We start from the raw sequence: 144,179 nt of genomic DNA on the forward strand, positions 1-144,179 counted from the left end.
CGAGCGCCGGAGACCGCCGTTAATCGGCAGTATGGCGACCACGGCGGCAGCGTCAGGCCTCTTTGTCTGGTGCGAGCCATGCGTCGGCGTCCCGGCGCGCGGGCACGCGTCCGGGCATGCCTCGACATGCTCACATGCTCACGCCACCAAGCTAGTTTACGTCACTGCGCAACGCCTGTCTTCATTGGCCGCCAGTGACAACCCCCTTCCCCCTTGAGCTCGCTTCTGTCTCGCGCGGGCAGCGCGGGCTTGCCCGCGGGCAGGGTTGCCGTTGGTGGCTACTTTGCGCCAAATTGGCTACTTTACGACCCAGTCTGGCGACAAAAATTTCAGGTTGGCGCCATGGCTACTTTCTGGCTACTTTGAACCTCTATTTTAGCGCATTCAGTAGCCATTTTTTCTCATTATCTGCAGATAAAATACCGAGCAAGCCTGACGACTACCCTTTGTTTCCAAGCTTTTCTGACGCGTCAGCCAGTGTATGCGCGTGTCCTAGCCCCGCCACGAGTCTGGTGCTCATCGAGGCACCTGAACGCAACGCGCGGTGCCCCTGCCGAGACGGAATGATAAAGTTGTTGTTCGCCTAGTCAGTGTCTCACACCCACAATGGAGGATCGGCGAAGAATGCGGTGTTTTTATGAATTTAAATAAAAATGAAGAAATTGGACATATAACTTACAAATTAAAGATGAAATTTAAGTACGCCTTTTGGCTAAGATCAAAACTGACGAAATTGCGCGCATGTTGGCATACGCGTGGCTAGCACGCTGTTCACGCTGCCCGCCATCGGTACCGACGGTATACGAGCCAGTTTTGTAGTGCTGACGCACAGCGTGCACATGTGTTCTCGTGTGACCTTGACAAAAACAGAGATCCGATACAAAATGAAGCTGGACCGGTCATCTTCGAGCAGATATCACTTCTTGAAGCTCGTCGTGCTTGAAGTCGCAGACTTCAAGCACGACCTGCTTTTACGATTAATATTCCTACTGAATGGTTGGCTGTTCCAATCTTACTCTGTCTCTGGCAATTACTCTATTCTATATAGACTGTATGCAGGTAATTGTTCATTTATTTGCAACTTGCTTATGGCTTGAAGACCAAGCATGAGGAGAAAATAACTGTGTTCGTGTGCTATTTTATTGCTGGCACAAAATGGTATTTATTGTTCAATAATAAAAGCTCTCTTCATAATACCGCTTTTCTGCCATTTGGCTACAAGTTTGGCGATAAGGGTAAAAGATGTGGCTACTTTGGCTACTTTTAGCTTGAATTCTGGCTCCTTTTCGAATCTACCCAACGGCAACCCTGCCCGCGGGAGATGCTCTCAGGCTGGCACGAGAGGTTGACGCGCTGCTCTAGCAGGCGGCTTCTCGTTCGTGTGCTCGACTGCTGCCCTTTGTGTGATAGTCGTAGCGCCGCTGGCAAGCGTACTCGATCAGTCTTGCGGAGTTCCCTTTACGGCCTGCAAGCCCGTGACTGTCGTACTGTGCTGCATCTTGGGTTAATAAACCCGTGCTGTTTGTTGACATCCTGCCTCGAGTGCCTTTTCTGCGCCGTGCCGGAGTCGACGAACCCGGCCGTAGCGTCTTTGTTCGCTGCGGCAGTGGAGAACGCCGCGTCCCTTCACGGTCGCCTCGTAGGGTAAGCGTTTCGCAAACCTATCTCCACAACTGCTACATGCATATTGCCAGCCCCTCGAACCATGCGCGCGTGCGCCGGACGAAGAGAAGGAAGATCTCTCTCCGCTCGGGCTAATCTTGTCAATTACTCACTCGAGAATGGCTGGGTTCCTCCAGATTGGAGAAATGCAAAAATAATTCCATTGCTCAAAAAACAAGGAGAAGGTGTACATATTGATAATATAAGACCTATCGCACTAACTTCGCATGTTATTAAATTAATTGAAAGAGTATTGTACAATAGGATAAACAAATTTATAGCAGCTAACTCAATTCTGAGCCCATGTCAGATAGGCTTTAGACCAGGATATTCTATATGGTTTGCACATGTAGATTTAGAGGGACGGATTAAGCTTGCTCGGCACAGGCGGCAATATTCAGCATTGGTAACATTAGATTTGGCTAAGGCATACGACAGTGTAGAGCATGCTACCTTGCTCAACTGTCTAAAAAACTTGAACTTCCCGCAATATATTAATAATTGGCTGTATGAGTTTTTAAAGGATAGAAAATTTTACTGTTCCCAGCGTGGCTTATCTTCCCCAAAATATAGTCAGTCCAGAGGAGTCCCTCAAGGTTCCGTTCTTTCTCCTGTTTTATTTAATGTTCTATTAAGTTCAGTTCCTATGAAGACTAACGTTCATCTGTATGTATATGCAGATGACATCGCGTTTTTCTCTTCTGTGTGTGATATTCAGTCATTGCATGCTACACTACAATCATATTTAGGAACTTTAGAGTTATGGTTTGAACAGATACGAATGACACTAAACGTCATAAATGTTCCGTTATTGTTTTTCCTTTGAATGCTCCAATTAGCATTTCACTTCAGTACCATCAAGAAATAATTCCCCAAAAAGACTGCGTTAAGTATTTGGAGGTGTTTTATAACGAAAAACTAACTCGGCTACATCACATTGAGCATATTAAATCGAAGGCAACTCGCAATATTGGAATGCTTCGTAAACTTGGTCGTCACCCCACTGGGTTACGCAGGGACAATCTCCTTATGAGTTACCGTATGTATGTTCGCTCGATTCTAGAATTTGGTTGCGTGTTATTCTCTGGGGGGGCCAGCATACAAAATTAATCCCCTGGTTCTTTTAGAGCGCGAGGCTCTTCGTAGTTGTCTAGGGGTTCCGAAATTTACAGCGAACAGTGTTCTATATCAAGAAGCCCGAGTACCTACTCTGACTTGCAGATTCCGCATTCTTACAGTCAAAACGTATTTAAAAATTTACGCATCTTCTCTAAGACGTTTACAGTTTGTATTCATTTCTGAATCGAGATCATTTTTTAATGAGCCATGGTTTCGGATACATAAGCCGCAAGTTTTGTTTGTGCAAGATCAGCTAGATCCTTTAAAGGTGAATATACGCAACATTGTTTCAAATGATTACTCATTGGCTAAGACAAAAATTGAATTCGATGATATATTCCCATCCAATTCTAAATTTTTTCCTTCTAGATATCTGAGAGGCTTGCTAGAAGACCATTTAGGTCAGTTGGGAATTTTTAACGTAATTGCTACTGATGCATCCATGCGTGAAGAGAAAGCGGGAATAGGTATTTTCTCAGAGGCTTTATCTTGGTCATTCTCACTGCGACTCCCGGATTATACTCCAATATTTGAAGCAGAGCTCTTAGCAATTCTTTTAGCCCTTCGCAAGCTTTCAGCAAATGAGTCGTCAGCTGTAATAGTCACTGATTCGAAATCTGTATGTAGTGCTCTCACTTCAGCTTCTCCTTCCGAGTCCTCCTCCTTAAATGTGTTCATGTCATTAATTCCTAAAAACTTAAGCATAGTGCGGTTGGTATGGGTGCCAGGTCACCATGGCATAATTTTAAACGAGATGGCGGATGTTCTCGCGCGGTGGTCCCTAGATGGTCCTGCAATGTACATTGTACCAGATACAGACTTTATTACTGCATCTAGATTCCAAAAATACGCATTACATCAGGATTCCATGAAAGTAAGATTACCACAGCAAGAATATGGTCACCTTTCTTTTCCTTGGAACAATAAATGGTGTCCCTCTCGTAAATTGGAGGTGTCCCTTACTAAACTTCGATGCCGTATTCCTCCTCTAAATTTTTATTTACACAGGGCTGGTCTGGTTCCGTCCCCTCTTTGCTTTTTATGTCAAGAGCCTGAAAACATTGATCACTTTTTAATACATTGCCGTCATTTCTCCAGTCACAGGAAAAAACATTTCGAATATTTATGCAGAAATTTGAACATTCCTCTAGATTCTGCAAATATTCTTTCCCTTGGGGCGTCTTCTCTGGGCCACAGCAACAGGAACGTTTGCATAGCTGTCTGCGAATTTCTTCGAGACACAAGAAGAGTTCCTTATTAAGTTCTTTCCTATTGCAATTTGGTATTTTATAATTCTTTTCTCTAATTGATTATTTTCGATATTAAGGTTCTTTTCTCATTCTATTGGCACATAACCCAAAGATTCTTATTTTATTTTCAATGCTCTCTTGTAGTCCGATTAATTCAATTACTTTTGTCTAAATTCTAAATTTCCATGTAATGTTTACTGCCGGTTTCATGGCCAATCCCCCTTTGTGGGTAAGAGCCAGTAGAAGAGGATCAAGCAAGCAAGCAAGCAAGCTCTGAGCTGAGCCGGTCAACGCTGCAACCGTTACTGTAAATATATCGTGTAAATAGTCTATGGACTACAGTCTACCGAGTCGTCATTCACGTAATATAATAGAACAATCAAGCGAACAAGTCAATATTATATTTCGATTAGTAAGGGGTATACATGAAAATATTTTATTGTACGTGGTACCTCAATGATGTTTCTGGGTTCTAAACCTAGTAGTGGATTCTCGATTATGCGTCTCCCGGATTTGCGACGACCCGCATTTCACGACGAATCGGTTTGGTCCCGGCAAAATCCCCATAGAAATAACGTATTAAAAACTTTCGTTATACGACGCAATTTTACACCGACCCCGCATTTTACCACGACTTTCTGATTCCGTCCGAGAAAACAAATCACCTTCTTAACTCGTATCTGAACGCTGACGAGTGCACAATAAGAACTCTCGTTCCCCTACGTTGACAATTACAAAAATAGAGAGTGAGACAGTAAATTTATTCTCCTGGCAGTTCATGCGCTTCTGCAATCCCGTTTTCCTGGCTTTTAAGCTTCTGGATACGCCTCGGTTGCGTGCATATCCAGGGTCGTTACCTAGACAAGCTCTCTCCACACTGAGTAGCTTCAGCCACGGCCGCTTCATGGAACGCACTCTTTCATAGAGCGGCCGTGCTTCAGCTGACCCGTCATTGAGATCCAGATATTTTCACGTTTTCGGTCCGTGGAAACTTTTCCTGGTCGACATACAGCTGGTCTCCTGCCCTTGTTTGCGGCACTCGCAGTCACAGGTCTTGAGCACGCAAAACGACGCGACGCAGCTATTTTCACCGTGCAAAATAACTTTCGCTTGACATGAACGTTCATAATAACAGCAGGACATCACTAGTTGCACTTCACAGGGGCACAAATACGATGCACACGGCTCGGTCGAGCACGAAAGCATTCTACGCAAACTCGTGCTCTGTCGCCATTATGTGATGGCGATGACACTGTGTCTGACTCCTCTGACGGGAGGCTGTTGCGAACGCGGTTTCGGTTTCGTTTTCACGCACAGGCAACTTTCCAACTCGATTTATAGGGAGAAAGATGCGCACTGGATTCAATTTTTTGAAGTTGAGGATGACGATTCGCTCATACCTCTTTCAACTAAGTAATGCTGCCGTTCGCTGCCATTTTCAAAAATAATTTAATCTACCTTCCTTGAAAAAGCACAGGGTCGTGTCGTGGGCTTATTCAGGTGATCTGTTCCCCTTTTCTGGCCAAGGCTGATTGCCACTGCCTATATTCTTAGTTTTTCCATTATACGACGCCCGGATTATACAACGGTTTTGCGTGGACCCCTCAAAGTCGTATAATCGGGGTTAATAATTTTCTGGTTATAACCTGTGACGATGCGCATTGCCATGTGTAAGAAAGCTGCTGTTTCAGCTTATGTAGTGAATACACGTTCATTTCTGGACTACTTCACAAAGTCATACATGAACATCCTTTGAAGATCCATAATCGATTATAACTTGTCTGTACGTCACAACTCCAAAAATGGATATCCACTATGGTATCTCTAATGTACATCCACTGAATGTCCCACACTGGCACTGGACGTTGGGCTCTTGCGTGGATACTGAGCGGATATCCGTGGTTGCTCGGGCTCCTCCCCTCCGGTTCCTCCAAGTAAATAACCTACGCAAACTGTGTAAACTCAAGTTGGTCGATTCCACGAAAGATCGAAAAAGGGTGTATATTTGATGTTTCCGATTTTCCTTATAATTTTGTATGTTGTGTACATATGACTGCACAGCACGAAATCGCAGTTCGTTTTCAAATAAAAATTTTTTTCAACACAGGAAAATTCGACAAGTGTCGCCGGTTGACGACGACCATTTTACGAAGAGTGCGTTTTCGTAAATTCACAATCATGCTGGCAGCCACTGAAGCTATATATTACAAATATCTTTCTTTTTGGCGGAAGTAGAAGTAAAGAGGAAATAGATCTTATCATTTCATGGAATTCTGAGTAAATTATGTATTTTTAAAAATTCACGAAATACGCTGCGTTTTTGAAAATCAGTCAAATTTGGGACGCTATGGCTACTTCTGTGAACATCTTAGCTTGTTCATATTTGCAGTATGAATAGGCCTTTATGTGAATAATGAACCTCTGCATTTGTATTTCTCTAATAATTTTCAAGGTAGAAAATTTTCATGCTCGAAACACCAAAAAGAGAAAAGTGCTCCTCCATTCAAAAATCTATAATAAAAAAAACCCAATCTCAATTTTGTTCAAAGTCCCCCAAAATGTTCTCAAAGGACTGCAGAATGATATTATGAAAAAACATGTTGCATCATTTTTATTACAACAAAAGCAGAAAATGTCAAACATTGTGTTTCCAGAGCATGGTGGCTACTGCGCAAAGGACATCTCTAGTAACAAGAAAATACAGTAACACGTCTTTTTTCTTTTCTGAGCTTCGCTAAACAACAGTAATGATCTATGGTCGGAAATTGGGAACTGTTTTGTAGAGAAAAAGACCGTTCCAATTAAATGCATTCGCGTGGTTTGCGACTTCACGCCAGTGTTAGACATCCTCAGTCCACAGTATGCACTTTCAGTTGTAGCCTCCTTTTCTTTCATCTATTTCAGTTGAGTATAATTCATATCTTGAGTGCTAAAGAACGCATTCCCTCCATGCGTCTCTTATGATGATGTACTGTGCCAGAATTGAGAAATTGGTATAAAAGCCAAGGTCTCTTCATGAATGGAGATGAATTTCTGGAGAGTGGTCGCCAAGAGGTGTGGTTTTTGTTGGCCCAAATGTGTACGTTGTCAAGCCTTATGTGATCAATGCAGAGTTTAAAAAGAATCGATTACGTGAAGATTGGTGGCAGCAGTTCTGGCCACGGACAAAACACGTTTTGTTTGCATTGCATCTGCTTTGTTTTGCGTATCCTTCTTTCTCTTGAAGGAGTGCTGGCAGATCTGGTTTTCCTCTTGAATTGAGCGCGCATCCTGCTTTATGACCCTCCGCAAAAGAGTCTCGATCCGATATCTTCTACGTAACGAAAATTCTGCTGCAGCGGAATTTTCTTTTTGTGCACCATGAGGCAGTCCGTACAAAATCTCGGCCATGGCTATAACGCCTACCCATAGCCACCTTCAGAGCGTAGGATATTGATCGCATCAAAGTGAAGCACAATTTGGATGCTTAACTTCTATCTCAGGTGGTGTTTGGCTGACTGGCACAGCCGTACTCGTTGCTGTCGTCTGCTCAGGCGGGCGTCCATCGCGCCGCCCTTTGCACCTGTCCGCCTAACGCATGCTACTCCGTTTACACGAGTGCTTGTAGCGCGGGCCACTCGATCCGCCACACGATCCGCACGGTGCGGATCCAGAGACCGGGCGGGAGAGCGACGAGCGGTGAAAAATGTATCGTGTAACCAACGCAATCGACACCCCAGCTTTTTCTCGTGCATAGCGACAAAGCCTGGCAAACAATGTGTGGCTGCTGTGCTTAGGTTACACTGCGGTACTCGCCGTTCACCACTGCCGCCATTTGCGATTCCTCACATTCTTACAATGCATGATCGACTCAGCTACACATATTTCGCGTTTAGCTTCGTTACTTTTATATAAGCGCATTTACTAAAAAAAATTATCCAGAGGAATGAAAATGTCCGTGCTGCCCGTCGACGAGGAATGTAAGTGGTGTCGCAAATGCATTTAATTGGAACGATCTTTTTTTTCTTTACAAAACAGTTCCCACTTTCCAACAATAGATCATTACTGCTGTTTAGCGTAGCTCAGATAAGAAAAAAGACGTGTTACTATATTTTCTTGTTACTAGAGATGTCCTTTACGCAGTGGCCACCACGCTCTGGAAACACAATGTTTGACATTTTCTGCTTTTGTTCTAATAAAAATGATGCAACATGTTTTTTCATAATATCATTCTGCAGTCCTTTGAGAACATTTTGGGGGACTTTGAACAAAATTGAGATTGGGTTTTTTTTATTATAGATTTTTGAATGGAGGAGCACTTTTCTCTTTTTGGTGTTTCGAGCATGAAAATTTACTACTTTGAAAATTATTAGAGAAATACAAATGCAGAGGTTCATTATTCACATAAAGGCCTATTCATATTGCAAATATGAACAAGCTAAGATGTTAACAGAAGTAGTCATAGCGTCCCAAATTTGACTGATTTTCAAAAACGTAGCGTTTTCCGTGAATTTTTAAAAATACATAATTTACTCAGAATTCCATGAAATGATAAGATCTATTTCCTCTTTACTTCTACTTCCGCCAAAAAGAAAGATATTTGTAATATATAGCTTCAGTGGCTGCCAGCATGATTGCGAAGTTACGAAAACGCATTCTTCGTAAAATGGTCGTCGTCAACCGGCGACACTTGTCGAATTTTGCTGCGTTGAAAAAAATTTCTATTTGAAAACGAACTGCGATTTCGTGCTGTGCAATCATATGTGCACAACATACAAAATTATCAGGAAAATCGGAAACATCAAATATACACCCTTTTTCGATCTTTCGTGGAATCGACCAGTTTTCCTTGAAAAAATGTGTGCGATTATAACGATAAACTACCCCGCATTGCTTCCTTCCGTATAGGTGTCGTTAGCTGGTTTGATTGGTCGAAATTTCCTGAGTCATGCTCACAGCCATAGGCGTGCGCATAGGGGGGGGGGGGCGCCCCCCCCCCCTAATCACCTAAGAGGGGGGCGCAAAATCTGCACCGTACATTGACTTAGTAGGGAGGGGGGGGCGCTGCGATGAAGCTTGAAATTGCAATAACGTGTGTTTCAAAAGGATTTCTTGGTCGCTTGGTACAAAGTTGCACGCGAGTGGTCGGTGTGTGGTCTGAAAGAAGAATTGATGTGCGCGATGAAATCTTCCGACATTGGGAAATGCAGAGTGCAATCGAAAACCGTGGACTACGACGTACGAGTGGAGGTGAGCTTTTGATTTTTCAGTGCTCTACGTGTGCTGAGCCATACCGAACTGTTTTCGTTCCCAACGAGGACGCGGCAAATTTGTGTCTGATTCCGCACCGGCTACCCCTGCTCGCCGCTCTGGCTGGCAAGAAATCACGCGTGAGAGCAGAAGACGCAGACAGGCACATTGCCCCTCTAGGCGGCCGTTGTCAGCCTGCTATCTTCCTATTTCTTTGTGACCTTGTAAGCTTGTGTATACATTTAAAATAAATAATAAAAGGCGAAAAAAAAAACGCACGAGAGTGGGGACGCTTACGGACGGAATTCGAGGCGTTGCTTACGCAGCCCCGCACAGCTGCGGCAGAGCTGTATTTCATTTTCGTCCGACTTGTGAGGTAACCCGCAGAATTTTAAAGCTAGTTGCTTCCGAACGGTGTTCCTACAGCTTTTGTGACAGTCATGCACGCAGAAGTACGGAAAATTACCGGAGTTCTGCGACGTTTTTACGTCCTTTCGGCGAGGAGCCATGCGTTTCTACCGTGACTGCGGGCACGGGAGCAACAAACGACAATCCCATGTTTTCCGCCGCGGCCGTCCGGTGGCCACTCGAGGGTTCTGCTAGAGGACGGACGTGTTTTTCGTGGGCTCCGGAATGACAGCGTCAGATAAGTTTTTTTTTTTTTTTGCATGATTCGAGCTTGTTTTTTTAGTTATATGAGTACATAAGCCACTAGATTGAAGCTTTGAAGCATAATAGGGCTTACAATTTTGTACTGTTTCCTGTGTGACAGTCGCCTGGGTTTTTTTTTTTTTTTTTTTTTTTTCCGTTCGGTCACCACGTGTGTGAAAGGCACACATGTGCTTTGAAGTGTAGCATACTTGCGGAGCTTTGTGATACCAAAATTGACTTTAAGTGTATCTAATCCGCCGTGTGAACGATCTAGCCATGGTCAAAAAGACCGTAAAGTGTTCAGGGTGCGGAATGGGATGGAAAATAGAGGTTTGTACGGATGAGAAGACAGAGGGAGCTGACGCCAAGTGTAAGCAATGCGAGTTAGAGGCGAAAATGGAAATAATGATGGCTGCCCAGAATAAGCTCATGGTAAGAATCGCCGAGCTGGAGATTGCGTTGGCGACAGAGCGGGAAAAAACGATGGCTATGGGGGAAAGGCTTAAAAAAGCAAAGGTAGTCAGGGTGAACAAAGAAGAAAGCGACAGCGGGAACAGCGGGGCATCGACCCCCACAGTGGTAGACTCGAAGGGGGAAACAGGTTTGGAAAAGACAGGTGCAAGGGTCACAGGACCCAGCTTCCGCGAAGTAGTTTTGGGAAGGGGAGGGGACAAAGCAGCAGTGGCACGCGCTAGTAACCGAGGCAGTGGCCAGGTGCGGGACGGTCCAGCAGAAGAGTCGGAGCACGTGATAATCGCCGGGGACTCGAATTTAGTTAGATGCGAAGAAGCAGTCAAGGAAAGGGTGAGAGGCGACAAACGAGTTTTAATAGGGAAGTTCCCGGGACATAGGCTGGGATCAGTGATGAGACAAGCTAGCGCAAAACTCGCAACTAAGGCTAATGGACGTAACCTCGTGATAATCGCGGGAGGTCTAAACGACGTCTTGAATGAAGAATCAGCCGAACTAGCGACCACATTGGCGAAAGGGGTCGAGGACATGCGCGCCATTTCCCTTCAGGTGCAGATAGTGGTATGCACAATACCGGAGGTACCGGTGCGTGACTGCAACCTGCAAAGAGCGGTTGTCGACGCAAACAAAGAGATATGGCAGATGAGTCGAGAGAAAGGCATCGAGGTAGTGGAAATAAACAGAGAGGTGCACAGGTGGGGTGGTTTTTCAAGAAACGGAATACACTTCGATAGGAGGCTTGGTCATGAGGTGGGTTGGCGACTGGCAGGACGCGCAGTAGCTTTTTTAGGGGGCACGCGGGCCCTTCGGTGCCCACGGTAGCTTGTAATGAGGAAAACAACCAGGGGGACTCTTTGACAGGCAGTATAGCGAAAAACCAGAGAAAAGGTAAAAGAAGGGAGAAGGCGCGTGTTGCAATTAGTTACATAAACATGCAGGGTGGCAGAAAAAAGGCAAAATGGTTAGAGATTGAGGAACAGTTAAACAAGGAACAGATAGGTGTTTATGCGGTTACAGAAACACACCTTAGAGACTTGGAAGAGCCACCACATATTGACAATTATATTTGGGAAGGATGTAACAGGATCACCTCAGAAAGGAGAGGTGGGGGTGTTGGAATGCTAATTCATAGCAGAACAAAATTGGATAGAGTGAAACAAACGTGTTCAGAGCACATGTGGGTTTCGGGCACAGTAGGTGGAAAGAAAACGTGGCTAGGTGTAGCTTACTTGTGGACAGGCAATAACTGCAGAGAAAAGAATCTGGAGATAGTGAAATGCATAAGCACCGATATTAAAGAATTTGGTCATGGTGCGGAAATAATCCTTCTAGGGGACATGAACGCTCACATTCATGACCTTGACGGATATTCAGACACCAATGGCAAGTTATTGCTAGATCTCTGCGAGCAACGTAGTCTTGAGATAGTTAACGTGGGGCCTAAGTGTGAGGGGCAGATCACGTGGGAAGTCGGAAACCGGCAATCGAGCATTGATTATTGTCTCATGACAGAAGGAATATATGACAAACTTAGAGAGATGAGAATAGACGAGGAAGGCATTAACAGCTTGGGTACTGATCATAAACGCATAACATTACAAATGGGATATAAAACAGAAAATAAGAACATAGAATCAAAGTTTGGCAGCTTGTATCTAAATGACAAACAAATAACAAATATAGCCGCAAGAGTCGAGGAAAAAGTAGACGAACTACCAGGCAAAGACTGGAAGTATAGTGAGCTGCTACATGTAATCACGAAAGAAATGGAAAAAGAGAAGAAAACTATTTGTTGGAAAGGAAAGAGAAAGCCAAAAAGTTGGTGGAACAAAGAAATCCGGGAGGCGATCGAGAAGCGACGTGAGGCATCACGGGAGCACAGACAAGCAAAAAAGGAGAAGCGGCCACAGGACGAAGTCAACCAAATATGGGAAATATATTTAGAGCAAAAATCCATTGTGCAGAAATTAGTCGAGGCAAAAATTAAAGGTGAAAGTGAACGCTGGATGACAGAGATTCGCGAAAAGAAGAAGGCCGCGCCTAGGATATTTTGGAGCCACCTAAAAGCGCTGGGTAGGAAGTCTGTCACAATGCAACAATATATGCAACAACAATGCAACAACGCGAAATTTGACCGTCGGCGTCCCGCGTCTACGGCGTCAGCGTACCGCGACGTTGGGGACGAGGGATGCAAAAAAATCATCGTCACGTGATGACGCCACCATATGATGTCATCATAGCTAGAGTCATAGAGTTTCCTACAATACTTACTAGAGGGAACTCTGGCGCTAGTGTCTATGGGAGCTACAACGCATGGCGCTTCAGCCAGCATGGGAATGATGGGTAGTACACGGATTTGTCTAAACTTCGTACTTTCGGCTCCGTTTGGCTGGGCGTCGCCTGCATCCGCTTTGTCACAAGATGAAGTTCAGCAAACGTTCAACAGTTCCACTATAGTGTTCTAGAATATTGGGTAGTGAGCCCACTCTCCGGGGAGAGGGTACGTTGCCGCGGCGCAAAAAATGTAAACGAGTTTTCGTTTTCCTGAGTGCCCGCGTGGCGGCGCTACCATCGTCAGCAATGGGAGCCTTCGCGCCTTCGCCCCGCTGCTGTAGGGCTGCTGCTGTGTTTCGTCGTCGCTGCAGGTTTTCGGCCGAGCATTGCTTCGTCAATACGTTTCATTTTTCAGTTCCTGTAGTTGTGAATAATGTAGATTGGTAGCAAGGCTTGTTCACGGGCTGCTTTTCATGTGAAGAATTCCATGCAGACAGCATTTTAGATGTGCTGACCATTGTGAAAGCAAGGCTTTGGCAAGAGGTTGGGTTGGTTGGGTGCCGAAGCCGTGCCTCAATGCTCTCTAAAAAAATAATCCAATTCTATGTTGTTACGCGACTTCATTTTTACATTAAGGGGCTAAACACAGACAGAGCAGGCAAACGCCAAAAAGCAAAGCACTTCAAGATAAGCCGCTGCACTTAATTTTTTTTTCCTTGCTATAGAAGATTTTTTAAATTTTATTATTGTTCCTGCGTTTAGATTTTACAAGTGTAGGTTAAACTTGAAGTATAAATCTTCTCTGAATATTCTTTTTCTGTTTCACTGACCCAAATACAAGAAAATGCCAGATTTGAAACACAAGCAAGATAGTATGTTAATTGCCACTCGCCATGCATACTATAGCAATAAACCCTTAATTCAATTGTGAATGGTGGCTTTGGTCCTTGGCGGACCATCAACAGTGCGATTAATATGATCTACCAGAACGTCAGTAGATCTGTATAAAAATGCATGTGTTTGAATGGAAATGTGTCTATTATTTGTCATTTTTTTAGTATTTCTTCTGATTCAGTGTCTTCACTTATTGTGTGAACAATATGTGTTGAGTATTCATGTGCTTTTGTGAACTTTTTAAATTTATGCTATGCTAAGTATGCTATTGAAAATATTTAGCGTCTCTTTGTGAGTATTTTTCTAGCACCTATTCCCTAGCAAAAATGCCAATAGGATTTCCTATTGGTCCAATAGGAAATCGCTATTGGTTCTATAGGACATCTATTGGAGCTGTATTGGTTGTATAAGACTTCTATGGGTACCAATAGACACCAATAGCCACCACCTATTGGTGTCTTATTGGACCAATAGAGGTTGCATTGGTCAAATAGGGGCTGCCTTTTGGTGTCTTATTGGACCAATAGGAGTTGTATTGGTCAAATCGGTGCTGCCTATCGGTGACTTATTGGGCCAATAGGAGTTGTATTGGTCAAATAAGTACTCCTATTGGTTTCTTAATGTACTAACAGAAGATGTATAAAACCAACAGGAGTTTTATTGTTCAAACAGCTACCGCCTATTGGTAGCTGTTTATAACATCTTATGACTGATTGAGCGCGTCGGACCCGATCCCGATCAAATTTCTTGATCATGATTGGCTATATTATACGCAAGCTGCAGACGGGATCAATTCACTTTTGATAAGTCTGATCCCGATTGAGCTTAATCGTACACCGTGAGACACCGTGTGCAGTTAGCAACTCACGCGACTAAAAGAGTTATATAAAAAGGCTGCGTGTCGACCACGGCGGTACGGTGTCTCCGTACATGCCGTGCGGTAAACGGGCACTATAGTAAAACACGCTAAAGAAGAACTTGCGAAGGAATCGACAACACAGACACCACAGAATAATAATAAAGAAACTGCCATGAGATCACAACCGGCATAGAACCAGCCAGGTGACAAACAGAAAAAAAAAGTGAGACGGTGCGCGGCGTAGCGACGCTGCATGTGTGAACATTTTTTTTTTGCAGGCTAAGCCATGTGCTAAGCTTTAAGATAAGCTTTGGATAATATGTAAAGTTTATAACTATTTATGCTAAGCAATATAAGTAGTGCTGTGAAGATACAAGAGAAAGAATTGTGGATCTGCAAACGCGACCGACCGTGCGTTTGGCGCGCCATCCGCGCTCGGCCGATACGAAGACAAGCCCAGCCTGCGGCCAAGCTAAGCCAAAACGTTGTGTCTGTCGCGGCCCTAGCGCGCGCTTTGTGTGATCTCGATGCTTCACGTAAGCCTGCTTACACGATGTTTGCTTTAGTGTGCTTCCGCGACGATAACGTGAAGACTGTGTTCAGCGTGCACCAGATGGAGACGTTCTGAGCCATAAATGTCTTGGATTTCGACCGATTTCGACCGATTCCGACTCTACAAAGTGGCACCAAGAATAATGGCAAGACGAGCAACAAGGCCCATGTGCTCCGATTGTTTGGTGAGTTGAGTGGGCATGGCATTTACTCCTATTTAGTATTTATTTGATATCACCTTTCTTTTTGTATCCAAACTTGGGACGAAGCTGAAAGGTCGGGAAAACAAGTCCCTCGTCCTTTGTCTCCGGTATTTGATGACAGCGAGACCAGCGACGCCTCGATTGCAAGTCCACACGCTCTCAGAAGTTGAATGATTGAGCGCATATATTATTGCAGTTTGTTTTTGTGTTTGTCAGTATGCACAAAAAAAACGTAGCATAGATTAGAGGTAAAGGACAGGCGCCCTGCTCGTGAGTGTAGTTGGAGTCTCGCAAGCCCTTTGTAAGTATTTACAACGTGCGTGTTAAGCCGAAAATGCGTTTATCGCCTCATAGTAAAACGCTCTAGTCGATGCGGTTTGTGTGTTGTAGTGCGCGCCAATCGGCTTATCATACTTGTTCGACATAATGTCACAAGAACCACAGAAGGCCACATGATAATTCATTATACAAAATGTGCATAGCATATGTACTGCACTGGTGCGATTTTTATTTCATATTTTTTTTTATTTTTACATAGTGCAGCCCAATTAGGGCTATCGCAGGAGTGGGTTTATTAATGTTGTTGGCTTAATTGCATAAGCACGTAACATGCAGCACGTGTGTTATATCCAACTCATTGCAGCCTGACTGCTGTGTTGGGCTTGCAACGATATGGAATCTAGGCTGCCTTTACTACTGTCTTACATATTACCGTTGCCTCATCGTGAATCTACCCTAGCTTAATTTATTTCATGCCATCTTTAAGTTGAGATTTAGTGGCATGCTCTAGGTATGATAGTCGCACCATCGTGAAAAAGAGCACGTCACAGATAGTAAGTGATTATTGAGTTTGCTGTAATTTAAGGACGAGTTTGCAGTTCATTCTTGGGTACAGCTCAAAAAACACAGGACGCAAGCGTGTAAACGGGATAAGGTGCTGCTTAATTTAAAAAAAAATTTGCCCCTTTCTTTTCCTTTCTTTCTTGGCGCAAAATTTTGCCGATATACTGTTTTCTTCCACGCAATAAGCCACAGTTGGGTATGTAATATTTCACTCAGTTTTTTGCTATAGTTCAGCTCCTGCAACATTGTGAACATGTGCAGTGAATTAAGGTCTAGATAATTTCTCACTGTGCCGCCTACTTTCTATACGTTGCTTCGAAGGTAAACTTTAATTAAACATGTGTTACTGTTTTCTGATTTCATGGCTCTATTTACAGAATCTTCAGGCACTTCCTCGAGTGCGGATGAGGCAGTCCAGAAGAAATTGACACAAGACATAGTTGCCTTGGCAAAATAGTCGCCCGCAAGATCGCCAACATCATCAAGGGCCAGAAGAAGCACTTGTAGTTTTGATTTTGAGAATATATTTGGACATATGCCTCATTCATCCACTGTGATTATCATTGCAGGGGCGCTGCCACAGTGTGGGCCTTCTGCGCGACGACAAGACATCCATAAAACACTTGCGCAAGACTAATTCTAATGGGACTGAGAAGTGGGCAAATACAAAACTAATACAATGGAAGCAGGCAAATACAGAACCAATAGGCCAATATAATTCCAATTGGCTAATAGAGAACCAATACACCAATATAGGTCCAGTAGGCTGATATAGAACCAATAGCCAAATACAGTTCCAATAGACCTATAGAACCAATAGACCAATAGGTGTCAATAACCCAATAGGCTATTGGTTTTTTATTGGGAATTTTTGCTAGGGTTGGGCTGTTTTAGGAGACATGCTTTTTGCCGCACACGCTGATAAGTACAAAATGGGGCAAGGCCCTCTTCAAGCTATTTCAGCTTTTTTCCATCTGTTTTCACTTTGAAAAAAAAAATGAAAGTGATTGATACACATGGCTTTTGTGGAGAATATAAGGTCATTGTGCTGCCCCACCAAATAAACTTTTCACTTATTTCCGCGAACGATTGTTGTCTACATTTTTCCACACCTTCATTACAAATTCATTTTTCTAAATACAGGAGTGCGGACAAATAGTTCTGTAGAAAAGAGTGCATATGATCCTTTGAGGCATATTATAGTGTCAGCAGAATTGCTAACTGAATTTTGCACTCAACTGATAGCGGTGTTTGCATGCAATTTCTTACACAAATATAATTTCCAGCATGTGAGGGGTCTTCAAGAAGCAGAATCTGATTGCATGGTCTACCCTTACTTTCGGTCTTTTATTTCTTGGGCATGATTAGGATAGGTTTTTCCTGCTGTGCACTCCCACACATTTTCTTGCACTTTTCAGGAGAATATATCAACTGAGAGCGCGTAAGGTGCTTAAGTTTGTAGTAATATTGTTTTATTTAGTGAGATTATGACCTCACTAAAGAGACTACCGAGTACAAACGCTAGCATGAAAATATTAGTCTCTTTTATCTAAAGGCAATCGATGTCAGTGCACGTTAAAGAACCCCAGGTGGTCGAAATTTCCGCAGTCCTCCACTACGGCGTGCTTCATAATCAGAAAGTGGTTCTGGCACGTAAAACCCCATAAATTAATTAATTATCTAAACGCAATAAAACTGCGAGATTTTTTTTTAAGCGAGAGCTCGCTACTGCAATACAAAACTGGCGGTTTACAGCATATATTGCATCCGGCGCCCGCTGATGACGCGCTCATGTTTAGCGATACTTCATGCGCCAGAACGACGGCCAAAGCAAGAATATGCTCACGCAAAAGAAAAAAAAAAGCAACGAAAATGGCTATGTACAGGGGTTGCACACGAGTAGTTTGTGCTTGAAGCGCTGGCAAACTAACCTTCGCGCTGAGGGCAGCAACGCGTCGCTTACATTGCAGGTGGTGGTGGCGCCATCTACCAGGTGAGACATAAAGTGCGTCAGTGCACGGCCTCCAGTCAGCCCACTACCCCTTTCTAGAACACTTTAGTTCCACTTCACCACTCAACTTTTTTAGGCTCAGCGATCCAAATCCGGTTACGAAGTTCACAACGATCCATTCTTTTATCTGAAAGAAAACCAAAACACAGCAATAAACAAAGCCACAAGTGCGTTCGAAGCCCGCAAGTACAAAGACTAGGCAAATCCGTGTACTACCCATCATTCCCATGGTGGCTGAACGATCGCAGCGCCAGAGTTCCCTCTAGTTAATTTTAGGAAACTCTATGGCTAATCATAGCTTCACAAATTTGGCGTGACGTCATATGATGCCGTTATCGCATGACATCGTAGCTTGGTCAAAAGTGGGCAGATCACGAAGGCAGTGCAAAACCAGGTGAGGTGCTTCCGATCTTGGAGGCAATGTTAAACCGCGCTTTGTGCGCAAAAAAACGGAGAAAAAGAAGATGGCTTTCGCTTTCGAGCCGTCTTAAGCGAACGGCAGCCTGTGAGTTTTTATTTCATTAACTGGTTTTCCATGACGTACTAATTGTACAACTTGACTTTGTTTCTTGTATTTTTTACTGACATAACGTGTCTACTGTAAACAATGCTTCCCCGTCTTCTTGTTTTCATGCGTCTTCTTTGCATAGACGCTTCGCGAGAACTGTTTGTATGCGCATTCCTCTGTGAGCCTTCAGGGCTTACATTATTAATAAATAAATTATGCTTGCTCAAAGAAATAAGATATTCAGTGTGTGTGTGTGCGCGCGCGCGCGCGTGTTTGTGTGTGTGTGTGTGCGCGCGTTATTATCCAGTGCACAGGCCGTTTATTTGTGCGCCATTTATTTGTGACAGAAGCAATTACACAAATAAAGCGCAGATTACATAATAAAACACAACTGCCACTAGTCGATTCACAGTGATCGTAAATGATTAAAAAAACAGGAACTGCGTAATTATTTAAGACAGGACGAAAATGTAACCTTGAAACACAGAAACAGGGAAGGATAAAAAACATTTAACTGCACACATACATACATGGGCATCAGACCAGCACAGAAGGCGTACTTGAAACACGGAAAGGAATATAAAAAACAAGAACCCGCCGTGCTTTTAGTTATGGTGCTTGACTGGTGACCCGAAGGTTGCGGGATGGAATTCCTGCCGCAGCGGCACCATTTCGATGGAGGTGAAATGACAGAGGCCCGCGTACTTAGATTTATGTGTACGTTAAAGAACAACAGATGGTCAAATTTTCGGGAGCCTTCCACCATATACGGTGCCTCTCATAATCATATCGGGGTTCTTGGGACGTAAATTCTCACAAATAATTATTATTAAGAAAAAAGAAGGATCTGATCTGCAGACAAACATGCATAATATATTCCATGATACATTTCAAATCACAAAAATAGCGAAAGCAAAAATCAAAGGCAGATGCAGGACCAACCAAGTGCATTAAAGAATGTTTGCGAAGTAAAATGCAGGATTCATGCACACGTGAACCAAAGCGACTTATACCCTTGTTACACAGGCAAGTTAACCGCAGTTACGACCAACCACGGTTAACCGCGTTGAACCACGGTTCGCGCCAACCACGGTTCGCCGATGTTACACGGCGCACAATCGTCCTCGGTTAAAGCGGACTTGCTTTGGCGTGAATGGCTCTGCGTGTGGCGGCAGTCCTTTCAACTTGGCTGTTATTGCCGCGTCCACTTTCGCATTCCTTGAGGTGCTCCGTAGATGACGCAAATTGTTTTCCCAAAGCCATCAGGCTTTCCGTGGTTCGTGCAGTGCAATTCGTTCGTTTTTCACGAACGCTCGCCGGCGGGCACACGTCCTCCATGGAAGCTGCCATTTTCTCGGTTAACTGCCAAAACCGAGGTCGCCAAGCTCGGTTTGGCACAACCGCGGTTAGCGACATAACCGCGGTTTCGCATACCGTGTAATACCCATGTTACACAGGCAAAGCAAGCGCGGTTACGACCAACCACGGTTGACCGCGTTGAACCGCGGTTAGCGCCAACCAGGGTTCGCCGATGTTACACAGCGCGAAAGCATCCATCCGGACTTGCTTTGGCGTGAATTGGTCTGCGTCAGGCGGAACTTCGGCGTTTAACTCGGCTGTAATTGCCGCGTACACCTTTGCATCGCGTGACGTGCTCCGCAGATCACGCAAATGATTTTCCCACAACCTTATCAGACTTTCCGTGGTCCGTGTCGTCCAGTTCGTTCGTTTTTCACGCGCGCTCGCCGGCATGCACTCATCGGTGGTGGGCGCCGCCATTTTCTCGGTTATCTGCCTCACGACCTACTGTACTCCTGACCTGCCCAGATATCGGGGGGTCCTATGGGAGCGCGCGTCCCCGCTCTCGTTCAACCGCTTGCCGTAGGTGGCGCTTCCTATAACCTAGATTTAATCAATGTAGATAAGGTATTAGGCCAACATAAAACAAGGAAGCTTTTTTTTTTTTTTTTTTTTTTCTTCGAGCCTGGTGGCAGACATGTCACCGCCCCGTTTTAAAGGGGACGCTCATAGCATCCATCCATCCATCCATCGTCTGCTACTCTGCGACCGTTTGGACGGTGCTGGAATAAGAACGCCTGTATTATGTGACGAACTGCCGGCATTATGTGACTGTTTCTGCAAACTTAGACCGAGGGTAAAGTAAGCTATTCTGTGCGGTTAAGTATTTACTGCGCACTGGTTGACTAACGTGAGAAGCCGTAGACTTGCATAGTGTAGGACGGCTGTGTCCTTTTAAATGCAAAAAAAGTTCTAATTCACTTTCCGTATTTTTATTTCCAAAGTATTTTGCATTTATGAATAATAATTACATGATATGAGCGCTCTGCGCTGGCGAAACATCATCACGAGCGTTAAAGCTGACGTCAGCGAACAGGTGCTGACTAGCGCCACAACGCTCGTAGGTTACATCCCTAGCGGCAGGAGGTATGAACTAGAACGTGGGCGCTGGAGAGGGAACATCTGGGCAGGTCAGGAGTATAGTAGGTCGTGATCTGCCTAACGGAGGTTGCCAAGCTCGGTTTCTTAAAACGGCGGTTAGCGGCATAACCGCGGTTTCGTGTGCCGTGTAATATCAGCGAACCGCGGTTAACGTAACCGCGGTTAGCGTAACCGCGGTTTAGGCTGCCTGTGTAATACCCATGTAACATAAGCGAAACGCGGTTACGCGTAACCGCGGTTACACTAACCGAGGTTTAGGCTGTCTGTGTAACACGGGTATCAGTATCGAAGCTTGGGCGTGTTGGTTAGACATCGGAGGGGATACAGCGCAAAAGAAAACGAGGACAAGAAAGGCGACGCACACAGAGCGCTGACTTACAACACTTTATTGGTAGAAAGGGAAGGATGAACATTTATACACTTCGCTGACATGCGCCACAACCGGAGCAACTGACGATTTTTTTTTTGAACATTATACATAGAGCAACCATCACTGCGCACACGGGCGTATCACTCATGGTCTGTTTAGATATGATATTTCATGAGATGAAAGTGCTATCGAAGGAGAGCTGATGCAACTGCTATCGAACTTTCTGATGAAGTCTGCCTCGATGATTTCGCGTGTCAACTGCAAAGAATGCCTGGCCAGGACCTCGCTCTTTTCAGAGCGAGGTCCTGCGAGGCGGAAAAGCTGGCGGAAAAGCTGTTAAAACAAATCAGACGTGGTGAAAATGACCGTGTACCAGTTGCGCACGTTGAAAAGAAAAAACTTGCTGTACTTCCGTACATACATGATCTGTCCCACAAACTTAAGAGGGTAGGGCAACGTGCTGGCGTTAAGGTAGTGTTTTCCGCACCGGAGAAGTTGTCCAAGCTTTGCAAGTTTGCTTCGAGTGGCAGCCGTAATGGCTGTTCTGTGAAGCATAAAAAGCAGTTTGTGCCCTGTACCACTGGCGTGGTATACGTGGTTCCTCTGTCCTGTGGGAAGAAATACGTGGGACAGACTGGTAGGTGCTTAAACGACCGTCTAAGAGAGCACCACAACAATGTGTACAACACGGTTCAGGGCCACTTGGGCATTCATTGTCGTGACTGTGGCTGCGCGCGCCCTTCTTTGAAAAGAGCGAGGTCCTGGCCAGGCATTCTTTGCAGTTGACACGCGAAATCATCGAGGCAGACTTCATCAGAAAGTTCGATAGCAGTTGCATCAGCTCTCCTTCGATAGCACTTTCATCTCATGAAATATCATATAAACAGACCATGAGTGATACGCCCGTGTGCGCAGTGATGGTTGCTCTATGTATAATGTTCAAAAAAAAAAATCGTCAGTTGCTCCGGTTGTGGTGCATATCAGCGAAGTGTATAAATGTTCATCCTTCCCTTTCTACCAATAAAGTGTTGTAAGTCAGCGCTCTGTGTGCGTCGCCTTTCTTGTCCTCGTTTTCTCTTGCGCTGTATCCCCTCCGAACCAAAGCATTTTGAGCATGTAGCTGATATCAGTAGTGTCCATTTATTACGCAAGGTTAACACCGGCAGAATTATTCCTGGATGTGCATTCGAAATACCGGCCGGAAACGTACGCTGCAAGTGCATAATGTGTTCTTCGGATGCCGCTTGTCACGTTTGATTTTTACTGTCCAAAGAAACCTCGTATCTTCTAAAACGATAAGCTCCCAGCGTTTCTGGAATGATTGGTGCACTGCGGCACGCAACACCCGGCCATGGTGACAGTAGCGAGTGCATAAAACTGGAGGGAAACGAGCATCGACCCAAAAACAGCACGCGCGCCACGCACAAGTGACCGGGCGGGGGATTCAAAATGGCGGTCACGCTGCCGCCAAGGCCGAGGAGGCGGCATCTGCCCTTTCAAAAGCTGACACCACTCTAAGCGGGGGCGCGCGCATCGAGGCACTCGGAAAGCTGCACGCGTCCGCGATAGAAATAAGTAAGAGACGGTTAGAGTATTGGTGGCAGAAAAGTAGAGATAAAGAACAAAAATAAATAATGGGGGGAAAATAAGGTCATTCTGCCTTAAGAGGCAGAGAGATGGACCGTGAATTTGTATTTTTTTTTATAATAACATAGATTTAATCAATGTAGATAAGGTATTAGGCCAACATGAAACAAGGAAGCTTTTTTTTTTTTTTTCTTCGAGCCTGGTGGCAGGCATGTCACCGCCCCGTTATAAAGGGGACGCTCATAGCATCCATCCATCTATCCAGATAGAGTTACTGTATATATGCTACCTACCTAAAGGTAGCATATACAGTAACTCTAGGTTCAGAGCTGAATTCATATGTGTATGATATAGATACTTTTGAGTTGTAGTATAACGTTGCTGAGCTAGCTGTTTTTGCGCGTGTACAACTTTTTGTGAACTACAGTGTTCTCTGTAGTGTGAACTCATCGTTGCTGACAAATGTAGAGAGAAATAAACATTATTCTTATGACAGACACAATCCTTTGCAGGTAGGCAGCCTTCTTAGTCCAGAAAACCGTGGACGCTGATCGTCTCCTTGGTGAGGTAGATCAAGTAACGGGGCAAACTTGAAAGCTGGGCTTCTCAATGTGCTCGAGTCCACTCCCTTGTTACAAGCCGCCACGATCGCTGCAGACTACCGTATGATAAGCCAAGTGAAGCAGGCTAATCGGAGACCAAAGTGGGAATCTATTTTAGCGGTCCTGGCTAGGCACAACTAAAATACTGGACACTTCTGCACACTCATCCACTCACAGCAGCTTGAATATGGAGCAGTGGCGATGCTATTCGTTTTCAAGGAAACTGAATTTCCTGAAAAAGGAGAGCGTTTGATCGGGCTATAAAACCTTTACTGGTTCCCGCCCATATTTGCGTCGCGGATTACTTAAATTTCAGGCCAGGCAGGACAAAATAAAATCATGACAGATTGCTGTAATGTTCAAAGGCCCCTGCTGTCTGCAATGCTCGAGCGCAAGACGCACAAGAGTGGAATAGGCAGCCCGCACCGCAGGTAGCTTACAGTGCGTGGTCATGACATACGGAGGACAGTCTTAAAACTTTGCCTGACTTGTTAGTTTCCCAGTCTGTAGCCGACAATAACCACTGTCGAAACTCAGTGCGCCCCCCTTGCCCCCCCCGGTAGATACGCCCATGGTGCCCATGGGCGGTTACCTTTCGGATGTAAGCTAGCGTTTCGTCCTTCGTCTACAATATGTTGTTGCCTTGTTGGCCTTCCTACCCGATGGATGGATGGATGCTATGAGCGTCCCCTTTATAACGGGGTGGTGACAAGTGTGCCACCAGGCTCGAAAAAAAAAAAAAAAACCTTTACACTTTTTTTTTTTTTTAGCGTTGGCCTAGTGTCTTTACTTCAATTTAAACTATTTGCAACAGCGCCCCTGCAACAGCGCCCCTAGCGGGATCGGCGCGCTGAGCGGCTCTGTCGGTCAATGGAAACGTGCCGCGCTATTCACACCTCCTCATTCTGCTGGTGTGACTGTTCGGCGTTCAAAACGCGATGATGCTTCGACCGGTTGCATTTCCCAAGGCAACGGACGTGACGCGCAGGGCAGTTCCGCCGTGGCGCTCTACGTCCAGATCTTTTTTTTTTTTTTTCGTGCCTCTTTTTTTTTCCTCATGACGTCAGGGCAAGGGTGAACACGAAACATGGCGGAGTGCCCCTTAGCCCGCTGTGCGCAAGAGCGACGCGCCTTTCGAAAGGAATTTCAACGATGGAGTCGGGATATGCTGTTTGTCATCGGTGAGTTCTGTTGAGCATTAGAGCCGACACTAGGAGTGTTTTAAATGATCTTGTGCGGCCTATTGTTGACGCAAGTGTGGAATCGTTGCTTTAGTAGGTCACCGAAATTTCGGGTATTGCATTACGGGACCTTACATACGGTTGCAGTGCAGTGTTGCTAGGGTTAGTCTGTGCGCACGGGTCATCGCAGGCTGGTTGGAGGTTCTCTAAGTGATTGTCACCAACTGGCTTGCCGGCCAAAGGGGAGGCTGCAACAAGTTGATGATTGCCGGCGTGTGCAGGCTTGGAGCGCGTGGCCGAGGAAATGATGGGCTCCAAGCGATGGAACCGGATGACACAGCTCGAGAACGGTAGGCGGCGGCCGCGGAGGGCCGCGGTCGGGGCTAATGCTTGTTTTCTGCCCGCGACAGCCTTGGAGGAGCAGTTTCAGCTGGTCGACTGGGTGCCGGACCAAGTGTGCTACTTCTGCGACGCGCAGCGCTTGCCGGTGAGTTGAGCAGCAGCGCGTGGGCGCCAGCTGATGATGGCACTCTGTGCGCAGGAGCCTACCGGACCACCGAGCGACTATTCTAGCTTTAAGAGTTTCCAAATGGAGCTTGACGAACAGTCGACAGGTTCTGATCAGGCCTCAGGTAATTGTCTCGCAGCACCGGCCGTTGTAGGAAAGGGCAGCAGCCCCCGAGAGGTGAGTGCCTCCCCGCATAGAGCACCATGGAGGCATGCGGCCTAACCCGTCTGGACGGCACTAATCACGGCGCATGGGAGGACTGCTGCACCCTTACTACTAACTTACTGCCTGGCCCCCCCACCACCCTGTAGCCGCGCCAACTTACGGCCGCCCGATTGCGCAGGGTCGCCCGAGCCCCTGGACGCTGAGCAACCGTTGGACCTGAGCTTGCATCCCAGGGCCACCAACGACGAGGAGGAGGAGCGCGGGTCAGTCGCACGTGTTTCGTTCGTCTCGAGAAATGGACAAACTGCAACCGGGGTTGCAGTTTGTTCATATTTTATGTACTACCATGTTTTTTGCATGTTGTCATTGCACTTGTCGGATGAGCTCGCACTTCACTCATGTATGCAGCTTTTTCAGCTCCGTAGTGTCCAAGAATCGGGCAATAATTTGATTGCGCAGGGATCCAGAAACATTCTTCATATGAAAAATTACATATGTGCAGTATGACCCTGCTCTGGGTATTATTTATTGGATATTATATGAGGGCGAATCTTTTGATGAATGCATTGAAAATGTTATGATTGGGGCACTGTTTCAGCAGGAGGGTTTGCTGATTCAGCCATTGAATACAATTCACATCAGAAATTTATTTAAAGGGACACTAAAGAGCAAAACTGTTTTTCTCCCATTAGTAATGTAGTCTTCCACGATACCAAAAACACCACGCTTGCTGTGAGAAGACGCTTAATAAGCGAGAAAACGCGCAAAAAGAAAATACAGGTGGCGACGGCACCTTGGAATTCCCGCACCATTTGCCATGACGTCGCATATTTTTGACGGTGCTTGCTTGGGCCTACGTAGTTCCTAATCAGTTAAATCGAAGTACATTGTCCTCTGAGGGGGCCAGAGACTTGACATAACAAGTTTGTGGAAATTTCGTCGAGCCAGTGGCGCCAAAATACGCTAAATGCTTTTTGAAATATTTTACGTCATGAATTAAAAAGTTTGGCGCGAAATTTAAAAATGAAACTTTGAACTTGGTTTTCTCATCTAATAATAAACCGATGGTGGTGAAATAAACTACAAAAGAGTTCTCCGAGCAAACTTTATCAATCTAAACCAATTCATTGTTTCTATTTAGTGTCGCTTTAACAGTGCAGTCGGAGGTAGCATTGACATTGCAAGTAAGCATCATCATGAATAAAAGAAAAAAAAAAAGACGTGTGATAGTATTTGTGATCACAACAGAACAGTTTTAATTTGTGTACTTGTGCATGTCGGAAAACATTGATTGTAAGTGTACATAATATTGGATGGTGTTTTCAGGAAAGAAGCAAAATTTATGCCCTTCATAGGTTGAAGCTGTTCATATTGTCGGTGGATGAGTGTGCACTCATACTGCAATGCCCTCTTTACAAGCTCACAAATGTTCCATTTGTTGTGGTAAAAACTTATTTGCACTTCACCCCGACACAAGAATTGTACTTGTGGGTTTAAAAAAAAAAATAACTTGTATAGTGTGGAAGTAAATGTGGCAACCAGGTAATTTTTTCATTATTGTAAGTCTATTCAATAACACAAAAGGGAAGCTGATGTTCATTGTTAAAATAAAATTCCAGGAAGCACTCGTTTCATGCTGATTCAAGTGTGTTTCAAGGGTCCGCATAAGTCACCCTCGAGTGAGGCTTGAGATGCAAAAGTGCAGCACCCCATAGTTGTGTCTCTTATTGGCAGTTAGAGCATGATAATGAAACTGCTGGAATGGGTGTCAAGACATGACCTTGAATGTAGTTTCCCACCATTGAATCCTTGTGAGATTGGTCAGGAAATTGTCACTCAGTTCCTTGGCAAAAAGATTTTCTCCCAGAATAGAAAGGTTCCATATTGCAGTGCACTGAAAGGTTGAGCTTAGCGGTAAATCCCTATGGAGCCTACCGTATATGTGTCACAGAGACTGGCACCACTCACCTCTGGCTCAAGTGGTGTGCTGTCCGAAGCAAAGGGCAGGCAGAGGAAAGAACACTCGGTGTTCCATTCAGGATACTTGCAGTGTTTCCAAGGATTCCACTTGCACAATATGTGCAAACGGCGGCACAGTCATGGACAAGCAAGCCTCTTCGTGCTAGCCTCAGTGATAGTATAGAGCAGCTATATGTTACATGTGTTGCAAGAATTGTTCCATGACCTTGGTTAGGCTTTTGTACAGGCAAATGGTGGTTTTACTACTACTGTAGAAATTCCGAGCAAGCGCCCCTTCCAATTTCACGGCTGATTTGACGTTGTTCCGAGAAAGGCCTCCCCTTACCCCTCTGCACCCCACTCTCTCACCACGTCCAGGTGCAATTTGTTGTCAATTTTTTTTTTTTTGCGCATAATGATCACACCCAGAACTGGGCACACAACACCCATGACAATTATCAGGTTCCTACAAGCAGAAGCATGGCCTTCGAGATCTGTATTTGCAATAGACTTTTTTCAAGCAATCCCAAAATGCACCGCAGGCGCGGAGCACTGTGGGAGAAGTGTGTACGTTGAGTGAGCCAGCTGTTCGTTTGGAGCAGTAGGAGCATGAAACGAAAAGAACATGTTGCCGCTTCTTGACTATTCTTAAACGCACGTGCATGTATCTATGCGTCAAATGTGAAAGGAATAATGCAGTCATTGTAGATATTACTGGTCGGATGTATATTGGATGTAGCAGTTCAGCGGCACGCACATTATTGCGTGTCGATACTGTCAAGGCGTCCTATGGTGAAAAATATGAGCTAAAACGCTGAATTAATGTTCATTCAAGAATTACTTGTAATAAACTGATATGAATGTGACGTATGGAATTGCAAGAGATATCTTTCCACTTGAGCATTTAGTGTCGTGAGCACTTCTGCACTACCCGCCACGGTGGTCTAGTGATTATGGTACTCGACTGCTGACCTGAAGGTCGCGGAATCAAATCCGGCCGTGGCAGCTGCATTTTCTATGAAGGCGAAAATGCTTGAGGCCCGTGTGCTTAGATTTAGGTGCATGTCAAAGAACCCCCAGTGGTCGAAATGTTTGGAGCTCTCCACTACATCATCTCTCATAATCGTATCGTGGTTTTTGGACGTGAAAGCCCAACAGTTCTATACTTCTGCCACCGTTTTTAGATTATTTTCAGTTTGCAAACTAGCTTCGAGAGGCGGCAAGGTTTTGTTGCCGTCGCGAGAGGTGGCGTTGGCGTAGCGTTGAGATCGGTTGAGATGCAGTAAGAAGGGCGCCGCGTGCTTTTGCTGCGTAGTTGGTTTGTGCTCGCGTGTTAATCACTTATATATTCTGACGTTTCACGCGTTCCACCAAGGCATGAGCTCTTTGCAGTGATCGTGCATACGTATTTGAGTAGATACTGCGAACTGTCAGCTCAGCGCGCCGCGAGCTGTTCGGGATATGCTTCGGCTGTGGCAGTCACGTACCGCGACATTTCTTCATGGGAGCTTTTCTGTATGTTTAGAGGCATTGAAGCCAAGTTTTCAGTTGAGCTGCAAAGGAACCGGGTCTGTTTCGAAACTTTTTGAGCCCTTCTTGGCGCACTTCGGGACTGTGATGTGACAAGTGTCGGTTGTCCTGTTCACAAGAACACCACTGCTGCAATAATATCTTGGTTATCTACGTGCCAAAACCACAATCGATATGATTATGAAGCATGCTGTTGTATTGCCTCCAGAAATTTAGGCCATCAGGTATTTAACGTGCACTGATATCGCACAGTACACGGTCCTCTAGCACATCCATCGAAAGAAGACCACTGCGGCTAGGATCGAACCCGCGACCTTCGGGTCAGCGGTCGAACACCATAGCCACTGCACCACCGAGGCGGACCACCACTACTGCAGATGTTCTTCACTCATACATAGTGTTCAGGATGCATTTTGCTGCCAAAGACGCTTGCAAAAGCCTAAGGTCTAAAGGTCGCATCAGAAATAAATATTAATTAAAGCTAATGCGAAGGCTTCCCGTGCAGTTCCGTCATCACAAGCAGCTTTCCGATTGTATAGCCACGTGCGAATAGTGATTTCTGAGGCCGAATCGAATAGTGACAGAAGCGAATAGAATTGAATATGCTATACTTTTTGAATAAGTCATGATTCTAAAACAGCCGTTCTTAAAACGAATGTATACAAATTGATCTTCACGTTCTCGTATACATATGTTTAGTATTTATTTACTTATTTATTTATTTATTTATTTATTTATTTGTTATACTCAAAGGTTTCAAAACTGGACATTACATGAGAAGTAATCCCAGAATGAAAGGTCGGTTAGGACGACGTCAGGTAGAAGTGTATTCGATATTTTTTTTTTTTCCTTTTTTTAAGTATACTGCAGGCCCTTCACGGCCCATGCGAGTGGGTACATGAATACATGAAGATATATACATTGCCGAAAATTCATGTTGAAATTTAGGTTTTGCCTGTACTCATATACAGCTTTGCTGTAAAAAAAAAGGTCGATACGTAATATAATGGGCGCATGCTATAGGTACACAGCATTTGTAGGCACTGGAATGGTGACTTGTTTTTCTTTGGTCAGTGAATGAAGACAACTAAACAAAAAATTAAAAAATTGGAGCCCTTTCACGGCAGGAGCTTAGTGAGGGAAGCAACTGGAGGGAATAAGTAGACGTAGTCACATGATTGTTCAGAAAGCGCGAATGCTCCTTGTTAGTAAAGACGTGCTCCCCAAGCGACGCAGCGTGCCTTATACATGAGCTGTCGCCTTTTATGCCTCTAATATGCCTTACAGGACTGACAGTTATCGTGCTTTCGCGCCAATTTTTGCCTTACTTCGTTGCAGTTGACATTTTTAAATATTCGTAAAATATTCGGGCTTACATATGACAATAAGTGGGATGGAATACTGGCAGAGTTGGTGCAGATTCATCGTGGCTAACAGAGACGAAGACGAGAAGTGGACACGGCACAGCGCTGTGATGTGAATAAACGGAAATGACGGTTATTCAGTTTGATGATAGAATCGAAGAAGGCACGGTTCCATTTGAATATCGAAATTTTCAATACTCGCACACAACCCGTAAATACGTAACTGCAGATAATGTACCTGTTGCATTCTGTTTCACGAAATCGAATGAAAATGACAAGACGTGTTTTTCTGGCTTTCTTGTTGGTTTTTGATTTGGTAAGGCTTTCAGCAGCTGGTGTAATACGTGTTCACGTTAGGTTGGAATATGATTCCGCATTACGGGAGCCTAAAATGTTTTGCGCATATACAGGCAAAAAATTAAAGCCGGTTACAACGGGAAACAGAATGAAGGTAAGCGTACCGTGCAGTGTTTGCCTTAACTTTAACTTATTTTTTTTCATGCCCTGTCTTACGCGCCGTTTCTTGTGATAATGCTGATATACAGTATAACCTCATCACAACAGACCTTCATAGTGAAGAGCATTTTGGTCTGTTGTAAAGGGAGTATGTAAAATCCAAGTACTGTTACAACAGACTTTTATGTAAACACTGAATGGGTCTGTTATAATCGGAGAGAATTACGAGTCACAAACACGGTCTTATTTTTAATGGGGGAACAAAAAAAAAAATGTGATTTTTGGAAAATCGCATTTTCAGTTTCTGTAGCCCATTTTCTATCTGATTCCAAAATATCTTCACTGAAAACTACGTAGAAGTGCTATAAAAAATTTTTTTGTATCTGCCGACTTCGCTAAAATTGCGGAAATAGCAAAAACAAGAAGAAAAAACAGCGTTTTTCAAAATTATAGCTCGGCAACGGCGCAACTGGGCGCCATCATTTTGGGCTCGTCGTAAAGAGCATTTTTCCATGTTCAAGTTCTCCGTTCAGCTAGCTCCTCCATTCAGTAACAAGTGTGCAAAAAGCACATGTTTGAAGTTCAATTCGAGGCCTCCGATTGGCTGCTTCTGCCGCGATGCTCGCTTCGGGATCGTCATCTGCTGTTTGTGCATCGCGAGGATGTGGCTGTCGAAAATTGCGCAACTTAGTGACGCGTTCGCACTCGTTCTGTGTTCACGGGTCGACGATAATTTAGAACGCTTTAGTTAGGAAGCTGCAAGCGGAAGCTCAATCATCAGATTACGATAGCGCACCGCACTCATCGCGAACATCGCAGACGTGCGACTGTAATACAGTCGAACCCGGGTATATCGAACTCGCCAAAAAACGTTTATTAGTTCGATATATGGCATAATTCGATATAGGCCGCTATAGGATTTTGACACAAAGGCACGTAACAATAAGAAAAGTACTTTATTAATATGGTGGCTTACTTGCGTGCCCTACTTTGGAACAAAATAGTCCTGGACTTTCTTCTGTGTCAACGACTTCGCTGCCTGCGACAGCACGCACGCCTCCACGTTGTCCAACGAGTCGGAGCAGCTGAGGCCGCAACCTTCCACATTCACGCAATAGCGCCGGACCAACGCAAGTGCACTAATCACTTCGGAGGATGTAGGCAATGGGCCATCATCAATTTCCTTATTGCTGCCGCTTTGGCTCGTGGTCGGCACGACGTCTGCAACGTAGTCCTCATCTTGTAGCTCACCCATGATGGCGACATCATCGTCTGCACTGACGAACTCGTCAAATGTCGATCCGTCGATAGCTCCCGGGAACTCTGCCAGCTCGCTCCAAACTTCGGCGGAAACACCTGCGGTGTCTTCAGTGCTGTCATCGGAATTTGGGGTGTCATAACCAGGCATGCGGAAGCCGGCATGCCTAAAGCAGTTCTGGATCGTCTCCTTCGTGACATCTGCCCACGATCTACTCAACATAGAAAGAGCTCCGAGCAAGTCGATCTTAAGCTCCCTGCCGACACGAAGGTTCTGCAGCAGCCTCTCCACCAGGCGCTTCCGGTAGCCGGCTTTTAGTGCGCGCTGATGTAAACGGGGTTCTGCCCAGAGGACCGGAGCCAGCCAGAGTCCCGGGGAGATGTCGAGGAGAGGAGCCCGGAGCTGTTAACAGTAACGTTTATTTACAGGTAGCGTGTTGCTACATGATGGGGTTAGCATCATGGAAGCTCTCGGAGCTCGTGAGAGCTTGAGAGAACTTGTGAGAGCTTGTCGGGAGCGCATCGGCGCTCGCATTTTATGTGCTGGCCTTCCCAGGGTTCCCTGTAGGAAAAAACAATGGAGGCCAGGACAGTCCAATGAAAATTTCCATCTTCACCTCCGCCCCCAAAAGGGGAAGGTGAAACGCCGCCTCCTTCCCAACCCACGAAAGGAGAAAGAGGCACATCCAGTTCGTCCCATGGCGAGGGAAAAACACTGCCCACCGCGCACACACGGCACAGCACGAAGACGTTGAGTCTTACGTGGAAGTCAATTTCGTAGTCTGTTGCAATGATGGGTATGCGGCGCCAGGCAGGCCACGTGTTGTGGAAACAGCGGCAACAAGGCGCCACGGGGAACGTGGGAAATGCATCCGCAGACGGTTCCCAGACGCTGGGTCCTTTGTCCGGGGCACCTTGACGACAAAGCAAGCCGCCTCGACGGCCAACAACTCTTCCAAAACTGTCAGTTGGTCAGGCGTACCCAAAGGGTTTTACGAGGGGCGCAGACAACCTGAGAATATTAGACGAACGACCTTCGTGTTGTCGCCGCTCTTGGGGCATCTCTGGAACCGCTGACCCGGAAGAAATCAGGGTAGTCTTAGCCGCAACGTCTCATGCGTCAAAGCGGCGCCAAGCCAGGCAGGCCGATCATAACAGCCTGTCCACCGTCACAGGAGGTCTCGAAGGGGTTGCAGCACCAAAGCACTCCGCAGAGACCGTAGATCTGCTCCCTTGTAGACGTTGACGCAGGCTGCACCAATCTCTGGACCTGAGCCATGGCCAGCAAACGCCAGAAACGAACCACGCATGACCCGAGGAACAACAAACATAGAGCACTCAACTGACCTCGAGAAATGCCAGGTTACAGTTATGGTAAAACTCCCTAGAAATTTACAATTGGTGCGCTCACTCGTGAAAATCAAGAATCAGATAACGAAGCCATAACAAACTCAGACCTACTACGTGCGAAGCAAATCAACAGCCTAACGTTTTGTATCATTTCCCAGAGAGATTCACAGCGTTCAAGGCACGCAGGTGCTACGGGCGAAACAAAACGAACGGAGGTAGTTAATGAATTACGCCTCTCACAGTATAAGTAAAACTCAAAATCAAACTTGCGCGTATGAAAATAAAACAAACAGAGAAACAAAAACCTACACTACACTGATGCGCATACTAACAAGTGTGCTGCAATTTACACAAGGTTTATACAGAGGCTTTTACCCTCAGCCTACTTCTCTGTTAAAAATCAACATGCGCAAAACCCTCTACACGGGTGTTAGGTTTCGCTAAATGTAAGCAAACAAGCAGTTTAGCAAATATCTCAATGTCTGCAGTTAAGATGAGGAGGAAAATAAAACTTTCAAAAATCGACACAGTCCTTGCTCATCGGCAGACATGCAAACGTTAGACAGCTAAACAAAACAATAATAAAACTGGATACAAGACAAATTCTTAGTATCCTTCGTGACACTGCGTAATTTAATGCGGCACCCTTTCAGACGTGCTCTGGGGGGACGCGCATACCACAGTTGTCGATGGGCCAGATCGCGACGGAGGGACAAAAAGCCAACCCGTCCGAAGCACACAGTGGCGGTGACCTTTGTTCCGCGGGCTCCGAACTCAGACAAAGAGGCACCTGGACGCTTAAGCTTCCTCATTGTGGGCCTCCCAGAGCAGCGGTCACCCTCTCGCAAACTTGGGGGAGGACCTTTGCCGTTACAGTCGCGTACGCACCACCTCGCTTTGCTCCACCGTTTAGCCTTCACCAAAGATGAAGAAACCAGGCGACTACTTCGGCGTCTCTTTTTCTTGGCCCTCGCGACACGCTTTATGCCTAATCTCGATTTGTGCGAGACCCGCAACTTTTGACTTTTAGAGAACCTTTTCGGGGTTTCCAGCCTCCGCTCGAGGCAACTTGGACCTTTCCCCGTTCTCCGAAGTTTTCGCTGGCGCCTTTTTCTTTCGGGGCGGCACGGAACGCTCCCCGACTCGGCAATAATACTCGGAAGTACATTGCTCAAAACTCCAGGCGGCTCAACTGGCTTATCCTCGGCGTTATTTCTAGCTGTCTGCTCTTCAGAAACAACGCTACAATCGACACTTGCTAAACCAGCCGGCTCGCCATCAGATGTCTCTCCTTGATGAGAGTCATCACCTCGCGCTAATCTAAGCGCTTCATCACCTCGCGCTATGTTGAGCGCCTCTTCCTCTCGTGGTAAGCTAAGCGCCTCATCATCTGAACTTTTACAGTCTGCTTCGTTAGCGCTTTCTGCTTCCGGAACCTCATGAGCAGACTCACAGGCCATCGGATCCGTCATAGCTGCCGCCGATTCGTCACCAAAACAAAGGCCTTTCGAAAGCATATCCACGTCATTCTGAGAGGGATAATGCTCGGGCAGGTTTTGGGACGCCAAAGTTTCCGTGGCGAGCAGTCTGAACGGTCCCTCACTCTCAACGCGGGCTAATGGCAAACACACACTTTCATTTTGAACTACTTGCCATGCACATGGGCGTTCCCCTGTGGTCACCTCATTTGTCAAAGAGTATGGATGTACTCTATCAAACGTTGCGGCAGAGTCCCGCAGTACGTTTTCCTCAACTAATTCCTGAATGGGGGGTTTCAATTGTTCCAGATTATTGTCGCTGCTGTCCCGAAAACAGAGAACATTCCTAGGCTTGCGGCAGCCGATTGCGATGTGACCTAGCTCTTTGCAACGGTGGCATACAACCGGCTTCCTAGCCTTAAACGCCTTTTCTTTCTTTCGATCTTCTGAGTGGCTCACTGTAGACGTGGACTTAGCAGGACTGCCTTTCTTTTTCTTATCTGAGGCTGCTTTCTCGTTATTCGGGTTACTTGATGCCTGATAAAGTGCTAAAGCCAATCGCCTTTTCTCATTTATCCTGTCTTCTTCAGCCCATCTTTTGATTCTCTCGGCCTCTTTTTGCCTTTTTTCTACTTCTTCCCAGCACTCCTCAATTTCGTCATCCTCCGCACCGCATTCCTGAATTGCTCTAATCAGCTGTGACTCTCTCTCTTCTCTCCCAACCTTAATTCCCAGCTCTTCACACAGTAGTAAGAGGTCTGGTCTCTCTAGCTTCTTTACCAACTCCATGGTCTTCACGAGTGAGGACTTTCTAACCGCCGTGACGTTAGGTAGCGAACAAGCGAAGCCTAGACGCACGGTAAAACACTGCCAGTTTTAGAACATGAAAGCTAAAATGGTGAATAGCTGTGACGTATGGTAGCGGTACAACGAAGCCTATACGCACAGAAGATTACACACAGATTTAGAAAACTTTAAAAGCTAAAACCTGGCAAAACTCAAAGAAAGTCAAGCACTCACCATATCGTTGAGGCCCGAGTCAAGCATGGGTCATCACGTTGCTGCTAACCAGTTGATGAGTTCCAGTTGTCAGCAGCATCCCACCGCTGCCACCAGTTGATGTAAACGGGGTTCTGCCCAGAGGACCGGAGCCAGCCAGAGTCCCGGGGAGATGTCGAGGAGAGGAGCCCGGAGCTGTTAACAGTAACATTTATTTACAGGTAGCGTGTTGCTACATGATGGGGTTAGCATCATGGAAGCTCTCGGAGCTCGTGACAGCTTGAGAGAACTTGTGAGAGCTTGTCGGGAGCGCATCGGCGCTCGCATTTTATGTGCTGGCCTTCCCAGGGTTCCCTGTAGGAAAAAACAATGGAGGCCAGGACAGTCCAATGAAAATTTCCATCTTCACCTCCGCCCCCAAAAGGGGAAGGTGAAACGCCGCCTCCTTCCCAACCCACGAAAGGAGAAAGAGGCACATCCAGTTCGTCCCATGGCGAGGGAAAAACACTGCCCACCGCGCACACATGGCACAGCATGAAGACGTTGAGTCTTACGTGGAAGTCAATTTCGTAGTCTGTTGCAACGATGGGTATGCGGCGCCAGGCAGGCCACGTGTTGTGGAAACAGCGGCAACAAGGCGCCACGGGGAACGTGGGAAATGCATCCGCAGACGGTTCCCAGACGCTGGGTCCTTTGTCCGGGGCACCTTGACGACATAGCAAGCCGCCTCGACGGCCAACAACTCTTCCAAAACTGTCAGTTGGTCAGGCGCACCCAAAGGGTTTTACGAGGGGCGCAGACAACCTGAGAATATTAGACGAACGACCTTCGTGTTGTCGCCGCTCTTGGGGCATCTCTGGAACCGCTGACCCGGAAGAAATCAGGGTAGTCTTAGCCGCAACGTCTCATGCGTCAAAGCGGCGCCAAGCCAGGCAGGCCGATCATAACAGCGCATAACGCCTTGATCCAGTGGTTGCAGTACAGACGTAGTGTTTGGGGGCAAAAAACGCAGCTCCATGTTGCTGAAGGTCGTACTGCAGTGGTGCGATGAACAATTGTCCACGAGCAGGCACACCTTGCGATTTTTGCCTACCAAATCATCATTCCACGACGATAGCCACCTGCCGAAAAGCTCCCCGGTCATCCACGCTTTTGAGTTTGCTCGGTAGGTAACTGGAAGTGACAGCACATTTCGAAAACACCGCGGTGCCGTGCTTTTCCCGATAACCAGAGGTCGAAGCTTTTTCGATCCGTCTAAATTAGCTGCCAACAGCACGGACACACGAGCTTTGTTTGCCTTGCCGCCGCAAGTCTTGTCGCCACGACACGCAAGTGTCTTGTTTGGCAACATTTGCCAAAATAGAGCGGTTTCATCCGCATTGAAGAAATCTTGGGCTTGATATCTTGCTGCGATATCTCGCCAGTTTTCCTCGAGCTATTTGTCTACGCTGTCCAGGTCCGCCGCTCTGCTTTCACCTGTAACAGCTTTGCCAACGATGTCGTGCCGTTCTTTGAACCGTTGGAGCCAGCCTGAACCGCCTTGGAAATAGTTCCTGCCAAGCAGGAAAGCAAGGTCCTTGGCTTTCTGCTCAGTCATAGGGTCGGACACCGGGATGTTTCGCGACCGAACGTCCACAAACCGTTTGTACGCTTCAACATCTTCGTACACAGCAGTGCGCACACGTCGGGCGTCACGGGCACCTGGCCTTTTGTCCGACTTGGCCCTTATGTCTGCCTTGTTCTTCAGGATAGTACTCAAGGTGTTCCTTGGAATTTTGTACGCGGCGGCGACGTCGGACTTCTTTTCACCGCGCTCGACCCGATTTATGATTTCGAGTTTCGCGGCGAACGGCAAATTCTGCCTCTTTGCACAAGCCATGATGACAGCGAGCCAATAAAGTTCACAGAGCACCAACAGGCAACACCACCAGCACGGACCACGCTGAATGAGGACTCGAGGAAAACAGGCAGCAGCAGGCACACAAGCATAAAGAAAGAAAAAATGGCGCTCACTTCTACCGCCTCCGCGCCTCGGAGAAAGCACGACGGCCTCTGATTGGCTGTAAGCGCTGCGAGCGGGCCAGGATCATTTCTTGCAGGGGTGTGTTCGCCCGTGCACAACCGGGTCTAAACCACTTTTTCTAGGGTGGCGCCGGCAGTTTTCCCCGCCACCGCGAGGGAAAGCCAACTTGCTGGGGCACTTTTGAGGCACATGGAGTTTGAGATATCGGTTGTCGTTGCTATTTTCGTTCGATGTAACAGTAACTTTTGCTCTATATTCTCAATGTAAATTTACCGTGTTTAGAAATGGTTTGATATAAACGGGTTCGATATAGTCGGGCTCGACTGTAGCATTGACTCGTTGGACTTGCTATTAGAGGTTCTTCTTATCAGCACTTCGGAGCTTATGACGAAGACCACCGCGGAACAACTCTTTGTACTCGCAATCGAGCATGACGTACTTTGAAACATCAGGCACCGCGGCCACGCACATTGCAACAGAGCTTTCTACTCGATGTCGTGGCTAGGCCTAACTCCGCTCACGGTGCCGATGTACGAGACAAACCCGAACTTTGCGGCCAAGAACATCGCGCTAGCGGACATGCGAAAGCGAAGAAGCTGCAATCTCCTTCGTCGCAAGCAACGAATCATATCGCCCGCTGGCTCCTCGGAACCGCGGATGGGCATTCTGCCCATCGGCAGCAGACCCCCCGGCCAAGCTCGCCGCGCAGCGACCGCTCACAGAAGCGGTGGCAGTGGCTAGCAATTTCGCACGTCACCGTCCCAAAACGCAACACCATGCACGCTGCGCGCCAATTTTTTGTCGCTACAGCTAGGCGTAGCTGATCATTGACAGACCGGAGATCGGCGGCCTTGCATTCTTAAATCGGTGCGTCAATATCCGCGGCGTGCTGTTCCCATCCCGAAAGTATGCTAAGTGATGTTTGAAGTCGGAAGTTATTGAGTTTGGTATGTCCGTGGTAGAAAAGTCCGCTCTAAAGGAGTCCTGACCACCTTGCTGGCCTGACATTTTAGTAAATTATATCCGAATGTCCGTTGTACCAGAATCCGTTGTAAACGAAGCTCAATCAATGGAACAAATACGGAGGTGGCATAACGGCGCAAATTGGTATGTAATATCCGAATGTCTGTTGTAAACAGATCCGTTGTAACGATGTTATACTGTACAACCAAAACTGCGCGTTTCACTCAAGCAAAGTGAAATGAAAGCGACTACCACATTGAGTTAACCCTTGTGGTAGTCGCTTGTCGGCCCCTTTCAGTTAGTAGCGCAGTAGCAGACGACGCGCCGAGATCAATCCTAACGCGACCGCAGCGCCGCTGCCTGGTTGGCAATCGCGACGAGCCGCCCCACGCCACTGGAAGGCCGCACTCTTTGCCAACTGAAGTAATCTAAAAACGTTGACTTCTGCGCTTGCCAACTGTGTTTAGCCGCTATGGCCTTTACAGGGCAATATTAGTGCTTCAGCTCATATTGCTCACAGCAACGGATATCTACAGTATTCGTGCAAGATCTTTAGTGGCGCCCTCTTGCGTGTGACGTCAGAAAGAGGACTCTGGTGCCGCTCTTCGCGCGCGCTTGCTATGTGAAGGCTGCTCAACACTGCCGGCCAGTCTGTCCTACTGGAGTTATTGAAACATTAGTGGGCAAGTTCATGAAGCAATTTGTACTTAACGTTCAAGCAAAATGCCCAGCAAAATCGTGCGGAGTTGCCATCAGGAGCACATTCAATGTCGATTGCTTCTGGTGTCGTCTGCTAGCCATCATTGTGTACATCTCAGGCTCTTGCTTCTCTGGTCGTGAACCCAATCTCGAACTGCCTCCTCAACAGCAAGGTATCGTCCAGACTTCGGTCCGTGAGAGGAACGGCGTGTAGCAGCTAGAAGCGTAGCCAGAAATTTTTTCGGGGGGTTGGGGGGTTCAACCATTCTTTTTGTATGTTTGTACGTGTGCGTGTATATATGCACATGCAAAATCAAAAAATTTCGGGGGGGGGGGGGTCAGCCCCCCTCCTGGCTACGCCCCTGGTAGCAGCGCATGCGAAGATCTTGGTCTTTGTTTTCTCCATTCCCTCACGCACTTTTCCGATACATCAAACTTGCGCCCTGCTTCAACGTTGCTTTCCTACTCTGCATAGAGGATCGCTTGCCTCTTGAAAGCAGCGCTGTACTGTTGCCGGCGTAGCGGTGGCATCATGGTGTCCGTTTCGCAGCGTCGCAAATTGCGCACACCACTGCTCGCAAGCGAAGCGAAATGCAGAAATGGTGAACAGGCGTGAGTGCAAAAAGACGCGAAGACGCTTGTGGACGCATGTGACTGGTCATGTCGTTTAGTTCCCCGTGAAGTGTTGTCAGCCCACACGGCGCTGCCAGCTTTCCTGTGGAACGCCGATGGTTTGTCAACGAGTCGTTTCTATTGTATGAAAACAAAACTGCAGGGTGCATCGCAAGATAAATTCCTCTTTATTCATAGAGCATCGTTCGCCCTCTATTAAAGGTTTGAAATGCTGCTTTCGAGACACGTGTTTCCCAAGCTGTTCGCATTAATGTCGCGCGGCGGTGATTTTTAAACGCACTTCGTAGTTTCGCCTCGCGTGGTATCGCTTTAGTTTCGCGATCGTCGTGGCAGATCGCAAAAATGTCCGGCTCTGGAAGCGGCGCGCACGCGTTGGGAGATAGCGGTTGCCGTGACTCCGCTGCCTCTGCGGCTGATGTTATCGATGCGTTGAGTAGCAGGAAATCCGAGCACGACGACCTTTTGTCGGACCCCACAGATAAGTCGACTTTACGATTCCGCGTTGTCACTCATCCCGTTAATCGGGTTGGCAATTGCCGGGTGGATTCTAAGGGCTGGCGTCTCGGCCCTCCGAAAACGCACCACGAAACCGTGGACTTGGTCCTTTGGTGCGTCAGCGAACGCCAGTCGTGGTCCAAAGACCGAGTCAGAGCCGAGAGTCGATAACACAAACGAAAACGAAATATATTCTCAGTTAAGGCAATACAAATATCACAAACACATGCACACTCGGCTAGTACCAGTTACAACTTCACAATATAACTCATATGGTGTCAACGGGAACAAAATGAACAAGTCACACGCTACAAATGCAATCGCATGCATTACAACTATTCAAGGACAGTTAAAGTCCAGAATATACAATGGCGTATCCAGTCCACAATTCTTGGACGGTAATCGAATGCTTCTCTTCAAGGAAACACTCACGCCAACTCCAGCAGTGTCTGTCGCAGCTCAACCGTCGTCGTAGCTTGTCACGGCTCACACGGCGTCGTCCTCTAAATCTTCCAGGTCGACGATCGACTGACCGCACACCATCATAAACACGTCTTCTTTGGCTAACGGAGCCACACTTAGCGTAACTTCACCATCACCGGGCCGACTGACTCACTCCTGTCCGCACTACTGTCTCGACTGCCTGACTCGTTGTCGTTTGCACGCTTTTATCCCTTCTCCCCCGGTTTCTAGAAGCGTCGGGAGGGTTCTTCGGCATGCAGTACAGCCAAGGCTAAGGATAGTTCGAGATTTCTCTCGCCGGTTCTACTCGCGGCGGCGCCGCTCGGCGATGCGTCCCCCCTTCCTTCTAGAAACATCCAGGTTTTGCCGGTCGTTTGATCACGTTGTCTGCGTCTGGCTCGAGTGGGTGAGGAGGATGCGGCGCGCCGGCGTCTTTTGATGCTTGTTTTTTCGTTGTTCGCACTTCTTGGGCGCGCGTCTCGTGCCGTTCTGTCGCGCAGCCGTTTGAAAGCGGCCGCGCGCGCGCTTTATGTGCGCTCGTTCGTGACACTGCCCCCCACTTCAAAAATATTATCACATAATATTCAAACAACACAAATGAGCGCGCACATATACAACCAAAAATGTCCCACCTACAGAGTCCATAACTCAGTCCACACACAATGCGCGTCACATTCACAATAGAACTCTCAAGACAATTCGCAGGGCATTTCAATGTCACGACATACAAAAGATAAACTCAAGTACATAAGTACAACACACTATCATACATTTCATATCAACAATGCAAAAGCACAAAACAAAGCTCTTCATTTACAATGCTTATACAGTTATATCAATAGTTCTGTACACATGTTAAGCAAACGACACTTGGGCTCACTAGCCATACACACTTCCCGCAGGATATAACAACAAAACTCATTCAAACTCAAAACACGTCAAACACTTTCAACTCCAACACCCTGTACTGTTTAAATCGTGCCGCGCTTGCGCCCCTTCTTTCGGTGCTCGCTCGCTCTCAATTTGTTCCTCTTCTTCTTGCGAGCCGTTCCATTTGAGGGTGCCGAAGGGGGCGTCTCTACTACCGTCGACACGTCCGACACTAGCAAGGCGTGGTCGCATTCGTTAGAACGTTCGCGGTGTTTTGCCTGGACGACCACCTTCGTCATCATTCCACTCACGGGTGGTGGTGGCCGCTTGGTGGCAACATCACCTGCTCGGTGCTTTTGCACAGGCGGTACAGCGACCGTTGCTGCCTCATTGTTGCCATTCGTTGATACCTCGGCGTCAATTGGAGTTCGGGCAACATCCTTCATGGGATTCCCTTCAGCGGTTCCTTTTTGTCGCGGTTCCCGAACTGACGAGGGCTCCATCTTTGGGTCTTCTCCCAAGCGTTCAGGATCATATGGCCCTCGAGCTCCGTCGATGTTTCCCTCGATTAGGTCGAACAGGGGGTTATCCATGCACAGGGCAGTAACTCTACCGCTGAAGTATGGGGTCTCAACCTCAATCTTGACTTCAGGAAGCATTTGAATGGAACTATCAAGCAGGCGAACCGGGGTGGAATTGGCTGTGAACTCACTGTCTCGGACCAATTTCTTTTGTACGATAACAGTGGTGCACCCACTATCTCCTAATACCGTGACTTCCTTTCCACCAACTTTCCCCTTAAGTGCCGGCATTCCTTTCGTTGTGTCTGTTGTCATCGCAGCACCAATGAAATGCATCATCTTCCCGCCTTTCAGTTCGGCCAATTCATCATTGGTCCCTTCCGCTTCCTCTTTTGGCGGAGCATACGCACAAGCTGCTTGGTGGACTTTACTCGCATCGCTTCGACATGTGTCTGCTTTGTGCCCAGTTTGTCCACATTTAAAACACTTCATCACACTGGGGCGTGAGAAGTTGGTCCGACAACTGTTAGCGCGATGGCCCACCCGGTTACACAGAAAACATCGCGGAACACTCTCCGGTGCACGCTTGTTTCCTTCAGGTGCCGATTTCTTCGACTCCTCGTGAACCTCCTTTTTTACTTTGGCCAGATTCGTGCCACCTTGCGCTTCCAAGAATTGATCGGCCAATTCAAGCATGTCCTCAAGCGATTTAGCTCTCCTCTCTTTCAGATACAGCAACAGGCTCGGGTGGCAACTGGTGAGAAATTGCTCTCTGATTAAAAGCTCTCTAAGCTCACCGTACTCCTGTGCCGTCTCTGAAAGTTCGATCCACCTGTCAAAATAATGGCTGAGCCGCGCGGCATACTGCGTTGCTGTCTCGCCATCAGCTGGCTTTCCAGTACGGAACCGATCTCGGAAGCCTTCCACGGTGAATCTAAATCGCTTCAGCAAAGCAGCTTTTACTCTTCCGTAATTAGCTGCATCGGTAGGTGTCAGCCTACCATACACACTGAGCGCTTCGCCACTCAAACAAGTGCTCAAAGCAGTTGCCCATTGCTGCTCCGGCCAATTTTGGCTTCTAGCTATCGTCTCAAACCTGTGCAGGTATGCATCAAGGTCATCTTTCCTCTCATCAAACGCTACAAGCAGTTTGCTTGGGTTCAAACGGAAGCTATGATCTTCCCTTTCACTGCTCTCGACTCTAGCCTGGACGGGAGTTTCCATGCGCTGCTGCAAACGGAGCCGTTCGAGTTCTATCTCGTGCTGCCGTTGCCTTTCTCTCTCAGCCATCTGCGCCTCTCTTTCTTCTTTCTCCCTCTCAGCCGCTAGCCTCTCTCTCCAGCTCTGCTGCTCTCTCTTCCTTGACCCTCTCAACTGCCAACCTCTCTTTTTCAAGTTCTGCTTCTCTCTCTTTGTTGGCCCTCTCAACCGCCAACCTCTCTCTTTCAAGCTCTGCAGCTTTTTCTTCCTTAGCCCTCTCCCTTTCTTCTTTTTCCTTTTGGCTGACCCACTTTCGTAGTTCGGCCCCAGACAAACCCATCTTCTCACCAAGGGCAACTAACTTCTCAAGATCCATGATACCCGTCAAACAAAACCTAGCCGCGTGCACAAAAACTCTGCCTAACTTCGAATTCCAAAACACTCTCTGCACACAGGTTAACGAGAACGCGGTGCAACACTCAAAAATGGTTCGCAAGCACTATCAACGTCTCAAGGCTCTTTCTTCCTACTTTGGACACACTTTGCCAAAAAGGTCCTGTGTCGCGGACGCCAGAATAATTGTAACTTATCCCGTTAATCGAGTTGGCAATCGCCGGGTGGATTCTAAGGGCTGGCGTCTCGGCCCTCCGAAAACGCACCATGAAAGCGTGGACAATTTAGAGTTGGTCCTGTGGTGCGTCAGCGAACGCCGGTTGTGGTTCAAAGACAGAGTCAGAGCCGAGAGTCGATAACACAAACGAAAATGAAATATATTCTCAGTTAAGAAGGGACGCTGCTCTTAAAAATGTTTCTTTATTTCTTGATTGATTTTGATAAAACTTGGCGACTTTATGTATATTTGAGTGCTGATTTCAAATATGCAATTACTTTTCCAGTATACTGTGTAGTTTTTAAAATACAAAATATTTAATGTGCCTTTTGGGGAGCAAGATTATTTCTAAACTGACTGCATTACAAAGTAAATCAGCATATCACGATAATCTGCAATCGGAACTGTGTGCAGTGCAACAAAAATGGATGCTATAAACCCATTGGAACAAATGTTATGGCATGTTGAACATTTGCGAGTGAGTAAATTTCAAGCTAGAATTTCACTCGTGAATGTTCAGCACATCATAACTTTTATTCTAACGGGTTTAGAACATCCATTTTTGTTGCGCTGCACGCAGTTGCGATTGCAGATTATCATGATATGGCTGATTTACTTTGTAACTAACTCAGTTTATAAGAAATCTTGCTCCCCAAAAGGCACATGAAATATTTTGTATTTTAAAATCTACACATCATAATAGAAAAATAATTGCATATTTGAAATTAGCACACAAATATACATGAACTCAGGAAGTTTAATCAAAATCAGTCAAGAAATACAAAACTTTTTTTCAAGTGCTTTGTCTCCCCTTAAGGCAATACAAATATCACAAAAACATGCACACTCGGCTAGTACCAGTTACAACTTCACAATATAACTCAGATGGTGTTTACACAACGGGAACTAAACGAACAGGTCACATGCTACAAATGCAATCGCATGCATTACAACTATTCAAGGACAGTTAAAGGGGTGGTGTCATCAAATTTCGAGGCTATAACAAGCCTGTTGTGGGTTTCCTCTGTATGCAAGGACACTCCACACGAAGGGTCGGACACAGCAAACGTTTAGAATATATTTTAATTCACTTCCAAAGTGTACCCAAAATACTCATTCTCCCGATCGAAACCCATCGCTAGCGCGCCAACACTGACGTAGATCTGTAGGATGGGCAACGAAAGTTGTAGTGACGTCACACCAAATCTGCTGTAGTAACGTGAGTGACCTCCGGATCCTCGCCACTTCCGCAACGTACGTACCGGCTGTAGTGAACTAGAATATATTCTAGTTCACTATAGTACCGGCAAAGCATCGGTTGCTACATCACTCGCCGAGTTTCGATCGCTTCATGGCTATGTGCGTCACAGCCTTGTGTGGTCACGTGACCACGCCTCCTACACTTCTACGTCACTGCCCAACCTCGGCGCCCAGAAACCGAAACCGAAAGTTGTCCAAATCAAAAGGTGATATTAAATTATTTAGCGAGAATACATGAATCTTGGTGCGTGCATCATACTTCCCGGAGCTATAGGAAACGCTTACAGTAAAGAACGCGCAAGCCACAAATTTGGTGGCACCACCCCTTTAAGGTCCAGAATATACAATGGCGTATCCAGTCCACAATTCTTGGACGGTAATCGAATGCTTCTCTTCAAGGAAACACTCACGCCAACTCCAGCGGTGTCTGTCGCAGCTCAACCGTCGTCGTAACTTGTCACGGCTCACACGGCGTCGTCCTCTAAATCTTCCAGGTCGACGATCGACTGACCGCACACCATCATAAACACGTCTACTTTGGCTAACGGAGCCACACTTAGCGTAACTTCACCATCACCGGGCCGACTGACTCACTCCTGTCTGCACTACTGTCTCGACTGCCTGACTCGTCGTCGTTTGCACGCTTTTATCCCTTCTCCCCCGGTTTCTAAAAGCGTCGGGAGGGTTCTTCGGCGTGCAGTACAGCCAAGGCTAAGGATAGTTCGAGATTTCTCTCGCCGGTTCTACTCGCGGCGGCGCCACTCGGCGATGCGTCCCCCCTTCCTTCTAGAAACATCCAGGTTTTGCCGGTCGTTTGATCGCGTTGTCTGCGTCTGGCTTGAGTGGGTGAGGAGGATGCGGCGCGCTGGCGTCTTTTGATGCTTGTTTTTTCGTCGTTCGCGCTTCTTGGGCCGTTCTGTCGCGCAGCCGTTTGAAAGCGGCCGCGTGTGCGCTTTATGTGCGCTCATTTGTGACACGCGTATAGGTCAACTCCGATTATAGGTCGACCCCCGAACTTTGGAAGGTCATTTTATGAAGAAAACGTCGACTTATAATCGGCAATATACGGTAATTTGCAGGAACATCAGGTACAGAATCGGGAATGAATTTATACAGACGCAGCCAATGACACAATCTAATGGCCCGTCCCATGAACCAGAATGGCACGCTTCACATGCTACAAGCACTAGTTGCAACTCGCGCCCCACCATAGCTAAGACACAAGAAGCATCTACTCAGACGGTGGACGTGATAATAACACCAGTAACAGAACCCACACAACAAGCAGAAGCAACAAATTCATGTACTTCTCTAACAGAGACATTTACGAACGCTAGCAAACAAACAGAAGCACACATCGGGTCAGACTAACACAGAGTAGTACAAAGAGTTGGTACGGGAGAGCATATGTAATGCTGCTAATGATGTAGGCATGTACCAGCCTCCTGGTGTCTCCTTCCGTCATGCTCTCATTACTGCAGGTTGCTCTCCTTATGAGTCGCACCATGCTCCTGGTTGTGCGTTTTTTTTAGCATTAACGATACGCTGCCCGTCTCCTCTCTCAGCATTCCCAGCACCCTGAGCTCCGACACTTGGTTTATCTGGTTTCCGTTCAGCTCCAGGTAGAGGGTTGGGGAGCACGTGCGGCGGGTGTTCTTGGGCCTGATTTGTATGAATTCAGATTTTTCTGGCGCGCATGTCATGCCTGCCCTCATGGCATATTTGTCAATAGTGTCAACTGCTCTTTGTAGAGTGTCTTGTCGGTCTCCATAGGATCCTTTAGTCGCCCAAAGGGTGACGTCGTCGGCTTAGATGACTACTCCGAGTTCTGTGTCTTCCTCCAACATTAGAGCCAATTTCCGCATCCCTATGTTGAACAGTAGGGGGGACAGTATGGAGTCCTGTGGAGGGCCCTTATTCGCTGTGCGAGCCCTATCCCCTCGAAGATGGCCCAAGCCTATGGACGCCGTTCTGTTGTTTAGAAAACTATGCATGTAGCTGTAGGTTCTCCCCCCACAGCCTATCTTTTGGAGACCGTCAATATAGTGTCATGCGGTATGCAGGGATGCAACAGCTGCGCCAATTGCGCCAATTTGATACAATTCCATATTTTTGCGCCAAGCTGAGCCAAAACCGTGAAATTTGTTGAAATTGCGGCAAAATGCCCAACCAGCTTCAAAACTTTCTCAGTTGCGCAAATTTCAGCAAGAAATGGAGGCCGCATTGGTCATCTGCAGTGCGGGCATCATCATCCAATACAGACACGCAGACCCTAAGCCCCCAACGAAAGAAAAGAAAAAAAGTCACAGTTTCAGCGCAAGGACGAAGCATTGAATGCGATAGCAACAAATTGTAATGTTAGACGAAGTGAGGCTGGCAGCAAACTCTTTTGTATCTGATCTCGCGTAACTCTACAAAACGTTGGTGTAAGAAAATACGGTCGCTCCAGGGAAAGATGCTCTTTCTGCACCGTGTCTTCGCATCGAGAGCGCAGCACGTAGAAGGGTATACGAGCCGCCCGCTGATGGCTGCCGAGATAGCGTGCGCGCCATCGATCGTGACCGCGGCTTTAGAATCAAAGTTCAAAGTTGCTGCTTGAGCTGAGATGTTGAGGATGTAATGGTCACTCCAGAGTGTCTCGTCTAGGTTAGTCCAAGTGACTCCTCATTCATCACTTCCAAAACTTAGATCAGGAGCCGTGTCTCTAGCCACGCTGTTTCCCAGTCTTGTGGGAGAGTCTGGTTGCGTGACGAGAATTAGATCATGAGCCTGTGTTGCCTTCAGCAAGCTGGTTCCTTTTGCCGTATCCCTTTTGTGGCCCCACTCTGTACGCGAGGCGTTGAAATCCCCTAGCAATATTACTCTGTCACCTCGTTTCGCGCTGTTCATAGCCTGTCAGATAATGGGTGTGAAACCCGCCTTGCGTTCTCGAGGAGAACTGTAGACATTTGCGACTATGTTCTTCGGGCGACCTCGCTTAACAGACCATCCTGTTGCTGTTTTGTATGCTATGTCAATTCCTGGTACAGTTTCTACGCTTACATAGAGATTCTTCCTAGCCAAAATAGCCGTTCCCGTGTTGTTGGTGTTTGTGTGTATCCCAATATTGAGCGTTTTGGGTGTGCCTGCTTCTTGCAAACATATGAGATCTGGTGCAGTTGCGGCGTCTTGCAAAAATTGTGCTAGCGCAGATTCTTTGTTGCGTAGGGAACGGCAGTTCCACTGCCATAACCCGAGATTCTCTTGGCGGCGTGTGATGTGTCTAGCCATCATAGGGGCTCTCAAGTGCGTCCGTATCAGTCGTTGCCAATACCTTAGGACTGCGGCCTCCAGGGCTTGAGTTTATCAGTTATCTTGATTTTTTTACCCCTTTGACAGAGTCGTCGATTACAAGTGAAAAACGGCGCTAAAAAGACGGGACAAGAAAGGACACGGGACCACGGCACTGACTAACAACCAAAATCCCGTGTGGTCCCGTGGTCCCGTGTCCTTTTTTGTCCCATCTTTTTAGTGCTGTTTTTCACTCGTAATCATGAACCAACCAGCCCAATTGCGTACCCTACTAGAGTTGTCGATATATTTTTTAAGGTTTCCCAGCACCGCAAACAAAAGTTGGAGTTGAGTTCTTATGTTGTGTAGCTATCTCTCCACATTTTGCACTTTGGGTGTAGCTGGTTCTGTTGCTCCTGTTTGTATTTGTGTTTGTTGGCTTTGTGTGCTCTGGCTGATCGTCCTACTAGCCAAAAGTTGTTTTGAGTGCTGCTACCTCTGCCTGTAGTGCTGCAAGACTGTATTTAAAGGGGCCATGACACCCAATTTTCGATCATAATCTGTGTTATGTGGATTAATCCTTGTGCATTCACAAATGAGCTGGCTAAATTTTAGCGCATTCGCATACCTGCCAACTCTCCCGAATTGTCCGGGAGACTCCCGAATTCGGACCTAATCTCCCGATTGTACGAATGTCATGTTGAATCTCCCGAAAAGTGGCCACCACAGCAGAGGCGGGTTTTTTTTTTCTCTCTTTTTTTTTTAAAATCATGCGCGTACGTCGATCAGCCTTTCCTGCTGTGGCGGTGCTGCGGAAAAGCACTCGCCACCACACTTCTATTTCATTGTAACCATATCGTAGAGTACCGCTGAGTACATAATAGGCACTGTGAATCTGGGCGAAGGCTGGCCGGCAGGCCGTGAGAAGCGCTCGCCACCGTACCGAAAGAAGGCGAGGGAAAAGGTACAGTCTCAACAGAAAGATTTGCCAAAAGTGCACGGTGGCCGGAGCCGCGGCGCTGCACGAGCGCTCCGATAACGAGACTGTCGCACATTCCATTTTCCAAAGGAGGGGTGGCCGGCAGACCGGCGATAAGTAAACGGCCCCCATTGTGCTTTGCACTCTTGATATCGGCGTGCTTGGGAGAAACAGCGCCGTGTGTCGCAGTCTTGCCGCTCCGGCCACCGTTCAGTTCATTTGCAGCAATCGTTTCCGTTAAGCCTAGCCAGAACTTTTGCGTCTCCATCTTGGCCCCCGCATTTTGTACGCTACGCCATCTGCTGTGGGGGTCGCGTGTTTCCAGAGTTCAGTTAGAAGGTCGATGGCGGTGTCAAAATCAAAGTGCTTGCAAATGTTTCTGGACTCATACACAGCTGGGTTTCCGTGCTTTGTGACTTCGCGGAGGGGTGACAAGTACGGATTCTGTACCACGTGCGCCTGTGAACTGCCTTGGTGCCAGGGGCGTAGCCAGAAACTTTTTTCGGGGGGGGGGGAGGGGAGGGGTTCAACCATACTTTATGTTCGTGCGTGCGTTTGTGTGTTTGCGTGTATATATACGCAAGCAAAACTGAAAATTTTCGGGGGGGGGTTGAACCCCCCCCCCCTTGGCTACGCCCCTGCTTGGTGCCTTCACAAGTAAAGGAGTTTGGTTCAAGCAGCTCAAAACAAACATCCTTATTCCTTTCTGATGTCACTCTCCAGTCTCAGTAATTTCCGCTACACCCTCCCCCCCCCCCCCCGCCCCCCCCCGCTGCGGTCTCCCGAATTTTCATGCTGTGAGGTTGGCAGGTATGCATTTGGTCGAGCACTTAATTTGCAATCGAACATTTTTTTAACACGCGAGTGGGGGCCCGAGAGTCGGGCAACACTGATGCACTCGCGAGCCGTGACGTAACAAGCAGCTAGCTGTTCAAGCGTCTGCATTGCGGCGAACGATAGTGTTCCATGGTCAGCTGCATGTGATATCGAGATATTTTAGCTTTCTTCTGCTTGGCACAGAAATTAAATGATTTGCAGCGGCTGAAACTTTGGTAGAAGACGACGGCTCCATTCCGTGCTGCACATGACGTCACATGCGGCATGGCAAAATGGCGGTCGCTGGCGGTGGGCGGTGTTTACAGCCGGTGATTTCTAGGGCTTGTTTTGCACTTAAATATTCTTTTACAGCCCACTTTTGAAATCTGTATAGATATAATAGACTCTCTACTTCCAGTTTTCGCTGAAAACCACAAATCTTTGGGCGACCGTGTCATGGCCCCTTTAAGTTGCTTATTGTCTGAGATTATTCTTTGATGTTCCTCGTGTTTGTGTTATTAGGGTGGTCGTGTGAGACGCGACGTGAAGCCAGCTTACCGGCACAGTCGCAGGTGGAACTTGCTTCTGCTCTCCCACAGATTCTGCGGTGGCTCGAAGGGGAGTCTGTGATTCCTCTGCTTTTTTTGTCTTGGACTGTTTGTTGTTCGTTTCTTGGACCTTGACCTCGGTCTTGGTCTGCATGGTGGTGGAGACTTGGAGCAGGCTCAGGCTGCGTTTCAATCGTGGCATGTAAGAGTGCTGTGTCAGCTCGCCGACCGCGCCTTTCCGTCGTCGCTAAGCTCCGATTCCTCTTCTCCTGATGAAAATCGGCGTAATTCCTTTACATCTGTGCGTGTAGGAGTGCTGTGTCAGCTCGCCGACCGCGCCTTTCCGTCGTCGCTAAGCTCCGATTCCTCTTCCTCTGATGAAAATCAGCGTAATTCCTTTACGCCTGTGCGTGTAGGAGTGCTGTGTCGGCTCGCCGACCGCGCCTTTCCGCCGTCGCTAAGCTCCGATTCCTCTTCCCTTGATGAAAATCAGCGTAATTTCTTTACACCTCTGCATGTAGGAGTGCTGTGTCGGCTCGCCGACTGCGGCTTTCCGTCGTCGCTAAGCTTCGATTCCTCTTCCCCTGATGAAAATCGGCGCAATTCCTTTACATCTGTGTGTGTAGGAGTACTGTGCCAGCTCGCCGACCGCGCCTTTCCGTCGTCGCTAAGCTCCGATTCCTCTTCCTCTGATGAAAATCAGCGTAATTCCTTTACATCTGTGCGTGTAGGAGTGCTGTGTCAGCTCGCCGACCGCGCCTTTCCGTCGTCGCTAAGCTCCGATTCCTCTTCTCCTGATGAAAATCGGCGTAATTCCTTTACATCTGTGCGTGTAGGAGTGCTGTGTCAGCTCGCCGACCGCGCCTTTCCGTCGTCGCTAAGCTCCGATTCCTCTTCCCCTGATGAAAATCAGCGTAATTCCTTTACATCTGCACGTGTAGGAGTGCTGTGTCAGCTCGCCGACCGCGCCTTTCCGCCGTCGCTAAGCTCCGATTCCTCTTCCTCTGATGAAAATCAGCGTAATTCCTTTACATCTGTGCGTGTAGGAGTGCTGTGTCAGCTCGCCGACCGCGCCTTTCCGCCGTCGCTAAGCTCCGATTCCTCTTCCTCTGATGAAAATCAGCGTAATTCCTTTACATCTGTGCGTGTAGGAGTGCTGTGTCAGCTCGCCGACCGCGCCTTTCCGCCGTCGCTAAGCTCCGATTCCTCTTCCCCTGATGAAAATCAGCGTAATTTCTTTACGCCTCTGCATGTAGGAGTGCTGTGTCGGCTCGCCGACTGCGGCTTTCCGTCGTCGCTAAGCTTCGATTCCTCTTCCCCTGATGAAAATCAGCGTAATTCCTTTACGCCTCTGCATGTAGGAGTGCTGTGTCGGCTCGCCGACTGCGGCTTTCCGTCGTCGCTAAGCTCCGATTCCTCTTCCCCTGATGAAAATCGGCGTAATTTCTTTACGCCTCTGCATGTAGGAGTGCTGTGTCGGCTCGCCGACTGCGGCTTTCCGTCGTCGCTAAGCTCCGATTCCTCTTCCTCTGATGAAAATCAGCGTAATTCCTTTACATCTGTGCGTGTAGGAGTGCTGTGTCAGCTCGCCGACCGCGCCTTTCCGTCGTCGCTAAGCTCCGATTCCTCTTCCTCTGATGAAAATCAGCGTAATTCCTTTACATCTGTGCGTGTAGGAGTGCTGTGTCAGCTCGCCGACCGCGCCTTTCCGTCGTCGCTAAGCTCCGATTCCTCTTCCCCTGATGAAAATCAGCGTAATTTCTTTACGCCTCTGCATGTAGGAGTGCTGTGTCGGCTCGCCGACTGCGGCTTTCCGTCGTCGCTAAGCTTCGATTCCTCTTCCCCTGATGAAAATCGGCGCAATTCCTTTACATCTGTGTGTGTAGGAGTACTGTGCCAGCTCGCCGACCGCGCCTTTCCGTCGTCGCTAAGCTCCGATTCCTCTTCCTCTGATGAAAATCAGCGTAATTCCTTTACATCTGTGCGTGTAGGAGTGCTGTGTCAGCTCGCCGACCGCGCCTTTCCGTCGTCGCTAAGCTCCGATTCCTCTTCCCCTGATGAAAATCAGCGTTATTCCTTTACGCATGTGCGTGTAGGAGTGCTGTGTCAGCTCGCCGACCGCGCCTTTCCGTCGTCGCTAAGCTCAGATTCCTCTTCCTCTGATGAAAATCAGCGTAATTCCTTTACGCCTGTGCGTGTAGGAGTCTGTGCATGTAGGAGCACTGTGTCGGCTCGCCGACCGCGCCTTTCCGTCGTCGCTAAGCTCCGATTCCTCTTCCTCTGATGAAAATCAGCGTAATTCCTTTACATCTGTGCGTGTAGGAGTGCTGTGTCAGCTCGCCGACCGCGCCTTTCCGTCGTCGCTAAGCTCCGATTCCTCTTCCCCTGATGAAAATCAGCGTTATTCCTTTACGCCTGTGCGTGTAGGAGTGCTGTGTCGGCTCGCCGACCGCGCCTTTCCGTCGTCGCTAAGCTCAGATTCCTCTTCCTCTGATGAAAATCAGCGTAATTCCTTTACGCCTGTGCGTGTAGGAGTCTGTGCATGTAGGAGTACTGTGCCAGCTCGCCGACCGCGCCTTTCCGTCGTCGCTAAGCTCAGATTCCTCTTCCTCTGATGAAAATAAGCGTAATTCCTTTACATCTGTGCGTGTAGGAGTGCTGTGTCAGCTCGCCGACCGCGCCTTTCCGTCGTCGCTAAGCTCCGATTCCTCTTCCCCTGATGAAAATCAGCGTAATTTCTTTACGCCTCTGCATGTAGTAGGAGTGCTGTGTCGGCTCGCCGACTGCGGCTTTCCGTCGTCGCTAAGCTCCGATTCCTCTTCCTCTGATGAAAATCAGCGTAATTCCTTTACATCTGTGCGTGTAGGAGTGCTGTGTCAGCTCGCCGACCGCGCCTTTCCGCCGTCGCTACGCTCCGATTCCTCTTCCTCTGATGAAAATCAGCGTAATTCCTTTACATCTGTGCGTGTAGGAGTGCTGTGTCAGCTCGCCGACCGCGCCTTTCCGCCGTCGCTAAGCTCCGATTCCTCTTCCCCTGATGAAAATCAGCGTAATTTCTTTACGCCTCTGCATGTAGGAGTGCTGTGTCGGCTCGCCGACTGCGGCTTTCCGTCGTCGCTAAGCTTCGATTCCTCTTCCCCTGATGAAAATCGGCGCAATTCCTTTACATCTGTGTGTGTAGGAGTACTGTGCCAGCTCGCCGACCGCGCCTTTCCGTCGTTGCTAAGCTCCGATTCCTCTTCCCCTGATGAAAATCAGCGTAATTTCTTTACGCCTCTGCATGTAGGAGTGCTGTGTCGGCTCGCCGACTGTGGCTTTCCGTCGTCGCTAAGCTCCGATTCCTCTTCCTCTGATGAAAATCAGCGTAATTCCTTTACATCTGTGCGTGTAGGAGTGCTGTGTCAGCTCGCCGACCGCGCCTTTCCGTCGTCGCTAAGCTCCGATTCCTCTTCCTCTGATGAAAATCAGCGTAATTCCTTTACATCTGTGCGTGTAGGAGTGCTGTGTCAGCTCGCCGACCGCGCCTTTCCGTCGTCGCTAAGCTCCGATTCCTCTTCCCCTGATGAAAATCAGCGTAATTTCTTTACGCCTCTGCATGTAGTAGGAGTGCTGTGTCGGCTCGCCGACTGCGGCTTTCCGTCGTCGCTAAGCTTCGATTCCTCTTCCCCTGATGAAAATCGGCGCAATTCCTTTACATCTGTGTGTGTAGGAGTACTGTGCCAGCTCGCCGACCGCGCCTTTCCGTCGTCGCTAAGCTCCGATTCCTCTTCCTCTGATGAAAATCAGCGTAATTCCTTTACATCTGTGCGTGTAGGAGTGCTGTGTCAGCTCGCCGACCGCGCCTTTCCGTCGTCGCTAAGCTCCGATTCCTCTTCCCCTGATGAAAATCAGCGTTATTCCTTTACGCCTGTGCGTGTAGGAGTGCTGTGTCAGCTCGCCGACCGCGCCTTTCCGTCGTCGTAAGCTCAGATTCCTCTTCCTCTGATGAAAATCAGCGTAATTCCTTTACGCCTGTGCGTGTAGGAGTCTGTGCATGTAGGAGCACTGTGTCGGCTCGCCGACCGCGCCTTTCCGTCGTCGCTAAGCTCCGATTCCTCTTCCTCTGATGAAAATCAGCGTAATTCCTTTACATCTGTGCGTGTAGGAGTGCTGTGTCAGCTCGCCGACCGCGCCTTTCCGTCGTCGCTAAGCTCCGATTCCTCTTCCCCTGATGAAAATCAGCGTTATTCCTTTACGCCTGTGCGTGTAGGAGTGCTGTGTCGGCTCGCCGACCGCGCCTTTCCGTCGTCGCTAAGCTCAGATTCCTCTTCCTCTGATGAAAATCAGCGTAATTCCTTTACGCCTGTGTGTGTAGGAGTCTGTGCATGTAGGAGTACTGTGCCAGCTCGCCGACCGCGCCTTTCCGTCGTCGCTAAGCTCAGATTCCTCTTCCTCTGATGAAAATCAGCGTAATTCCTTTATATCTGTGCGTGTAGGAGTGCTGTGTCAGCTCGCCGACCGCGCCTTTCCGTCGTCGCTAAGCTCCGATTCCTCTTCCCCTGATGAAAATCAGCGTTATTCCTTTACGCCTCTGCGTGTAGGAGTGCTGTGTCGGCTCGCCGACCGCGGCTTTTCGTCGTCGCTAAGCTCAGATTCCTCTTCCTCTGATGAAAATCAGCGTAATTCCTTTACGCCTGTGCGTGTAGGAGTCTGTGCATGTAGGAGCACTGTGTCGGCTCGCCGACCGCGCCTTTCCGTCGTCGCTAAGCTCCGATTCCTCTTCCTCTGATGAAAATCAGCGTTATTCCTTTACGCCTCTGCGTGTAGGAGCGCTGTGTCGGCTCGCCGACTGTGCCTTTCCGTCATCGCTAAGCTCCAATTCCTCTTCTTCTGATGAAAATCAGCGTAATTCCTTTAGCATGTGCATGTAAAAGTGCTGTGTCGGCTCGCCGACTGCGCCTTTTCGTCGTCGCTAAGCTCTGATTCTTCTTCCTCTGATGAAAATCAGCGTAATTCCTTACGCTTAGGGCTGGGCGGGTGCTTTCGTGGTCGCCTGGCGGTCGCTCTCGGCTGCTTGAGTCACTGTGTACAGCTGCGGTCACCTGTGACGTGTTCCCCTCCACAAGAGGCACACTTGTGTACCTCCCTACCTTTCCTTCGCTTTTATCTCTCTTGGCACGCACATATGTACATTGGTCGGGTCTCTCATTCCGCATATGCGGCAGGTTGGGGGCATACATCTGTACGGTGACCCTTGCTGCAGCAGGTCTTGCACACTTGCACTGTGGCTCTATATGGGTGGCAGGCCAGTTCTCCTCCGCAGTAATACACAAAGCGCAGGAGAGTCGGGCCACAGAAGGTAATCTCTGCACTCTTCATTTCTCCAGTCATGCATGCTTGTATTGTTTTCACACCTTGTGTTCGCACTCACAAGTTGGCCATTAGCGTTTCAGCTGGGGTGCGGGATGGTATGCTGTGTATCAGTCCCATGAGGGCTTCTTCACCAGTCGCCGCGTACGTTTACGGCATGTGTGCGACCGTTTATTGTGAGCATGGTTATGCGACGAAGTCGCTCCGCCACTTCTTGCTCCGAGGTTGATATGATGACTATGTTCAATCCCAGTTTTATCCGTAACAGAAAGTGCTCACCTGTTAGAGTGTGTTGGCAAGCTGTGGTGACTGCCGCTGATATCTCTGGGGTAGTGATTGAGCATAGTGGTAAGCCCTGGTGAGGCCAAATTACAATCTTAAAATCGTCCTTTGGAAGCGGCGGGAGCTTGACCCCCCCTCTTCGTCCTGGTCTTGGTTGAGTTTCTTTTGTCTTCACTTCTTTGGGTCTCTCATGCCCCTGTTTCTTTTCTCTTGCTTGCTGTTTTTTCTGCCTTAAGGTGAGAACGGTGTGCCAGTGGTCCTCTGCTGTCGTTCTCTCAAAGGTTCTGCAGTGACTTGCCTTTGGCATGTTGCCCTGGACCTTGCTTGTCGAAGGTCCGGTGAGGTCCATGTCCTCAAGCGTGGTGGTAGTTGAGGTGCTTGCTGCTGGTGGCAGTGTCGAAGAAATCGCTTGTGGCTCCATTTCTCGTTCAGGCAGCTGCGTAGTATTTGATGTGGCTTCCTAGACGCCGGCGGAGTGGCCGTGCCGAGATGGCGTTTGGTGCAGCTAGTCCTTTTCCGAAGCTCACTCTTTTCCGAAGTCTGCGGTCTGTGCGTTTGTCCGACATCCACTTGTTTGGTGTCCAAATGCTTTCCTGAACTTCACGGATCGTTTGATGTCACTTTTCCAATGGTTAGAGGCACTCTTCCAGTGAAAACACATGAAAAATGTGGAGTGCGACGTGAGCCACACAGCGCTCATATAGACACTCTACACATTCCCAGAATACCATCTGATCAGCCTGTGGGCAATGTAATTGCTGCAAGCAGATATATTCTTGATCTGTCACTATTGGGCACACGACAGAAGGGGAATACTAGATCAAGGGCTCGTTTTCTTGAGTGCAGGCTCTGGGGCTAGTTGGTTTGCTACATTCAATAAAGCCATAGCGCTGAAAACCGGGATTAAGGAAGAGGGCAGGACATGCGCTACCTGTTGAGGTAGCACACGTCCTGTCCTCTTCCTTAGTCCCTGTGTTTTTAGTACTGTGGTTGAGTTGAATGTACTGAAGTCCAGAAGCCGGCGCTTTTGTATTGTTGTGTGGGTTTTCACCTACAGTAACAGTGCATATTGCAATATACCCTGAAAGGCATTTGGGGAATGGTGAACAAGTCGACGTTCTTGTGTGAGCTGTGGTCTGGTTTGCTGCTGAATCATTGCTGTTATTTCCACATAACATTTTTGGGGGAGCTGCGGCGTAATTTTTTTTTACAACGGAGCTCCGCAGTGTAGCTCCCGGTGAAGGTGTGCTTTCACCAACTACATCAGCAACACCAGTGACGACAACCCAGTACGTCACCTTAACGCAACCCTGTGATCCCGGTACCTTTCATGGGGAGAACAACGTTGATGTGGGCAAGTGGCTCAGTATGTAGGAGCGCGTCAACAAGCAATATGGCTGAGATGCAACCGTTATGCTGGCAAATGTCATATTCTATCTCAACAAAACTCCTCGCGTCTGGTTTGAGACTCACAAGCACGAAGTTACTAGCTGGGACATGTTTAAATAACAGCTTGCTACCCGGAAACAATTGGTCGTACGTACCCAGACGTCAACCGAGCCCTACTTGACCTATATACAAGACGTGTTAGTGTTGTGCCAAAGACTGATCACAACATGTCTGAGGCTGACCAGATCTCTCACATTTTGAAGGGTATCGCAGACGATGCGGTCAATCTGCTAGTCTTTGCCAACGCAACGACCATCGACGCCGTAATTAAAGAGTTTTGCCACCTAGAGCAAGTGAAGAGTCGGCGCATTTTGCACCAGTTCAACCGCCTACCCAACACCGTTGCAACATCGTCTTGCAAAGGCACCCCTTCTCAGCTGTCCTGAACTCAAGATATGACGTGCATTGTTTGATGTGAACTCGAGGCTGCGTGCCCGGCTGCCAACAAGCCGATGTCGTCAGACACATCGGCGCTAGCTATGTCTCCTTGAGCCAGGCCCTTGTCCGCCAGGAATTCGCTAACCCGGGTCTGTTTTCCACTGTATGCGCCATGAACAATACTGATGCCTCCATAGCTTCTGTAGACACAACACGTCGCCGTGGATTCTCTCTTCTTTCCAGGAACCCGTCTGAATGGTGAAGAGCAGATGATAAGCTGATCATCAACATTTACCGCCCCTGAGGACTACAGCCGCACCTTCCCATCATCGCCACCTCAAAGCCGTCCTTCTCATTCACCCACGTGTTGTCGCTCTCCCTTGCCGTCATTTAACCGCTGCATGGCCCTGGAAAACTAGGCTGTGCAGCTTCTGGAGGTGAAGCTGCACTGTCGACCTTATCCAAAAATCCTCTGTTGCCCTTGCGTCTACACCGGAACACACTTGACGTTCATGTTGATGGCACTCCTGTCCAAGCTTTGATCGACACGTGCGCTCACGGCTCTGTTATGAGTGCGGATTTTCGTCGTCACATGAAGAAGATGCTCATGCCCCCCTTGACCAATGTTGTGCAAGTCGCGGATGGCGGAACAGTCCTTGTTATAGGGATGTGTACAGCTCAACTTACAGTAGCCGGTCATCAGGTCATTCTTTTGACCGTCCTTGCAACATGTCTCCATGGCCTCATACTTGGAATAGATTTTCTTGCTGCCAATTCTGCTCTTATTGAGTGCTCCTCCAGTGTGCTCCGCCTTGAACTGCCACAACTAGTGACGCCCCGTACGAACTTGCGTGCCGATTGCAATGCAGCGACATGGTTCATCTGCCCTCCAAAACTGTGATGTATGTCAATTTCTTATGCTCGCCATCTGTGCCGGACGGTGACTATTATGCTGCGCCTCTCACCAACGTACTCCTTATGCACAGTGTTGCGCTTCCCTATACGGTTCTCAGCATCATCGCTAATAGAACGTGCCTACCACTAGTAAAGGAAAATGATAGGTGTAACCTTAAGAGACAGGAAGAGAGCAGAGTGGGTCAGGGAACAAACGGGGGTTAAGGACATCATAGTTGAAATCAAGAAGAAGAAATGGATATGGGCCGGGCACATAGCACGTCGGCAGGATAACCGGTGGTCATTAAGGGTAACTGACTGGATTCCAAGAGATTGCAAACGCGTGAGGGGGAGACAGAAAATTAGGTGGGTAGATGAGATTAAGAAGTTTGTAGGTATAACGTGGCAGCAAAAAGCACAGGACCGGGTTGATTGGCGGGACATGGGAGAGGCCTTTGCCCTGCAGTGGGCGTAGACAGGCTGATGATGATGATGACCACTAGTAAATTTCGGCTTCACGGATCAAGTGCTCCCACCAGGCATTTCTGTAGCCCACCTTTGTCCGCTGCTAGATTCACAGGTGGAAGCTTTCACCTTAGATACCCTTGTTCCTACGCAGCGTACACCACGGACAACGAATCCTGGCAGCCGTCAGATCTTAAACATGATAAAATAGCTGATTGGGCGAGTTGGTGATTCATGATATTTGAAATACGAGCGCGCAACTTAAACAGGGACTTTGGAAGACAAGGACAAGCATTATCAGTGATGCTACCGCTGCGCCAATTGCGCCAGACTGCGCCAAAGTGCCCTGGCTGCTACAACCTGCTACATTTCCTCAAAATTTGGCGATTCTGCGCCAAGCCTGCGCCAAAGGGGTGTACTCTTTCAGAAATGAAACTAACTACATGAGGTTCCTCCATTGAGAGCGACATCGGTGACATCGCGCTGTACGCGGACGTACGCGGACGTTTTCCATGAGAGTGATGAAAATGGAGACAAAATACAGTATAACCTCGTTACAACGGATCTGTTTACAACAGACATTCGGATATTACATACCAATTTGCGGCGTTATGCCGACCTCCGTATTAGTTCCATTGATTGAGCTTCGTTTACAACGGATTCTAGTACAACGGACATTCGGATATTATTGACTGAAATTTCAGGCCAGCAAGGTGGTCAGGACTCCTTTAGAGCGGACTTTTCTACCACGGTCATTAACTTCCGACTTCAAACATTGCTTAGAATACTTTCGGGACGGGAGCAGCGCACCGCGGATATCGACGTACCGATTTAAGAACGAAGGCCGCCGATCCCCGGTCTGTCAATGATCAGCTATGCCTAGCTGTAGCGACAAAAAAAAAAAACTGCGCGCAGCGTGCTTGGTGTTCCGTTTGGGACGCTGACACGTGAAATTGCGAGCCGCTGCCACCGCTTCTCCGCGCGGTCGCTGCGCGGCGAGCTTGGCCGGGGGGTCCACTGCCGATGCGCAAAATGCCCATCCGCGGTTCTGAGGAGCCAGCGGGCAATGCCATTCGTTGCTTGAGACGAAGGACATTACGGCTTCTTCGCTTTCGCATGTCCGCTAGCGCGATGTTCTTGCCCGCAAAGTTTGGATTTGGCTCGTACATCGGCACCGTGAACGGAGTTAGGCCTAACCACGACATCTAGTAGAAAGCTTGGTTGCGATGTGCGTGGCCGCGATGCCCGATGTTTCAAAGTACGTCATGCTCGATTGCGAGTACAAGGAGTTGTCCCGCGGTGGTCTTCGTCATAAGCTTCGAAGTGCTGATAAGAAGAACCTCGAACAGCGGGTCCAACTGCGATGTTTGCGACGAGTGCGGCGCGCTATCGTAATCTGATGATTGAGCTTCCGCTTGCAGCTGCCCAACTAAAGCGTTCCATATTATCGTCGACCCGTAAACACAGAACAAGTGTGAACGCGTCACTAAGTAGCGCAATTTTCGACAGCCACGACCTCGCGACGCACAAGCAGCAGGCGACGATCCCGAAGCGAGCATTAACAAGTTTTGGCTGCTTCTGCGGTAATACCGCAGAAGCAGCCAAAACTTGTTTTTCGTACGCTTGTTACTGAATGGAGGAGCAAGCTGAAACGGAGAACTTGAACGCGGAGAAATGCTCTTTACGACGAGCCCAAAATGGTTGCGCCCAGTTGCGCCGTTGCCGAGCTATAATTTTGAAAAACGCTTTTTTTTATATTTCCGCAATTTTCGCCAAGTCGTCAGACGCAAAACAAATTTTTTATAGCACTTCTACGTAGTTTTCATTGAAGATATTTTGGAATCAGATAGAAATGGGCTACAGAAACTGAAAATGCGATTTTCCAAAAATCGCATTTTTTTGGTCCCCCGTTAGAAATGAGACCATGTTTGTGACTCGTAATTCTCTCCGGTTATAACAGACCCATTCAGTGTTTACATGAAAGTCTGTTGTAACAGTACTTGGATTTTACATACTCCCTTTACAACAGACCAAAATCCTCTTCACTATGAAGGTCTGTTGTAATGAGGTTATACTGTATCTATATGGTGTTGTCAAGCGGACGAAGGAACTGCGTTTTGTGTTTGTGTTTTGTGTGTTTTGTGTTTTGTGTTTTTTGTAATCAAAGCATCAACTGTAGGCAACATGGCGTAGCAGCAGTCAAGCGACATGCAGCCATGAAACGGCACATTGATGCTACCAGTCGCCATTGAGACGCTTCAGGTGGGCTGCAGCGGCCGAAAACGATCCAGCCGACTTTGGAATTCGGCAGTCCATGGAACGTTTTGCAGTGTGACCGCGTGACAAAGTTGGCATGACTCTCAAGGGCATCCCATGCCGACACAGCAACTGCCTTGCTTCCCAAGTTATTTGGAGATTCTGAAACAGCGAAGCAGTTTAGTTGTAAGAGGTTCAAGGCATCCTACAGAGTTAGTGATGGCCTCGGGCCGTATTTCAAGAAACTTGTGCTTGACGAGCTGAACAAGCCGGATGTGGTTTTATCTGTTAGCATTGACGAGACCCCTCTTCCTGAACAGAGGTGCCAACAACTTGATGTTGTAGTTAGGCATTTCTCCAACAAAATGCAGCGAGTTGTGGAACACCTACAGTCTTTCCGGCTGGGCTCTGCGACTTCGGAAATTTTGGCTAGTGAAGTGCGGAGAGCAATGATGGACCTGCCGCAGAAAAATGTCATTTGCTTTTCTACGGATGGCCCTAATGCAATGAAAAGCTTCAGAAAAAAGATGCAGGAAGCATACCCTGACATCATAGATGTAGGAGAGTGCTGCTTGCACAAAGTGCACAACTCATTTGCCCGCGGCTTGAGTGCTGTTGGCTCGGATGTCGACGCTGCTGTGGTCGATGTTTATTACTTTTTTTAAGAATTCTTCGGCTCAGAATGAATTGTTGAAGGCAGAGCACCTGCTCCAAAAGCTAGTTTTGCTGCTCCAAAACGCAATTTTGCCTGCTCCAAAAGCTGCTCCAAAGTGGCCTAAGCCAGTAGCATCACTGCATTATGATCGCTGCTGATCTTCTGCCTCGGCATGTTGAAGCCCTCCAGCGCATTCTTGGGTCCTGCCCTTTCGATTTCCGTGACTGACCTTTGGGGCAGACGTCCGTTGTCCAGCATCGCATACACACAGGGGATGCCAACCCTGTTCACTGTCATCCAGAAAGAGGTGAACAAGATGCTAGCGAAGGACATTATTGAGCCATCCTCCAGTCCCTGGGCCTCCCCGGATCGTGGCGCTTTTGTGTGGACTATCGCCTCCTCAACGACATAACAAAGAACATAACCCTCTGCCGCGAATTGATGATGCCTTTGATTGTCTGCATGGTGCCACATACTTCTCTTCCATCGACCTGCGTTCCGGATATTGGCAGACTTCTCTGGACCCCATGGACCGAGAGAAAACGGCCTTTGTAACACCTGATGGCCTCTACCAATTCAAGGTCATGCCTTTCGGCTTATGTAATGCCCCCGCCACATTCAAATGAATGATGGACTCCCTGTCCCTGCTTCACGGATTCAAGTGGTCTACGTGCCTGTATCATTTAGACGACGTAATAGTGTTTTCTCCCATGTTCGAAACGCACCTTGAGAAGCTCTCAGCAATTCTTGAAGGGTTCCGTCTCGCCGTACTTCAACTGAATTCATGCCAGTTCGGCCGCTACCGCATTACAAAATGTAATGTTCCTACTTAAAAGAACGGAACAGCATTAAAGCTTCAGTATGGAACTGGCGTCCATCTCAATCTGCTTTATTCTCAACTTCATCCTCCTTTTCTTTGCTGCCCCGGCTCTCGTGCTTCTTCATCTTCTGTCCAAAGGCTCATACCACTTCACAATACTTGGGACGCTTTCGGCGTGCAGCCTGATCTGGAAGAAATTTGAGCCGTGAAGGACTTTCCTGTGCCGAAAACAGCCAAAGATGTTCACAGCTTTGTGGGGCTCTGCTCCTACTTTCGGCGGTTCGTCGAGCACTTTGCAGAAATTGCTAGGCCTCTCACAGATTTGCCCAAACAAGACTCGACCTTGAACTGGGGTCCCTTGCAAACACCAGCTGCTTCAAGCTCGCCACTCTGCTCACATCTTCTCCTATTCTGGCCCTCTTCGACCCTTCAGCACCAACCGAAGTCCGCACCGATGCCAGTGCTTACAAATAGGCGCTGCGTTGGCTCAGCGACAATGTAGGCAGAATTGCGTGATAGCTTATGCCAGCAGACTGCTGCCCACCTCGGAGCGGAATTATTCAATCATGGAGCGCGAATGCCTCGCTCTGGTGTGGGCGGTTGCGAAATTTCGCCCTTTGTTGGCTCGCCTCCCTGAAAGATCCCACAAGCTGTCTTGCTCGCTGGGCACTCCGCCTCCAAGAGTATTCCTACACGGTAGTGTGTTAGTCTGGAAGACGGCACGAAAATGTGGATGGCTTATCACGCTATCTTGTGGCCGACTGGGACTCTACGAGCACTGAATCCATCGACTGCATCTTTTCCCTGTCCCAGCTGCTTCATATCAGTGACGAGAAGAGTAGGGATCCACATATAATTTGATTAATACAATGGCTGGAATCTTCACCGTACGATGCTTCTGTACGCATGTTTGCCTTGAAGGACAACACCTTATATCGGCGTAATTTGTCACCCGCCGGTCTCTACCTACTACCACTCGTACCAAAGCACCTGCGCTCCACAGTCCTCCATGAGCTTCATGACGCCCCAACAGCTCGTCACATTGTTGTTTCTCGCACATATGACCATATGCACCGCCACCTTTACTGGCCTGGCCTTGCACGCTCTGTATGCCATTATGTCAACGCCTGCGAACTTTGTCAGCGCCACAAGAAGCTGTCGGGACTTCCTGCTGGGTATCGTCAGCCTATCAGAGCCTTTCCTCCGTGTCGGTTTGGACCTTCTTGGTCCCTTTCCAACAGCTGCCTACAAGCGGGTCGCGGTTGCTACCAATTATGTGACCCGCTATGCAATCACATGAGCCCCGCCTGTGCTACAGATGTCGCCGATTTTCTAATACAGGACGTTATTTTAATGCACGATGCCTCGCGTCTACTAATGACAGACCGAGGCTGTACCTTCCTTTCTCAAGTGATTGACAGTATCCTGCGTTCCTGCTCCACCCAGCATAAGCTCACGAGCTTGTATCACCCCCAGACAAACGAGCTTACAGAGCGCTTAAACCGGACTTTGACAGACATGCTTTCGAAATACATGTCGGCCGACCATCGTGACTGGGACCTTGCACTGCCATACGTCACGTTTGCTTACAACTCCTCCCGGCACGACACTGCTGGACACTGACCGTATTACCTTTTGTTTGGACGTGAACCAACTTTGCCATTGGATACCTTCCTTCAGGCTGCTGCAGAGTCGACCATGAATACGCCCGTGCTGACCGCGCCCGTCAGCTTGCCTACAACAGATTAACGGCTTCCCAAGAAATACAGAAGCACCGTTATGACGAGCAGCATCGCGACGAACAATTTCCAATGGGTTCCCTCGTTCCTCTTTGGTCCCCAACGCAATGTGCAGGCCTTTCTGAGAAGCTGCTTTCTCGTTTCACAGGCCCATACCGTGTGCTTCGACAAGTGACAGACGTTACATACAAAATTGTTCCTGATGATCCCACCACCTCTTCTGCTCTGTTATCTCATGACGTGCATGTATCAAGGCTCAAGCGTTGCCACCCTCCTTCTGTTGTGGCCCCATAGATGCGCCGTGTCAGTGCTTTTGCCGCTGGGGATTGTGTTGTGTGGTTTGGACAGACGCTAACAGTGCATAGTGGGATATACCCTGAAAGGCGTCTGGGGAAAGGTGAAGAAGTCGACGTTCTTGTGTGAGCTGTGGTGTGGTTTGCTACTGAATCATTGCTGTTAGTTCCACGTAACAGTATGTTTTTCGGATCTGTTTCACTTGTGTCCTTCATCGCCCTTGCAACTTGCAGAGTCTGAACGCTTTCCTGTTTCATAAGAGTGAGGATTGTGCCTGTTGAGGTAGCTCACGTCCTGTCCTCTTCCTTGGTCCCTGTGTTCTCAGCACTGTGGCTTAGTTGAATGTACCGAACCAACTAGCCCATAAGTCTTGGATTTCATTTCTAGTACATTGGGTGCTCTTGTGTGTTGTCCGGCTCTGTGTACAGTTGCCCCCCCCCCCCCCCTCACCCCATGGCTACGCCAGTGCTTGGCAATAGTGAAGTGACCTAAAGTTGCCTGTACAGTTGCATGCTGCTGACTCTGGGGCACATGGTAAATCCACTTTTCTCAGTGTGACATTAAACAAGGAGATTTAATCATCAACGCTCTCTGTAAAGAAAACATCACAATTCTCAACAAATTTACAGTAGTTCTGACGGCGTGCTTCTACTAACAAGACAGATGCTCAGTAGTCATGAAGAAATGCTTACATTGGCACACATATGCAATTTTTCCCCTGTGTAATTGTGAGCGTTTATCTGAATTTGTTGAAGGTCAGCCTCGTTTGCTGAAAAATTGAATAACTATAGGAACCCACAGTTGCCGATAGAAAGAAGCAAATTTCGTTTTGAAAACAAAGTTCATAACCAGCGCTAGATATTTGCAAGGAGAACATTCTAATAACTAGAACTTGTTGTAGAACTTAAGCAACAGCTGCATTTCAAAGCTGTCATGAAACAGATTGCCTCTCTTTGACTATGTCTGCACCTACGCTAAACAGGCGCTTGACAGACGCATTGGATGGTAGTCTTAATGCCTGGCGGGCCGTGGCAAAAAAGGAACATTGGGTCGAGCTCTGCAATAGTGGCACCTATGAGACAAAAGAGTTTTGTGTAAAACTCCCGGGATAATTGAAAAAAAAGTAACAAGTAACCTGACACCTCACGTTACTGAAAAATGTTAACGTAAGTACGTTACCCGTTACAGTTCCGAAATAGTAAGGAGTACGTTACTAAGTGACCGAAAAAAATAACGCGTTGCCAGTAACGCCGTTACTTCTAACGCGTTACCACCAACACTGCTTGTCAGGTGTCGGTGCCGCATGGCGCCTTACGATGGTGCGCCCCGAGCATTTTGACCACTGTGGGTTTAAGCATTTGCTGATAAAAAGTGTTGATACGATAACACGTTTCTCAGCCTTAGGTTGTAATCTGCACATTAACCCATTCAGGGTCAATGACGTACGTTCTCCGCGAACGCTTCCAAAAAGGTCAATGATGTACATGTACGTCATTGCTTGTATGTTTAAAAATTGTACCTTTTTGGTGATAATTTCTCTTGCTTGGCATGTGCTGCCTTGTTGCAGAAATACATGGAATTGTTTTTTTTTTTTTTGCTCAGATGTCTCTCCGTTTTTTGATGCTTTACTACAGCAATGCGCCGGCTGCGCGCAGGCGTGTGGCAGCTAGTTTTGGTTTTGCCTTTCGGGTGGTTCCGGCTTCTTGCGCCCACAAAACTGATTGCTGTCTGGTTTCAAATCTCTCAAAGGGTGACCGCTTTGTTACTCTCTCGTTTATTGCTCCCCGGGGCACGATTACGCCTGTTTCTGTGCAGGTGTTGACGACACTATGGTTGCGTTTCCTGTTTTGGGTACTTGCAAAAACCACTTCCATCTTGTAGGTGATAAGACGAAGGATTACAATAGGTTTCTCACTTGTTTTTGCTTTCCAGACACACGCACAACCGTACAGTGTTCTTCAGTGTGCTCACTCGCGCAGTTCGCTTGCACGATAGAAGTGCGCGCTCGTTTCTCTGCTGCAAACGAGTCTAGTGGCGATGCATCCGAATCGGCACTCGGACTGCCGAATCAGAATCTGATTCATTAGATGTCAGCCCGTCACACGAGGAGTTACTTTCGAGTTAAGACTCATGTGTTGATGAGTGAGCGACATCTCAAAAGCGTGCACGGCGAGACAATGCTGACTGGATCAAATGTGACTTTTCTCCCTCCATCTTTCCATATGACGCCACTTCGAGCACTTATTTTTATGTCTGTGAACTACACAAGACGTTTATTGCAATGCATAATTTTTTTAACAATCGTATCGGCTTTTTTTTTTTTTTTTAGAATTTGTCGGGCTGTTACTCATGAATAAACCGTGTGCGTGCAGCAACACAAAAGATATTTTTGTCACTTTATGGTCACCCGAAAAAGAATTAGTTTTTTTCTGAAATAGTTTTGCTCGAAGAATTTAAACCAGTAATAAAAAAAAATCGACCCTGGTTTGGCAAGAAGATTCGACCCTCAAAGGGTTAATGTTTGTTGCATGCGTAGTTGCTGCGCACTACTTGCGTGAACACCCTTGCAGTCTGCGAAAGATGGCTAGGCCAGGGGTGATTTGTTGAGGCTTTCATGTGCTTCCGCAATTAAATGAATCCAATCATGCAATTCGTTCTGCCAAAGCCCCTGAATGATCTTTACGTTCTACGTCCTTCATACGCCACCTTCGCAGTGAATGCAAGGTTACCCGCCACGGTGGCTATGGTGCTTGACTGCTGACCCGCGAGTCGCTGGATCAAATCTCGGCCACATTTTCGATGGAGGCGAAAATGCTAGAGGCCTGTGTACTTAGATTTAGGTGCACATTTAAAACCCCAGGCGGTTGAAATCTCCGGAGCCCTCCACTACGGCGTCTCTCATAATCATATCGTGGGTTTGGGACATTAAAACGCAACAATTATGAATGCAAAGTTTGTTTGTGCTGGCTGCAAGTTCTTATAAACAAGTGTCACCGAGCATTACTGTAGTTTGCGCATTTTCCGTCACGCTTACTTAGCTATGAGAAGCATTGTCACTGTTTTGAAGTCTAAATATGAGCACCGAAACGCTTGTGCATGATCTCATGCAGAGTGAAAAAAAAATGTCGTTTTGCAAACCAGAAACGGACGGACTATGTAAACGATGAATGAAAATGCGCGAGCAAGTTTATTGTTCTCTGAACCTTTTCACTGGATCTTCCAGAAATTATTGAGACACTACCAAAGTTGATGTTCCTGACGCCTATATTTGATTAGCAGAAGCTGCCTCGCAAGGTGCAGTGCAACAGATTGCGATATGCGCCGCGACCAACCATATCCGAGCAACTTGAGATTTTATTAGTACCCTGCAGGGCATGAGCGCTTCAATTCTGCTATTTTGGTCTCGTCTGTCAAGTTGAGCTATGCTGTTTGTGCGTTTTTCCTTAGCCCGGAAAGCTGGATTACGAATGTGACAATGTGCACAGGACCAGCTGAGCAGCATGTAGGAGAGGCTGCTGAATTCAGTGATGTCTTTGTCACTGTTGACGATAGACGAGACACAGACCCCAACATGAGTCAGGATAACGCTCAGAGACTGTGACACAAAATTACGAATGTTAGCCTCAAAACACGTTGAAAGCGACAAGTGTGTGCGGCGCGGTCGCAATAAGCGACCGGGAAAACAGAGAATTGTCGGGGAATTCATTAATCGAGTGAGACATGCATGTCAGGTAAAAGGCTCTCTTGGGTGTTGCCCTTATCTGGGTGGTGCACAAACTCGCATCCCAGGAGCAGTTTCATCTGAGTAACAAGTACCAACGTCGAAAATCTATGCTTCTGGTTATGGCGAATGAGTTGGCAAGAACACAAGGCCGGCGAGCCTTCAAATAACATGTCCGATGCTCTACCACTGAGCTACGGCAACGGTCATCCTCTCGTCCACATTATGGGGTATATATGTACATTTAAACCTAGGAGTGTTAGTCAGCGCCGATCGCAGCCATGGTGGCGAGTGTGGCGCACTCTTTTTCTGCCTGTTGGCGTCATGTAGCACGTGATCTTTTTACGAGCCGGCAGCTGACCAATAATTCTTCGCATACTACCTGAAGGCACTAAGTCTGCCAGAACGAGACCCTCGCTATGAATGAAGGAAAGAAGGTGACTTTTAAGGCCCCGTTTTTCTTTGTTAGACACAATATTAATGGGAACTAACAGACAATAATGCCAAGGAAAGTATAGGGGGTGTTATTTGTAGTAATTAGGATATAAATGTGAAGAAAGTAAAGTGGACGAAAAGATAACTTGCTGCCGGCAGGGGCCGAACCTGCGACCTTCGAATAACGCGTCCGATGCCCTACCACAGAGCTACGGCGGCGGTCATCCTCTCGTCCACTTTATGGGGTATATATGTACATTTAAACCTAGGAGTGTTAGTCAGCGCCGATCGCAGCCATGGTGGCGAGTGTGGAACACTCTTTTTCTGCCTGTTGCCGTCATGTACAGATTGAATGTTATGCAAAGAAAGGCTAGCAGCTCACTCTTTACGGAAACGCGGCCATGGCAGCTAGTGAAGTGAGCTTCGTGCTGTCTGAGGCTTCATGCAAACTTTGCCTTGAGAGCACAACACATAAAAAGCTATGAGTCATCTATTGATCTTCTCAGAGATATGCACGCGACAGCTAGCGACCATGCCCAGTCGGTCATAGTACATATCTGCCGGAGGCACTCTGCAAGAACAAGTGGCCGCAGCTTGCAATTTTCATTTCAAGAAAGGCTGCATGCCTTTCATCAAAGCTTGTGCACAGAAAGTGGTTGATAGATTGCCACCTAAGTACAAATTGACTGTGGGTGCAAGTTGTTTGGACACTGTGCGCATTGTCTTTGGAGACTGGTCCCAGGCACTTACTCTGGCACTTCTTACCGAGCACCGGGATGACTCACGGATGTAGCGCATCGTTCCTACATGGTGTGCTCAGAAAGCGCTGCACAACTCGCACATTTTAACGGGAAGCAACAGGGGTTTGATACTCTGTGGAAAGAGGTATGATGTTGTGACCACAAGCAACTGTAGTTTGATGTGAAACTTGTCTTATGCTCACGACAACAGTGTGGTATAGGGGAGACTTTTCTGTCAGCAAGGAGTGTCTTTTTGAGAAGTTCCAGGGAAAATCACTTATAGCACATAGAGTAGTGCATGATTCTGCCTTGGCAACAGGTGCCATAACGAAATGAGAAAGTACTAGCAGGAATTTCGAGACATTGTCTACAGAATCTACAATTAGCACCTGGAAACAAAAAAAAGGGACAGGAAACATGAAAAATAGGAGAAAAAGAAGCAAACATCAACATTAAAGGGCCCCTAAACCACCTCCGATATTTTTTCAAACATTTCAAGTAAACACGTGCATCGTGTGCAGAATGCCGTCACGATCAGCGATGCCACACGTAGCAGTGCTAAAAGCCACGGGCGCGCCACAAATTCCAAGAAACAATTTCTTCTCCTCTCCGGGCCCTTCCGGTCTGCCTAGTGACATGCGTGACGTCAGGGTGTTGAATCTATGGTGCAGTATGCAGGGGATGCTGGGAGTGGTCGAACAAGAACCTACAACTTCCGGTTACTCTGCAAGCAACTTCCCACGCTCCTTGCTGTTCTTCGTCGTGTTGCCCACGTGTACGCGCTTGCGAATCGGCAACTGCGGCCCGTAACACAACTGCCAAATCACTAGTGTGGCGACACACTGCGCACTGCGCCTCCGCCTCGTCACTCGCTAGCCCAGCGTGACACGGCTGCATGCTACACCACGTCTCCGATAAGGGACAGCGCCACCGCAGCGTCACCGGAGGCTTACGTCATCGACGGTGGCTTTAAAACCAAGCTGCCAAGCTCGGAAGTAATCATTCCTTCGCTACCCGACTGAGCGCAGCGTCGCTATGCTTGCACCGCTGCTGCTACTACGCTAATAAACAGTCGTTATGTTTTATGTTGGGATGCGTCCTTCCATCGACACGGCATCCCACACTAGCGTACCAGCACAGTCACGCCTCGCGGTCTGATAAGCTGCACGCACTGAATCCAACAATGTTTTGCGATGGCTTTCACGCATCAGTGCTTGGCTGCAAAAGCGCCGACTGGAAAAACGAAAAAATGCGACACGTGTCACCGTACGGGTCCATCATGTTGGCGATCCTTTGAAGGTGTGCACGCAACTCAGGGTCCATACCGGCACAATTCGTACGAGCACAGGCCGACACGGCAACAACAGCAGTTAGCTGAGAAGCACGGAGTTTACGGAGTCACGGCAACCGGAAGTGCCCGCTGTTTCGGAGAGCGCGTCAGCGATGACGGTATGTCACGTGAGACTGGGAGGGGAACTCGGCGAGGAGAGCAAAATGGCTTTGGGAAAAAAGGCCAGCAGATGAGTGGAGGGTAGCGAAGGAAAGAGTGAAACGAGCGATCGCAACATTTCGATTGTCAAACACTCCGCTATTACAGCACCATTTCGAAAAATCCTCACGGCTACGTGTTTGTTGTAGACTCGTGTGCAACTGTCACACCACAACTAAATTTTGACCTCTGGTTGTTTTAGGGGCCCTTTAATAAGCTACAAAGAAACACCAAAGGGTTCTCATTGAAGTGCATTGTAAGGCTTCTGTCAAATAAGCACTTTCAAAGCATGATACAAGTGTATTTGAAGAATAAGAGGAATCGCAATGAATATCTTGTGTGTTCTCTACTCTTGTTTTATCTGATTCATGGCAGTTTTCTACAAAATGGCATTCATTGCATCAGTAGGGAATTTTAGCTAAAATGGTCAGTGAAAACCTAGAAAAGTCGGGGAATTTGATGCAATTTGCTAGACACCCTGTAAACAAATGCTTTTCGCATCATTATTAAAAAGAGCTATTGACTTTACGAATTTCCATTACAAAGAGGAAGAAAATGAGTTAGCTCAACGTCGACCAAATCGTTCCCGTGCTTTCTATCGTGAATTCTCGAACAACAAACACAACACACTCTGCTGCTGGAGTAGCAACAGGCCATTGGCATCTACACTTCAGGGTGTTGTCCGTTTGTCGCTACATGCCTACTCTGTTCGATCTCGAGGCCAATAGCAGGAATCTGGGAAGCGTGATGTCATTCTTGAATGGGGTCTTCGCTGTATTCCACAGCAGCTGCACTAACTGTCGGTTGCCAAGGGGCCAAAAGGGGCAGCACAGTCATAGCCTCACGGGGATGTACACCATATGGTGGTCGACGGCTGAATGTGACATCTCTTCATGGTGGGAAAATTCCTTGCAATGATCTGTTGGATGGTCGAAGAAAGGTCGAGGCAAGGGCTCGTGTCCACACTGCAACCGTTGTAACCTTTGGCCGCCGACCAAACTTTGGTGCAGTCTGACACATCTTCATTGTTTCAAAAGTTCTGCCATGCCGTATGACGCAGATCTTAGGCTTTCTTTTGCAATGAGAAGATTGTACGCATCCTCGGCCACTCCTTTCAGCAAATGTCTGACTTTTTCCGATGTGTGAGCACTGACCACCTTGCACAGCTTTAACACTTCAATGTATGTGGTGCACGTCTCGCCTAGTAGCTGAGGGCATTACGGCAGTGCCTGCTCAGCACACTTATTTTTGGCGGCTGAGTCCCCGAAACACACCTTTGGTTCTTCAACAAAATGTTCCCACGTCGTAAGCATGTCCTCGTGGTTCTCGTACCACACGAGTGCAGTATCGTAAGGGTGAACACCAGATTGGCAAGTGAGCAGTTGGATTTGCTCTTTCATGTTTACTGGATGAGCCACACGTCGACATCTCCTCCCACTTTTCCTCCAAAGGGCTGTGGAACTCTGTAGTACTGCAGTGGACTGCAAAGTGATGCCCTGGAAGTGCCCCTTTCTTCAGTCATGTCGAAGACAGTCGCGACATAATGGAAGGCTGGCAAGTCGACGAAGCTGCAGCAGTGATGGTTTTGTTGTTGGTAGCACATACCCAGCACCTCCACCACTCTGTTACATGAAGCCGTTTATTAGGTCGTGAAGGTGAGCTCAGGAGCGACCACCTGGTTCAAGATCTCAATGTAGTCTTTCTCTATCTTTCTACCTCAGGATGGCAAGCACACTCATTGATCTTCGTTTTCTTCACGAATGTGCGGAACAATATAAATGTGAAGAAATCAAAATGGATGATCACTTTCACATGATTTTGCATTATAGCACCAGGCAATTCAGTCAGCTATTGTTGCACTATGCACAGGGTTGTCTTGTTCATGCCCCATCCATGCTAGGGGCGTGGCAGCTCATCTTGTGGGTTTGCGTCAGTTCTCGAGGCTCTATGTGCCAGTGGTATTGTTCATGGACGGCGATTTAACTGCACATGTTCTGCGCTGACTCACACGAGGTTGTGTGAATGTGCGTGATTGTATCTCTAGAAGTGATCACTCGAGAACGTCTCTTCATCGCTTCGGCAAACCTAGCCTCATATTTCCAAGTGGACAATGCAGAAAGGACCGACTACATGAACTCGCTTGGCACAAGATTTTGCCCACTGCCACCACGCTAGTTTTTGTTTACGCTTGCCTTGCCAGCATTTGATTTTGCAACATTTTAGCAGCTTGTACGGGGCCCATCCCATCACACGTGACCATGTTGCTGCTTCCTGTCAGGCCGGAACTGTCCTCTCGGAAAATGGAGGAGGCCCATTGACAGAGGGGGTTGACATCCAGGATGGGCACTTGTACTGCAAGACTAGTCAACATATTTAATTTGAGAGTTGCACTTTCGTAAAAGAAAGGGGACCACATACATATTGCATATTGTAATGCTGACTCGTTATTTGACGTCCAAGATGAACTGTTGGCCTCTTATCCCAAGTGTTTACACCTTCACCTCTAGCATTTAGCTATCAACAGTGTCAGTACTTGCATCAGCGTTTCTACGAGAAAACTATGCAATGTCTGAATGAGTGATCATACATGTAAATCTATGATCTTTATCTAGTTTATTGAACACACGAAGTGTGCGTGAAAAAGTAAATAAGCACTGTCCTAGGCAAGACCCTGTGGGTGACATTTCATTCCTATCCAGCTCCTATGTGAAACTAGGTAGTCCATTGGAAGGGGTCTGTTGATTGCTGGCCACATCAAGCAAACAAAATCTGTCTCAATACTGGTGGTAACTTCTTTGAAGTCACTGCTGACAGTGTGGTGAGCTCAACAAAAGTGATCGAATTTTGCAGCATTTGGCACGCGATGGGTTATTGTAATTTGAACAGCAACTGAGGGAGTAGGTAGGCCCTGAGCATTCATTGAGGAGAAGCTAAATATGGGATCTACTGAAGCCTGTTCACATGGCTACACCGTGCAGTCAAGTTAACAGTGATTCCACTCCTGCGCCAAAGTGCGCCAAGTTGGATTTAATGCGCCATCCTGATAATATCGACATAAATTGCTCAAAACTGCGCCAGAGTCTCAGGTTTGGGGGCGTCTATCACCGGCAGTCGCGCCGCCGGCACGTCAAAAGACGTCAGACTCTGCCCAGGCGGCGCTGCGAAGAACACCGCCACTAGCACCCTCCTCGCAGCTCTGGTGCTAACTGGGTAGTACAGAGAGAGCCGTCTGCAAGCGAATGTGCGTAGGCCACAATAGAACCCCCCTCTTTCGTTGGTGTCGAGGTGTGGTTTCCTGAAAATCAAGGACCTGGAAAGCTTCTTCCACCAATCCACGCTTCAAAAAAGTAGGAAGCTCATCAAAGCGAACTGTGGGTACAATGCAAAAGAATTTCAGCGCGCTGCAAGTACAAGCAAGCATCGCACGACATCGAGTTTGAGGCAAGCCCTCCGACGTCCGTTCTCTTGCGCCTAAATGCATTAAATTCGGGTATATACATAATGCCAAAGCGATTAAGTACACATGCGGTCAATTTACTTAGCTATGTATCTTACGATCAATGGTACAAAGCTCACTTTAACAGGGACGAATGGCCCCGGCGATTTTCGCCTTTTCAGTTGCATTCTCCCTTCATCTCTCCCCTCCTTTGCATTGGACTGTTTTATTACGCATCCTCAAATGGTCCCTTGATGGTTGTCTTCCGTTTGTATATATACTGCGAATGGAAATACGTGCATGTCCACTTTCGCGGGGTACGACCAAAGGCAGAACCGTGGCCTCCAAGATAGCTGCAACAATCATGGAAGGCCACGCTCAAAACAAACCCGAAGGTGGTCACGACCAACATTTTGCGATTTACTTGTATGACGCATGTGTTAGCTAGTTGGAACCGGAACTCTGAGCCTTCAAAAAGTATGTGCATGATGCTGTGTGGTGACGACCATCTCAGGTTATAGGATGTCATAGTGTGCGTGTCACGCGTCTTCAGTCTTCCTATAGCTGCTCACTCCGTGTTACACAGCACGCACCGCGGCCAGAGCCTCTGCTGAGCTTCATAGTCAAGATTACCACGGTTCTCCGTCAGGGCTACGCAAAACAACAGCAGAGCCATATCACACTTTCTCATGCGATCAGCTGTGGGAAATGCGGGTACTTCGCTTACCCAACACGCTCACAACAGCCCGTATCCAACGCTCTCGCCTTTCTGCTCGTATGACAAACATACGACAACTACGGAAATCAGTAAAACTGAACGTTGTTATTCAGTGCTTTACGTCCGTGGCAATTCACAATGCAACAGTAGCGTCGACTACGGCGTTTCTTCGTAGCGTGCGGAGCTGTCTTGTCTGCTGTTGTTTTCGCCGTCATTCTGGCGAGTGATCCAGCAAGCACTTCATGTGTCGCGTCCGACTAGCGGAGAGAAATTCGCAGCTCTCTTTCTGAATGTTAAATGCGCAAACACACGCAATATTAAGCTCAGTTGTTGTTTCACACTCGCTAGTTGCACCTTGTCCCACAGCAAACTGTGCGAGGGAGTCTGTCTTTGTACTACATAATACTGCTCCGACAGATGGCGCCACGCGTCTTGCGAATTTCTAGAGTCTGACGTCTAGACATGTGCAGCTTGATCATGGGGCCGCCAAAGTCACAACCACGGACCAAGAATTACTACGCTGAATAAACAGCGGTCGGGCGTGCGTCCCGAGTAAGCCACCATGCCATGCTCGGTGCAGATGCATCTTTTGTTGTGCAAGTCGGCTCGACGGCAAAATGCGCTCTCCGCAGAGGCTCGTGACGTCTAGGCTAATGGGTAGCGAGGTATAGTGTGGTGAAAATTCATCAGTGGACGTCATGCTTTCCAGAACCGCTGCTGATCACTCGTTTCACACATCGCACGGCACGTAATTAAAGCATTGCTCACTAATAACTACACGCGTGTCGCTAATGCCTGCCACTTGTGTTTCTGGACATAGCACAGTGAAATCTAAAAATGCCAGCAATAGATATATCGAACAATACCGAATTTTCCATGCTTCGCGTCAATGTAAGAGCACGCGAACGGTGGAAACGCGTTGACATTTTTCCTAAAATATTTTTTTATCCAGGAATTTTCATCCAGAAGAGCTTTTTCATAAATCCTTCCACCAGCATCGGGGTTTGTAATCACTCTTGCGCTAATTACCCCCTAAAAGGCCTTGCCCTTTCGAGCTTGTGAGTGCAAGGTTCCCATTTCAATTTTTTTACTTGCCTTTTTAAAAATTTCATCTCATTATTAAAAACATGCCTCCTGGTGGGAGCAACCACAATTCGGTTTTAATATGCACAGCTGTCAGTAGCGGGCCCATCGCCAATGGGCCTGGTGTCGGAAGGCCCACTGTGAAGTGGCTACGCCATGCTAAACGTCTGCCCCTCGCTTTCCAGGGTCAGTAGCTGACGGTTAAAAAAAAATCAGTTTTCCTTAAGGGCAAAGCAATGAATGCGATACCAACAGATTGTATTGTTATACGAAGTAAGGCTAGCAGCTAACTCTTCTGGATCCTTTCTCGCTTAACTCAAGAAAACGCTGATTTTAGGGAATAGGGCCGCTCCAGGGGCCGAAGCGGCTTTTGTGCTGTCGGTTCTGTAAACACGAAGTAAGCGTTGAGAGTACAGCAAGTTTACGAGCTGTCTCCTTGATGCCTCGAGATAGCGGGCACCTCCAACTGTGCCTTTCGATCGACGCATGTAGCCCCCTCCCCTCCCTTGGCGTCCCTTCATGCACCTTACAAAAGAAGGGCAGGGCGTTTCCTCTCTGTCTGATAAGAAATCGACGGCAGGCCTCGCACACAGGATGATGTTATTGCATACGCCGCCCGCGCGACGGAGACAGCCAGCTCGTTTCATATCCACTTCAGCCGCATTTGTTGCCAGCGCTCGTGATATTTTACTCAAAGGTATGCGCGGGTTGATGTTATCAATTTGGATTTTATACGCAAAGTGACGGCAACAGCGACGGCAAAAACCCGTCGGGAGTGTCCATATAATTGATAAAATAAAAAGGATTCTGGAGCCATGCCACTCTGTGAGGTAGATGACTAGCAAAGCTGTTTAGCGCACGGCACAGAAGTAACAGGACCAGTTTGGTATGTAAGGCCAGGTTGTTGACAGCCAAGCTGTTAACGTACAATAGTAATTATTTTTTGCACTGCTCCCTAGAGGGCACTGGGGGTTTCTGGTGTACAAACGGAATGTCTTAGCCATATACATCTTCGCTGTAAAAGAAAAAACGAAGTTTGTTATATCATGTAGTCCCCCGTTGAACACACTCTCGGGCACTCTCGTGGAAGCTCGACCCGAAGCAGGTCTTCAAGCCGCAGTATCGTCTCCCACGGGAGCCGTCCGTCCACGCAAGCCGCCAAATCCCAAGAGACTTCCTTTTTCCCGCGCGGCGGCCTCGCTCCCTTCTCTCCGGTGGCATGGCAGTCGCTCACGCGCAAACCTCAACGCTTGCGAGCCCAGCGCCACTGCCTCCGACGGCCTATCTGCGAGGCGCGCGTGCGCCATGAAGCGCAGGCAACTTTACAGGGGCTGATCGCACCCCCACAAGTGACACTTAGCAATACAATCGACCGAGAAGAAAAAGCACCTGGCTTTCGCCTTGGCGTCATCTCAGGGTAATACATTGGGGACAGTGTGACTCTAGCATTGAGGTACTGTTGTACGTTGCGGCGTTTGTCTACCACATCTGCTGGTAATCACATAGATGTATTTAGAGTGCTATTTCATCATCTACAATTTTATTGATTCAGTATTCTCTTTATTTGCTAGTGTCGAAAATAATCGCTGAAGAGGTTATTCTACAACACTTAACTACATGACGCCCTTATTTGTGCATTATTGAGTGAAACCTACGTGTGATAAACTATAAACTACCTAAGACCAGAACAAATTACGGGACGCAATGCTTGAGATACAAAATTCCTAGGCTCTTAAATTCAAACAAAGAACTGTTAGATATAATAAAAGAATCGTCCTCTTTAACAATGTATAAAAGAAAAATCTGCAAGTATTGTTAAATGTGGTGCACAGTGTTGTGTTGTCAGTGCCAATGACTGCAGGTGGAATAATATGTTGTATTGTTCCTTATGCTAGTTCTGTCACCTATGTTATTTATTGTACTAATGTTAATCATGTTGATCATGTTGTTTATGTTACTCGACCATGTGTTTGCTGTCTACATAGCTTTTTTTTCTTTGATTATGTTGCTTCGCCGAGCACTGATTGCACAGGGGTCAGGGCCTCAGTTAGGCGCATGCTCGCGCCTTTAGCCCTCACCCCTTTGGTTTTCTGTAAGAAAACTTTGAAACGTCTGAATAAAAAAAAAATAAGGAGGGCTCCTGAGATGATCTTCTCCATGAGATTTGCAATGAACCGAAATATTTCTTGCTCTTCATAAGAGCCCCATAATAATAATTGAGGTGCTTGAATGTAAACAGGGTGTCTACCGACCGGGAAAACCAGGAATTCTCGGGGATTTTTGGTAGTCTGGAAATTCTCAGGGAAAACTCGGGGAAATTGTGTTCCTATCAGGGAAAAACCACAGTAACTTTATTGAAAGGCAACGAAAGTCGCGGGGGCGCTGGCTCGATATTTTGTGTAGCATTTTTCAAATCAAACGGCCGCTGCAGCTGCGGGGAAGTGGCGCACCTCGATGCTGTCATCGCCTTCGGAGCGGTGGAGTGGGGGAGAATCCGGCTAATGCGTGGCTTGCGGGAACCACGACACATCGTATGGCTGATGTTGTCAGGGTGTTCTGTGACTACGCGGTGTAGTTCTGTATTCTTAGTGGCGCGTGCTGTGCGTTAGCACCCAATATGGTGTTTTTGTTATCGCCGCGTGTCAAGTAACAAGCATGATTAGTTGTAGAAGCGGTAGCAGTAGATGTAACGAGCTTGAGTTATCTTGCAAGCGATCGCGATCGTTCAGGAAGCGGATGTCTTTGACAAGCCTGGTATCTTGCAAGCCATCCTGATCGGCGAGAAAAAAGACGAAGACGCTTGTTGATTGTTATCGGAGAGCTCGTTCGCTCTGATCCCGAGCTTCAAAGATGCTATGTAGGACTCCGTGAAGAATAGAATAAATTTCCAGGCGAGAGAGAGCGTTACTAACGGGCCCATTCACAGCAAGTGAAAGCTTTTTTTTCTTTTTTTTTCCGGTGAGGGCACTGCTGAAACAAGTTTTAGGCTGTCGACCGATATTTTTTGGGGCTGCAGCTCGCAATTACCAGCCACACCACGTGGATGTTTTGCTACAAAGCCAAATTACAAAACTTTTCAGAGCCAAGGCATAGCAGCGACCGAAATTCGCGACACCGGACCGGGTCCCACTTGCTCGATTCGGCTCGCGATGTAGGAAAACTGTAACGTGTCCACCATAATCGGATGTGCCGTAATTCAGGCTGTTGCCGTGCTTTCATGCGATCTTAGCCTGCAGCTATATTGCTTTTTTTTTTTTGCTATAGCAATTATACAGACACTGCAGGCGAATTTTTTGCCTTCGCCATGATCTTCCTTATTAAGTCCAAATCGCGAGTGCATCACCCTGCGCGTCGTATGCATGGAGGAAAGAAAAAAAAAAAGAAATAGGAGGGAGCACGCCTAGCGTTCACAAGCCAACCTCCTCTGAAGCCGCTTGCTCCTCGCGTTCGAGGCTCATTTCCCATGATGCTCCTGTTTCATTTCTTTTCTTGGCGGGCTCATGAACAAAAACAAAACTTGACGAGCACGTGCGTCTAGCGTGCACAAGCCAACCTCCTCGGACACCGCTCCCCCCCCCCCCCCCTCTCACCGCTTGCCTATCACGTGAGGGTGCTCATTTCCCAGCATGCCCCTGTTTCATTTGTTTTGGCTGGGCTTCAAAAATGTCACGTGACGCTCCCTTCTGATTTTTTTTTCTCCATGGTCGTATGCTCCATGTGCGAGTGAAAGTGCGCGAGCGCTGCCGACGAGCAATTAAAGGGACACTAAAGGCAAATAACAATTTATGTCAGAGTGAAAGCTCAATGCATGACAACTTCTAAAACGGCAATATTATCAACAGCAGAGCCCTACTTACCGAGATATTAAGCTAAATGTATCACATGATGAGCGCCACGAGTGGGACTTTTCGAAGTGATCCCGATGACGTATGAAAGTCTGCCTACAATAAATCCCTAGTAATCAAACTAGCAGCAATAAAAAAAGAACCTTCCGTGCATCAAAAGACGTAATAAAATGCTCTTTGTTCGTTTCCGTTTGATTCATAGAAAAAAGAACCTCTGTGGCGTTGCCATGGGGAACGGCGCGCGTGGTTCAAAAGTTCCGTTTTCGCCGAACTGCGCTTCGCCCGGCGCCCTGCTTCGTTCACGCGGTCGCCTCTCAGTGGTAGTTTCGGGATCGCGTACAGCCGCGTGTGTTTTGCACACTCGTGAAAGTCGCAGGTCCACCACAGCTTCGTCGCCCGACACCGCACTGCTGATTTACTCGCTGCTTTCGGGCTCGGGCTCGGGAGAGTCGCTGCCGAGGCTGCTATCGTAGTACGAAACGACGCCGGTACTACGAGCCCTCAGCAGCATACCGCGTTCATCGGGGCTCAAGTCGCTGAATTGGAGCCAGCGTAGCGAGCCAATGTCTCGTTGTCAAGTTCTCCGTCCACATCCATTGCGGCAAGCTTCGATGGCCGTTGTTGCTGCTGTGGGTCCCGCTACTTTCGCTCTGCTGCAGCCTGCTATTAGTGTCGGTGGACGCGCAGTAAAGGCGGGCAACGTTGGACACGGCAGCAGTGACGTATGAAAGTCGGATTTCAGGCGGGTGATTTAAAGTGCGCTAACGCGATGCGGACCACTAAAACGTGATTTTATTTCAAAATAAGCACTTCCTTCGCATAAAAGTAGCACTACGAGGTTTCTGGACCGCTATTTCAACAATCAACGTCGACTTAATATTTGCCTTTAGTGTCCCTTTAAGCAGATATGCAGCGAGCCGACCTTCTCCTTCACGCGATGGGCACATGAAGATAGGAGCCGGAGGGTTGGGGAGGGCGGAAGGGGGGGGGGGGCTGCGTGAGTCCGACAGGAAGTGCGTACTTTGTACCGCGGGTGTGGTCGCGTGTGCCGCGGTATCTTTAGAGGGGATCAGCAGACGCCTCATACCTTTGTAGGTGTTGTGCTCTGATTGAAAAACCTCAGTTGAAGCCATAGAAGTGGCAGATCCAAAGGGGAGGGGGGGGCGTGATTGCCCCCCCCCCCAAAGCCAGCCCCCGCCCCCTCCTTTCAGTGCCTGTCGTCCATCTCCTTTGTCAGGCTGCCTGTTGAGTTTGCCCCATTTGTCAGGTTGCTTTGCCTACCACTACCAAAAAGGGGTAAAGAGAATCTTTTCTCTGCTCTCTACCTCTCTCCTCATCGCTCTACCCTTTCCTGCTTCCCTAGGCACATTTCCAACAAACGCTTCTTAGGTGCCGCCATAATTCCCTCTGGGCTGTTGTAAATATGCGTGACCCACCAAAATGCACTGCTGATGTGGGGGCTTCAGCCTTTGTAGCCCCCCCCCCTCCCACCCCAAAGTAGGCACCTGGATCAGCCCCTTAGCCATAGATAGGGCACTTCTCTTAGTGCAGCGGCTGCGTTTCCTGAAGGAGTGAGCTGCTAGCCGATATTTGTGTGAACTTCCTCTTTGTTGCTATCAGATTCACTATTTCGCTCTCGCGGTAAAACTGTGACTTTTTTTCTAACGTGCGACGGTTTCCGATGTTGCGCGTTCGTGGAGAGCAAATGGTTCGGCTGGACAACATGATAGCAGAGGCATCGCACTGCTGTGGGCAACGCGTGAGGATTTGACAACAACCCACAGCAGCAGAATAAGCTCAATTCCACAGTGTGTTAAACCCGCATTTGTTTCGTCTGGACACATGACACTCTGGCAAGGCATCTAACTGTGATTGCTGCAGCTTAGGCTCAACAAAATTTTTTTTTTTCCACACAAAAAATAAAAATATTTTTTTCATGTTGCCATATCAGTCGAGCATTATTGCGGCATTTTCAGTTTAATATTAATCCTTCGGTAACTATGCCTTGCATGAAAGGTCGAATTTAAGTTTAACGAAGTTTCGATATAACGAAGTAAGTTGCCGCTTTTACAAACTTTGCTATATTGAGGTTTAACTGTTTTTCGTACTATTCAAATGGGATTAAGTCATCTTTATTTTTAAACGTGCGTACTGGAGAGTGATGTCATCGAGCGCCATGGTCTCTACCCATCTTGACATAAAACAAAGTTCTGTTTCACTCAGGGAATTTTCAGTGATTCCACTCCTGCGCCAACTGCGCCAAAGTGCGCCAAATTGTATTTGCTGCGCCTTCCTGATAATATCGACGAAATTTGCGCCAAACTGCGCCAAAGTCTCGGGTGTAGGGGTGTCTATCACCGGCAATCGCACCGCCGGCGCGTCAGAACATGTGCAGCTCAATCTTGGGGCTGCCAATAAAGTCGCATTCATGGATCAAGAATTATTCCGCTGAATAAATAGCGCTCGCGCGTGCGTTCCGAGTAAGCCACGATGCCATGCACGGTGCCGACGCAGCTTCTGTTCTGCAAGTCGGCTCGACAGCAAAACGCGCTCTCCGCAGAGGCTCGTGACGTCTAGGCCTATCGGTAGCGAGAAAGTGCGACGGCGATTCATCGACGGACGTCGTCTGTTCTAGAAACGCTGCTGATAGCTCGTTTCAAGCGTCGCACGGCACGTAAGGAAAGCAGTGTTCAGTAATAACTACATGAGTGCCGCTAAAATGTGTCACTTCTGTTTGCGGACATCGCGGAATGAGATCTGGGATCGCTCGCAGTAGATATATGGGACAATATCGAATTTTCCTTGCTTCGCGTTTATGGAAGAGCACGCGAACGGTGGAAACGCGTTGACACTTTTCCTCAGATATACTTTATCCATAGATCTTCATCCAGAACAGCTTTTTCGTAATTCCTTCCGCCAGCACGTCCGAGTTTGTAATCACTCTGCGGTAAATACCCCCTAAAAGGCCCTGCCCTTTCGAGCTCACGTGCTAGGGTTCCAATTCGAATTTTTTGCTTGCTTTTTTAAAAATGTCATCTCATTAGTAAAATCATATCTCCTGGTCGGAGCAGCCGCAAATGTGCAGCTGTCAGTAGCGGGCCCGTCGCTGACGGCCCACAGTGAAGCGGCTACGCCATGTTACACGTCCGCCCCTCGCTTTCGGCGGTCAATAGCTAACGGTTAAAAAAACTCAGTTTCGCTTGAGAGCGAAGCAATGAATGTGATACCAAAAAATTGTATTGTGAAACGAAGTAAGACTAGCAGCTAACTCTTTTGGATCCGATCTCGCGTAACTCAACAAAACGCTGGTTTAAGGGAATATGGCCCCTCCAGGAACCGAAGCGTTTTCTTGCTCTGAGTTCTGTAAACGCGAAGTAAGCATTGAGAGCACAGCAAGTTTACGAGCCGTCTCCTGATGCCTCGAGATAGCGCGCGCGCAAGCGACTGCGCCCTTCGAACGATGCGGTCCCCCCCCGTCCCTTCAGCTCCCCTGGCGTACCTTCATGCTCCTTACGAAAGACGGGCGGGGCGTTTCCTCTCGGTTTGATAAGCAATCGACGGCAGGCCCGCACGCGGGAAGATGTTATCTCATGCGCTGTCCGTGCGGCGGAGACAGACGGCCGGCTAGTTTAATCTCCGCTTCAGCCGCGTTCGTCGCCAGCGCTCGCGACCTTTTACCCGCGGCTAGAATGCGCGTGGTGATGTTATTAATTTGGACTTTATACGGAAAATTACGGCAAAGGCAACGGCAAAAATCAACCGAGAGTGTCCATATAATTGCTATTGCGAGGGTCAATGTACGGGGCAGATTTTGCGCCCCCCCTCTTAGGTAATTAGGGGGGGGGGGCGGCCGCCCCCCACCTGCCCCCCCTGTGCGCACGCCTATGCTCCTGAGATGATTTTTTCCATGAGATTTGCAATGAATCGAAATATTTCTAGGCTTCATAAGAGCCCCATAATAATACTCAGGTGCCTGAATGTTAATGCAATATGCTTCTTTATTGCACTCCAGGATGTAAAATTCGCTGCTCCAAAGTGCTCCCAGATACAAAATTATCTGCTCCAAAGTGCTCCAAGATAAAAATTTTGCTGCTCCAAAGTGCTCCAAAACGGAAATCTTGCTGCTCCAAAAATTGCTCCAAATCAGAAGTCCTCGGTAGCATCACTGAATTTTAGAAAAAGCACTCGGGGAAAACCTGGAAAACTCAGGGAATTTAGAAACGTCAACTCGGTAGGCACCCTGTGTAAATGCAACTTGCTTCTCTAGTGTACTCCAGGATGTGAAATGAGCAGCTCCAGAGTGCTCCCAGATGCAAAATTATCTGCTCCAAAGTGCTCCAAAATAAAAAATTGGCTGGTACAAAAATTGCTCCAAATCAGAAGTCCTCAATAGCATCACTGAAGTGAAGAAATCATTGACGAGGGAATGTCACTGGAGCAAACATTTCGACCAATGGAATTGTTTTTGTCAGGCAGCAACTGACGAAGGAAGTCCAGTTGTCGAAACGCTGAATGATTTCTTAAACTTCAAGACTGTGGAACTGGTACTGTAAACAAAAATGGGTCTGATGTTTTCCCCACCCCCCAATGGCCTGTGCCCCTGCAGGGGAGCACAGTTGTACGAGAGATGGCACGAGAGTTCTCGTGCGATCTGACATTTGGCTACTCGGCTGCTAGAGAAGCTTTCTGCCTAATTTCAACACTGTCAATCATTTCACACCATCACAGGACATTAAACAAGAGGCAGTTTTTTAAATGTTTCAACAGAATGTAACGTTGGCTGGACATAGCTCGAAGGGCCACTTTGGCCCTTCACAACACTTGACCCTCAATATCATGGTTTGTTTAATTCCGAAAAGTGCTTAATTCAGCTAGCTGACTTATTTTATGCAGGGTGCACTTCATTTGTGTGGAATATGTTAACAGACACTGTGTTTTTTCACCCAATGTAACACAGTTTTGTTCTGTGCAGACGTTCTGCTCGGCCCGAGGGGGGCAAGCGGTCGTACACAGAGGCTGAACTTCAGGCAGCCCTGCGTGATATCCAGAGTGGCAAACTGGGCACACGCCGCGCTGCCGTAATCTATGGCATTCCCCGCTCCACTCTACGCAACAAGGTTTACAAGCTTGCCCTGGAGCGACGCAGTGGCACAGCGGCCACCAGCAGCAGCGCCCCCGACTCACTGCGCCAGCTGCTGCGTACCCCGGCCAAGCCATTGGAGCACAGCCCAGCCCTGGGGCCCCTCTTTGCCCAGGTCAGTTCCGAGATATTAACCCTTTCACTGCCAGGTTTTTTGCTGTACATTACATGCTGGGTTTTTTTCTTCTATGCAGAAATTTTCTGTTAGCAATGCAGTAGGATGCTGTTAAGGACGTGTAAACATTTTTATAGGGGATTATCTCATCAAAATAAAAGTAGCACTCATTACTATACTCGGCGACAACTTTTCTTGACAGCACTGTGGAAGCTACAGAACCAAAGCGCATGCCTGCTACCGCACCAGAAAATAGTACTTTAGTTTACTGATAATTACGTGATTTGCCTTGCTGAAATAAATGCTGCTTTATTTATTATGAGACTCAAACAGTTGCGGGAAGTCGTAGGTGAAATACAGTTATTCTTCACTTTGCAAGAATTCGTTCCTTTTCTTTCCATTTCTTAGACAGCACCACCTTTTCAGCACGCCCGTTTTCCAAGTAAACATGGCGTCTGTGACGTAGTGGTATAGTAGTGGGCCAGTGTGCGGCCGCAAATATGCTCTTTAGCTCTCCAAGAAAAATATACTCGTATTACGACACGAAAATGTACAGTGAACAATCTAAATGTCACCCTGTTCGCATTTTTCGTGTATATGTTTTTCTAAACTGAGAGCGAGCAAAACCGAAATCAGCCGCAAGCTGCCGCACTACTTGCGGAGCAACACGAATGTGCGGAAGCCCCGCCTCCGTAGCCTTCGCTCCACTGTCAAGATAAGTTGTCGCCGAGTATAGCAATTAATTATCGAACAAAATAATTAACTTTTTTATAAATAATTACCCATTAATTCAGAATCGCTGAGACCAGTGATGGAAGTGCTGCTCCAAACTGCTCCAAAAGAGAAATGCTGCTCCATGCTGCTCTAAACTGTAATTTTTGTTAGTAACTACTCCGGACCTGCTCCGAAATGGTGCTGGTAAACTGAAAACAATGAACTTAAGCACATGATCATCCAGCGAGCCTAAACAAAACAAAAACAAGCTGTCTACTATCATTATATACTCGCGGACAACTTTTCTTGGCAATGAAGAGAAGGCTGCAGAGCCAAACTACGCGTGTGCTACCACTGAAGAATATAGTCCCACAATTGCGTCCGTGTTTTCTGCATGAGAATTGAAAACAACCACATTGCTCTGTTTTCTATGGAACACTGTTTAAAAAGAGGCGCGGTACTATCGATACTATCGATAGCTGAGTCACTACCGAACTATCGATGGTGAAAAATACTATCGATAATAAAAAATTCGATGGTACTATCGATAGTATAAAATCAATATCGCCGACTCACTGCAGAATGAACTTGGTTCTCCGCGCACGTGGTACATAGTGGAGCCGGCTGAAGGGCAAGAAAGTTGGCATGATTGTGTTCTTCGCCCGAGTGCTTTGCTGACACATGATCATAAAGTTCAGCTGTAGCGGAAGACTTTATACACGGTGGGACTGCGCGGCTTCTATTGCATTTTATGATTTCAAAATAGCAAGAAATTAATTGTAAGGTGTAACTGGTTGCTTTTGGATACGAATTTATTGCTTGATATATTCCACCATTTTCACTGCCGAAATTTCTGTTACAGTAAAAGCTCGTTAATTCGAATTCCACGGGAACGCTGAGCAATTTCGAATTAAACAAAATTCGAAATAATGAAAGTGAGCAAAAATGGGTGGATTTCGGGGGTGGGGGCACGAAAAATATTTATTGGCCAAAAAAGTCGGTGATGACCATCTGCTTCTTTTCTCTGAATGCCACAGCTGCGGCTCTCTGTTCCAGTGCGCGGACGCGGCGCAGGGAATCCTCTTCACCCTCTTCAAAGCTGCCACATTAAGTGCCTCCATCACCGCAGAAGCTGACGGGCGCACAGGCGCTTCGTCATCTTCGTCTTCCTCACCTTCTGGCTCTTCAGCAACAGGCTGTGCACCGGCTACTTGAACGATAATGTCCTCATCAGTCAGGGCACCACACACCGATGCACCGGTGTCAACTTCAACATAATTGGCAAAACGTACGCCCCGAAGAGTGTCGCGCAATGCCACTGGCATGAGCTCCTCAGCCCCGTCCACGTCGACGTCACAACTATCCTGCGCACTTCCAGCTGCAAATCCACTGTGGCGGAAACAGTTTGCGATTGTGGTCGCGGTCACCTGTTCCCATGCACGCACCAACATGTGCATGGCAGTGAGCAGCGTAATGCCGAAGTCCTTCCTGTCGCCCGCGCACAAAATCATTCTCTCCAGCATGTGACGCCTATAAAAGCACTTGATGTTCCTTATCACACCCTGGTCCATTGGCTGTAGGGCCGCAGTCGTATTTGCTGGAAGGAACACTAACTTTGTTGCTCTCAGCTCAACGTCGACTTTGTGCGCCGAACAGTTGTCGACGACAAGAAGAACGCGTCTGCCGCCCAGTTCCATTCGCCTGTCGAATTTCAGTAGCCACTTCCTGAATAGGTCACCTGTCATCCAGGCTTTCTTGTTTGCGGCGTACTCCGTCGGCAGTGACCGAATGTTTTTGAAGCACCGTGGCTTGAGTGCTTTGCCAATCACAAAAAGGGGGACCTTTTCCGTACCGGTCATATTTGCGGCGACCAGAACAGTGACACGCTCTTTGCTGCGCTTGCCGCCGGCACAGCTGTCTCCCTTGTAGGTGATCGTCTTGTCTGGCTGCAACTTGAAAAATAACGCTGTCTCGTCAGCGTTAAACACATCCTGTGGTGAGTAGCTCTCCAAGTACTGCTGCAGGGTGTCGCTTCTCCAAGTAGCGCATGTTTCGGCGTCCACTTCCTTTGCCTCGCCGGATAACGTGCGGAATACGAGATTGTGCCGCTCCCTGAAACGATGAAACCATCCCTCGGAGGCGACAAAGTCTTCAATGTCCAAGCGCAGGGCGAAATCGGCTGCCTTGGCCATGATGATAGGGCCGCTCAATGCGATACTCTGGGCTCTCATTTCTTTAACCCAGATAATCAAAGCTGACTCCAGTTCCGGGAACTTCGCTGTCCTTAGCCTTTTTCGACTGGCGCCAAAATCCTCGGCTTCATAGGCGTTTTCAATGGCCGTCCTGTTGCGTATGTAGGTTGACAACGTGCTCGGAGGTATGCCGTGCTTCCTCGCAATTTCGTATTTGCTCGAGTTCCTTTGGTCAACCTCTCGCAAAATCTCCACCTTCTCCTTGACAGTCTTCGCGCAGTAGTTTCCCCGCGGCATCTTGCAACTTCGATGCGGAATAAGACGGCTTGACGGCGTGAACGAACAACGTGCTCGAGGAACAAAGTGACGCTGCCGGGTGCGGCCTAGGACTGCTAGGACTACTCCGCCGACTCCTCAGCGTCCCGCGGGTCCCGCGTATACAAGTGGCGCCAGGCGCTGAGATAACGGGAGGGCTACGGAAAAAAAAAATTGCTCTCTGGATTTCGGAGGCCATACTTTGCTCGCCCTTTGCTCGGAGGCCACTTGAAGCTCGAAAAAACCGGTCGTGCCACCTATCGTTCGGCCGTAAAAGCTTCCACTAGTGTTTGACGATGATGACGCTCGGCGGCGCGCGCTTCGAATTATCCGTAGAGGCGGCAATTTCTGTTCGAATTAACGAATCGTTTTACACATGGTCTCCTATGCACTGCGGACCGGACTGCGGCAACCATTTCGAATTATCCAAAATTTCGAATTAATGAGGTCTGAATTAACGAGCTTTCACTGTATTAGTTTCTCTGCCAAAAATTGCTCATATATTAAGCGTGGCTGGTAGTAGGCTATCGCAAATATTTTGGCAATATGGTCGGCCAGCAACATCATCATTATTCACACCACTATCGATAGTATTGTGAAGTGGTTGTGACGGTGAAGAATACTGCAGCAAGACTGGGAAATACGGAGCTCTTTATTTGGGCGAACTTGCGCCCAGAAAATCAAAACTCAAAGTACAAGCGATACATGCTGCGCACTGATAGCAGCGGGAGCAGTCGTCAGCCGTTGAGTAATCTGATCATCGGTGGAACGCGTCGTCCTTTATACATCAGTCATCAAACCTTCCAGCTTTATTGCTGGTGCTCGCGTAAACTCTCAAATAAACTTGACTATTCGCGACCGGCGCGTAATCTTAACAGAATGATCTCAAGCAATTGTGAAGCTTCTCAAACATTACGGAGCGGTCTGCGTCAAACGTTACTAACAGTCTTTGTGGGTGAAACCCAAATACGTCAAAACAAGGCAATAAACACGCGTGGCAGTAATATCGCTATAGTAATATTAACGATGGTACTACCGATTGCACTATCGATAGTTTCAAAAAACTATCGATACTATCGATAGTCAATTTACCGATAGTTCTGCATCACTACGCAGTACGCACCAAGGAGATATAAAATTTATATTTGTTTTACTATATGCAGTGTCATTTCAGGTTTTTGCATGTGTGAAAACGTCGCAACTTTTATGTGCACCTCACAGTCAAAATAGTGTCTTCATCTTCAGGTGAGCGCTCGTCACCCTCCAGCTTTTCCCATGACTCGCTGAAGGAACTTGTGACGAATTTCACTCACAAATGGCGTTCTGAGCAGACGAAGCAAATAGTGTGCAATGTTATTACTCAACCATGGCCGCTCGAATAATCTAACAGCCGTCACAAGGCATACGGAAGGTCCACAAACTGAAACTAAATTCGAAACGCGCGCCAAACCGGACTACTTCGCGGAGCAGTAATGTGCAGTAGCTCCGCCCCCGTAGCCTTTCCTTCATTGCCAAGAAAAGTTCGCGAGTATAGTATGTATAGTATGCTAGTATGGAGTTTCTATACTAGCTCCATACTAGCACATCGACAATGCCACAAGTAGTGGCATTGTTGATATAGTACTTATGTTTGATTTAGCTGTATCCTGACAGGCATACTATTTTGGTAAAATATGTTTGAGATTAGTTCGATATCTTACTGACTGGGGGCTGGTGGGGCAACTGTGATGTGTGACTGATCACATTCCGGCCTCATTTTTGCCACAAGAAATGGCAAGGCTGTTTTTTCAGCCTATCGACACTTAGTTTCTTGTTGTTGTTTTTTTTTAATGCAGGCTATCCTGGTGAACTATGAAAATAACAGATTGCTTTGCTCTGTTACTGATTATAAGCTGCTGTACGTGATAGTGGTTTCCTTTATGATTTGGGACTTAGCTTTATCGGTTTTATATCATTTCTGCCACAAGTACCCAAAAATTTAAGTATATAGCTCATCTTAGTGTTGAGTGACCACCCATCTGCTTAATTATTTGTTTGTTGTAATTTGCAGTGATAATTGTATGTGTAATATGTTTAAAAATAAGTATTAATACTTATGAGATGCTTAAATAGTGCTTTAAACTGCAGGTGTCATTCGGAATATTTTGCCATCTGCTCCGAAAATGCCAATAGCTGCTCCAAACTAGCATTTTTTCTGCTCCAGAGTGTGCTCCAAAAAGCAAAATGTCGCTTCCATCACTGCTGAGACACTAATTATCCATTTTATTCTGAGTCCGAATTAGTCAAGAGCTTTTCAATTTCTTCGGTGAAATAGCACGTGCATGTGGCAAGCTGACTCGCCGTGTCGGCGCTGCTGAGGCGCTGGCAAAGAGACGCGAGCTGACGCTGATGTGCAAGCATGCGCTCCCTCAGTTGTTAAAATTTCACTACAAGTTATACAGTAATTCCTCGTTACAACGAAATCGCTTTACTCAAAATATTGCTTTATTAGAAATTTCTCCCGGTCCCGAACCAAACGCATGCATATTAAGGCGCATTACTTGAAGCTTGACTCGCTTAGAGCGAAGTGGTGAGCGGCGGTGACCCCTTTGCGCATAGAGTGTCAAATTAATGCTGTTAACGTCTCAAGCAGGCCCAGAACAGTCCACAGAGGTACCATAAAGTTTTGCTTCACTGAATGCATTGTGTCCTGACTTGATCGCAGTCGTAGCACCATTAAAGCTAGACTGCTTTAGTTATTCTCGAGTGGTCACTTATATCGAAATACCGCTTAACGAATTTTTTCGCCGTCCTGCTGACTTCGTTATAACGAGGGATTACTGTATTTGTTTAAATGTGCTCTCCACAAACAGTGGCTTCTCTTTTTACGAGAGCTTTCTTGCAAGTGGCAAGGAGTGGGTTAAAAGAGGCCAAATGAGTATACTCTGGATTGGCAGTGAAAGGGTTAAGGGTGTGCAGCCGGCATTACGCTAGTTGAAACTCATTGCAGTGAACCTTTGCTAAAACACGTTGCTTACAATCCATGAGTACTTCACAGGGACGTAGAAAGAACAGCGCTACTTTCAACTTTTATTTTCACTCTATCCTATAAATATTGTGGGCTCAAGGGTTGGGTCAGAGCCCTCGGACAGAGCATGGAGGCAGCAACAAGAATAGCACGAAGCACATCAGAAAACCCGCAGGGCCAGTGCTGATCATCACCAGGGTGTCGCGGCAAGGGGGAGCTTGCACATAGCCATGATGCTCCTGCGATGAGAGAGGCTCTGCCACCAGCGTGGATATTTCCATGCATAAAACGTGTACCCGGATGATAGAAACGGGACAAGGGCTCGCATAGCCATCGCATCTACTGTACGGCAAAAAGGCAAAAAAACTGTTTTCTCACTCCCGGTAGTTTCGGCCTTGGGTGGTGTGGAGGAGCCCACCGTGGGCCGTAGCTGTTTTCCAGGTTGGAAACTCGGGCGGCATAAGTGGCCCGAGAGTGTAGGCGAGGAATCGTCTTCTGTGGTAACCCTGCAAGTACAGGGCTCCCGCCATTGGGGCTAAGCGAACTCTTGCCATAGAAGTTTGTGGTCGGGGAAAGTCTCCCTCCAGGCGCAGGCTGGCTCGAGGGCCGCCCCCAAAAGAGCTTGAAAAATCGACGAACCCAGCTTTTAAAGACACGTACACAAGAAGCTTCCACGACACACGTGCTGGGTGTCGTCAAAGCGTCTCCGCAATTTGCTTAGCGAAGCCTGCAAGCTCCTCGAGGGAGGCCAAAAAGGCCAAGGGTCGCGAAAATGTGTGAGACGGCCTCGGGGGTCAGTGTAGCGAGATGCATGGCCCGAACATTGTCTGGGTGCTGCGTATGGGCGTCCAGCTCGTGTTGGATGCAGCAGTCTACCGGCAAGAACTCTGATATTGTCCGGGAGCTGGAGACACCGCACCCCAAAGCCGTGCTCGCCTCCAGGCTTGTCAGGGCGGAGAAAGGCAGCCAACAAAACCGTCACACCACTAACCAAGCCAAGTAGGCTCAGGGCCACTGGTCGCCCTCGGAGGCAGCAATGAGACCTTGACTGGCTGAAGACCAGGGCCTGGCTGTCGAAGGGCCCAATGAGGGAAAGACAGGAATATGCAGTGGTGTACAGTAATACAGTCGAACCCACTTATAACGACGTATAACGATCTATCGGTTATAATGACCATATTTGGGTGCACTTACGATTTTCCAATGCTAACCATTGAAGCTGCGTCCACTCGTAGCGAACATTTTTCAAAGCCTCCTACTTTTGCAACAAACACTTCAGACACGGTCGTGGTAAAAATATGTCGCATACGAAACGAAAAAAAGTTAAAACAGGCCTTGTAAAGTGTGAAAGGGGATCCCTGATCGGCAAGCACCGCACGCAGATTTCGGAGGCTGCGAGCAGCGAGGTCACTCACTTTCCAGCCTTTTTCTTCAGTTGCAGAATGGCAGTGAGGAAAAAAAAAACGAGGCAGCACGAAGCCTTGCGGTCGGCTTTCGCACGGTAGCCTTTCCTGACGCCGTTCTCTGCAGCTACGACCGCCTACGATGAACCAAACAATGCCTTGGGACGCAAGAAGGCATAAATGCAAGAAGTGATAACCGCGATAACTTTCCATCGCATAAAGGTTCACTGTGTCCCTAAACTCGTCCATGCACAAAGTGCCGCAAAAGGTCGTCCATCTTTTCGGTAACGCCAGAGACCAGTTGATCGGTGATAACGACTTCCACGCGATTGCGGTGATGCCTTCGCGGATAAGCATCAGAAAAGAGCGAAGGCGAGGTGGTGGCCGTCGATGAACGTGCAGTTATGACTTATAGCGGACAACCTTATACAGTATAGACCGCTTATAACGTAAGTCGCCGGAGTCGCGAATATCCGCACTATAAGCGGTACCGCACTATAACCAAAACAACCTTCTCCAAAGGCTGCACTTGCGCAAAACGTGTTGAGCATGTAGCCTCGCGTGTCCAATAATCGACATATGCGATTTGGGGCGCTTACAACCACTTAAATCTCCGAATGTTAAAAAATTAACCGCCAAAGACCCGCATTGCCAACGAAATGAACACGGGGGAAAAAGCAAACAAAACAAAGTGCCATCGCGGAAATTCGCCGGCTACGTTTGAGGCCACCTCGAGGTATGCGCATTACACAGAAACCATGTCGAATCGCGACCGAAATTTCACGTGCTGAGCGGTACCGGTCGTTCGATTTCACGGGCGCGCACGCGATGTCCAAGACATTGCAATCGAATCCGGAACCACCATTCGAGAGTTGCATGTGCCGACCATGCCCTCGTTTTCATTAACGATATGATTCCCTTCCCTTCAAGTACAGCCATCGCAAAAAGTTTCGTTGATTCCGCACCGAACCGCAACTTTTATCGCCCGCAACCGCTACCGAAAAGCAACCAACGCTGATTAGGTCTAGCCTGCGGTTCAGCATGTTGTCGCGGGAAGTTTGTCCAAGACAACATGAAGATCGGACGTCGAAAATATCGCACTCAAGCACTAACCCAAGAACAGCGCGCGTGATACGAAGTTTGTGTTCGCGGCCGGGAGATCAACGGCGACAAAAGCCCGCCAAGCTCGTTTAAGTCCGCGCACTGGCAGAAAAGGCGAAAGCTCGCGTCATGAAGCCGCAAAACTTTTCAGTTTGCGGACAAGGTCGCAAACGCGATATCTGTAGCAAGTGTGATAACGACGGCGCTTTTCCCGACAGGAAACTTACTTTAAAGCGCACTTGATGAGGCCGCGATCGTACGTTCCACGCGGAACGCACTGCCGGCAAGCGGCCGCGGAGCCTTGCCGCCGCCGGTGCAAAGGCTACTCCGTCGCCTAGGCAACCACCATCCTTCCCTACTCGGCGAGCCCGCACAGCGCTGCCGCGGTCTTTTTCCTCCCTCCGCTTCTCGTTCGTTTACTGTGCGTGCCCTCGCCCTTCGTAACGACCTCGTCGCTCCCTCCCCAGCGGCGTACCTCCTTTGAGAACCGCACTCGCTACCGCATTATAAACGGTATTTCATCTTGGGGGACTGCACAATAAGCGGTATGCGTATACATGCGGTTCTATGGGAGGGTAAACGGGAGTCGAAAAAGACCGCATTATAACCGGTCCTGCACTATATGCGGTTACGTTATAAGTGGTCTGCACTGTATCACAGTCATCTGTAGATATCTGCTCGGCTGCGTGTGTGGCGTATGCCATAGTACACTGTGTGGATTGACGGCTGTACGAGCGTGCCATGCTGCCGTTCGCAAGTTTGCCGCCGCGTCATGCGAGACCGCTTTAAAGTGCACGTCGCTTTGTAGAAATGAAAGTAGCTCGCTGTTGTTGCGCGGCGCGGGCACCGAAAAACATTGATGCACTGACAGCGAGCGTATGCTGTGTGTTTGATTAGGTGACAACTCAAGTGCGCCGCACATTCGTCGTGCAGGGCTGCGAGAGCATTGCGGAGACGTAGGGTGCACGTTGCAAAATGCTTGTTTTCGCTGCGTTGAACGAACAGGCTACTCGCCGCACCCGTGCACAGTCCGGAGTAAGGCACGAAGAACGTACAAACTTGCGCATACAGCATACAGCAAGTGGCCCGGCAGTGACTCTGCGAGCCGAGTAGGCGACGCGCTGCACGCAACTAGCCAGGGATGATCGGCTCCACGTGGCAGTACCGCGTTTCGGTGAAACGGTGTCAATTCATTGCAAAGGCGGGTAATTCACTCGTGAGCACGTATTGGGTGTCGCTTCATGACACGAAAAGGCTTAGCTTGTCACCGGAAGAATTGTTAGCACTTTAATAAAAGTGCACAGAAAAAACGGCTTGGCCACTGAGTGCACGTTTTTAAAGGTGAGTCCATATACAACGAACTACTGATATAGCGACCACTTTTCGCGACACTTTCGAGTTCGTTATAAGCGAGTTCGACTGTACCTCGTTAAAGGGACACTAAAGGCAAATATTAAGTCGACGTTGATTGTTGAAATAGCGGTCCAGAAACCTCGTAGCGCTGCTTTTGTGCCAAGGAAGTGCTTATTTTGAAATAAAATCACGTTTTTAGTGGTCCGCATCGCGTTAGCGCGCTTCAAATCTCCCGCCTGAAAATACGACTCTCATACGTCACTGCTGCCATGCCCAACGTTGCCCGCTTTTACTGCGCGGCCGCCGACACTAGTAGCAGCCGAGCGGAAGTAGTGGGACCCACAGTAGCAACAACGGCGCTGCGGCAAAGACTTGCTCGGATGGGCACATTCAAAGCCGTCACCAAGTTGCGGTTGGTCTCGTAATCCTCAGTACGAAAGTGCAGCGAGCACACACGCAGAGGTTTTGACTGTTTAGCACACTGGCGCAATGGCATGACACTAAGCCACTTCGAGCGTAAGGGTTCATTGCGCGGCACCCAGTGAAAAGACACACCGGTTTCCTTGCTGCAGCACTGGCGTTGTGCACCATTCGGGCATCCGGCGATATCACACGCATGCGGCATTTTGTCGAACTTTCTGTCATAGCGACCTTCACGAGCGCGCAAAACACGCACGGCAGTACGCGATCCCGAAACTACCACTGAGACGGGCGAGGCACAGCTCGGCGAAAACGGAACCTTTGAACCACGCGCGCCGTTCCCCATGGCTACGCCACGGAGGTTTTGTTTTCCACGAATCAAGCGGAAACGAACAAACAGCATTTTATTACGTCTTTTGATGCTCGGAATGTTCTTTTTTTACTGCTGCTAGTTTGATTACTAGTGATTTATTGTAGGCCGACTTCCCTACGTCATCGGGATCACTTCGAAAATGTCCCACTCGTGGCGCTCGTCATGTGATACATTTAGCTTAATTTCTTGGTAAGTAGGGCACTGCTGTTGATAATATTGCCGTTTTAGAAGTTGTCATACATTGGGCTTTCACTCTAACATAAATTGTTATTTGCCTTTAGTGTCCCTTTAACTCAAACTCACATATCTTTTTTTCCGCGGTACCGAACGATGTCCCATAGGTGCAATGTATTTATTGCCCTTCATCCTGAAGTATTTTCGTGCCCACTTTCGGTCATCTCGGAATCTTGACTGAGAGTGGAATAAAAACTTCGCTGCGAACCGTTTCACAAAATACTAGCAGCAAAATGGCATACGTTTCACAAGGTATGCGCGAGGCTGCCGCGCTTACGACGAAGTCGACACTGTTCCTGAAAGTGAAATCAGAACCTAGCGGCATAACAACTTTGTCAAGCAACCCTGTATCACGTCATGTGAAGCCATAGACGGAAAATAGCACGGTTCGTATACGTCGTTTTGTTTACCGTCAGAGATGTGATTCCAGCATTTTATTTACGCAAGGCACGTTGCGTGGACTTTTGCGTCAGCCATGCGATGTGGTGAGGATAATGCGGCCAAAGCAAAGCAAGTCACTGATGCTGCAAAGAAAGGTAGCCCCAATCAATGAAGCGGATTCGAGGCTCGAAGTTTCCGGATGTCAAAACGGTTCCGATTGTGTGGTTGCATCGTGCGAGAGGAGCCCACTTCCAGTCACAACATTGACAGAGAAGGCCGATCCTCTGGACTTAGCGGTGGGCTACACTGATCTCGCCAGCAACATCGGCTGGTTTGAACATTTTCTTAAGTGAAACAACGTGGCGTCACGGACGGTGATCGCGGCAGTGTCAACACACCTACTCAAGGGGTGACGACATCAGCTGAAACAAGAAACATGCTTTGCTTGATGTGAAATAAAGTTGAGTGCAGTGGCGCGGACAATCGCCACATGCAATGTGTTAAGCAACTCAAGAAAGCTTTGGTAGGTGCAAATGCTACTGAGAGGCAGACCAGCCTTAATCAGTCTTTTTGCACTAAATAAAAAGGCATTGCCGAAAAGCACAGCTGGTTTATAGCTCTGCTATGTCATTATTTTTCTTTAACTCTTTCGTTACCGCATGAAAATGGCCATTTTTTATAGGTGTGAGGAAGAAATTTATTGCTAGTATAAATAATGCTCTAGGTAACATTGCAGCTCACCAAATTGTGCATAATGAATTGCTCTTTATAGATAACACAAGTTTCAAAACAAAAAAGATGTTAAAAAACTTATAAAAAATCTGAAATCTACCACTTTTGCAGGAACTTGAGAAAAACAGTACAAACAAAACACAATATCTACAAAAAAATTACGAACAAACAAAATTCAAAATATACATTTTGAAGAGAAATGATCTAGGAATGTTCTAAAAGAAAAATAAGCAATCTGCATAAAGCCATTTTTCACACAGATCAAAAATACTGCAGACCGAAAACTGCTTCACCGCTCGTGCCATGCGGTGAAGCAGTTTATGGTTTTCGTGAAGCACAGGTAGACGCCACAGGTTTCACAAAGAACGTTCGTTTTTTTTTTTTTTTTCAACTTTGCGTTCCTCATAGCACTTGCGGCAGTTTTTCCTTTTCGGCATCTTTTTGGGGTGGTGCTGCACTTTTTTTGGCATACGTCGGCATACGTCGGCATCTTTATCGGCATACGTCAGAAGGCCCAAGACATGCATCCAAGCATATTTGTTGGTATTTTCGCAGATGGTCCTGATGACCTCTGCTGTGAAAAACAGGGAAAAAAAATCGCGTGCCGTCGTGAAACGTTTTGCGCTGCTCCGGTGTGCCGGGCCGAGATGCGCGCCGGGCGGCCTTCTTGGTGAAAATTGAAGCTTTCTGGCTGCCGGCGGCAGCACATCCTGTCCAAGCGCTGTGCATATCCTGCAGATAACCAGGACATCTCAAAGGTCGTGCACCGAGATCGGCAGATAAGCGCTTCCGACGGACGAGACCGCTCAAGGGCGAAAACGAAACTTATCGGCACACAGCTGAGGATGGCCCGGGCTGGCTCGAAGCATCGTCGCTGTCAGTGCTTGAAGATGAGCTGGTGTCGTCTTCGGACTCACAGCTCGACTCAGCTTCACTAAATTCGTGAGCGGGTTGAGCACGCTTTCGAGCGGAACGTTTTTCCCGCGACGCAGCCCCGCGGGTTGACGACGCCATGGGAGCGGCCGAGAGATTGCCGCGCGCGCCGACGCTAACGCCCGATGCGCCCCTCTCGCGTAGATAAAGAGAAACGAAATCAAAACTGCTGCAAACTGGCTAAAAAGGCCAGATCAACAAGTTAGAGACGCGACGGACCTTCAGAAACGAGCTGTATTTGAATAATATTGCGCAAACTCGGAAGCAAAGCTCGCTAGTGAGTAGCAGGTGTCATTTTCATGTAATTATCACAGCTAAAATTTATTACCTCGCAAAACTGACGACACAATTTGATAATTGATTTCTTAGGAATCGTTTGATACCGATATGTTGATAATAACGGAGGAGAAACGTGAGCTGCGCATTTTTTCCCCGAGTGTGGCAGCCACGCCCCCTTCTCCAGTAACACATGCGCATTCGTTCGCGAAAAACTCCGTCAAAAATCGCAGCGTCGTCAGAGCGGGAAAATTTAAACGTATTGTAGAAGAGCAGTCCCAGAACTAAACCCGAGATGCTGCAGCATGCACGGGAAAAATTTTTAACGCGTCGAAATCGGCAGCTTTTTTCGTCGATCACCGGTGATCGATTTGAATAGGCGGGGTAACGAAAGAGTTAAAACCTTTACAAAGCGCCAGTTAGGCGCTCCTGTTAAGAAACTGGTCAGTAGTGATAATGTATTTAGATAGAACTGGACTTCTCGATAGAATTTGCGCAACTTTGCTTATCGAAATTTTTTCTGCTTTTTACTACTTCGAGTTAACAAGGTATTACTGTATATCGCCCAACTGAACGAAGAGAGCAAAAGTTAGCACGGCAAAACAAGGAATGATGTCCTTTTGAGATGGGGACACTTCAGTTATGCACTTAATCTAGCAGCCACACTCTCAGCAGTGAGTGCCCAAATGACCCAAGTAAGGTTCAGGGGAAGATGGAATCTGGAAGCCATAAAAAAATCCTTGAAGTCCTCCACCCCATGACCCAAGATTAGTTTTGCTATGTTATACAGATGTATTAATGAGAGACTAAAAGAGCATCAGTATAACAACACTAAAGTAATCTCTGGTCATTTGGGCATTCATTGCCGATATTTATTGATTTACAGTCGATCCCGGATATATCAAACTCGAAGGGGACCGCGAATTAGTTCGATATATCGAGAATTCGAAATACTAAATATGCGTGTTTAAGGCTTAAATTAAAGCACTGCAGGCCTCGACACAGTTTTCGGAGACTTGTGGCGTCGTTTATTGCTGTGTTTTGGCATTTGTTTCAGATAAAAGAATAGACTGTTGTGAACTTCGTGACCAGATTTGAATTGGTGAGCCTAAAAAGTTACAGTGGTGAAGTGGAACTGCTGACTTTTGCTGAACTTCGGTTTGCAAAAAAGTGGATACAGGCGGCACTGAGCCCAATGAAGCCGAAAGAATGAAGTTTAGACAAATCCGTGTACTACCCATCATTCCCATGCTGGCTGAAGCACCATGCATTGCAGCTTCCATAGACACTAGCGCCAGATTTCCCTCTAGTAAGTATTGTAGTAAACTACAATACTTACTCCGTCGACGTGACGGCGCTCTACAGCGCTCCTGACATGCCTGGAATAAACGAACACACCTTATCACCGACGGTTGGTGGTGAAGTCTAGCATTTCAGTGACATCGACGGTTGCTTTTAGTATTCAATCCTCGGTGGATGTGCGCAGCATTTTTTACGCTGAAGCTTTCAGTGAGCATTACCTTGGGGTATTTTCAGTACTCGTGCCTTGCCAGCGCATTTTTTCGTCGTTTGAACGTTCCAGGAACATGAACCATGTGTTGATCGTGTGGTTTATCGCGCGCCGGCAACATTTGTGCAATATTTGACTGCCGCACGAGAAATAAGTGTAAATCAGATTAAAAAAAGGACCAGACGCGGGGACGTACTGTTTGCCAAAGGTGCGACCGCACGAAAGAGCTGTCCGAGAAGCGGAGCACATGGCTTATGTGCGCATAAACAGGGAGGACCATTGAACAACGTTCGTGTGTGCGGGCGTCACTTCATAACAGGCAAGTTATGTTTTCAAATCACGTGCCGCTGCTCGTGTGAAGTTGTTTCGCACACTCGGACACTGCAGACACGGAGGATCCGAGTTCCCCAGTCAACACTGCTTCGCTGCAGGCTGCATCATGGTTGTATAGGTGTTCTCTGGCTGCATAATGTCCTGAACGATTCTCCTTCAGCATAAGCGCAAGGCGAACGATAAAAACACGCGCACTACGCCAAACGATCCGCCGTACGAACGTAAAAACGGTGCAGTCACTGAGGCGTATGTGCTCCGTTGGCTCGGTGATGGCGGACGGAAGACAGGAACTGACGTCACTTGCAAGTTATGTATAGCTCAACAACGGCGAACCGGGCGTCACCATTTTGGTCTCGTTGTAAAGAGCATTTCTCCGTGTTCAAGTTCTCCGTTTCAGCTAGCTCCTCCATTGAGTAACAAGCGTACAAAAAACACATGTTTGAAGTTTAATTCAAGGCCTCTGATCGGCTGCTTCTGCCGTGATGCTCGCTTTGGGATCGTCATCTGCTGCTTGTGCGTCGTGGCTGTCAAAAATTGCATTACTGTGTTCACGGGTCGACGATTATTTAGAATGCTTTAGTTTGGCAGCTGCAAGCGAAGCTCAATCATCAGATTACGATAGCGTGCTGCACTCGTCGCGAACATCGCAGATGCCCCGCCACGGTGGTCTAGTGGTTATGGCGCTCGGCTGCTGACCCGAAGGTCGCGGGACCGAATCCCGGCTGCGGCGGCTGCATTTTTGATGGAGGCGAAAATGTTTGAGGCCCGTGTACTTAGATTTAGGTGCACGTTAAAGAACCCCAGGTGGGCGAAATTTCCAGAGCCCTCCACTACGGCATCTCTCATAATCATATTGTGGTTTTGGGACGTTAAACCCCAGATATTAGGGAGTTTGGAACAGCATACGCAAAGCTTTGCGTTGGCTTTTCGCGCAACTGCGCATGCGTCGTATGCTAACCGCTTGCGGGCTCCCGTTAAGTGACAGAAATAGCAGGCCGCAAATGCTAACGCTAACTTAGCGTACGCTACTTGAAAACTGCCTATTATTATTAGAACATCGCAGACGTGCGACTGTAATAGAGTTGACTCGTTGGACCCGCTGTTAGAGGTTCTTCTTATCAGCACTTCGGAGCTTATGGTGAAGACCACTGCGGGACAACTCTTTGTACTCGCAATCGAGCATGACATACTTTGAAACATCGGGCACCGCGGCCACACACATCGCAACCGAGCTTTCTTCTGAATGTCATGGCTAGGCCTAACTCTGCTCACGGTGCTGATGTACAAGACAAATCCGAACTTTGCGAGCAAGAAAATCGCGCTAGCGGACATGCGAAAGCGAAGAAGCCGCAATGTCCTTCGTCGCAAGCAATGAATCACATCGCCCGCTGACTCCTCAGAACCGCGGATGGGCATTTTGCGCATCGGTAGCGGACTCCCCGGCCAAGCTCGCGGCGCTGCAACCGCTCGGAGAAGCGGTGGCAGTGGCTAGCAATTTCACGCGTCAGCGTCCGAAAACGCAACGCCAAGCACGCTGCGTGCCGATTTTTTGTCGCTGCAGCTAGGCATGGCTGATTATTGACAGACCGGAGATCAGCGGCCTTCGTTCTCAAATCGGAACGTCGATATCTGCGGCGCGCTGTTCCCATCCTGAACGTATGCTAAGCAATGTTTGAAGTTGGAAGTTATTGAATTTGGTATGTTCGTGGTAGAAAAGTCCGCTCTAAAGGAGTCCTGACCACCTTGCTGGCCTGACATTTTTAGTCAGTTATATCTGAATGTCCATTGTACCAGAATCCGTTCTAAACGAAGCTCAATCAATGGAACAAATACGGAGGTTAGCATAACGTCGCAAATTGGTATGTAATATCCGAATGTCTGTTGTAAACAGATCCGTTGTAATAAGGTTATACTGTAAGGACTTTGTCAAGGTAACAGCACGCGACCGAGGCGTATCCAGAAGTGATCTTAGAGCCAGCAAAACCGGCTCATAGAAGAAAATGAACCGCCAGTACAATAAATTTTACATTCCTTGAAGGAAAATTGTGCTTGTCCCTCTGTTTTTTTTTTTCTAACCGTCAACATAGCAGCATGCTACAGTTTTGTCAGTGGAATATGGTAGCAGTATCTTTATGAGCATTTTTATTTTTGAACCCGCGAAAACGGGTGCTCGTAAGGTTCGTGTAAGTAAATACTCTACTTGAAGGCATAGTTTTTATCAAGCTGAGCCAAATAAATGCTTTTTCTTGTCATTTTGCCCCCATTGTAAGTCTACTCCATTCAGTGTTTTTCTAGTGACATATTTGGATGCACTTGGCATGTCTCTTTTTGGGGGCACTCCTGATAAGACGAACAGATGACTGCAGTCCCTTTGAGTTCGTCTTAGCGCGAGTCTACTGTAATGTATTCAATATGTGGTGACCAGTTTAGATTAGTCGTTATGTGAACTCCAGGATACTTGCAAGAGTCAACAGAATCCAGAGGAATGTTATGAAGGTAGTTAAGAGGTGAGCAGTACGTTATGTTGGGCTAGTTGGTGCATCGTTACTTGAAATACGTGGCGCAAGGTTGCAACTGAGAAGAAACAAGAAGAGACAGAAAGAACGCCAACTCACAACTAAGTTTATTTTCATGAAGCGTTCACAATATAAAGGCTTTTGGCGGACATGCGCAGAACATTTCCTTCACCGCACGTGCAGGCATGAACAGACGAGGTCTAAAAAAAATCGCAATCATGATATCTGGAAACCAGCAACAAACAGATGTATCCTAATGTAAAGACGTCGAAAAAAACAAAAACAGAAACACAAATCTGCGCGAAGGTCGAGGAAAAAAACCACAAAAAGACTGACAGACACTTCGTAGCAAACCATCTAAAGTACTTCTAGATCCAACAATTGGAATTCATTACTATGCAGCAAAACTGACGGCACGCTGACGCAAGAATCACCATTCTTCCTTATTTGAAAGGCTTCAAGTAACTCCCGCGCCAGCGCATCCCGGCTCCTTCCAAGTAGTCGCGTACGATCGAACTGCGGTGTGCAGCCACACGAAGCGCAGTGGAAGGGTAAATGAGACCCTGTTCCATTGCTAATTGATAAAGAATGCTCCCTTAAACGGTCATTTGTACAGCACCCTGTCTGGCCTATATAGACCTTGCCACAGCTCAGGGGAATTTCATAAACAGTGCCCACGGCACAACGCAGAAAGGGCTTTGCATGCTTCTTATCGCACGCCGCCTTGGCACCTCTCGAAGAAATGCGGGCACAGAGCCTTGAAAGCTTATTCGGAGCGGAGAAGGCCACCGGCACATGGTGCCGATTTGCAACCTTTTTCAGGTTGTGGGAGATTTTGTGCATGTATGGCACAACACATGGTCTTTTTCTCTGTCCTTGCAATGGCTCTGGCCTCCTGCGTTCCCTTTTCAGCCTCTGAAGCAACGTTTCGGACACACCGACTACCGCATTTACTCGAATGTAACGCGACCACGATTGTAACGCGAGGGGTGACTTTTCAGTGCCGAAAAAAAAAAAAAAGAACACGAATGTAACGCGAGTAAAGTGGGGGGGGAAAAGTACCTTTATTTGCTGCACATGGTAGTGGCAAAGACATTCCAGTTTCTAAATATAAAGCGAGTTTTGTTCATTCGTCGCTTTCATCGCCGGTGGTCGAGCCCTCTTTGTCACTTTTTTCCTCCCAGATGAGGTCATCCTCCGTGCCATTCATATAGTTTGATATACAGCATTTTTAAACGCGCGTACTATCATGTCGTGCGGCAGGCCGTACCAAGCGGCGGACGCCCACTCGGCAATCTTCGCGGCGCTAGGTCGCTTTATCCTACCCGTAGGTGTCAAAGCCCAATCTTCTCGCATCCATTCTCCGTACAGCTGCCGCATTCTATCCTTAAATGGTTTGTTCAGGCAGATGTCTAATGGCTGCAGCACGGACGTCATACCTCCGGGAATAACAGCGAGCTGCGTCTGAGTTTCCTGCATCAGCTTCTTCACTTCGGGCGTCAGGTGACAGCAAAATGAGTCGAGAACTAGGATGGAGGCGGGGTGGAGGAGCGCACCTGGCCGTCGGCACCACACAGTCTTGACCCAGTCAAGCATAAGCGGAGTGTCCATCCAACCTTTTTCTTGGTCCGAAACGTTGCTTCAGAGGCTGAAAGGGGAACGCAGGAGGCCAAAGCCTATGCAAGGACAGAGAAAAAGACCGCATGTTGTACGATACATGCACAAAATCTCCCACAGCCTGAAAAAGGTTGCAAATCGGCACCATGTGCCGGTGGTCTTCTCTGCTCCGAATAAGCTTTCAAGGCTGTGTGCCCGCATTTCTTCGAGAGGAGCCAAGGCGGCGTGCGATAAGAAGCATGCAAAGCCCTTTCTGCGTTGTGCCGTGGGCACTGTTTATGAAATTCCCCTGAGCTGTGGCAAGGTCTATATAGGCCAGACAGGGCGCTGTACAAATGACCGTTTAAGGGAGCATTCTTTATCAATTAGCAATGGAACAGGGTCTCATTTACCCTTCCACTGTGCTTCGTGTTGCTGCACACCGCAGTTCGATCACACGTGACTACTTGGAAGGAGCCGGGATGCGCTGGCGCGGGAGTTACTTGAGGGTGATACTACGTAAGATCAAACAATCGATGGCTGGTCGACCTCTTAAACTTATTTCAAAATTTTATATATTATTGCCTGATGAGTGGAAAGAAGAGATCCACAATTCGTTTTGCCGCCAAAAATTTTTTCGAAGCACAGGAAATCAATAATGACGAAGAGGTGGGGTGGAGCGCTCATCTGCTCTGCTGTTTTGGCCAACTTTCGTTATGAATTGCACAAAATATATTAAAATTAGGTAGCTGAAATTTCTTTAACTAAATATATGCATGTTTTTGCTTCTTCTCAGGTATTTTTAGTTTTTATGTGTAGTGTAGATGTTTTTATAAAAATCCAAAATTGGCCCAGGAAACGTTATTTTCTTTACTTTGAAGGTCTTTATCTCAAAAAAGCCTTGTAGCAGAGTGTCAAAAATTCCGCATTACGTTCTTCACATGCTTATCCAACAAACTGCCGAATCTTTTATTTATATAACGTTTCAGTAAAGAGATATGATCGGGCTAAGTTCAAGAAAACACCGAACAATAGAAACTTCTGACGACAATTAAAAAAAAACCCCATTTTTTATATTTCTAAAACTTTGTCCACTTATTATCCTCCACATCAGCTTTCAGTCATTGAAAACATGTTGCATAATGTCGTTGCACTAATAGCTACGGCCCCTCCAATGAGACCCTTATACAAGGATTGGCAATTCCCACTTTTTGCCCAGAAAGTGTATAAAATGCAGACAGGATTGAATTTCTTTTTATTAAAAGGCCAGCAGGTACCGAAAAAGGTGTCGCCGGCACTGAAGACGTTAATTTTGAAATTATCTGGTCACTGCAGCGGCCACAAGCGCGGGGCTACCGAGCAGGCGCGCGCACACCCGAGATGCTCGTTGTAAGAGACAGCGCAGTGAGAGCTCGTTTTCGCGTCCTCAGACCAATTGAATTGTTCATGAAGCGTGGGCGCAGAACTGGTGGTGTCCCCGCGAATGCTTTTCTGCCGCTCTTAGTTATGCGTAGTAAAGGTCTTGGAGAGCTCGCAACACTCCTCAGCAAGTCTGGCTGTGGCAGAAATAGGCGCACATTCAGATCGATCCGGCTTGTAGGGAAGGATTGTGTCGATTGTGTGCGACGGGTGCCTGCCATACAGTAAGAAAAAGGGTGAGAAGCCAGCAGTGCTCTGAGGGGCGGTATTGTAGGCATGATGAAGGGCAGAATGGCATCCCAATTTGTGTGGCCGGTGGCGACGTACATCGAGAGCATGTCGCCGAGCATGCGGTTGAAGCGTTCGGTGAGGCCATTCGTCTGCGGGTGGTAAGCAGTAGTCTTGCGGTGAACAACGTTGCACTCTTTGAGAATGGCTTCGATGACTTCCGATAAGAAGACACGGCCTCGATCACTGAGCAGCTCCTGGGGTGGACCGTGACGCAGCATGAATCGGTGGAGCAGGAAGGAGGCTACATCGCGCGCTGTAGCAGCAGGGAGGGCGGCAGTTTCAGCGTATCGCGTGAGGTGGTCTACAGCGACGATGGCCCAGCAGTTACCAGCGGACGTCAGAGGAAGTGGCCCATACAAATTGATGCCAACGCGCCCAAACGGTCTGTCAGGGCAAGGTAGGGGTTGCAGACCTGCCGGCGACAGGTGCGTTGAAGTTTTGCGGCGCTGACAATCGATGCAGGAGTGAACGAACTTCTGCACGTAGCGGTACATCCCTCGCCAAAAGTACCGTTGGCGAATGCGGTGGTAGGTTTTCCATACGCCAGAGTGTGCACACTGCGGATCAGAGTGGAACGACTCGCATATGTCAGAACGCAGACTGCAGGGTATTACTAGTAGCCACTGGCGGCCGTCGCCGTTGTAATTGCGTCGCTGGAGCAGGTCGTCGCGAACGGCGAAATGGGGGGCTTGACGACGCAACAAGCGAGTGGATGGTGTGGCCGACGGATCAGTCAGCAAGTCTATTAGTGAGGCAATCCATTGATCCTTGCGCTGTTCGGTAGCGATGGTGTGAATGTCAATGGAAGAAACGACAAAGTGCGACGCTGAGCTGTGGGCATTGTCGTCAAACAAGGGAGAGCGCGACAGGGCGTCGGCATCAGCATTCTGGCGTCCGTTGCGGTACAGCACGCAGATGTCGTAGTCTTGTAGGCGAAGTGCCCAACGGGCGAGACGGCCTGAGGGATCCTTCAATGACGACAACCAGCAAAGTGCATGATGGTCGGTGACGACATCAAATGGGCGACCATACAAATAAGGTCGAAACTTCGTAAGGGCCCAAATGATTGCCAGGCATTCTTTCTCCGTGATGGTGTAGTTGGTCTCGGCTTTAGTAAGCGTACGACTTGCATATGTGACGACATATTCCGGGAACCCAGTTTTGCGCTGCGCAAGGACAGCACCGCGGCCAACACCGCTGGCGTCTGTGTGGACCTCTGTGGGGCCGTAGGGTCGTAGTGGCGTAGAATGGGTGGAGACGTCAACAAACGACGGAGCTTTGCGAAAGCATCGTCGCACTCTGACGACCACGAATTGAGGGGCCTGTTACTTCCAAGGAGCTTCGTCAGTGGTGATATAATAGTCGCGAAGTTTCGGATGAAGTGCCGAAAGTAGGAGCATAGTCCTACGAAACTGCGCAGTTCTTTGACGGACGTAGGTTTGGGGAACTCTGTCACAGCCCGAAGCTTGGCTTAATCGGGGAGAACTCCGTCCTTGGACACGACGTAGCCTAGTATTGTCAGCTGCCGTGCTGCAAATCGGCACTTCATTAGATTCAGTTCTAGCCCGGCGTCGCTCAAACGCGTCAAAACAAGCCACAGGCGTTGAAGATGCGTGGAGAAGTCCAGGGCGAAAACAACGATATCGTCGAGGTAGCACAGGCACGTGTGCCAGAGGCGTAGGCAGAAATTTGGGGGGGGGGGGGCACTATGTAATATGGTGCTGCCAATGGCAGAGCTCGAAGCATCTGCATAGCGGAAGTTGGCACCACATGGTTGCCCGTTCCATCCAGTGCACCAATCACACTCTTGCCATGGACCCACACCGCCAGGAAAAAGGTGAGATGAAAACGATATGTGAAGGCAAGAAAACATTCATTTCATAAATAACACTCACGAGTGTACACAAGCGAGAAGAAAAGCACAGGGACAAACCTTGGGTGCGCATTTCTTTAAAAAGCAGCCAGCTTGTGTTTTCTTGTTGCAGAGCTTCTGTTTTTTATGACTGTATTTGCTTGTGTTAATATAAAACAGACAGCAAACAAACCAGAACAAATCTCTCAAGCAGGATTTTGCAGCAGTAAAGGGATGATCTGCAAAAACCAATTATGAATAAGCGCTTGGTGACGTCACTTCTATCAGAAATTGGGGTGCCACTATGCGCTGATGTGGTCGGCAGCCACATAAGCGCATCAGCGGCAGCAACTGATTTCTTTGTATGATTAAGATACTAAATACAGTCAAACCTCGATACAATCGATCTTGACTATATCAAACTTGAAGGGGATTGCAAGATTGTTCCATATATCAATAATTTAAACTACAATACATGCATATTTAAAGCCTATTCTTAAAGCAGTGCATATCTGGAAATGGCTTCCTGAAATTCTAACAAGCGCTAACTTGCCGAGTTGCCCACAGTATGTAGTGTGACAACTTATTTTTTCACAAATTACTGCACTTTGCATAGAAATAGTCTGCAAGCTTTTCTTGCTTCATCAAGTTCATGAAGCCACCCTCAATGTAATTGAGGCTTTCCACATAAGCAAATCCAGCACCTTTCATTTGGCCACAACAGCAGTGAGTGATGCTGAAAGCTGACACAAGCTCTTAAGAACAGTAAAAGGTCGTTCAGCGGCAACGGCATCTTCATCACTGCTCGGATCCGCTTCCACGGCGATCAGAGCAGCTATGTCATCACCACAAATCAAGTCCCTCGCTGTGCTCCCGTCTGAGATGGTGCCCAAGAATGTTGTAACCCATGAAATTTATTGAGGCACTGTTCACCATTGCCTGCAGTCATAACACACTCGAAGTCGTCGCCTTGCACCAAAGCCTGCTGTACAGAAACGACGCTTTGTTGATGTCGTTTCAAGTGGGTCACTGCTTAGTTCGACTCCCAACTGAAGGTTTATCAGAAACCATAGAGTTTCAGTTAACTAGAGGGCAATCTGGTGCTTGTGTCTATGCGAGCTCCTTGAGCGGCACTTCAACCACCATGGGAATGATGGGAAGGGCAGGCTTCGGATTTGCTTTGGATGGATTTCATTCTTGATATCCACGGTGCTTGTTTACATGGTTTAAACAAAGCGATATCGAGTTACTTCCATTTAATATATGCTTCAGTCTTCCGTATGTGAAACTTAAGGTAGAAAGTTTGCGTGACTGTGAGATAGAAGTGAAGCATGTACACATTCAACCACCATGGTTGTTGCCTTGCATTCATGGATGCAATATTAGTCCACAGCTCTCTTGTTTTTGTGGGGTGCTATGGTTTTTAACGTTGCATATTCATTGGATTGAGTGGAAGGCAAATGGTTCATTTCAGTGAGCATGATAACATCGGCATCACACAATTCCGTGCAACGCCCTAGGTTTTAATGAGAAACCGCGATGGCAGAATTGTCACAAAAGCTTCGCCTAACACTTATCACAACAATAAGCCCCTTTTTTCTTTTTTTTTTTCTTTACATGTGACGTGCAGCACTGTGAAGAGTACTTTGCCAGCGTTGCATTAAATTGTGGTTGCCAGAACTCAGGTTCAACACAATGAATCTTTTACATGATTAGATTAGTTTTTTTTCATACTGCTGTATTTTCTAACATTCTTGCGGTATTTTCCGCATAAAAATGAATCTCAGTTTAATAAAGTATTGATATGACAAAGTAAATAGCCAATTTTACCGACTTGGTTATATTGGGGGTTAACTGTATTTTGACATCGGATGTTTTTAATTGTGCTAAATGCATCTCCAGCTATTAGCCTACATTACCCCAGAGAAAACACGGTGGCTTGAACAGGGTGTGTAGATTTTGAATTTTATTGCACCATGCAGGCATTTGGTCATTTGCAGATGCAGTTGCATTGCCCAAACTTGCAATTGATCTGTGAAACACACAAAAGAATGCAAATGTTATTGCAATCCATGGTATTGAAATCCTTCTTTTTGATATTGAGCAGTGGTACTTGTTATGCAGTTCCTGTCCAGCATTCAACAACTGGCGCTGCACCCCACGTCCGAGGAGCAGACACCCAAAGCACCTGCACTGCCTGTGGTGTCCGACCTAATCCGGCTGCTGGCACAAGAGCGGCTGGCAGATGCCCGCCGTCCAGCCCCTGCAGACGTCATCCTCAAGGTGCCATCGTACAGGCCAGCCGGGCCCTCCACTGCGGCTTCAAGCAGCTCATCGGAGGCTGCTGTGCCACCCACTGAGGAGAAGCGCACACGGCCCAAGCGGGGCCGTTACCGCAACTATGACCGCGACCACCTGATCCAGGCAGTGCATGCTGTGCAGCGGGGCGAGATGAGCGTGCATCGTGCAGGCACCTACTTCGGCGTTCCACACTCTACGCTCGAATACAAGGTCAAGGAGCGCCACCTGCTGAGGCCCAAGAAGCGGCGTCAGCCAGACGGTCTGCTCGAGGCGCTTATCAAGTCCACACTGGACAAGTGACCAGTGCCTGGCCGGAAAGCGTCCTTCATGATAAGCTAGTCTACTCTGTGATGACCACGGCGAGAGAGTATTTTATATGGGACTGCTGTTGAGCCAACTGTGATGACGGCGCTTTCCGGATCTCGTGCCTCGGGGCCCAGGGCCCCTGCCAAGTGCCTGCCCGGTGTACTTAGAAAAAGACTATTTTTCCATGCAGAGTATTTTTCGCATAATTTAGGCTGGGCGGCCAGTGGACTTAACCGCACTGCCATATCGCGCCCATTCCACACTTAGTGCAAAGCCTATTTCACTTGGTCCCGCTGACCCTACACAGCGGCGGTCACGTTTGTTGTTGCTTTTTTATCATATGTTTACTGTTTTGTTGATTTGTTTTTTTTTTCTATATCTACATGCCAGTGTATTTTTGAGATCCCGTAAGTGCGAGACTTATGGCTGCTCTCATTGGCAGACACCACTGTACAAAAAGGGAGGCCAAATGGTCTAACATTCCATCTCCTTTAGTGGCCAAGTCTGTATTCAGAAGATGATTAAACTAAGTGATTTTTTTTCTTGTTTATGTCTACCTTTTGCAGTGTGAAGAAAGAAGCACGTTACTGTGCTTCAGGTTCTGACTCGTAAACTGAATTCAGCTTTCTTTACAGTTCATGTGTTGGAACAAAGCTATAAGCACTGCTACAACTGCTCTTTATTGAATAGGGGCATTATCAGGCATATGCACAGTTTAAACACATTCTAAATTGCATAAAACCAAGTTTGACAAATACAAACACTGCCTGTAGTCAAAAAGGGTAACAGTGCTGAAGAAGTGGATGAACCTGTTAGTGTGACAATTTTTAAAGGAGGAGAGTTCAGTACGCTTAAGGGGGGAGGCTACCTTCGGATACCAACTTTTTTGTTTATTGAGATATCTTAATGAAATTTTCATGATAGACTCACAGCAAAAGCATTAGAAGAATTACAAAATTTCATGAAGTTATGTTCACTGGTTCTCAAGTTATGGCAGTATGTCAGAATAATGCACATGGTTCTCTTATCCCAGGCCTGGAGAACTTTCAAAAGGTACTGGAACTGTGAAATTAACTGTGATGATTCCCAGATTGATACTTCAGGGGGTAACAGAGCCCTTTTTTTGAATTTCCTTGCTGAAAAGTTTTAGCAGACCATCAAATTTAGTGTTGGTGATTAGGATATTATCAATCAAATTTTGATTAACTATAATAAATAACAGACACAATATATTGAAAAAATGGGCTTGTCACCCCCTCAGAAATTTATTCAAGTACATAATAAAAAAAGACTTATGGAAATTCGATGAGTGGTTCCAGAGATATGGCTGGGATAAGCAGCCTCACTAGCCAAAAAAGTCATTTTGAGAAAACGACGTTTGAAAGTTTTGAGCACATATGTAGTTCTAAAATGATCCTGCAGCATAACTGGAGGTGTCCTTTGGCACTCTCTTTCTTTGCCGCCTTTCCATCTCCTCTAGTGATCGATTCTTAGCCTTTTTCAAGCGCAGAGAATCTTTCTCGGCTGCCCGTTATATTGTAATGTGATTAGGCCATATGCTGTGGTGCTTTGCCAGCTTTCTTGTATTCGTGCTATCACTAAGTCTTTATTGCAATTGATCATTGAATAATTTTTATAGGATACTAAGAGTGGCTCTCATCATGACAGCCTATCCCTTCCTCCTAAATAACAGGCAATTACGGCCAAAACATTGGGGGAATAGAAATTCCTTAGCTGCTTATTCAAGACGCGAATTGGGCAGATGTAAGTTCATCTCCCTGCTTCACTCAAGCTCACTTGTAAACCTCGACTGTGATGCGCTTCACAATTCACCCGGTTGCGGCGAACACGGTTATCTGCGAGGCTTTTATTTTTTTTTTCAGATGATTCATGAGAGCTTGCGGCGATACCACGCACGGCTCCAAGCGCGCCTAAATTGCATCAACAGTGCTTTGTTTCACCTCGAAGTGCTCGGCCGCGGAGTCCGGGAAATCTGCACGCGATGTTCTGGGTCGCGCCATTCGGTGACGATGCGAATATCCCTAGGTGCGGCGACGAAAAATCGGCGCGCAACGTGTTTGGTCTCTCATTTCGGGACGCCGACGCGCGGCCGCTGCGCGACGAGCTTGGCTGTGGGCAAGGGCGTCCGCAGAACTTTTTCCAGGGGGGTGCATCAGCAGAGTGTGGGGGAGGGGAGGGGGGCATACAGCATAGGTAGCTTTTGTTTCATTGCCGTGACATGACCGGCAAGATTAATCCATAGCAGTATGTAACGTGCAAAGTTGGCTGGTAATCCTGAATGATGTTTCACGCGGATATGCGGGACTGGAGTGTGCTAATCAAGCTGTGTAGCTTACTGCTACTGCATAGAAAATTATTATCCAAAATTCCAAGGGGGGGCAGCTGCCCCCCCTTGCACCCCCCTCCGGACGCCCATGGCTGTGGGGTCCGCTGCCAATGCGTAAAATTACCATCCGCGGTTCCGAGGAGCCGGCGGGCGATGCGCTGCGTTGCTTACGAAGAAGCACACTGCCGCGGTTCCTCTAACGCGTTGTTCTTGCCCGCAAAGTTCGAGGTTCGTCTCGCACGCCGGCGCCGTGAGCCGTGTTAGGCCTAGCGACGACTCCGAGCAGTAGACGCGCCGGCCGCGGTGCCCGATGTTTGTTTCAAAGTACGTAATGCGTGGTCGCGAGTACAAGGAGTCGTCCCGCGATTATCTTCGTCACTACGTACGAAGTGTTGATAGCAGAACCTCCAACCGCCGATCCGACGAGTCACCTAAAGGGTCGGACCGAGACGCGCGCTTACGACGTTCGCTACGAGCGCGGCGTGCCATCGTAATCTGATCGGGCTTCCGCTTGCAGCTCCTAAATAAACCTAGTTAAGTTCTACGTGATCGTCGACTTCGAGCCGTGAACACATAACGAGTGCGAACGCGTCATAAAGACCGCGACTTTTGACAGCCATGACCTCGCGAAGCGCAAGCAGCAGCCATGGCAGCAGCCGACGATCCCCCGAAGCGCGCATCGGACCAATGGCGAGGCGCGCTGGGGCAACATGGCGGACGTGGCCAATCGGAGGCCTCGAAACGACCTTCGGACATTTGCTTTTTGTGCGCTTGTTTTCGAAGGGAGGAGCCAGCTGAGGCGGGGAATTCGAAGACGGAGAAATGCTCGTTCCGACGAGGCCAAAATATCGGCGAACGGTGGCGCCGTTGCGGAGTTATTATTTTTTGAAAATCAGTGTTTTTTTGCGATTTCCGCAATAACTTTCGCCACCGTGGCAGGCGTAACAAATTTTTTAAAGCACTTCTACGTGGTTTTTGGTGAAGATATTTTGGAATCTGATAGAAAAGGGACTACAGAAACTGAAAATGCGATTTTCAAAAAAACCGATTTTATGCCATTTTTCGCGATACGAAAGGCGCGTCCCCCCTTAAAAAGAAAAGGCACTGAATTTCTGTATTTTTTATTAAAGCGGAAATTGACTGAACTTTAAAGCTTAGTTGCTACGATCTGAAGCGTGATAAACCACGAAAACGTTAATGCAAGAGAACGACAGATTAAGTCTGTAAAAGAAATTTTTTTTTGGAAATCCACATATTAACCCCTCAACTGGGGATCTGCAGATGTGATGCCATCGGGAGTGTCTTACACATGCACAAATCCCTCTAAATGAGCTATTCAAGTGACACATACTGTGATTCTAGCAAACATATGTGATCCTCTCCCAAAAGAATGGTGGGTTTTCGAGATGGCACCATTTTGGATGAAGAGCATGTGGCAAGGAGAGTGTGTCCAAGCTCACGTGACTGTCTGGGCAATTGAATTCTCTCTAATTGTGCCAAACTTGGATTCTGTGATGGACAGCAAAAATACAGGGTTCCTTAAGCATAGTGACAATGCTGATGATGAGTGTGTGTCGACAGGCTGTGGTGTAGCCAGAAATTTTTTTCATCGTTCGGAGCACCTTTCCGTGACGTGGCATTGCGGGGCAACTGATGAAGGGTCTTTCGCACAGAGCAGCTCAAGTGATATATATATAGAGAGAGAGAGAGAGAACTGCATTCACTCTCAAGTTGATGTGATTTTTGATACACAGAGTTAAAATTTGGTTAGCAGTGTTTAATAAGATTATAGAAAAAGTACACTCAGTTCTACGCAGCATACACTGGGACAACCATACATGTATACGGGTTACGCATGTGATAGTATTACAAGCAACAGTTTTTATACATCACCGCCACAACTTTATGCATGAATACAATTATGTCGATGGCAGCCTCGCCAGTAGTATAGATTTGCATTATTCAATGAAGTTTCGTTAACATCTAGAAGCTGCTCACTAATAATTGCATTCTTTATGTATGTAGCAGTGACTGCACCTTTTCTTTTCCGTAATTAGTACTACACTTTCTTGCAGATATTCAGGTTTGCGTATCCTATATTTTGTCTTGGTTGCTCCTAGTCGATATAGTGTTTCTAGCGCATTGTTATTATTATTACTATTATTCTATTACTATTACAGTAAAAGCTCGTTAATTCGGATTTCACGGGACCGGAAGAAATGTCCGAATTAACCGAATGCCGAATTAACGAATAAACAGGGAAAAAAAAGCACGGTTGATCCCTCCGTCATAGGAATCGGAATAACACGAAAGTAAAGCGTGCCCTTACAGAAATAACTGAATGCTTACTGTACATTGATATAAGAGAGTTTGCACAATGTATATTGATGTCTGGCAGCTAATGGCGCCGTTTAAAGGGGCCCTCCAACACTATTCAACCCCCCATTTTTTTACTTGCGGGTTGCGTAGACTGATGGCTGGGGATAACTTTAGCATAGGTCTAAGCACCAATATCGAATGATTTAGTATTTTAATCACGCGTTGAAGTCGCTACATCGCTGCTGACCGCATCAGCGCGTAGTGGCGCTTGCCAGAACTATTGCGGGCGGAAATTACGACGATGAGCGCCAGCCTATGATTGGATAAATGTAACGTTAGAAGCGATCGTGGCGTAGCATCAAAGTTGAGATTACTATTGTGTTTCGTTTTTCTTTTCTGTGCTTTTTCAATGAACTCCAAATAGCCGCCGTCGGAACAAAAAAATATCACTACAACAACAAAGTACGACAGAGGCGCTGGCTGCCATTTCGCCTCTGGTTTCTTTTTGCCTGCGCCGGTCGGATGTCCATATGAAACGCTTGTCCCTCTTCCTTCTTTTTGCGTCTGTACTAGGGTGGCTAGAATGGGGAGGTGTGAAAAGCGGCCCTCGAAAACCGGTCCCCAAATCGCGCCGATGCCGCAAGGGGCGCTGTACGCAGGGGCGCGGGGAGCCGAGCAGACGACGTGCCGCGTAGCTACAGTATTCTAGCCACTGTAGCGTAGCGCTGCTCATGTCCAGCAAACCTGTCTCGCGCTATTAGCTTGCAACAGTTTGCTGCGTTAATCGTCTTTTTCCTTTTCCCTTTCAGCGGGTGCAGTAAAAAAGGGCACACTGTAACATATTCCTGTCCTAGTAAAAAAACTGCGCGAAAACTACAAAGACGAGACAGATGAAACAGGACTAGCGATGTCTCGTCCTTGTAATTTTGGCGCTGCTTTTTACTATGAATGTGTACCAACAAGCTCCAGTTCGTACGCTTCTCATCTTCCTCTCCTTCTTTGCTGATTTTCGTGAAGGAATGCATGCGAGAAAGAACATATCGGAGTGAGATGCGGTGCGCACCAACCAGCAAATGTCGATTGGTGTTACTTCCTTGAAAGAAAAAAAATCTTTACACACAATATGGATAATTTAAGAAAACACATGAAGCCAAAGGTGACTAGAAAGTTAGATTAAAAAGTAAACATCGAGTAAATGAAAATGATAAATGAGCAAGCGGTCATACTGTCAGATGGAATTTATGAAAGAGATAACCCTCGTGGTAGTAAATATCTAGATGTGAATTGTAATGCAAAGGGTCGATCTACACAAAATAGATTTGCAACAAAGAAAAGGGGAAAAAAAACCATCGCGGTAATCTTGTCGTCATATTTATATAACCAAATACAGCATAACGGACATCCCTCTGAATATAAAAACAGTAATATTAACTTATTGTTAATCATATCTTCTGAAGTGGAGCAACGAGGTACCTTTTTTCTAATTGTAATATCGGCGACAGAATAAAAAGAAGTGGTCTGTTGTTTCAATTGATTGTAAATATTGCACAACGGCCGGGGACGCCATGAGACCAGCATTATATAAATAAAAATTCACTCGTGGAATTCGTCAGCGTCATCTGCTGTAAGAAACTTCTAATTGTCAAGATGCACACCGCTGTTTATTCCAGCAATACATTACATGTACAAAGTTATTAAATTTATCGAGCGATAATTTGCCAGTGTCGCTTTGCAAACAAGCATTTCTATATACCTTAAAGCTGTCGCATAAGCCGTATCTGGTAAATTAGGAATCAGAGGTCCACATAGAGATACTGAGGCTCATGTATCAACCATTTCATTCAGATACAATCCGCAGTGGCCCGGTACCTCCAGCAACCAAATTTTTTGCAAGTTTGCAGGTATTAAATAACGAAACATGCTCAGGAGTGTTGAATTCGTTGCCGTATATAAGAAGTGCTGAATATACCAAAAGATAATCTGTAACTATAATGCTGTTGATTCATTTGATGGGAGCTTGCTAAAACAAGAGCCAATATTTCTGGGATTAATATAGCTGTATATATACGATGATAAAAGGAAGATAGAAAAAAAGCGCCAATTTCTGCAACCCAATAGGGAGCACGGCTAAGCGCCTTATAGTGTATGACTGGGAAGTCGAATTGAAAAAGAGCACTGAAAAGAGAAGATGCCTAACCCAACGTTACTAGACTAGGTTAGTAACCTAGTATAGTGACGTTGGCCTAACCATGCCCTCTACCGATGCATAAGTCGCGGTTTTTTTTTATTGACATAATAAGTACTTGTATTGCTAATTGTCATGTGAGCAAGGTAATCGCGTGTACTGCTCGTTTAAATATAGAAATTGCATTTGTTTAGCGTTAGGAGAAAAAAATATCACGACATTGTGTGCGAAAGATCAAACTGAGCTTACTTGAAGAGGCAGTTATGAGTTATGTTATATTTTTACATTGAGTAGTTGTAGCAGCGCTTATGCGAATATAATCTGAGGGGTGTGCACTCACGACCAATGTGCTTAAACGAATAAATTAGGTTTTTAAATGAAAACATATAATGATTGTCTCTGATTGAACTGTTGGCGTCTCTGATATAATTACAGACCAGGGTAATTGCGCTACCATATCTAACACGTCGTTCGCAACGATCATTAGAAGTCCAAGGCACAAGTGCAAATCATTCCTTTTTAATAGTATTAGAGGTTTCATTTTTTTAAGCTGCGTTGCCAGAGAAAAAAAAAACAAGAAAATGACGCCCTATACCATGATAGGGCGAACAGACATTTTGTTAATCATAGTTCTTTGGTTTCAGAGTTTTCGTAGCAGCCAGGAACGAAGCAGCAGCGTTCAGTTCTCTTCGTTTTATCGGGCATTATCACCACAGCTCACTAATGCATGACCCGTGTGCAATAAAGAACGCGTAAATGGTGAAAAGAAAAAATCACGCCGCGTTTCCTTGTGGTAGCCTTCCAATGGGCAACCTGCGACAGCGGCGGCTGTACCCGCGCCCCCTGCAGCAGCGCCCCTGGCGGCATCGGCGCGCAGAGGGACCCTGTCTGGCAAGGGAAACGCGCTGCGCTCAGCACACCTCCCCATTCTAGCCACCTTATCTGTACTAAAGTCCCTTGATCTAGAAAGTAGCGACACTCTCCTCCGCGCGCGCGTTTTCCTCCTCAATTCTCCTCGGATTTCTCCCCTCCCCTGGCCGGCGCGCTGCGCACAGCACGCTGAACCCTCAACTGGCTCGCCGCAGCCGCATTAAAATCACTGCGCGCGCTTGTTTAATCGGCCCCTTGAAGCGTCAAATGAGAACCTGTTTCTTAAGCAATAGTCATGACGAAAGTGGGCTTCCGATAGAACAAAGTGACAAATATATTTTTAAAGACGCTTCGGTATATAAGCGCTTCGAAAAAAAATGAGTATATCAACTGGCGGCTGAGCGGTTTACCTTTCATGATGACTGAGGGGCGCGAAAAAACGGCACACAACGCCCCTCAGTCATCATGAACAAATACCAACTCGCCCAACTTTTTACTTTACCGGTTTACCTTCCCGTCGCCGCCTGGGCTGTCCTTAACACGGTGTATTAACGCATATAATGTAACCAGCATAAAGTATAGGCGAGAATTTTTTTCATAATTGTGGTCTTGATGAGCTAAAAGAAGGCACCCAAGAAGGAATGTGGTGGTTTACTTAAATTGGGCCAAATGAGTGAGCCCGAAGCCTTTTTGTGTCAATGCCGCTGTCAGACACGCACGCACGCACACGATGCATGCACGCAGGCACACACACACGCCTATACACACGTGATAAAGACACGCACATACGTACACACACGGACATGCATACACACGCGATACAGACACGCACACACATAGATACACACGATCATACGCACGGGATACAGGCAGGCACGCTCATACACATGCAATATAGATACGCACATACATACACACGCGCGTACACACGTGTTATAGACACACGTGCGTGGACATACGAACAGACACCCACGCACTTACATACACATGCGCATACACACGTGATATAGACACGCACGCACATACATACATATACACGCGCACATAGACGCGATACAGACACGCACATACATACATACACACGCGATACAGACACGCACGCTCATACATACTCGATACAGACACGCACGCTCATACATATATACACACGCGATATAGACGCGCACGCACATACATACACACGTGATACAGACACGCACGCACATACATACACACGCGATACAGACACGCACGCTCATACATACATACACACGCGATACAGACACGCACGCACATACATACACACGCGATACAGGCACGCACGCTCATACCTACATACACACGCGATACAGACACGCACGCTCATACATAGATACACACGCGATACAGACACGCACATACATACATACACACGCGATACAGACACGCACGCAGATATACACACGCGATACAGACACGCACGCTCATACATACATACACACTCGATACAGACACGCACGCTCATACATACATACACACGCGATAGAGACACGCACGTTCATACATACATACACACGCGATACAGACACGCACGCACATACATACATACACACGCGATACAGACACGCACGCACATACATACATACACACGCAATGCAGACACGCGCGCACATACATACACACGCTATGCAGACACGCACGCACACACATACACACGCGATGCAGACACGCACGCGCATAAATACACACGCGATACTGAGACGCAGGCACATACATACACACGCGATACAGACACACACGCACATACACAGCGATACAGAAACGCACGCGCATGCACAAGTGATACAGAGTATACAGACACGCACGCGCAGGCGCACGCATACACATACGTGCGTACACGCACAAACACCGCGAATACACAAACGCACGCACATGCACCCACACGTTAACACGTGCGCACACGCACATACAAACGCAGGCGCATATATGCGCACATACAAACACGCATACACCTGCACACACCCGTACACACACGCCTGGAGGGTTGACGCCTGGAGGGTTCATGGCGGGCGTGAGCAGCTGAAAGCGCGCGAAGTTTGCTTGCGCTCGCTTCTCGTGACGTCAGGGTCACCTGACTGGGAGCTATCGCGCGTCGCAGCCATTCCGCGTTGCGGATGCGCCGGCTCCGCGAAAGAGAGGGTGAAAAAAGAGGAGGTTGACGGCGCGGCGAGGATGAGCCGGCGTGGATAAAGGAGCGTCGCTACTTTCCAACAATGCGAGCTGCCTCTTTCCGCATGTGCGGTAGGCTCATGATTGTTGTTGAAACGGTGCGAGTAATCCTCTTCGTTGAATTGTTGTCGCTGCACAGTCGGGCTGCTCACCGAACAACCCGCGTAGGGGCGACCGTGTTTAAAGGGACACTAAAGGCAAATAACAATTTATGTTAGAGTGAAAGCCCAATGTATGACAACTTCTAAAACGGCAATATTATCAACAGCAGTGCCCTACTTACCGAGAAATTAAGCTAAATGTATCACATGACGAGCGCCACGAGTGGGACATTTTCGAAGTGATCCCGATGACGTAGGGAAGTCGGCCTTCAATAAATCACTAGTAATCAAACTAGCAGCAGTAAAAAAAGAACATTCCGAGCATCAAAAGACGTAATAAAATGCTGTTTGTTCGTTTCCGCTTGATTCATGGAAAACAAAACCTCCGTGGCCTTGCCATGGGGAACGGCGCGCGTGGTTCAAAGGTTCCGTTTTCGCCGAGCTGTGCCTCGCCCGTCTCAGTGGTAGTTTCGGGATCGCGTACTGCCGTGCGTGTTTTGCGCGCTCGTGAAGGTCGCTCCGACAGAAAGTTCGACAAAATGCCGCATGCGTGTGGTATTGCCGGATGCTCGAATGGTGCACAACGCCAGTGCTGCAGCAAGGAAACCGGTGTGTCTTTTCACTGGGTGCCGCGGAATGAACCCTTACGCTCGAAGTGGCTTAGTGTCATGCCATTGCGCCAGTGTGCTAAACAGTCAAAACCTCTGCGTGTGTGCTCGCTGCACTTTCGTACTGAGGATTACGAGACCAACCGCAACTTGGTGACGGCTTTGAATGTGCCCATCCGAGCAAGTCTTTGCCGCAGCGCCGTTGTTGCTACTGTGGGTCCCGCTACTTCCGCTCGGCTGCTACTAGTGTCGGCGGCCGCGCAGTAAAAGCGGGCAACGTTGGGCATGGCAGCAGTGACGTATGAGAGTCGTATTTTCAGGCGGGAGATTTGAAGCGCGCTAACGCGATGCGGACCACTAAAAACGTGATTTTATTTCAAAATAAGCACTTCCTTGGCACAAAAGCAGCGCTACGAGGTTTCTGGACCGCTATTTCAACAATCAACGTCGACTTAATATTTGCCTTTAGTGTCCCTTTAACTCCCCATGCCGCTCCACAAATTCCCTTCTCAGAATGAGAGGAGGGAATGACATGGAATGTCCTTGTAAGGAACAGCAGACAAAGCCTTGCCAGCCACGCTTCGAAGCAGTAGCGCCCGCTCAAGTTCTGACAAGTCGGGTGTCAGGAACCACATTTTTTACTATGGCAACGACTTCAACAATACGTCGAAAAGGAGAAGCAACAATGGTGTGCGAGCTTCCCCTACGTAAGAGCTTTCAGCCCATTTCATTGGAGCGCCATCCGACGTCACAGCAGAGTCAACACCTCCTAGACAGCTGTCTAGGAGGTGTTGCCTGCGCCCAGCGATCTGACGTCATTTCCGCCCGGCCGACACTCGGGGAAGCCGCAGCGGCGGCGAGCGCAGCGTGGGTCGGTTCAGTCACGTTTGTCGTTTGCCGCTGTTGTTTTGCGGCAATTTCATTTCCGTGCGTGATGTTCTAGTGATACGACAATGCCTAATAAGTGTTCTGTGCCGGGATGTACCGGAAACTACAGGACGGGAAAGAAGATACAAGTGTTTTCCTTCCCTTAAGACGGCGACGCTCTCAACAAATGGCTACGCGCCATTCCTAGGAAGGATTTCGTGCCCACGTCGTGCACTAAGGTAAGGATTTGTGATCTTCTTGTCCCAGATCCTCGTTGATTGTACAGGTAGAAGCAATGTTATATGAAATATGGGACCGTGTAGCCGCTGTTCCTTGCTAAGCGCTGACACAGAGTCGATGAGAATCGGCCACAAAATCACGTTCGTAGCAAGGATGGCCGGCGACTCTTTGTTCACACATAGTCGCCTGGGGGTCGTCCGTGGGAGCGCACTTAGTTCTTTTAAAAAGTGTCTTCTCAGATGTTCATGAAACGTTTGTTCGTTTGTGCAGGTGTGCGCGGATCATTTCGACGCTTCATGCATCGAGCGGACGACATCGTACACGGATCCAAGGACAGGAAGAGTTATCGAAGTCGCACTGCCAGTACCGCGGTTACGTCCTGGATCTGTGCCAACGATATTTCCCGGCTGCCCGTCCTACCTTTCAGTATCAGACCACAACACGAGAGAAACACCTGATGCCAAGAGGAGCCGAAAAGAAGCTTCCCAACTCGCCCATGCTGTTGAAGAATCACTGGCGTCATACGAAGCGGAACAGGAAAGAGACCGTTTTTCGTCCCTCGAAGAACTAAAGGCTCGCCTGCAAGTAGTCTCAGTGTCGCCAAAGTGGACTGTGATTCATAAAGAAGAGTGCTTGATGTTTTTGAACATCATCGACTTTCGTGAACCTTGGTTGAATGCGTCAGTGACAGTGTTTGAAAACCTCGAAGTCATTGCCTGCTATCAAGGATCACAAATCAAGAACCTTGGTAGCACTGTTGTACCTGACTCAGTTCAAAAAGTAAGTTCCTTGTTAGAAATTTTGAACAACCTTTGCATGCTGTCTGAGGAGCGCTGCAGTTGTCGCCACCTGTCGCTTGCAATACAATCCCTTCTCGACAAATTGGAAGGTAGCATTACTGAAGACAAGAAAGAGGTGGTAAAGTTCATGAAGGAGCAGCTGCTACTGCTTTCTGCAAAGCGTATTCACTACAGCGCACAGGTAATGGTGTTTGCATGCATCTTGCATACAATATCACCACATGCGTACAAGTTTCTGAGAAGAACGAGTGTACTAACCTTGCCGCATCCAAGCACTATTAGAAATGTGTGCTCGTCTATTCAAATGTGCCCACAAATCGATTCATCTGATGCCACTTTCCTTCAGTATGTTTCCCAGAGATTCAAACATCTGCAGCCACATGAACACACTGTGACGCTGATGCTTGACGAGATTCATATCAAGCCTTGTTTAGATTACAAGGGTGGGAACACATGTGGTGCAGCAGTCAATTCGAATGAAGTAGCCACCTCGGTGCATGTATTTATGATACAAAGTCTACTGAGCTCGTTCAAGGAGGTGGCGCACATTCTTCCGGTTAAAACCTTACAGTAGTTATGTACACAGAGGTTGTAGTTAGAAAGCTTATGACGCAAAGTAACTTCACCCAGTTTCTCCATGGCCTGAACCAAAAGAATGTCGTTCGGCAATTGACACTGCAATGTCTGCCGAGGCTTGAGGACATAAATACGTGTGAAGATGGACACACCTATGATTTCCTCGTCACGCTAGTAGCAAACTGCGCAGCAAAAATCATGCTTAACAACTTGTGCAAGCAGAGGAACGATCTCTTACGCATTGGGAAGGAACAGAAGGCAAAAAACAGAAAGGCCCAAATCTTTCTGGAAAAGTGATCTTTCCAGGTGAAGCGCTCTCCACATTTATTCGTGTGAAACTGCACTGAGGTCATTTTATTTCACAGTCCCGACTTGATTTCCTTGTCATACTTCTGTCTGTTGTGCAACGAGCCTTGTTTTCGGTTTGTTTCGTATTTAAATGAGACTACATAGTTTTAAAATCTCTTTTTAAGTGTTCTTGGCATGTCAACGTGTTGTGCTCATTTGCTCACTGAGCTGTCTCAGTGCCTGCTGAGGTAGTTGGAGGGACCATGTTTGGTACCTCGCAGCTATGTATGCTTTTCTTGTGCGCTTTCTGTAGAGATATATTGGTGTGCAATGTGATTTGTGTTTTGGGATTTTTGTGTGACTTTTGTTTTCTAGGACATGCTTGCACCTGTAGCAGCAGTACAATTAGTTTTGTGACTTTGTGTGACTATGGTTCACACTTCAGTCACCAGTGTGTTTTATGTATTGCGACGTTTTGACAAGTGCTTGAATTTACAATATGATGTCTTGTGTGTTACTACTACTGTGATAAATGAATGCAATATTTTCCTCTAACCTACAATTTAAATGGGAGTATGCTCTTCATGTTCCAAAGTTTGGGAATGTTTTTGGTGCAACAATGTGTTATATTTTGTTTTCTTTCATTTTATTGAGATGCAAACTGTGCCTGCTTTGACAAAAGAACAGATAGTTATCTGTGATATGATGTACTATGTCTGCCTCTAATAAGTGCAATAACTTGTTTTCTCTGCCATTCATTCACCCGTTTATGCTGCGCAGTTTTTATGGCAACATCTGTATTCTGTACTTTTGGCACATCTTCAGTATGAAGTGAAATATCTTTTGCTGGCCGCCGTCTATCTGGGCCGAGAACAGTGTGCACTGTGATATTTATGCAGACGGCGCCTGCTTGCGATAAATAAATATATATTATTCCATTCATGATATTCATTATTTCTCGTTACCCTGATAAATCATGTTGACCTGGCGATCTCTTCTGAGCGGTCAGAGGCAGTAGTTCGCGTGAGGAGCGCGCGCGCGGCAAGCGCTCGCAGCCGAGGTAGGCCGGCGCGATGTGACGTCGTCGACGTCACACCACGTGACGCGCAGGCTTGAAAGCTGTCTAGGAGGTGTTGGCGCAGGCCTGAAAAGCTGTCTAGGAGGTGTTGGCAGAGTGTGAAATGTGGTCACGTGACCCCGCGAAAATCGAGTTGAGGGTAGGCAATTTTTTTCTTGTATTTTGAATTTTTCTAAATTGAATAACTTCGTACTGCGTGCCGCTATCGCTGCCGTTCTTGCGGCACTAGTTCGTCCGTACTTCAGTCTACGCAATCCACGAGTAAAGAACGTGGGGTTGAAGAGTGTTAGAGGGCCCCTTTAACGGTGTAGGCACCCACTTTGATGATTGGTGGTACATCTCCATCCGGACGACTAACGTCCACGTTAAATGATTAAACAAACCCTTCTGGTAGCTGTAGTAGTTAACGGTGAAAGCGTAATCAGAGAACGAGGTGTGATAGACAGAAGAGCGTCACATATTGGACGCAGAACTTGGTAGCCATCCCGCGGAATGTTAAAATGTGATTGAACACCACGGCCGGACTAGAGGGAAACGCAAAGCACGTCCTGCCGCCGCGGTAGCCCGGCCGCGATTTTTCTCGGGGCGAGCGTGTGAGCATGGAACGCGGTGTTACAGCCAGGTGAGGCAGGCGCGCGTCGCAAAGCTATTTTTGGTTTGTATTAGCGTGATGCTGAGCGAGGCCGACGCTTTCACGACGCTTGGGCAAAGGTCGCCACCTCGCGGTGTGTTAAGGCATTGACAGAATTCAACTTCTATTGAAAACGCGCCGAATGGGACGGACGCGTAACACGTTGCAGGTGCTAGTCGCGGAGGCCACAGCAATGACGAATTACTTTACCTTACCTCTCCCAGAGGTCAACACCACCCAGCCGACCGGGAGAGTGGTAGACCATCTCCCGCTAAAGGGGACCATGAGCACGGCCGGGCTAGACCGCACGCGCGCTGCGCGTGCGGTCTAGCCCGGCCGTGCCATGAGGCGATGCGAAGCACTGATCTCCACTAGGAGGATGGCGCATCGAGCACGCGGGCGTGAAGCCACCGGAAGCCGCCGTTTTTGTCCCGGAAAAGAGCTTTTCTCTTCTTTTATTGCGATAGCAATTATATGGACAGTCTCGGCTGGATTTTGCCGTCGCCGCCGTCATGCACCGTATATGTATAAGTATGTATATATATATAAAGGCCCCAAAGAAAAATAACTCAGAAAAATGCTTCCGAAGCGCGGAATCGAACCAGGGACTTCTTGCTCCGCAGCGAGCGGCGCTATCCACTACGCCACGAAACGCAGATCCTCCACGTAGCTAACGGCGAGCGTTATATACACACCATTTAGCGCTGGACGGACTCAGAGACAGAAGGCGATAATAAGCGTTTCTTCATTACCAGCGAGGTGGCGCTAGGAGCCCGACGGGCGCATTTAAAAGTCGTCGGCGAGCTCGCTCGCTTCTTCTTATATTTGCGCATGGGAGAACCTTGCCCTTCCGCTGTCTGCTCGCGCGGTTTTCTCGTGGCGCGGGGTAGAGGAATGTTTCACGCTTTCACCGTGATGTCCGCGCTCATGTTACGGCGCGTACGAATGTCACTCGAGCTCAGGGACGCCGCTAAACGAACAAACAGAAGATGAGCGCGAACTATCAAGTGTCACAGCTCGACACTTGAAGCGCGCTAGTTTCCTTCGCTGCTTCGGCCGCCTTTGCAACAGAAGCGCTGTTCAAACTGAGAGTATCCATTGGCGAGCCTCACTTCGTATAGCATTAGTTCCTTGCTATCGCATTCATTGCTTCGCCCTTGCGGCGAAACTGTGACTTTTTTTTAAAGAAATACCTGCTTGCAGCGCAGTAAACTCTACGAATCGACCGGAAAAGTAGTCAGGGAAGATATTTCACGCGTAAGTACCTCAAAGTTGCATTACTTTTTACGGATTTTGTACGTTGCAGCACTCTGCCGTATTCGGACGGTGTCGGCACGGCGTCGATCTGTCATCTTTCGTGTAGCGTTCGTCGGCGTCTAAAGTGAGGCGTAATCGCAGAGTTTTAAAAAATAAAAAATAAAAACGATCATAACAACAGCTGCCACCCGAGAATATTTGAACTGCGCGACTGAGACGCACAGAAGACGCCGGCTTCCGGGACAAACAGGGCACCTTCCGGTGGCTTCACAAGCGCCCGCCTCGCAGAGCGGGGATGCGCCGTCCAGCCTTTTTAATGGAGGTCAGTGATGCGAAGCAGTGTTTCGGCATGTAGAGCCCGCGTTTCAGAGGTGGAGTGGTGAGGGGGAAAGGGGAGAGGTGACGTGGAGAGGGGGAAGGGAAGTGAGAGGGTGAAGGGGAGAGGTGATGTGGAGAGGGAGAGGGGAAGTGGAGAAGGTTTGCGCATGCGCAGTAAGGGTGGTCACGCCGCACACCACCACCAGCGCTGGAGTTTCCGCGGTGTGAGCAGTGCCGCCCTGGCGGCCAGAGCGCGCATACAGTGGCGACTAGTTGAGGCGATGCGGGCGCGTATCGCCGAAAGAAAACTAAAGTATGCTAGCGGTGCTCTTGCGCATTCAAGTGCCACAATACGTAGAAATGAGGGAGGATGTAGCCTTCTACGCTTTTCCTTCTAAAACATATGAATAGGAACGGATGCGGCGTTGCATCCCGGCAGTCAGGCGAGCACAGTATGTTCTGCTCTTGCTATCCTGTCCAGTGGCGTCGAGCTAGTTTCTAAACCAAATTGCGCGTGTCTGCTAGATTTATTCGATAGTGAGGGCACCAGTGGAAACCGGGGCCAACGAGCAGAATTTAATCGGTGTTTTGTGTTAAATAAGACACATATTATGCAGCATGCGGCATATGTAACAATCTTTTCATCTGCCCACCACCAAGCTTCTTCTGATGCCACCGCGTGCAGTGAATATGATACGATAGGCAGGTAGTTTACATTACTTGCAAACAGTTACGCAGAAGGAAAGCTGTCTGTCTACGAGATGCGTACGGGGGCACGTTGCTGAAGGCGCTGAACTTTTATGAGAAATACGCACGCGATGGATGCCTGCGTTGAACTTCACTTATGCTACAGACAGAGTTGTCACGAACAAAGCAGCGGACTACTCGAAGCTTAGCTTTCTGGAGTCAGCCGATGCGGTAAAGCTCTTTTGTGCCGCGGCAGTGCATTTTGTGCACTGCCGCGGCGAAGTGACATCGCGATTTATGCCTCGCTAGAAAAGGGTCAAATGTTTTGGATTTTTACTCGCTGTTTAATTCGCCTAACGTACTGTGTTAGATTTCTCTTGCCTGTCTTAGAATAAACGTATTTGATCAACATCGACAATTGCTGGCATTTTACGTGCCAAACAAGGTATGATTATGGGGCACGCCGTAGTGTGGGAATCAGGATTAATTTTGACCGCTTGGGGTTCTTTAATGTGCACATAAATCTCAGTACGCGGGTGTTCTTTGTATTTCAAGCCCATCGAAATGTGGCCACCGTGGCCGGGAATCTACCCGCGCCCTCGAGCATAACAGCGCGACACCATACATGCTATGCTAGCACGGTGGTTTGCTTGATCAACGCCCGCGTGCATACACACCGCGGGCTGGGCATACATAGCACGGCAGAAAAACGTTGACGCACCTACCACTGTGGTAGTGGGCAGCTGGTATCGACGCAGCACATACTTATCAATGGAGGCTTGTCAGCCTGCACTAGCTTGACACAAATCCCAAAACGCAACCAGAAAATAGGGAGCTTTAGAATAGCGTACGCAAAGCTTTGCGTTGGCTTTTCGCGCAACTGCGCATGCGTCGCACGCTAACCGCTTGCGGGCTCCCGTTAAGTGACGGAAATAGCGGGCCGCAAAAGCTAACGCTAACTTAGCGTACGCTATTCGAAAGCTGCCTAATGTTGACGGAATCGCCACCACGGCACAGCACTGGGGCTCTTCGATTTTCGGACTTCTGGCAGTTCTCTGGCAGCCAGAGATAGCCAGAGGGTCAGCCAGCAAGTTCCGGTCGGGACAGGAAGCAGCGTCTTGGTCACATGTGTGGGAAGCCCGAGACAACCCGAAGCTGCCCCAAGATTACAAAATCGAACGCTGGGACAGCCAGCGTAAACGTAAACAAACGCTACCGCCGTGGTAGCAAACCAAACTTTGCGCCGCGTGCGCGTTGGTTTTTCTGCATTGCCCGCTTGAAAATGTGTGGCTAGGTTTGCTGAAGAGCTGAAGTGATATTCTGGAGCATACGGATTTGGGATACGATCACGTACGTTCGCAAAATCGTGCGCAACTCGCCCCGTCCGCGAACAAAACAGCCAGCTGGCGCACGGCGCCACGAAAGCGATGCAAGGTGAGCTATACCGCGCCGCTAACGGCTTAACCAGCTCACGCCTGCTTAGTACGTGTAGCAGTCGCTGCACAACATGACGCGAAAATTACGCGAAAGTGATCGTGTCCCCAAAAGAGCGCGAGGATCTATCGCGTACTACGTCGCACACACGCGTTGACCAGCTTGCGTTTCGTCATAACTTGAGACATGCGGCAGTATGGGTACCACGAGTGCGCGTTATATCTAAGATAAACTTCTGTGTGACGCGTCTTCGACTCGTTTTGGCAGATGTTGCCTGAGCCTCTTTTCCAGTCCTAAGTGGCACTCCAAAAATCTCATATACTAGCTCAGCTTTTATTTGAGCTACTAGGTGATAACCGCGTACATACTGCATGGAATTATTACTAAGAGGTGGAAAAACACAAAGCCGACGATGAAATAAGCAACAAAAGGATGTATACATTTCTGAATTCATCTTCGTTTTTTCACATCGACGCGTCGTAGCATAACATAATACTATATTTCATATACTGGCCCGTAGATCGAAGTACGCTCGCACGCCGTTCGCGACCAACGAGGATCCCACAAAAAACAATGTCGCGATCGCTTTTATTCGATCAGTGCATTTTATCAACATCGAAGACCTAGTTGAAATAGTTAAGCTCTGACGGGGTTCACGCACGCAAACATACGACGGAGCGAAATATAGGTAGTTCGATCACAATCGTCTCAGCTAAATGCACATAAAGTACACACGACACCACAATCGAATACTACTACGAAAAAATAAACTCGAAATTGGTCTCCATGCGTTCGTACGAACGTGTACATAACTTTTGGGACATGTGCACGACGCAGTTAGAATGGTTAGAACGCGACAGTTCGCCGCGTTGTTCACGGAAGGAAACTTCACGGGACACATAAGAAAAGCAATAAACATTAGCTCCAAATGCTCGCCGCCAGGGTTGCCAATGGTGGCTACTTTTCGCCAAATTGGCGAATTTGAGAGGCCCGTGGCGACCTAAAATTCTGAGTGGCGACATGGCGAATTTTTGGCGATTTTCAGCTTAGGTCTCCACTGAGTTATGCATCCTAAGCTCAGCGCCTTCTCAACGAATGAGCGGCACTATTCTCTGTATTTTTCTGGCTTTTGAGGTGCACATTACGCGCCGTTCTGTATGTCCGTCCTGTAACTCGTGTGTATCTCCTCAATTCATCTAGATGCTTCTAACTCAATTCATCTAGATTCATCTAGATGCTACAGAGCTTCGCTAAAGTTTCGCTTCTGAAGGGGCTAGATGGCGGGTTGGTCGTGTGTTCCGGCCATTTGTTCCGCCAAAGCTCCAACTGTTCTGAATAGTTTGGCGACTTATTCACTGCTGCAGTATCCCCTAATCGAGCTCGTCTAGCGAAGATTGGCGGATACGCGGGTGTTCGTGCAATAAAAAATTATTTATTCAGGCATTTTCTACTGTTCTCGGTGAGCGTGTGCAATGAAAACAATTGCTATATAACATTTTACAATGTCTACCTGTTCAATTATAACGCAATGGATTGACGCGGGTAGATATAAGGGATTATATATGAAAGGGGCAGTGGCGTCCGGTATCATATTAGTTCACACTGAAAGGTATAAGACTCACTAATGAACGATACCTGTAAGAATTCTGTCTTGCTACTTTCAATAAACCTGTTAATCCTTTTTTTCATATGAGGGGATGTAAAGCTGTCTACAAACGCCTTTGCGGCTTTCGCCTAAGGTTTACCACACTTTTACCTTTGAAACGAGCGGACAGGGATGGAAGGATATCATGAGCGTTTTATCCTTTCATACTTGCGCCTCCGCGCACATTTTGCGGCTAGTCGGAGAACCAGGTGCACCAAGCACTCCCATGGTGAAGGGGCGATGCGCCTGGCATTGAGAAATGTCGGGGCTATGCATCAGTGGAAATTCTTATTACTAGAATATGCCACACATATCTAGAATGGCGACTTTTTTGGCGAAATTCGTAAAAAAATGGCGACTTTTGGCGACTTTCTGCTCGTCGTTTGGCGACATTTACTCGAAAGTCAGTGGCAACCCTGCTCGCCGCCACTCGTAATCGCGCCATCTCGCACGGCGGAACGGCGCCGAGCGGCCCGAGCGTAAGGACAAGCAAAGGTGTTGTCCACAAGCGCCCGCATTGCAATCCGTCGAGTCCTCACAAAGATGGCGGCGAGCGCGTATCGTCTCTTTTCGGCGTCTGCTAGCCCGAAACCTTCCAGAGAGCTTCCACGACTAAATTGTCCTGGAAGGTTCTGGCGACCCTCGGGCTCCCCGCGGGTCGCCAGAACCGTCCAACCCGAGAAAAACGAACGCCAACCGGAAGTGCACCGCGGGGGGGTCGGAGCAACCCGAGAAAAACGAGCGCGCTCTCTCTGGCTCTGGCAGCCCGCGGGTAGCCAGAAGTGGAAAATCGAAGAGCCCCACTGTCTCTTCGACGCCGTATGCACAGACGTAGTCTGCTTTGCAGGGCTTCTCTCCGTTTTCCAGTGCTTTCCTGAGAAAGTAGCCTTCAGACAAAGTTATTTTTTTCTAAACCATAGAGCAGTATTAATGGCGCAATGGCTGCTCGAGCTGTTCGCGCCAAAATGAAGCACGGGAACGGCGCACCCGCGTGCGCTGACCGCGGTACAGCGCGGGCTGTGCCGCCGGTCGTCTGAGCGCGAGCGGCATGGCCTCCGAGATTAGCCGGCGGCGCGGAGGCCATGCGAGAGGCCGAGTTATGTCGCGACTCCCCGCCAGGCGCCCTTTTTCGGCGCGCCACCTATCCAGCACTGGTCTCCCATAAGATGCTTCACATCTAAAAGGCGCATTCGTAAAGCCTTCAGAGTCTGTGACCGTGGTGCAGTGGATAGCGTGCCCGGCATCTGTTGTTGCGGACCCAGCGGTCGTGGGTTCGATGCCCGTTTTCTTCTTTGCCATCTGATTGTGTATATTTTTTCCACGTCATTTCTGTGACGGAAATACGTCACTGAGGTCTTGGTGGACCCCGGCATAAAACTTTCGTGTTAAAACAACATTAAAATCAAGTTGGAGGAACATACCTTTATTTGCTGAAGTATTTTGTAATGGTCGTCTGCGTTTTTGCGTAGGTTGCGGCTGACATTACAATTTTTCTTAACTCTTCCAAATGGCCAACAGCACGCAAACTGTAGAAAGTGCTCAGGCAAACGTCCTCTAATATCAAAGAGTAATGCTATATACGCACGACGTCGTGCAGGAAACACCGGAAGTTGCTATACGCAGCGACGGTGCTGCACCTGCGGGTTGCTGTTGCTCAGTGAAGGCCCTCTGCGCCCTTTGGGCGCGGAAAACTAATAGTGGCTTCGCCCTCGGTTGGCAGGGTCTCCGTCACGCACTACTGGCCGCTGTCACGCGCTACCTACTGGCCGCTCAGGCGTCCTAATAAAGTCGCGAAATCGGGCACTCTATCGGGCACTAAAGTCACTGGAACGGGAAAAGTACCGCGACCATCCTGCGCGCCGCCATATTTGGTCCAGCGCGGCCGAAGCGGCGGCGGTGCGGTGCTGATTTCACGTAGAGTAACGCATGTTTTACGCATTGCGTGCGCTTTTGCAGCCCCGAATGAAGCATACCGTTGTTCTCTGACTGATTAGGAAAGAAATAGCGGCAGTTTCCACTTGCCTACATGCGCACGCACGCGTACTAACGCGATAAAGAAATGGTAACTGCGCGGCATTTACGCGCTCGGCTGTCTGCATTTATTAAATGCGAAACATTTCTTCGCGAATTTCTGCGACTTTGTACGTATCTATCTATCTATCTATCTATCTATCTATCTATCTATCTATCTATCTATCTATCTATCTATCTATCTATCTATCTATCTATCTATCTATCTATCTATCTATCTATCTATCTATCTATCTATCTATCTATCTATCTAGCCGCCCCCGACTTTGTGCTGTCCTGGCTGCTTCGTTAATGGGATGTGCACCAAATTCGGTATGGCATAACATGACTGTATGACGAATATAAATTACAGGTGATAACATGAAAATAATGACATGCATGCCATGCACGGCATGAGTTACATGCCATGCTCATGGTGCACTCGCGGCCGCTTCGATAGCTTGATCTATTTCTGTATGACGAACGTTGGTGATAGGTGGTAACATGAAAATCATGACTTCCATGTCATGTACGGCATGACTTACTTGCCACGCTTATGCTGCGATGGCGGCGGTTCGCTAGCTTGAAATGCACCCAAATTGGTATAGCGTGAGGTGACTGTATGACGAACACGAATGACAAGTGGTAACGTGAAAATCATGACTTGTGTGTCTGTATGGCATGACTTGGATGGCACGCTCTTGGTATGCTCGCGGCCATTTCGTTAGCTTGATATATAGCAAGATTGGTATTGCGCGCCGTGACTGTGTGACGAACATGAATGACAGGTGGCAGCATGAAAATAATAACATGCACGACATTTACGGCACGGTTTGCATTACACTGTCTTGGCGCGCTTCCCGCCGTTTTGTTAACTGGATGTATAGCAAATTTGGTATGGCATGACATGGGTGCGTGACGAACATAAATTAGAGGTCATGCGTTGTATATACCAGAATATACGTACGCTTAATTCGCGTTGTGATTCAACATGTATGCATGTCAAACATGCATTGTATAGTGAACTAGATCTTACATGACATGCGTACCATTATTTTCATGTTATACCGCTCGGTATTTATGTTCGTCATACAGTCACGTCACGCAATACCGATTTTGGTGCATATCAAACAAGCGAACCGGCCGCGACAGCATCATGGGCATGGCATGTAAATCATGCCTTACATGACATGCGTACCATTACTTTCATGTTACCGCGGGGTATTTATGTTCGTCGTACAGTCACGTCACGCAGTACCGATTTTGGTGCATATCAAACAAGTGAACCGGCCGCGAGAGCATCAGCCATTATTTTTATGCTACCACCTGTCATTTGTGCTCGTCATACGTCAGGCAGTACCAATCTGTAGGAGTCAGTTTTCATGGCGCGCTGATCATTATATGTGAGCCCAAAGGCATCAATTTTACGCCAAACATAATAAAGAGCCGCCCGGCAATGTTATTGTGCATGCACCGCCTGCGACAACCACGCGAAACAAGCTGCATTAGCTCAAGGAAGGCGCAAACATACCCCGAAACAACATTCGCGAATTCTCAATGAAGCGCTTACCCCACAAAGGCGCGTATCAGACGTGGGAAAAAGTTTTTCCGCCTTATTCTGTGCAGCCACACAGCCCGTCGCTTGGCATCCTTTTTCCCACTGGGAATGGCAAAGAGGGCCTTGCCCGTCTCCCGCCGGTTGCTGCACCCAAAAGCGCAGCACCCGGGCATTCTTCGATGCCTCGATAGGCGTTCGATGAAGTCTCAAAACGATACGGGATGTCGTAATGTTCCTGCACGCTTTCCTGAGCCTATAAAAACAATCGCCCTCCAAAGCGCCGTGCGTCTGCGGCCGGGAGACACTAGCGAGGCGAGCGAGCTGGACCATTTATGTGGCGAAGCCGCCGAAAGGGCGCGGCGGCGAAGAGAAAAGGAACGCGGTACTTTTCCCGTTCCAGTGACTTTAATGTAAACCATGCCGTACATGTAATGCATGTCATGGTATTCACGTTACCACCTGCCATTCATGTTCGTCATACAGTCACCTCGCGCTATACCGATTTTGGTGTATATCAAGCTACCGAACCGGCCGCGAGCGCACCATGAGCGTGGTAAGTACGTGATGCTGTACATGACATACAAGTCATGATTTTCATGTTACCACCTGTCACTAAGGTTCATCATACAGAAATATCTCGTCATATCAACTTTGGTATATATGCATTTCACTAAACGGCCGCGAGCGCCCTGAGGCCATGTCATGTTAATTATGTTTTACAGGGTATGCCTGCCATGATTTGCACGTTATGACCAGTAACTTATGTTCGTCATACACTCTTGTTACGCCATATCAATTTTGGTGTGTATCACGCTAGAGAAGCGGCCGCGAGCGCGCCATGAGCGTGGCATGTAAATCATGCTGTACGCGTCATTATTTTCATGTTATCACCTGTAGTTTATATTCGTCATACAGTCATGTTATGCCATACCAAATTTGGTATACATCCCGTTAACGAAACCGCCAGGAGAGCACATAGTCGTGTGCGGATGGATGGATGGGCGGACGGACGGACGGATGGATGAATGGATGGATGCAAGCATGCATGCATGCTACATTCAAACTTGCAGAAGTTTGCTAAGAAAAGATTCGCATTTAATAAATGCAGACAGCCGAGCGCATAAATTCCACGCAGTTCGCATTTCTGGTACGCGTGCGTGCGTATGTAGGTAAGTGAAAACTGCCGCAGTTTCTTTCCTAATCAGTTATAGAACAACGATATGCTTCATTCGGGGCTGCAAAAGCGCACGTAATGCGTAGAACATGCGTTACACCGCGGGAAATCACCGTGCGGCCGAAGCTTCGGCCGCGCTGGACCAAATATGGCGGCGGGCAGGACGGTCGCGGTACTTTTCCCGTTCCAGTGACTTTAGTTTACATTACACTGTCTTTGTGAGCTTCCGGCCGTTTTGTTAACTGGATGTACACCAAATTTGGTATGACATGACGTGGGTACGTGACGAACATATATTACAGGTCATGCATTGTATATACTAGATTCTACATGCATGCATGCATGACAAACATGCGATATATAGTGAACTAGATGTCATGACATGAATGATTTCATCTGCCTCAAAGACGAACAAGGCGATATAGGCAGCTCTTTGCTGGCTGCTTCGCATATTAGATTGATTCCCACAATGCGTGGGATCTGCCGGATTGACACAAAAGGCACAATTATACAGTCACGTCAGGCGCTACCAATTTTGGTGCATATCAAGCCAACGAACCGGCCGCGGGTGCACCATAAGCATGGCATGTAAATCATGCCTTATACATGACATGCGTGCCATTATTTTCATGTTACCACCTGGTATTTATTTTCGTCATACAGTCACGTCACGCAATACCGATTTTGGTGAGTGCACCATGTGGTTGGCATGTAAATCATGCCTTACATGACATGCGTGCCATTATTTTTATGTTACCAATTGGTATTTATGTTCTTCATACAGTCACGTCACGCAATACCGATTTTGGTGCATATCAAGTCAGCGAACCGGCCACGAGTGCACCATGAGCATGGCATGTAAATGATGCCTTACATTACATGCGTGCCATTATTTTCATGGTACACATAGTTATTTATGTTCGTCATTCAGTCACGTCACGCAATACCAATCTGCAGCAGTCAGTTTTCATGGCGCACTGATCGTTATATGTGAGCCCTAAGGCGTCATTTATGCCAAACATAATTATGAGCTGCCCGGCAATGCCATTGTGCATCAACCATCTGCAGCAACCACGCGAAACAAGCTGCACTAGTGCAGAGGAGACGCCAACATTCCCCAAAACAGCATTTGCAAATTCTCAATGAAACGCTCGCCTCACAAAGGCGGGTATCAGTCGTGGGTACAAATTTTTCGCGCCGTATTATGTGCAGCCGCACAGCCCGTCGCTTGGTATCTTTCTTCCCGCTGGAATAGCAGGCCTTTGCCCATTCTGCTCCCGAAAGCGCCGGCTGCGCTTTCGGGAAAGCGCCGCCGCCGGCGAAAGCGAAGGTTGCTGCTCCCGAAAGCGCAGCCGGCGCCGCATCCAGGCCTTCTTCGACGCCTCAACAGGGTTGCGATGAAGTGTCAAAACGATACGGGATATCGTAATGTTCCTGCACGCTTTTCTGAGGCTATAAAAACAATCGCCCTTCAAAGCGCAGTGCGTCGGCAGCCGGGAGACGCTAGCGAGGCGAGCGAGCTGGACCATTTCTGTGGCGAAGCCGCCGAAAGGGCGCGGCGGCGAAGAGAAAAAGAACGCGGTACTTTTCCCGTTCCAGTGACTTTATATGGGAGTAAGTTGAGGCGGCCTCTCGTGACGTTTTTGGTAACTAGACGAGCACGTGACCCTCAGAAGTTGGAGTCACGCGCAGCCGTAGTAGGGTGGCTAGAAGGGGAGGTGTGCTGAGCGCGGGCGGCCAGCCATAGGAGAGGGTGGTCCTCTTCGCGTGATCGCCGCTAGGGCACAACATAGCGCTGCCATCTGGGGCGCCGTCAGCGTTTCCGCGGCACTAATCCGCTGTCAACACCTGCCGGCGGTTTGGTAGTTGTGTAGTTGCTGCGAAGTGTTGGCGTGTTCTGTTTATTCATGAGTGCTGTGTGCTGGCAAAGATGCCGTCTATCTCAAAGAAAAAAACTCGGCGTTATTGGTGCTTCGTGCCAGGGTGTGATTCCGGCTACAGATCTTGTTCGGAAAAGTGTCCCTTTTCCACGCACCGACTTGCCACGAACTGTTCTTGAAGTGGGCATGCGCCATACCGAGGGCTGACAAACCGCTTCAAGAGAATTCCGCTGTTTGCGCAAAGCATTTGCGCAAACAGCAGAATGAATGATAAAAAGTCAAAGAATTAATGACAAAAAAGTCAAACGAAGAAAGCCATGTGTGATATGAGACAAGCGCGGAAACGATCAAGTGCGTTCTGTTGTACACAATAAAGTTTCTTTACCTAGTAACATATGTTGCGTTTATTTATTGGATCTGAATTGATCGAGCCTGAAAAGACCACCGAACGTTGTATTACCATGTGCCATGGGTTAATCCTGATTTGGTTGGCGTAAATCAAGTTATCTGCTTTCGCACGTAATGAGGCGCACGAATAAAATGATCAGAGCGCATTGGAGCATAATTAGGCCCCCAGGGCCGTAGACTAAAAGGGGGGGGGTGAGGGGGTTATGAACCCCCCCGAAATTTTTTCATGCTTTATTTATTTATCTATCATAGTACCCACAGCACCCAAGGGCATATTACAGTGGGGGTGGGGGGGGGAGAATACAATATTCGATACAGAATACAGATTCCAACTCTTTAACATTACAATAAACGCAATTCACTGTCAACTTACGTAGTGATACATGGGATATACACAATGTAAATCGGGTTCATAGTACAGTTTTGTCCTTACACAACCGCGCCAGTACACTACTGGAGACCCAGCACTGAACTTGAAAATACTTCATGTGAAGTAATTTCTGCTACTTCAGGAGACAACCTATTCCACTTGCTTATCGTCCTCGGAAAAAGCGACATTTTAAATGCGTCAGTCGGGCAGCTTATTTCCTTTATCTTATTGGCATGATGTAATCGCAGCGAAACGTAATCCGGTTTGTGAAAGTATCGCGAGGGGTCCAGATCCGTACGGTCGTGAAATACGTTATGAAATAGTTTCAACCGCAGATATTCCCTTCGTCTGTGTAGAAGTTCCCAACCAAGCCTTACTTTTGCTTTTGGAACACTGAAATTCCTGGTATATAGTCAGAGCAGACAAACCGAACAGCCATGTTCTGAATTCTTTCTAAATTGGGACACGTCGCCTCCCTTCCACGGATCCCACACAACACAAGCGTAATCTAAGATAGATCGAACGTTAGACATGTACAGTTGAGTCTTGGCCTCAAATGGAACTTTTTTGCATTTCTGCGCAGGAAACCTAGCACCACGCCCAGCTTTAATTGTGACGTGATTGATGTGACGCTCCAGGAAAGGTCTGGTGTGAAATATACACGAAGATGCTTGTGTTCGCGAACTGATAGCAGCTTGGTTGAATTTATAACATAAAAAGAGTCATGGGCGCCTTTTTCCTAGTGAAACACATATGCACTGTTTTTTTTTTCATTAATAAACATACGCCGCCTATCACACCATTCTAAAACCCTGTCGAGGTCGTTTTGGAGAGTAGTGCAATCATGGGAGCTATGTATAATTCTGTACAAAACGCAGTCATCGGCAGATAATTTGATATGTGATGAAATACCGGAACAAATGTCATTTATGTAGATGAGGAACAATAGCGGACCCAAGACTGACCCATGGTGCACGCTAGAGGACACATCAACTTCCCGGATGCGTCTTACTATTGATAACGACCTTCTGCCTTCTCAAATTTAAATACTCGTTTATCCAGTTCACAATTAACTGTATCGTTCACATTATACATTTTTAGTTTTTCAATTGTTAAAGAGTGGGCGTGCAACGCCAAAGGCTTTTTTTTTTTTTAATCTAGGAAGAAGCAGTCAACGGAGAAACCCTTATCTAAAGCACAGGATAAGTCGTGTGTCCATTCAAGTAATTGTGTTGTACAGGAAAAACGACTGCGAAAACCGTGCTGCTGAGGATTAAGTAAGGAATGCGTGTTCATATGAGTCATAATAGAACATGTTCAAGTATTTTGCATGCAACAGTTGTAAGGGAAATGGGCCTATAATTTAAAACACTACTTTGCGGTCCACTCGTGAACAGGCACTAAATTAGCAAGTCATATAGTCATCGGGTAATGAAGATTATTCTAAAGACTTTTCGGGTGACACTAAAATACTTGCACGCCTTCAGAGCGACCACCACTTGCTTTCCGTCGGAACAAAACGCGGCTCTGTACCCCGTATTTCAAAACCGCATAACAGTAGCGCAATACAAGCTGTGCGCTAAGGAACTGCATTATTAGCTAAAGTTTTATATAATTTGGTAACGCACTTCTACTGAAGCGTTCTCCCTGCCGAGGACGGATAACGGCCACGTTCGCTGACGGCGCCCCCGACGACAGCGCCGCCCCACGGCATTCACGCGAATGGCGGCCAACGTTTGCCGTCCGGTCATCACACCTCCCCTTCTAGCCACCCTAGCCGTAGTACAGTGCCTAGAATATAGCCGTAGAGAGAGCCGGTATGAGCAGGTCGCTAATTTTATACAGGAGGTCGTGACGAATTCCCAATGAAAGATGGCGGCCACACCAGGTGGCGCTACCTGCGCCGTAGGTGCTTGCGGCGGCATTTGCCTGCTTTGCGTATGGCCGCTAGACGTTAGTTTCACTTGTTTCTAATAATCGCTTATACCCCGCGCCCGTGCTCTGTAAAGGCACTACGTGTGTTGTTTCGCTAAGAAGCATGTGTTCAAGTTCATAGCGGTGTTAAGCAAGAGCAAAAAAAAAAAAAAGAAAACCAAGAATGCTTTTAAATCAGACCGAACTGCCGTGCCTCCAGGTTTTCATATTTAAATGTTTCTTAATATCGGTTCGTTTTGACATGTTTGATCTGCAACAGTATGCAAAACTGGGCTAGTTAGTTGATTTTCATGGTAAAAGCAGCGCAAAAAGACGGCAACACGAGACGAACGACACAGGACCGGCGCTGAACTGTTCAGCGCTGATCCTGTGTCGTTCCTATTATAGCGAGTATATTGACTGCAGTACAGTGCGTTTTTAACACGAAAGTGTTTTATGCCGGGGTCCACCAAGACTACAGTGACGTATTTCCGTCACGGAAATGACGTCGAAAAAATATACACGATCAGATGGCAAGGAAAAAAGTTCCGTCAACGGGCATCGAACCCACGACCGCTCGGTCCGCAACAGCAGGTGCCGGGCACGCTTTCCCATGCGCCACGGTCACACCCTCTAGAGGCTTTACAAACGCGCCTTTTATATCTACCACTCTCCCGGTCGGCGGGGTGGTGTTGCCCTCTGGGAGCGGTAGAGTAAAGTAATTCGTCATTACTGTGGCCTCCGCGATTAGCACCTGCAATGCGTTACACGTCCCTCCCATTTGGCGCGTTTTCAATAGAAGTTCAATTTTGTCAATGCCTTAACACACCGCGGTGTGGCGACCTTAGCCAAGCGTCGTAAAAGCGTTGGCCTCGCTCATAGCTCTGCGACGCGCGCCTGCCTCCCCTGGCTGTAACACCGCATTCCCCGCTCACGCGCTCGCCCCTATAAAAAAAATAGAAAAATCGCGGCCGGGCTACTGGGGCGGCACGACGCGCTTTGCGTTTCCCTCTAGTCCGGCCGGGTGTTCAATCACATTTTAACATGCCGCGGGATGGCGACCAAGTTCTGCGTCCAATACGCAACGCTCTTCTGGCTATCACACCTAGTTCTCTGATTACGCTTTCACCGTTAACTGCTACACCATAAGGGTTTGTTTAATCATTTAGCAGGCACGTTAGTCGTCGGGATAGAGGTGTACACCACCAACCATCGAAGTGAGCACATCCACGTTAAACGGTGCTATAGCTGCCAGACATCAATATACATTTTGCAAACTCTCTTATATCAATGTACAGTCACGGCAGCTACATAAAAAAAAAGGGGGCCGTGGTACAGTAAACATTCAGCTACTTCTGTAAGGGCACGCTTTACTTTCGTGTTATTCCGATTCCTATGACGGAGGGATCTTTTTTTCTCTCTTAGTCCGCACCCACCTCCCCCCTTCATTTCCTCTGCATCGTAGGGGGTTCTCTTGAGTGCGAAATGTTCAAAGCATTTACATTTTTCGGCTCTTTTCCCTTGAGAAAATTAAAGTGGGGATCGGAATGCTGCAGCTGGGGGCTAGCTCTTTGATACTGAACATTTTATTTTATTATTTTAGCGTTAGTTCTATGTTTACAAGGACCAATGATTTCTGTTAACTTACGGCTTTAGATGCATACTAAATACACGCAAAGGAAATGGTAAAACATGTTTATTTATCACACATTTGCCATCCCATACTTATGTCAGACATTTGTTATCACATACTTCCCTATCACGTTAAGAGGACTTGACCCTCCTTAGCTTCAAGTGTTTTTGGCGGCGCTCCCTTTGGACACTCCTGTCTGCTTTTCTTTTTTTTTTTGTAAAGTACTTCGGTGCGTCCGGGAACACCGTAGGCACAGCGTCTTCTGACAAACGCGGGGTATCTGAACAACCTAACCGTTTATAATGTGTTGGTATATCCTTTCGATGAAACTCACGTCAAAGTGCCGCTCGCAAACAACGCTGTCCCTCGTCAGCTCTTTGTCAGTCCGCTTAATATTTCGAGCTCATTGCTCTCGTCTCGAGAGATCCTACGGGGCTCTAAAGACCGAAAGCTTCTCCGAGCACGATCTTCCCCACGCCTTTACAGCCAGGGACGAAGCATGTACTTGCGCGATTTGACGGCACGGTTCGCAGAACACGTGGGTACAGTGGCGGGTAAACAAACGACGACAGCGAAGGCGAGGCGTCCGAACAAGGTGACGGCACAGCAGAGAGAGAACGAACGAGCCAAAGCAAGCGCGGCGAGCACCAGCGCCCCTTGCGGCGGCCAGCGGCCGTATAATGAACCGCTGTTCCGTGTTCCGTATTCCGTTTTGGCCGCCATTAGCGCCCCGTGATTGGTCGTTTCACCTGTCACTCAAGTGACGTGTCGGAAGCCCAAATTTTGGTGACG

The 144,179-nt window shown here is 47.8% G+C and overlaps 1 protein-coding gene across 1 annotated transcript; it reads left to right on the plus strand.

Moving 5' to 3' along the window:
- Window positions 1-24,493: 24,493 nt before the first annotated feature.
- On the plus strand, window positions 24,494-112,546 carry LOC119379494 (mushroom body large-type Kenyon cell-specific protein 1). Its single transcript, XM_037648794.2, has 7 exons — window positions 24,494-24,726; window positions 25,008-25,076; window positions 25,137-25,213; window positions 25,268-25,358; window positions 25,578-25,662; window positions 86,162-86,444; window positions 111,520-112,546. The coding sequence occupies exons 1-7, from the start codon at window positions 24,633-24,635 to the stop codon at window positions 111,994-111,996; spliced, it is 1,176 nt and encodes a 391-aa protein (XP_037504722.1). The 5' UTR covers window positions 24,494-24,632; the 3' UTR covers window positions 111,997-112,546.
- The last annotated feature ends 31,633 nt before the right edge of the window (window positions 112,547-144,179 follow it).

This window comes from Rhipicephalus sanguineus, chromosome 1 (genome assembly GCF_013339695.2).
Source record: "Rhipicephalus sanguineus isolate Rsan-2018 chromosome 1, BIME_Rsan_1.4, whole genome shotgun sequence".
In the NCBI taxonomy this organism is placed as follows: domain Eukaryota; kingdom Metazoa; phylum Arthropoda; class Arachnida; order Ixodida; family Ixodidae; genus Rhipicephalus; species Rhipicephalus sanguineus.

Excerpts from the sequence above, each read along its gene's own strand:
- LOC119379494 (XM_037648794.2), top strand. The coding sequence starts at position 24,633 with ATGGCGGAGTGCCCCTTAGCCCGCTGTGCGCAAGAGCGACGCGCCTTT. Across the intron at positions 24,727-25,007 it reads GGATATGCTGTTTGTCATCG|GCTTGGAGCGCGTGGCCGAG; the intron begins GTGAGTTCTGTT and ends CGGCGTGTGCAG. Across the intron at positions 25,663-86,161 it reads GACGAGGAGGAGGAGCGCGG|ACGTTCTGCTCGGCCCGAGG; the intron begins GTCAGTCGCACG and ends TGTTCTGTGCAG.